General features: G+C 43.9%; 1 protein-coding gene, 1 non-coding gene and 1 pseudogene across 6 annotated transcripts; 1 reads left to right on the top strand and 2 right to left on the bottom strand.

The window, feature by feature from the left end:
- Nucleotides 1-163: 163 nt before the first annotated feature.
- LOC113190248 (exosome complex component CSL4-like) lies at nucleotides 164-735 on the bottom strand (annotated as a pseudogene).
- A 5904-nt stretch (nucleotides 736-6639) lies between these two features.
- LOC144255501 (U6 spliceosomal RNA) lies at nucleotides 6640-6744 on the bottom strand. The gene has a single exon (XR_013343799.1). It is a non-coding gene; the product is annotated as a U6 spliceosomal RNA (small nuclear RNA).
- A 10375-nt stretch (nucleotides 6745-17119) lies between these two features.
- Nucleotides 17120-80591, top strand: Papola (poly(A) polymerase alpha). 5 transcript variants are annotated; one of them, XR_013343753.1, is made up of 23 exons: nucleotides 17120-17322; nucleotides 33053-33226; nucleotides 33611-33677; nucleotides 38576-38657; nucleotides 40732-40841; nucleotides 41347-41400; nucleotides 43972-44083; nucleotides 44743-44832; nucleotides 44923-45061; nucleotides 46587-46659; nucleotides 47978-48098; nucleotides 49002-49086; nucleotides 54472-54525; nucleotides 55027-55146; nucleotides 56382-56491; nucleotides 60373-60494; nucleotides 65719-65861; nucleotides 68263-68363; nucleotides 68598-68818; nucleotides 73106-73168; nucleotides 74858-74932; nucleotides 77039-77299; nucleotides 80466-80591. XR_013343753.1 is itself a non-coding variant. In XM_077800040.1 (22 exons), the coding sequence occupies exons 1-22, from the start codon at nucleotides 17315-17317 to the stop codon at nucleotides 77132-77134; spliced, it is 2217 nt and encodes a 738-aa protein (XP_077656166.1). In that variant the 5' UTR covers nucleotides 17120-17314; the 3' UTR covers nucleotides 77135-78839. The 5 variants fall into 5 exon arrangements, 4 of the variants coding, with proteins under 4 accessions (XP_077656166.1, XP_077656165.1, XP_026255225.2 ...); XM_077800040.1 differs by lacking the exon at nucleotides 80466-80591 and having other exon boundaries at nucleotides 68266-68363; nucleotides 77039-78839; XM_077800039.1 differs by lacking the exon at nucleotides 80466-80591 and having other exon boundaries at nucleotides 77039-78839.
- Nucleotides 80592-136530: the final 55939 nt, after the last annotated feature.

Below are 136530 nucleotides of genomic sequence, written 5' to 3'. Positions count from 1 at the left end.
ATAAAAATAACATTCCACCTATAATAAATTACTGGCAGATTTTTCTAGAAGTGGTTACTGGCTGACCCCAGGTATCTGAATAAAGACCATGGCATCTTGATGTTATTTTCATCACGTACTCTTAGAAACAGCTACCCCCTCCGTGGGGGTAAAATGTACCATCTTAGGTCTGCAAAAATTCAGGCTGTACTCTGGCCACTTTCCGGAATTCTTCAGTGTGGGTCTTAGGACACTGCATCTCACACCAACTAGTGGGAATCATCTGAACACCTGATTCACCGTGGGCCACCACCAGACCCAGCTCATTTTTGGCAGTGATCAGCAGGTAGTTGGACTCCGCATCACTTAGATCACTTTGGCCCAAACAATGTCACCTGGGCAGAAACTCTTATAAATTTCAACCTTATCTTTTTCAGATGCTCAGACATCTTCCTTTCTGATAGTTCCTTGGAAGGAGTTCTTCAGTGGTGTGGAGCCCACATATAGGATGCGCACTTTGGCAAAGCATGAGACCTTACAGGTTACAATAGTTCCCACATCTGGAAGTAACTGGGACTCTGCTTCTCTCATCACAGATACCACGGGAAGCGCACTGTTCTTGCTGCTCTTCATCAGGTAGCCTGCAAGTGACGAAAAGATGTAGCCGTGCCGGGTATAGGTGCCGCTGCCAGGGCTGCCCTCCTCCAAATTACACAGACGTTCGCCAGGGATGCAATATCTCACGGGTGTCACCATCAAAACAAATAAATTAAAAAAAAAAAAAGAAAGCTGGGCACAGTGGCACCCACCTGTAGTTCCAGCAGCTTGGGAGGCTGAGACAGGAGAATGGCAAGTTCAACGCCAACCTCAGCAACAGCGGGGCGCTAAGCAACTCAGTGAGACCCTGTCTCTAAATAAAATACAAAACAGGGCTGGGGATATGGCTCAGTGGTTGAGTGCCCCTGAGTTCAATCCCCAGTACCAAAAAAAAAAAAAAAAAAAAGCTGTTAAATTCATGGGTGAATAATATATAATTCCATTCATAAAAAGTTGAAAAGATGATAATTAACCTACAGTGATAAAGTCAGAATAGTGGTTGCTTGGTGGTGTCCATAGAGGCTGATCAGCTAAGAGGAAGCCTGTTGGGTAGCTGGACATTGACGATACACTGTATCTTGGTTTATCTGACAGTTATTTGGGTATGTCTATAAAAATTCAATAGGGAAGGAATATTACAGAGATGAGGGGGAGTTCAAAGGCCTTGCAATTTGAATACTGTACAAGTTGTGCTTTAATAATTCCTTTAAAGAGCTGATATTCTACCTCAAAATAATAGTAAAGTCAGCCAGGTATGGTGATCATGGTGACTCGGGAGGCTGATACAGGAGAACTGCAAATTGAAGGACAACCTGGGCAATTTTGAACCTCCCTCAAAATTAAAAAAAAAAAAAATTAAGGCTGGGGATGTGGCTCAAGCAGTAGCACGCTCGCCTGGCATGCATGGGGTGCTGGGTTCAATCCTCAATACCACATAAAAATAAAAAATAAAGATATTATGTTCACCTAAAAAACCCTAAAAAATAAATATTAAAAAAAACAAAATTTAAAATTTAAAAAAGGACTGGAGATGTAGCTCAGTGGTAAAGAGCCTCTGGGTTCAATCTCAGGTATCAAAATGATAATATTGCGAGGCATGGTAATACATACTTGTAATCCCAGCAGCTCAGGAAGCTGAAGCAGGAGGATCACAAGTTCAAAGCCAGCCTCAGCAATTTTAGTGTGGCCCTAAGCAACTCAGCAAGACTGTTTCGAAATAAAATATAAAAAAGGGCTGTAGCTCAGTTGTTAAGTGCCCTGGGTTCAATCGATGGTACTCCCCTGGGGGGGGGGGAATTCAAGGCCAGTGTTAGCAATTTAGGCCCCTTATTGAGACACCCTGTCTCAAAATAAAAATAAAAAGGACTGGGGAAATGGTTTAGTGGTTAAGATCCCCTCAGTTCAATCTCCAATACCAAAAGGAAAAAAAAAAAGAAGAGGTGTTAAGTGATAAATTTCAATAAATGTAAAGCTTTTACTTGGCTTTATGTGCTTATTTTAGAATCAGGCACTTCATTTTCAAAAATAAGTGTTCTCAGCCAGCCTCAGCAAAAGTGAGGTGTTAAGCAACTCAGTGAGACACTGTCTCTAGATAAAATACAAAATAGAGCGGGGATGTGGCTCCGTGGTTGAGTGCCCCTGAGTTCAACCCCCAATACCCCCCAAAACAAAACAGAAACAAGTGTTCTCATGTGTTTGTCAGTAGAGAAGAGATACCACCAGAAGAGGGTCCAAAGGAACTGCAGAAGGGGGATCTCAACTCAGGAGAAGTGGGTTTCTTAACATACACAATGGAAATTACTTTCAGCATGTGTCAGTAGAAGCAACAGAGATTTATCTAGGAAAGCAGGGAACACACATTCAAGAGAAATTCAAGAGACTCTCTAGGGGTTCTCAGGCTGCTCTTTTAATATGTGAATTTTTTTTTTTTTAGTTGTAGATGGACACCATACCCCTATTTTATTGTGTGCTGAGGATTGAACCCAGTACCTCACATGTGCTAGGCAAGCGCTCTACCCCTGAGCCCCAGCCCCAGCCCTAATATGACATTAAAGTTTGTTCTTTTTAGGGGCTGGGGCTGTAGCTCAGTGGCAAAGCGCTTGCCTTGCACATGTGAGGCACTGGGTTCGATCCTCAGCACCACATAAAAAATAAATAAAGATATAGTGTCCACATACAATTAAAAATTTTTGTTCTTTTAGATACACATGTCAGTAGAATGTGTTTTGACATACATACATGAAGTTCCCATTCTTGAGGTTGTACACGATGTGTAGTTCCACTGGTTGTGTATTCATAGTTGAACACTGGAAAGTTGTCTGATTCATTCTACTGTCTTTCCTATTCCCATCCCCACTCCCTCATTCCCCTTTGTCTAATCCAATGAACTTTTATTCTCCCCTCCACCACCCTTATTGTGTATTATCATTTACAAATCAGAGAGAATTTGGCCTTCGATTTTTGAGGGGATTGCCTTATTTAGTATGAAAGTCTCCAGTTCCATCCATTTACTGGCAAATGCTATCAATTTCATTCTTCTTTATGGCTGAGTAATATTCCATTGTGTGTGTGTGTGTGTATATATATATATATATATATATATATATATATATATATATATATATATCACATTTTCTTAAGCCTTTCATCTGTTAAAGGGCATCGAGGTTGGTTCCATAGCTTGGCTATTGTGAATTGAGCTTCTATAAATGCTGATAAGGCTGCACCATTGTAGTAAGTGGATTTTAAGTTCTTTGGGTAGATACGGAAGAGTGGAATAACTGGGTCAAATGGTGGTTCCATTCCAAGTTTTCTAAGGAATCTCCATACTGCTTCCCAGAGTAGTTCCACCAATTTGCACTTCACATGTGCTAGGCAAGCGCTCTACCCCTTCAAGCGGGGGATCCTCAGGGGGCATTACTTTGGTGTACAGTGTAGGTGTACTTCCCCCCCCCCCACACATCCTCACCAACACTTATTTTTACTTGTATTCTTGATAATTGCCATCTGACTGGAATGAGTTGGAATCTCAGTGTAGTTCTGATTTGCATTTCTCTAATTGCTAGAAGATGTTGAAGATCAGTGCTCTACCTGAGGTGTGGGTGGCAAAGATTTTCTCCCATTCTGTAGGCTCTCACTTCATATTCTTGAATATTTCCTTTGCTAAGGAGTTCTTAGTTTGATACCATCCCATTTATTGGTTCTTGATTTTCCTTCTTGTACTTTAGAAGTCTTGTTGAGGACGTCAGTTCCTAAGCCGACACGATGGGGAGTTGGGCCTACATTTTCTTCAAGTAGCTCAGGGTCTCTGGTGTAACACCTAGGTCCTTGATCCACTGTGAGTTGACTTTTGTTCAGGGTGAGAGATAAGGGTTCAAGTTCATTCTGCTACGTGTGGATTCCCAGTTTCCCCAGTGCCATTTGTTTGTTGAAGAGGCTTTCTTTTCTCCAATGTATGTTTATGGCGCCTTTGACTAGTATGAGAACTGTATTTATGTGGGAGTGTCTCTGTGTCTTCTATTCTGTTCCATTGGTCTTCATGTCGTTTGGTGCCAATACCACAATATTCTTGCTACTATAGCTCTGTAGTCTAACTTAAAGTCTGGTATTGTGATGCCTACTGATTCGTTTTTCTCACTAAGGATTGCTTTAGCTATTCTGGGCCTCTTATTTTAACAAATGAATTTTATGACTGCTTTTTTTCTATTTCTACAAAGGTTTTCATCGTAGAGGTCTTCCACCTCTTTTGTTAGATTCCCAAGTATTTTATTTTCTTTGAATCTATCGTGAGTGGGAGAGTTTTCCTAATTTCTCTTTCAGTCAGTTCAGCAGTGGTGTATAGGAACAACTGATTTATGTGTGGAACCTCCTCTTTTAAATGAAACAAGTGAGGGGTGGGCATGGTGAGGTATGTGAGGATGACATCAGTCTGGTGGTTCTCAGGTCTTGAGAATCAGATAATGGAGACAACACTGGAAACTCTCCTAAGTTAGGTTCCTTTATATATTGTCTCCTTGTCTCTCGACTTAATGTATTTAGTGGATAATTAACAGTGCACAAGGTAATTTTCATAAGTGGGTAGATCTGGGTAACTTTAAGATTTGCATCCAGGTGCAATGTCACACACCTGTAGTTCCAGCGATTTGGGAGCCTGGAGAAGGAGACCATAAGTTTGAAGCCAGCTTTAGTGAAACCCTGTATCAAAAGGCTGGGGTTGTAACAGTGGTAGAGTGGGTTCAACCTCCAGTACCAAAAAAATAGAATGCATAGATTTCCCCAAAATTTGCAAGTGATAGTACTGGGAGACAGACTGAGGAAAGACAGGCCTTGAATGATATGCAGAACCTCAGACTAAAATTCAATTCTCTTGGGGCTGGAGCTGTGGCTCAGGGCTAGAGCACTTGCCTGGCATGTGTGAGGCTCTGGGTTCGATCCTCAGCACTGCATATAAATAAATAAATAAAATAAAAGATCCATTGACACCTAAAAAATATCTTAAAAAAAAAAATGCTATCTTTGTCTTTTGTCTCCTCTCCACCTACCTTTGATTTCTCTGTCCTGCCTCAGGCTGAGCAACTTTCCTTTTTTGAGGGGCTGGGAATGCCACGCAGGGTCTCACCCAAATTAGGCAAGTGGTCCACCACTGAGTTACCCCCTCGGGCCCTAGATGTTGGTTTTATAGACAGAAAAAGCCTAAGAAAGCAAAAACAAGGAACAAGAAGGGGACTGGTCATTTCAGAGTGACTCTAACTAAAGGACAAGGAGGCAGAACAACAGACAACTGATTGGTTGACACCAGGTTACTTTAGGATTGGGGGGTTTTGTTTTGTAAAGATGAAAGCTGAGGGAACTTCAATTTCATGCTGCTGGAACTGGATTGTTGGTAATTTTGGCATCTCTTTCCTGATTCCTGGGAAAGTCAGATAATTGTTTCTTTTGGTGGAACTTTAGTAAGCACCTTCATTTTGGGTTTTAGTCTAGTCTGTTGAGGCTACTACAGGAGTTTATTCTAACACAATGACCTTAAACTTTTATTTAACAAAGGGGGATGAGAATTTAATGAAAGGACAACTCAATAATATGGTATTCATTAGATGGAAGTGCTTCTGCTATTATTCTTAGTAAACAATTCTTTTTTTTAATTTTTATTTTATTTTTTATTGGTTTTTCAAAACATTACAAAGCTCTTGACATATCATATTTCATACATTAGATTCAAGTGGGTTATGAACTCCCATTTTTACCCCAAATACAGATTGCAGAATCACATCGGTTACACATCCACGTTTTTACATATTGCCATACTAGTGACTGTTGTATTCTGCTACCTTTCCTATCCTCTACTATCCCCCCTCCGCTCCCCTCTTCTCTCTCTACCCCATCGACTGTAATTTATTTCTCTCCCTTGATTTTTTTCCCTTTCCCCTCACATCCTCTTATATGTAATTTTGTATAACAATGAGGGTCTCCTTCCATTTCCATGCAATTTCCCTTCTCTCTCCCTTTCCCTCCCACCTCTCGTCCCTGTTTAATGTTAATCTTTTTCTCATGCTCTTCCTCCCTGCTCTGTTTTTAGTTGCTCTCCTTATATCAAAGAAGACATTTGGCATTTGTTTTTTAGGGATTGGCTAGCTTCACTTAGCATAATCTGCTCTAATGCCATCCATTTCCCTGGAAATTCCATGATTTTGTCATTTTTTAGTGCTGAGTAATACTTCATTGTGTATAAATGCCACATTTTTAATCCATTCATCTATTGAAGGGCATCTAAGTTGGTTCCACAGTCTAGCTATTGTGAATTGTGCTGCTATGAACATCCATGTAGCAGTATACCTATAGTACACTCTTTTAAGGTCTTCAGGGAGAAGAAGGGCAATAGCTGGGTCAAATGGTGGTTCCATTCCCAGCTTTCCCAGGAATCTCCATACTGCTTTCCAAATTGGCCGCACCAATTTGCAGTCCCACCAGCAATGAACAAGTGTACCCTTTTCCCCACATCCTCGCCAGCACTTGTTGTTGCTTGACTTCATAATGGCTGCCAATCAGTAAACAATTCTTTAAAAAAAAAATATCGAACACTTCGTGAATTTGTGTGTTATCCTCGGACAGGGGCCATGCTAACCTTCTCTGTATTGTTCCAGTTTTGGTATATTGCTGCTGCTATGAGCACTGCTTTAATAACTTCTAAATACAATTTCTGATTAATTTTGAAAAGTATTGGCCAAGTGAACCCTCAAACTTTATTCTTAATAAAAATCTCCAAGTCATACAGTATCTCGGACTGTTATCTCCTAAATGATACCAGCTACAATCCAAGTAGCTCCCGATATATGAGGAGGTTCTGCTCTCAACAACATTTTTTTTTTTTTTTTTGGTTTCATACACTGTGGACTTTGTAAACCAGCTTTGGAATTCATCTCTTTATGACCTTGTTCTGTTTAAAGTGCTACCTGAGGCAGGAGGATTGCAAGTTGCAGGCTAGCCTCAGCAACTGTTAGACCTGAATCAACTCAGGAGACTCTGTCTCAAAAGTGTCCCTGGGTTGGGGCTGGGGATGTGGCTCAAGCGGTAGCGCGCTCGCCTGGCATGCGTGCTGCCCGGGTTGGATCCTCAGCACCACATACCAACAAAGATGTCGTGTCCGCTGAAGACTAAAAAATAAATATTAAAATTCTCTCTCTCTCTCTCTCTCAAAAAAGTGTCTGGGTTCCATTTCTAGTACAAAAAAAAAGCTACCTGAATAGGGGCTGGGGTTGTGGCTCAGTGGTAGAGTGCTCGCCTAGTGCAGGTGAGGTACTGGGTTCGATGCTTAGCACCACATAAAAAAGACATTGTGCCCACCTACAACTAATATATATATATATATATATATATATATATATATATATATATATATAAAACTTTTTTTTTAAAAAAAGACTACCTGAATAATACTTAAGATATCAGTAGGCTGGGTGTGGTGGCACATGCCTGTAATCCCAGCAGCTTGGGAGGCTAAGACAGGAGAATCAAAGCCTGCCTCAGCAATAGTGAGGCACTAAGCAACTCAGTTGAGGCCCTGTCTCTAAATAAAAATACAAAATAGGGCTGAAAACAAAAACAAAAAAAAGATACCAGTACAACACATCTTCTCAGCAGTCAGTAGAAAACACTGGCAATGAAGCCAAGGGCCCATGGTAGTGTACACTCCAACAGCTGGAGATAGTGCTGCAAGCTTAGTCCTTGTCTCTGATGCCAACCCATGAGGAGGACTCGGTTTTGAGAAAAAGAAAAGAGAAGGTTTATTGCTTTACTAGCAAAGGAGAAATACTGGGGACTCCTGTCCCAAAGTCTGTGATTCTGCCCATCAGCAGGAAGAGGGGCTTTAAAGAGGTGACTGAAAGGCTGCATTCCAGGCACTCTCTGTGAGAGCTGTAACTCACTGGTTAATTTGGGAGGCAGTCATTTCTGAGATCTTCTGGTGCCGTCCCCAGAGTTTGGATTATTCCTATGGTGGTGAATCCTCAGAGACAGCTAACTCTGCCTGGGATGGGAAGGAAAGGTGACCCTGTTTCCCCTGAGATTAGGGAGGAGCAGGGAGAGAGGAAGAGAAAGAAACATGTTCACTTAAAAAATAAGTTGCAGTGGCAGAGAAGCAAGGGCTATATTCAAAGCATAAAGTGGACCACTGTTACAGAGGGACATTAGGACAAGTGAGACAAGGGTCACGGTCCAGCGACTCTTATATACTGGTAACTGGCCTCATCACTCCTCGCTTCCTTGGCTAAAGTTATATTCTTAATTGGGTCCTAAATGTGACAGGTGAATACCTTGTGAATCACTCACGTGTGAAACTTGAGTTGGAGTAGTGGGTGGGTGTGCTTAAGGTCCTACCAGAGCTGAAACATGACTCCAACCTATGATTCTTGCCTTCAGAATTCTTAATCTCTATTTTTGGCCCAGATCTTTTCTCCTCAGCTCCCAAAGCACATTTTAACGCCTAAAAGCCATTTGGGAAGGCCCCACAGCACTTCCAAATCGATACTCAAACTAGGCTCCGGATCTCAGGCACTCACCTTGTTCCCCTCCTGCTTCCAATTTCATTTACTGGTAGCTGCATCCATGTTGTCACCCTTCTTAGAACCTCTGAAGTCATCTTTGTCTTCTCCTTTCCAGGATAAACTGTGCCTCGTAAATCTCTCTCAAACTGTCCCCTTTTTCCTTATTTAAGCATCATCATCCCTCACTCACCTGAACTGGTAAGAACTAACTCATACCTTCACAACTTCCCCCGTTCAGATTTATTCCCTCCTACACTTTCAAAAATACAAATGAAATCTCACTCCTGTTACAAAACCTTCCATGGCTCTCCTATTCACAAAAAGGCAAAATCTACATCTTTTAGGGTAGCTTTAGGTCTCAGCTACTCTGAAAAGCCTTGACTTCTTTGACCACACTATTTGGAGTTGATCTCCCCTCATTCTGTCACTTTGTATGTTTTATTTATGGCTCTTAGCACACTCTGTAATTCCCTTGTCTGTTTATGAACTTATTATTTGTCCTCCCTCACCCTTTCTGTAAGGGCTATGTGGGTCTGTGATTTTTTTTTTTTTTATCTATTTTATTTTGGTACAGGGGACTGAACTCAGGGTACTCAACCACTGAGCCACATCCCCAGCCTTATTTTATATTTTTATTTAGAGACAGGGTCTCACTGAGTTGCTTGGTGCCTTGCTAAGCTGTTGAGGCTGGCTTTGAACTTGTGATCCTCCTGCCTCAGCCTCCTGATCGTCTAGGATTACAGGTGTGTGCCACTGTGGCTGTGATTTTATTTTTCAAAGTGAAAAGTAACAGCCCACGCCCCCCAGCACAGTCATGGCACAGGGTAGGCACACAACAACCAGGTGCTGAATGAAAGGCCCTCATCTTCAACCTCTCACTTTCAGCTTTCTTTTGACTACTCCCCACAACATTCCTTGTTGAGTTACTTCAAAAATCTCTTTCTCCAAATAAATGTAAAATTATTTGCACTTTTCTATTTTTTAATTGTTTCCTTTACTTAACGTGCCCTTCTTGCCTGTCTGTCCATTTTTCCTCCTGCCTCAGCCTCCCTGGTTGCTAGAACTGCAGGTGTGAACCACCCCACCCAGTCCAAATCCTGACTTTTCTATCAGGATATTTCAAAAGTTACAGCTCATGTGACATCTACCTTGACTCCATCCCCTTGTGTAGTTCTTTGTAAATGTCTCCGGCATGTAGAATGATACCTAGCACATTCTAGGTACTAAATAAACATTCACCACTTCTGCTACATTGCTACCTCCCTCATTCTAGGGAAGGCGGAAACAGCTTATTTGGAACAGCTGTAGGCCAAAACCACAAAGGTTTAATGTCCACCTGTTTCTTTTTCAGTATTTTCTGAGATGCCTGGAAAAGGACAGTATGAGCTGAAGTTCCCATTCTTTAATTAATAAAGCACACCTTGATTAGCATCTGGATGGCCATCTTAAGTGACAGCCACCATTTTAAGGAAAAGTTTCACTTTCCCACCCAAGGGCCTTTCTGAGAAAGGCTCACCACTCCCTCATGCCAACCCAACCCTAACCACCTGCAGTAGGACCGGCTGGTCTCTGATTCCTGAGCCTGCCCCATAAAAGTCCTGGAACCCAAGCCTGTTTGCCTCTCTCCACTATAGAGATGGCCTTTATTTGTCACGCTGACAAACCCTTGTGCGCAGCTCTTTCATTTCTCGCATACCCATCTCTCGTTCCTTGCTTTCCCTTCATTCTGGTGCTGAAACCTGAGATCGGGATCCCCAGTGTGCCCACTCCCCTCTTCGAGGGTCACTGAGCATCCCCTGGGCCCCAATCCAGATTCCATCAGGAGACCAGGCCCCCCATTCTGCCAAATGTCCTCTCCACACCCACCACTGGACATTGCAGATAAGACCCTGTTCTCTAGTTGACCTAAATGACCTACAGGTCCTGGGACTCCCAAGGTTACTGTGTGGTCGGGGATATCCCCAGCTACGGCTGATCCCTACTGTTGACCGGGTCTATAGCTGGCCTTTTATTTGAGTTCTGGGTTTTGAGAAAAAAACCACCAAGTGTGATTGGGAGTTAATCCTGGTGAGATGATCTCTCAGCCTTGGGTTAATCTCCATGGGCTTCTGCCCCTTCTACATAGTCCTGGCCAGGTGCCCAAGTGCCTCTACAGGGTCCTGCCCCAATGCTTACCCAGCGGTGGTGACAACCCCCTGAGCGTAACCCTCCTCTTGACTAGGTGATACTAGAGATTGGGGGACACCCCACCTCTAAACTCACCACGGGCAGCTCCTCATCCATTCCCTCCCACAGTCTCCCAGGCTGCCTCCTGGCTAACTTAGGGTCTCTCTCACCCTGGACCTAAACCCCCCAAAACTTATCCGCTTGTGCAATTAGATCTGGCCTCAAGATCCTTTGGACAATGACTCTAAGTGGCCACTTAACGGCACTCTAGATCCCAATATTACCAGAGGCCTTTTCAACTATTGTGAGCGTTCTGGAAAATGGAAAGAGATATCCTATGTTCAGTCTTCTCCTCTCTGCATTCCAAGCCCTCTCTCTGCAACTCCTGCACAAGTCCTCTGAGCTCTCACCTCCCCTAAGTCTGCTTCCAAAGGGACAGAAGATCCTACCCAGGACTCCTTCTCCTTCGACCCAGCGTTTGAACCCCTGCCCTGCCACGATTCTCTTTCTAATGAAGCCTCTGGGCCACTGTCCCCTGGGCCCCTCCGCCCTCCTGTCCTCCTACCACACATTCATGGGCTGCCGCTGCCCAGCCTGCATCTCTGTGTCCTCTACTCGAGGTGGCTGGGTAGATGGTGTAATCCAGATTCAGGTGCCTTTCTCTTTGTCAAATCTTTCACAATAGAAAAGGAGCTTGGGTCAGATACTTCAAGTCCCACTTCAAGTGCACATATCAAAGAGTCTCTGTGTCTGACCCATCACAATTTGACCTTCCCTGACGTCCATATGATCTCCTTCCTGCCCGAGGAGCACGGTGAGTTTGGGAGCAAGCTAGAAATTATGCTGACGGGGACGTCAGACCTCCGCTGCCCATCCAATCGGCACTGACGGGATCCCTATGGCTATCAATTGTGAAAGGCTCCAGGAGATCTTCCCAGATAAGAGTGAAAACCCTTCAGCATTTCTAGACCACCTGACCGAGGCTTTATTACAACATACTAATCGGGACCCCGAGACTCCAGATGGGAGACAACTCTCATGACTGCTCTTTCTCCCAGAGTTTCCCCGATATTAAGGCCAAACTAAGGCACCTCGAGAGGGGGCCCCTAACTCCCCAAGCTGAGGTGGTGGGAGTGGCCTTTAGGGAGTATAACGGGAGAGAGGAGAAGGCCTGGGAGCAGAAATATCAGATGCTCGCTCAAGTTGTCTGTCCAGCTTCAGCATCTGTCCCTGGTTCCACTGGCCCACGGAAGGATCCCTCAGGACCACTTGGACCCTGTTTTAAATGTGGTCAGCTGGGTCACTGGGCTTGTACCTGTCCCAAGCCTTGCAAGCCTACGGGCCCTTGTCCTAAATGCCATCAGGAGGGACAGTGGGCCATTGACTGTCCCCAAGTTCTTGTGGCTCCCAGCCACCCAGCCCTTCTGGCTCCCCTTTCCAACTCTTAAGACTGACTGCAGAGGACTGGGGAGGCCCAGGTCCCCATCACCTGACCAGTCCCTTCACTCCGCGGGAACCCAGGGTAACTGTGCATTTCAGGTGGGCCTGTCTCCTTCCTCCTAGACCCTGGGGCTACATATTCAGTCCTCAAGGAGTCCTGGGGCTACCACTCGCTCTATGACCTCTGTTGTGGGGTAGAGGGCAAACCTTACAACCCTCACAGACACTCAGCCTTGTTTGCACTTTTGGCTAATTTTTACCCCTCCTTTCTGGTCATTCCACAGTGCCCTGTTTCTCTATGGGAAGGGACATCCTGACAAAGTTGGGGGTGACACTTTCCTTTTCCCCTCGTATACACTTCCATCCAGACTCACCTGCTGCTCCCCTGATCCTCACCCTCACCTTAGGACCGTCCTCTATTCCATCTGCCAGTGCCTTCCCATTACCCCTTCCCAGGTGGACCCTACTGGCTGGCATCGCCTCACACCCCGAGGCCATTCACGTCGTCTCAAACCCCCCTCCATTTTCTGGCCCAATCACAACACCTGCTGTCCCTCCTTGCTGACGCTGCTCTCTCTTTGCAGAGTAGCCTTGTCAGGCTCCTGACAATAAACCTGCTTCTTACGCCAGGTGGGTGTGTGACTAGTTCTGCGCCACTTTTCTTTCATTGATGCCGGTGACTCCATCAGTTCTCCCATCAGCTTTGCTCTCCCCTCAGGGATTTGGGCTGCTTTGGGATCCTGGCCTGAAGGCCCAGGACAGTGACCATACACCTTCTGCCATTCACCTGGCGCTCTTCTTCATCTACACTCCAGCCTCATTGGGTCCTTAATCTTCATAACGTTTGCAAGCGCTCAGGAAAATGGCAGGGAACCCCTGATGTGCAGGCTCTCTCCTTTCTCACTCTTAGCCTTCCCTGGGCTCCTCCTGCCCACCGCCCTGCCAGCTTCTACTTGCCACTAAAGCTCTGGATTCTCCAGAGACCCTACTTCTAGACAAACAAGGGATGCAGAACCCTCCTCCCTGCTTCTATGGGCACAGTACATTGTAAAGCCCTGGGCAGCAATGTCCCTGGCCAAGGCCACACTGAAATACAAAGGGCAGACTCAGCAGGCTTGATAAAATGCTTAAAACTTTTTTTTTTGTTTGTTTTTTTTTTAAATGCTTAAAACTTAAAAAAAAAAAGTCAATTTAAATTTTCCCTTGGCTGCAACACAGAATGACTTCAAAATTTTCTCCCTCTCCCTCCTCCCTATCTCTTTCTCTCATATCACTTTAATGAAGTAATTAATGGTCATATCATTTTTTTCTTAGGACTAACTAACACTCCATTTGGCTCAGAGACCAATTTACAAAGTTGGCTCTTAAAAGTCCTTGCTTAGCATCTGGATGGCCATCTTAAGTGACAACCACCATTTTAAGGAAAAAGTTTCACTTTCCCACCCAAGGGCATTTCTGAGAAAGGCTCACCACTCCCTCATACCAACCCAATCCCTAACCACCAGCAGCTGGGCTCTGATTCCTCAGCCTGCCCCATGAAAGTCCTAGAACCCAAGCCTGTTTTGCCTCTCTACTATAGAGAGATGGCCTTTATTTGTCAGCACTGACAAATAATAAACTCTCCTGTGTATGTCTGCCTGATCTCTGCCTTTCATTTCTTACTTACCTGTCTCTCATTTCTTGATTTCCCTTCAGCTCTTAATCTAATAAGTTTTAAAAGTGATAAGGCCTTCACTCATTTATTCTGTGTACTGTCTTGTCTATGTGTGTGTATCAAAACCAACATATAGGGCACTCATAAACTAAAATTAAAAAATGGATCCAAAAAAACCTCTAGCCAAACTATAAACCAGCTTTTGTTACAGGAATACCACCAATTCCTCACCAAAATTGGGCCGCTGGGGACTGCATTCCACCACCACTCAGACAATTCTCTCTAGCGACAATAGTTAACCTAGATCTTGGCCCAGCACCAAGACTCTCGACCTTCCCATCCCTTCCGCTGGGCAAGTTCACTCTCAGGTCTTGGTTCTCAGCTCTTCAGCAGAGCTCACAAAAGCCCTGGCCAGGCAACAAGACTCTCTATGGGCAAACCCCGGGACTAGGGAAATAGTAGGTGACGACTCCCTTCTCTCAGTCCCAGAAAGGCTTCAGCCCTGGGGCTAGTGAATTGGGTGGTGACCACCCCTTCCAATGTTGACCCCTCTCTCACTCTTGGTTTGTCCTAGAGCAGGAGACGTCTTCCTCTAGCCACTCCAGCACTCCAACTCACCATGGGGAACTCCCAATCCAGAATCCCACCTGACTCACCTCTTGGCTGCCCCCTCCGTTTGGCTTCTGATTAATTCAACTTTCCACTCAGTCATAGCCATTCTATGACTTGGACAATGGTCACCTACATCCCGTGCCCCTAATGAGGGATTTAAATGCCGCCCCTTCCCAGCAGGTAGAAGTTAAAGAAGATTGACCTACATCCCTGTTTCCTAAGAGGCCCAATAAAAAACAAAAAAGTGGGGACTACAAGATCCTTGCTTAGCATCTAGAAGGACATCTTAAGTGACAGTCACCATTTTAAGGGAAAAGTTTCGCTTTCCCACTCCCTCATACCAATTCAACCCCTAACCACCTGCAGTAGGATCCTGAGCCTGCCCCATAAAAGTCCTGGAACCCAAGCCTGTTTTGCCTCTTTCCACTATAGAGAGATGGCCTTTATTTGACGGCTCTGACAAATAAACTCCCCTGTTTATGTCTGCCTGGTCTCTGTCTTTCATTTCTTGCTTACCTGTCTCTCGTTCCTCACGTTCCTTTCAACACCTTCAGACACATTATTATGAGCAACTTCAGTATCAAGGATTTAAGACTTTTACTTTTTCCTGCAAATGTCCAATGGATGGTTAAAAGCAGGATTAAAGACTTGGCATCTCTGCCTGCATTTTGCATTCATCTTCTTTGCTCTGAGTCACCTTGGATTCCAGAAACAAGGTCTGATAGGATAATGATCATGTGATGAGTCAACCTTACCACCAGCTCCCTACCAGGCAACAGCACTTTCTCCTCTGGGACAAGGCCCTGCCTGCCCAATCCTGAGATAATGACCTGGTCAAGATCACCTGTTTTGGCAGCTTATGAAATCCCACCAGCTGTGTAGACCCCCCTCACCATTGCCCCTATTCCCTTATAAAACATCAAAGTCATTCTCAGTCTCTGGGCTAAGGGCCTTTGTTTTCTCAGTACAGTCATGCTTTAAAGAGTAAAGCTCCTTTCATGTTTTTCAATGTTACCTTTTCTTTTTGTTTTTTGGGGCAAATAGACCTCATTTGACAGTTCCCCAGTCAGGACCCTGGGCTAGGACTTCACTGATCACTTTTTTTTTTCTTAAATATATTTTTAGTTGTAGATGGACACAATACTTTTGTTTATTTAGTTTTATGTGGTGCTGGGGATCAAACCTAGGGCCTCACACATGTTAGGCTCTACCACTGAGCTACAATCCCAGCACTCCATTGACCACTTTTAAGACCAAAGCCTTAATAGGTTATGGATTTCTCTGAATCTCATATCCTCAAATTTTTTGGAGATGCCAGCCCCCCAAGTGAGATTAATTTTAATAACATTTTCTTTAATGCAACAGAACCAAAACATTATTTCAACATGTAAACAATATAAAGCAATTGATTACAGTATTTCACACTATTAATTTGTGCTAAAATCTCCGAAATCCGTGTGTATTTTGCATTTACAGCTCATATTAAATGGAACAGCCTCATTTCAAGTGGTTAACAGCCAAATGTGGCATACAGATTTACAGCCTGTGCTTTTCGCATTCTGAATCATTAGTCCTAGAAGGAAAATAAGTCCTTTGTCAGATCTTCTGCGGATTTATAAGAGCATATAAAAATATTTAGAGTTTTGAAACTTCAGGCTAACGCTTTCCCCTACTCATTTGACCCCCACCCTACCCTTATTAACTTGTGCAACACTTTGGAATGTCCATTCTAATTTACAGAGGGAAAGAGCGTCAGAGTGCAGGGGCTGCCTCAGGCACCTTTTCAAGCTTTTACCGGTGACAAGGCAGAAGGTCGAATTCTAGGTCCCACCACAAAGAGATTAAGGGCTGGAAACACAGCCTGGGGGGAAATTCGGCTCAAAACAGCCTTTGCTAAAATCTCAGTAGTTACCGGCAGCTTTATCAAGTAGCTCGTGTTGCAGAACTGGCTGTCATCACAATCCGATCTAGCAAAACTTATCCACTCAATAAATATCTGCGGAGAGCCTGCATACAGACGTCAGGAACATCAGTGGACCAGACGGACGAGGGGCTCCGTCGGCGGAACGCAGTACCGCAGGAGAGAGCGAGTCCTAGCAACGCTGTGGCGCGCCGAGCCAGGCTCCGAGCTAAGCACCTCTCTGGCTTCACCGCATAAAGCCTCGGTTACCCTATGAAGTAAGCATGACTCCTACCTTCGGTAAACTACGGTGCGGTTGAGAAAGTTGTCATAACCCACGGCAGCGACCCACCCGCGCCCCCGAGCAGCACATGGTTCACGCGCCAGTGCCTCGGGAGGCGAGAAGGGCGGGTCTGCACGGTGCACCGGAAGCGGCGCCTCGGAGGCCGGGGGTCGCAGCGGAACCTTCCCGCGCCATCGGAACCGCGTCGCCCCCACTCGGCCACTAGGGTATCCCCGCCTGAGGGCAGACTGCCGTCCGGAGCCTCCGACACCCCGCCGTCCCCCGACACCCGTCGCGGAAGCGTGGGAGGATCAGGGTGGGAACTGAGGGCCCACGGTCTTTTCGCAAACTACGTTTCCCGTGAGGCGGCGCGGTGCCGGGTGTCTGGTGCGCAGGCGCGCGCACGGCGTGCGTGGCGGCGTCAGCGGTTCTAGAACGTTGCTGTGGTAGCGCTCGGGCGCCATGTTAGGACGAAGGGGAAGGAGGAGAAGCGCTTAAAGCGGCGGGAGCGGGTGCGGGAGTGGGGTTGGACCCAGGGCTGAGGCAGGCCCCCCCCTCCCTCCCGCCTCAGTGGATCATGCCCAGGGCGGCAGCGGCGGCGGTTGCGGGGGGGAAGTGACTGGGCGGTGCCGGCGCAGGAGACGATGCCGTTGTAAGTGATTCGTGTTCTGTTTGCTCTCGCACGCCGGCCGGGCCTCGGGGGCGTCGGGGAGGGGGAGGGGCGGCGCGAGCCGGGCCCGCGCCCTGCCCGCTGCCGGCGGACGGCCGCCCGGGCCCGCTGCCGCCGCCCGGTGCCTGCGTCTCCCACCCCTTCCTGGCCGGGCCGCGGCCGTCGGGCCGGGGGCCTTCCCCTTCCGGAAGAGCCGGGGCTGCTCCCGCTGCTCTGCCGGCGCTGGGTACGGAACGGCGCGCGGCAGCGCGGCTGCCGGGCCCGCTCCTCGTGGGCGCTGCGCTCGCGCCTCCTCGCTCTCGCCGCCACCGGCGCGTCAGTCTCTGTTGGGCCCCTCCGTTCTTCCCGTTCTCTGGGCGCCCCTGTCGTGCGCCTGAGTTACCCACTTCCGCTTCCCTTATGCAAACCTGCGTGAGCGCGGGTGAGACCGGGTCTGAGCTTCCAGGCCCGCTCCTGCGGCCCCGCCGCGGCCTCCCGGTGCTCCGGGACAGGGCGCCCCCGGTGCGTGTGCTCGGTCTCGTCCGGGTGGGTCACGGGATTCCCTTCCTCGTCCTTCGCCCTCGATGCCCACGGACGCTCCTCTCCGCCCCGGATTGCACCCTTATTAGAGAGAGCTCGTTCCCTGACCCCTTCTGATCCGCTAGTCCTACAGCGGGTACTTACGTAGCCCTACAAGGTTTTAAAAAAGTTTTCTCTCCCTCTTTTTTTCCTCCTAAGAACAAGATGCAGTTTGAAAACTTGTTTCTGGGATCAAAAAGTAGATTAGAGCCTTTACTCTGCTTATATTCAGCAGTGTAGGGGCCTCCACTTTGAGACTGCATTCCTTCCAGTTTTGGGGGGTTTAGAGTGCCCCTTTTAAAAAGACGAAAGGCTGAGTTTTCTTCATCTTTGCATTCCAAACGAAGCGTGTCATTGACAGTTGACGTTTTGTTTAAATCAAATTCAAGGTAAAGATTTTATGGTTTCTAGGGCACCCAGTGTTAAGTCAGCTTAACTTTGTGAAAGTAGGAACAATTTCGTTTTTGCAAATATAATTTATAACTAGAAAAAAGAAATTTATATATATGTAAAAGTTAAGTAAATATATGTGTGTCTTTAAAGGTGAGACTTTAATTTTGACACATGCCTTTAATGACATCTATCGCATTTTACATAATTATTTGAAAAAAGTATCTTCTGACTCCCTCTTGTGCTCCAGCCTCACTCACTCACCCCTGATTAGAGACCTCTCAGATTATTTTTGTAATTAGAATACTTTTTTAGCAAAGATTTAAAATTGGTGAGGTTTCTGTTGATTCATATTATCATGGAATTGGAAAAAGATGCTCTGGGGGGAGCCCAGATCAAACAAGATTTTTTGTGGCAGTTTTTCAGTTTAGAAGGAATTCAGATAAATGTTCAAATGATGTCGTGATGATTTAGTGTTAGCTTACAGTTCATTGCTGTTTTTGAAAAGGGACTCCTATTTTTGATAATTATGTCAGTAATAAAGATGGATGAAATGTATACTCTAAAGAAAATGGTTTCATGGAGCAATTTCAAGTAAATCTAAATGCATCTGCTTTTTTCTAACATTCTTTGAGGAAGGAAGGTATAAGTTTCTATTAAATTTTCACTTCAGCGAAATGAGTATATGAAAACTAGAATAATACAGAGAATATTAATATAGTCCCTGTATAAATGTAAAACAGAAATCACTTGAGTTGTGGCTATCATACTTTAAATAAAAGGACATAAAGGAGAGTAATCAACATCAATGACCAAGCATTCTTGCCACAAAGAATATTGAAATTACTGGAAAAGACATTTAAGTCTTGCTAAAGGGGAGACCAGAGATTTTCTCCCAAACATTGTGGAAGCTGTCACAAGAAAGGGAATTAGGGTAGTTTCATGTAGCCATAAAAGGTAGAACTGGGATCTTCTGGTTAGTAACTATACTTATAGCAGTGTTTCTTGAGTGCTATTTGTGGATGCCTGGAGTGGAGGTTGTCACTGAGATCCTTTTAGAGGGTACCTAAGATCTTTAATAATAATGAGATACTATGTCTTTTACTTCTGGCATTTGCACTGATAGTGTGAAAGTAATGGTGAGTAATTGAGTAATGCTGCTAGTGCCTTAGGATCAGTCAAGGCAGAGGTGGCTCCATATTGTACATGTCATATTTTTTTACTACACAGTTCAGAAGGTTCTTGATGAAGCATTAAAAAATGTTAATTTGCTGGGCATGTAGGTGCTTGCCACTAGAGGTTAAGGCAGAAGAATCATAAGTTCACGACCAGCCTTGGCAGTTTTGCAAGACCCTACCTGTCTCAAAACTTAAAAGAAAATAATAAAAAGGACTGGGTATGTAGCTTGGTGGCAGTTTCTGGATTAAATTCCCAGTACCAAAAATCACAAAGTTTATTTGGGCTGGGGCTCAATGGTAGAGTGCTCCTAGATTTGATTCCCTAGCTCTACAAAGAAAAAAAAAATTAAATTTTCATCCTTAAAGTGTCTTTTACATTATTTTCTATGTTTATGTAATTATATGTGATACTGAGGGTCTTTTATTTATATGTGTACTAATGGGTCTTTTATTTTATATGTTTATTTATTTATATGTGGTACTGAGGATCAAACCCAGGGTCTCACACATGCCAAGCAAGTGCTCTACCACTGAACCACAACTCCAGCCCATGAGGTTGTCTTTTTAATATGCTTTGTAGAATAGTGATTTTTGAGGATGAGTACTTGTTTGGTTTGTCTTCTAAGCTAATCTAGTGGTTTTGTTTATTTAATTTTTGGTACTGGAGACTGAACCCAGGTGTGCTTAACCACTGAACCACATCCCCAGCCTTTTTAATTTTTTATTTTGAGACGATCTTGCTAAGTTGCTTAGGACCTCACTAAATTGCTAAAGTGGTCTTGAATTTGTCAATCCTGTCTCAGCCTCCCCCAGGTTGCTGGGATTACAGGTGTGTGCTACCACACCCAGTTTAACCTATTCCCCCCCCCCCCCAATGGAGCTCCTTTACCAGAACTGGTGATGAACTGTTGATATTCAAGTTTGAATATTTAGCAGGAACTTTTTGCTAATTAGTTGAACCTCCCCTGTCACTTCAAGAAAACACTAGCTAGGTGTGGTGGCTCATACCTGTAATCCCAGTGGCTCTGGAGGCTGAGACAAAAGAATGGTGAGTTCAAAGCCAGCCTCAGCAAAAGCGAAGCCCTAAGCAATTCAATGAGACCCTGTCTCTAAGTAAAATTCAAAATAGGGCTGAGGATGTGGCTCAGTGGTTGAGTGCTCCTGAGTTCAATCCTGATGCCCCCAAAGAAAAAAGAAAACAACCCGGCAGTATTTGTAGCCAGTAAAAACAATTGAGCTTTTAAGCAAAAATTGGAATTTTGGAAAGCTTGTTTCTGTAATTGTGAATGTGACACCTTCCCAGTACTTAAAAGATGATATTGGTGATGAATCCCCCCCAATGGAGATTGAACCCAGAATGCTGAGCTACATCCCCAGCCCTTTTTATTTTTTTATTTTGAGAGAGGGTCTTTCGAAGTTGCCCAGGCTAGCCTTGACCATTGGATACTCTTGCCTCATCCTTCCAAGCTGCTGAGATTAAAGGCATGCCACTGTGTCCAGGTAGTGATGGTATTAATGGATGTAGGTTTTTTGATGTTGCATAATGTGTGTTAGTATTTGGAATTCAGTGAATTCATTATTTTCCAAATGACAGTCATGATGTAATAAAGTCATACCTGGTTAAAAAGGTACATTCAGAGTACAAAGTAGGTCAGAGTTTTCTTATTTACATATTAGTTATACAGAATGGTAGAATTCATTGTGGCATATTCATACATACATAAAAACATAATTTTATCATTTTACTCCCCAGTATCTCCCAGCTTTCCTCCTTCCCCTGTCTGCCTCTCCTCTAATGATCTCCCCTTTACTTTCATTGCATCTCTACCCCTCCCCTCCCAGCTTCCATATCTGAGAAAACATGATACTTTTCTTTATGGGTCTTACTTATCTTGCTGAAAATGGTAGGCTAGATGTTAATGCAACAGATTACACAGGGTTTGGGATTGTTTTAGCTTTATTATCATAACTAGTTTTTTGGGGAGGTGAGGACAGGACTAGGGATTAAACATAAGGCCTTGCAGACTACCACTTTTCTGTATCCTCAGCCTCTGACTCTTTGTTTTAAGATTTTGGAGCGTTTGTAGTGAATTGCTTGCTACTCAGTGAATGGTTTTGGAATGTGGGGTGTTTTTATCTTTAAGAGTGTTTTCAGTTCATGCTTTTTTAGTAGAGAAATTGAGATGGAAGATGGTAGATTGAGTAAGTTTATGAGCTTATTCAATTCCTGTTTCTTGATTTTCCTCCTAAAGTGAAAGCCTTCTTATTTAATAACATAAATTTCAAAGTGTTTTGGTTCATCGGAACATTCCATTCCTTGGTAACTAAGTCAACTTTATGTTACCATTTCACTTAAATTTATCACCTTCATTTGCATGAAGGCACATTTATAAAAAAAATACTTTCCTAGAAAATGAGACCATTTGGATTTTTAGCTGTTTCTCATTTCTTTTGTTTTTTATTCTGTATTTTCAGTATTCTAGCTGCTTTTTTTTTTTTTGGTGTGGTACTGGGGTTTGAACCTTGGGATGCTTTACCACCAAGCTATACCCCAGCCTCCCCCTGCCCCTTTTAAATTTTGAGACAATTTCTTAATGCTTGGTTGCTCAGGTTGGCCTCAAACTTGGGATCCTCCTGCCTCGTCCTCCCTGGTTGCTGGGATTTAGGCATGAGCCACTGTGCCCTATTCAATAGCTTTTAAATAATTGCATAATCTTGGCTTATGATTTACAAGGCAGTAGTGTTGCTGGAAGTATTGGTTCCTCTTAAAATAGATTAAAGTGAGGCTGAAAGTATCCCCTTGGCCAAGTTTTTGAGGGTGCTAAATTGTAGATTGGTGTTTAAATTAGTTCTGGTTTCCATGCTTATCCCATCTTTTGTGGATTCTGTTGAGAACCAGGTTTGATCAGTTCAGCTGGAGTCAGTTTACATTTTAAGACACATTTTTCCCAAGGTGCTATGGTGTAACTTGTAGTCCTGATACCAGAGTCCTAGGCCAGAGCCCAGACTTTGAAAATCCAACAAATCAAATCAGATCACTCATCCCAAAAACCAAACAGAAAAGGTAATGGTGAAAAACATGAAAGGAACTTTTATCAGCATGGTCATATGAGGAACACAGGAGACTGGTGCCCTTAGCTGTGTCTTCCAGAGACTGAAAATGACTTTGAAGTTTCATAGAAAGGGGAATAGGGGCAATGGTGAGGGGTCTGCATAGCTGGAGGGATTGCACAGCTGCCAAAGCAGGCGAAGTTGATCAGGTCTGTCTGTTGTTATCTCAGGATTGGGCAGGCCGGGCCTTGTCCTGGATAAGAAATTGCTGTTAACTGTGGGTAACTTGAACTCATCAAAAGATATTTATCTATCAGACCTTGTTCCTGGAATCCAAGGTGACTAGGAGCAAAGAAGATGAATGCAAAATGCAGGCAGAGATGCCAAGTCTTTAATCCTGCTTTTAGCCATCCATTGGACATTTTCAGGCAAAAGGAAGTCCTTTTTACAGTTCTAGTGCTGGGGTGACAGGAGGTGGGAGGATTGCTTGAGTCCAACCTGAAAACATAGGGACACCCATCTCAAAAAAAGAAATGTTCAAGCTCAAAGTTTTTTTTTTGGTATAGAAAAAAATTTAAATATCAAACTATTTACAGAAAACATACTATATACTTACATACACACAGTGTAATATATTCTGTAGAACCTAAGATTTTCGTAGGTAATCCCCGCCCCAGCCCTTTTCCTTTTTCCCTTTTCCATTGTCTTTCTTCTTTGCTCCTAGACTGTTGCCCAGGCTGGCTCAGAACTTCTGGGCTCACGAGAAGCTTTTGCCTTAGCTTTTCAGGTACCTGGGACTATGGACAGTACCTGGCAAGTATTTTTAGTGACTGGGTGTAGATGCTTCTGTGGGAATTTTGGGTATTAGGCCAGCGTTTTCCACATTCTTATTTGTGGAAACTTAAGTATTTGGTCCTATTTAGCATTTTATTTTTTGGTGGTACTGGGGATTGAACCCAGGGCTGTGGGGATCAGTGACTCACATCCCCAGCCTGGAATTTAAGGATTTGGGAAAGTAAAAAATGTGAGGATTTGTTAGATGTCATTTTTTTCTTCTATCGGAATTATTTTGCAAATTCATATTAACCTATATTTTATCCAGAAACCAGCTCATTGGATTTTATTAGTTTCTACAGTTTGGGGTTAAGAATAGTGTCACAGTCATTTTGGTCACCTGAAATGTTTAAATTGCATTTCCTAGCATTAATGTATATAAAACTATGCTTTAATAATTTTTTATTAATACTTTTTAGTTATACAGAATGGTGGGTTTCCTTGGGGTTTTATATATTCTTTACTTTTCTGACACATTTTAATATTTTTTTTCAGCTTCTCTTTATATTGCCTTCATTTTCAAGGTGTACTTGGCAGGTTGATGCAGGAGTGCTGCAATTTGAGAATCTGAGATTATTGTTGTTTAATTTCTCCTAGATAGGAGAAAGAAGGCAGTGGGGCCCTCAGAAGTACCTTTAGGAAGGGAGGATAGTAACCTGGCCATTGTAGTAATTGAATAGCAAGTACCTGTTGCCTACATAATCAACCTTGTTTGACCTTGTGCTTCATCCTGTTTTATTTCCATTGAGCATAAATTTACCTCTCTGTTTGATCCTCTGATGCTGCCTACTAAATATTGTCTGGATCAACCACCTTAATATATTTTTCAAGAATGCAGTTGTGTTCTAAACATACTTAGTACAATTTAACATAGAACAAGTGGTCAGCTATCCTCACCTTTCCCACTCCACCCTCGTTCTGATATTGAAGCTAGGGGTCCTCTACTGTGAAGTCACTTCTCAGGCCTTTATTTATATTTTAAATTTTGAGAACAGGGTCTTTCTAGATTGACTAGCTGGGGAACTTGGGGTCCTCCTACCTCAGTTGTACCTGTAATACAGGTATCTGCCAGTGCGTCCAACCTTAGAATAATTTCTTAGGAAATAGATTACCTTGGTTATATGCTTGACTCTTGAGTTTCTGTCATTATTTGCTATGCCTTGTGAAAGAGGATGATGTATTTTGTACATTAAGATACTTTAGAGAAATACTTCTTTCCTTCTCCATCCAAACTCTTTTTCTTTGCTTAACTGAATGCACATATTATGTTTAAGGTCAGACCTTTGGGCAGCAAATTACCTATATATGAGAAGTTATTTTAGTTTATCTGATTGCTTCTAAACAAGACTATCTAGCAAGTTAAGCTTTCAATTTTAACTTTATCATAGAAATGATAAAATTATTTTCTGTTGGGTAGGGGCTATAAATTTTTAGACAAGTTGACCCTGTTGATAGCATGGACCACAACTTGTTCCAAATGCCAACATTAGGAGACAGATTCATTCATCAATAGTCTGAACTTTGTATAAATTCGGGGGAGGCAAAGTGCTTAAAACATTAAATGTTTGGGAAAATGCCACTGGGAAATGATGTTGTCCTTTGTGTGTTATCAGCCTAAACTGCCTATTTTCTCTCTGCGTAGCCATACTTCTTTATTTTTTTTCAGGCTTTTATTTTGCATTTATTATTAAGGATCTGAATCCCAGAGTAAATTTCTCATTGTTATCCAGAACAGAGACTATCTTAAACATCCCCGTATTTCTGATTTTAACATCGTCTTTCATGTGTAGTTATGAATACTACACTTTTCTGTTAAAAGTAACTTAAGTGAGAAAATGATTGTAGGGAAATTGAGTTAAGTGTTTTGGAGCAGTAAAGTGATTTACTTTTTATTTTATTTGTTTTTTTCAGATACACATGACAATAGAGTGTATTTTGACATGTTATACATACATGAAGTATAACTCATTCAAATTAAGATCCCATTCTTGAAGTATACATGATGTGAAGTTAAACTGGTGCATGTTAATATATGAACATAGGAAGGTTATGTCCTATTCATTTTATTGTCTTTCTTATTCCCATCCCCTCTCCCTTCCCTTCATTCCCCTTTGTCTGACCCATTGAACTTCTTTTACCCGCCCTCTATTGTGTGTTAGCATATACACATATCAGAAAGAACCTTTGGCCATTGTTGTTGTTGTTTTGGTGGAGGTGGAGGTGTGGGGGATTTGTTTATTTCACTTAACATGATAGCCTCCAGTTCCGTCCATTTAATAGCAGACACCATCATTTCATTCTTCTTTAGGGCCGAGTAATATTCCATTTTGTGTATATACCACAGTTTCTATCCATTCATCTGTTAAAGGACATCTAGGTTGGTTCCATAGCTTAGCAGTCTTGAATTGAGCTGCTATAAACATTGATGTGACTCTGTCACTATAGTATGTTGATTTTAAGTCCTTTGGGTATACACCAAGGAATGGAATAACTGGGTCAAATGGTGGTTCCATTCCAAGTTTTCTAAGGAATCTCCATACTTCTTTTCAGAGTTATTGCACCAATTTGCAGCAATGTACGAATATGATGTTCCCACATCCTCCTCAACATTTATTGTTACTTGTTTCTTGCCATTCTCACTGGAGTGAAATAGAATCTCAGTGTAGTTTTAAATTTTTCTGCAGCTTTTTTTATCTGACATTTTGTGTGCCATCTTTTCATGCTCCTGCATGTGCTGACTACCCCCTTTTTATATGGCATAGTATTATTGTGTAAGCATGTACTGTAATTAATCTTATGTTGATGGTATTTAGGCGGCTTCCTGTTTTTTTTTTTTTTTTTACTGTATTGCATACAGGGATCCCTCCAGTGAACAACCTTCAGTATCTTTTACTAGGGATTGAATCCAGGGGTGTTTTACCATTGAACTACATCCCCAGCCCTTTGAGATAGGTTCTCACTAGGTTGCTGAGGGTCTTGTTAAATTGTTGAGACTGGCCTGGGAAACTTGTGATATTCCTCCCTTGGCCTCTGGAGTTGCTTGGATTTTAGGCATGCATCCCAGTGCCCAAATTGTCCTAGTATTTTTTTTTTAAGTTGTTGATAGACCTTTATTTTATTTTATTTATTTTTATGTGGTGCTTAGAATCAAACCCAATGCCTCACACATGCCAGGCATGTGCCTACCACTCAACCCCAGCCCCAGCCCTTGTCCTGATGTTTTTAAAAGATAAATTGCTATAGGTGAGGTTGTTAGACATAAACTTTTAGAATTGGCATATGCATTTTAATATTTGAATATTGCCAGATTGTTTTTTAAGTGACATGCCAAGTTCACTTCCATTGGGAGTGCATATTGTTAACACCATTGCTAACATTGGAGGTTTACAATGGTCTCTTGTTATCCCTGAATGTTTAGTTGGTAAAAATTTTGTTTTTCTCTGGTTTGTTGGTTTTAATTAGCTTCCCTGATTTGAAGTGACACTTTTAAAAAAATTATTTTAACAATTCTGTTTTTCCTATTATTTGCTGTGACCTTTCTTACTGATGTATTTTTTGTTACATAAATTGTGTAACACAATTTGTTTTGGGGTGTGGCTTTTATGTTTTGTCTTAATTATGCACGGAAAATACTATTGTTCATTTTCTCTTAGTACTTATACAATTTTTTTTTTCTTTTGTGTGTGTGTGTGGGCGGGTATAGGGATTGAACTCAGGGTCAATTTCCCCAACCTTTCTGTTTTAATAAAGAGACAGTTCTCACTAGATTGCTGAGACTTGCCTTGAGCTTGCAATCCTCCTCTCTCCACTTCCCATATTGCTTGGATTATAGGTGTGCACCACCATGCCTGGTTATAATTCTTAAGTATTTTGAAAAAATGAGGAATTTAGATTTGACTTAAAATGCATAATATTATCATTATAATATATTCAGACATTGATCACACTTTGTTTGAATGCATGGCTGCTGAATTACAATTAACAAATTATAGGAATTTGTACTATTTGAGTTAGTTTTATAATTACCAAGTTTGGGTGGTGTGTGTGTGTGTGTGTGTGTGTGTGTGTGTGTGTGTTTTGGTACCAGGGATTGAATCCAGTGGTGCTTATTCACTGAGCCACATCCTCAGCCCTTTTTATATTTTGAGACAGGGTCTCACCAAGCTGTTTAGGTCATTGCTAAGTTGCTGAGGCTGTTTTTGAATTTGTGATCCTCCTGCCTCAGCCTCTTAAGCCCCTGGGATTACAGGCATGGGTCACCATAACTGACTCCTAGGTTGTTTTTGATAGTTCATTTTGTGCATATTAATTAAAATTGGTTGCCCAAACATTTGAAATAAATATCTAGCCAAAATAAACAGCCAACAGTCATGCTAATTTTACATAAAAGTCAAGTAATTCTTTGTAGCTAGAGTATCTTTTTTAGAGTTAGGTCTTGAACAACCTAATATGGCTAAAGGAAACCCTTTTTTCCAACATTAATTGGAAAACTCATGTTTTGTTACAGCCCTTTAGTGTTATAAATGCATTAGAGTTTTTAGCTTCATAATTTGTTACTCAAAGTAGAAAAGAGATATAAATTCTAGGTAAATCCAAGTGTATGTGCTGGACCTCTCTGGCAAGGGAGAGGAAAGGAGTGGCATAAAGATAGCCAAGGATAAGAACTAGAATAGTTGTAATGCATTAGCTACGTAGAATGTTGTTACTATTAAAAAAAGGTGATATATTTTAAAGGCCAACTTTATATAGAACAAATAAGGAGAATAGCCCATATTCTGAGGAGGGAAAAATTCTGAAAAAAATGTCATGTCCTGAACCTGAAAAGAAGAGGTAGGGGTGCGTGTGTTGTGTCTTTATGTGTATGTGTGTATGTAATGCTTGGCTGTCATGTGATTTTGAGGGACAAAATTGATATGTGTAGGGCTGGGCACTGTGGTGCATGCCTATAATCCCAGCAACTTGGGAGCTAAGGCAGGAGTACCACAAGTTGCAGACCAGCCTAAGCAATTTAGCAAGACCCTGTCTCAAAAAAACAAAAGAAACCCTATAAGTGTATGTATGTATTTTTATCTTACTCTACTCTATGAAGGATTAAGACTTAAGAAACTTTAGTTACATATTTAATAACTGCAAAGATGTTTTCATCAGAGATGGATGAAAAGTTAGAAGGAGGCTAGAGAAAAAAAAACAGCAAAAATTTAGGGCACTAAATTTTAGTTATTATGGAAATGTAATGATTTTTAGAGAGTATAGAACTTGCTGGATGGGCACCAGTTTCATTCTTAGGTATTTATTTAAGCAGTATCCTAGACATAAATACAAATCACATTCATAAGATGAAAATAAATGATGCTCAGGAAAAGCTCATATGTACTTGTTTTCTTTTATTGTTTTGTGATACTTGGGATGGAACCCAAAGGTACTGTACCAGTGAGCTGTATATCCCCAGCCCTTTTTATTTTTAATTTATTTTTGGTACCTGGGATTGAACTCAGAGGCACTTAACCACTGAGCCCATCTCCAACCCGTTTTTATATTTTATTTAGAAACGGGATTTCTCTAAGTTGCTTAGGGCCTTGCTAGGTTGCTGAGGCCAGCTTTGAATTTGTGATCCTCCTGCCTTGGCCTCTCAAACCTCTGGGATTATAAGCCTGTGCCACGGAACCCAGGGCCTATTATTTTTTGTTTTGAGACAATCTGGATCAGTTGGCCAGGCTGGCCTGGAATGTAGCTGGGATTATAGGTGTGCACATTGCACCCAGCCCCAATAAGAAATTTTAGTGAATCATCATATTGTAGGTTTATGTGTTGATATTTTTCGTTGTTTTACATACATTGTTGAAATTTTCTTTTTAAAGTAGATTACTGTATGAAGAAAATTAAATACATTTCTAAAAATGTTTCTAGAGAAAGATAGACATGGGCAGAAGTGGAAGGAGGAGCTTTGCCTTCTTGGGGTTGGTAGTGGTCTAATGTATGGTCCCAGGAGACAAGTAAAACAGTCCTTCTTTTTCTGAGGCTTATGTTCCCAGTTGTCAAGAAGTGTATGTTTTTGTCTTTGTTAGATCAACAATGAAAAGATTCCTGAAATTGTTTTTATTACTCTATATTTAACATCTAGTATGTGTTCCCCTCACCAACCCCAATAGATAGATCCCAGGGCCTCCCTCATGCTAGAGCTAGGTTTATTTTTACTTATTTTATGCATATTCTTACTTGATATAGATGTTCTACGGGTATGTATACCTATCCACTGCGACTGGCTACCTATTCTCATTTCTAATGTTAGATTTAGATGGAATAGGGCTGGAGATATAGCTCAGTTGGTTGAGTGCTTGCCTCTAGGTATATGTTATTTCTTGAATCACAAGGTCCTGGGTTCAATCTCCACCAAAAAAAAAAATAAATAAATAAATGGAAGAAATGAGACTTCTCTACTAGTACAACAATGGTTACTGTTTCTCCTTAGGCCACTCAAAGTATCTAGCAACCATCTTTATTGGAGCCACAATTATCTTTTAAGCTTCATTTTTTTGGGGGGGGGTTATTTTTACTTATTTTATGCATGTTCTTACTTGATATAGATGTTCTACAGTATGTATACTTACATATTCATAAAATAGGTATGTGTTTTATAATTTTTTTGAATCCGAACAAATGGGTATGGTCATATTCTTACAATACCAAGGCTGGGTGATATTACTACATTTTAAAGGGAGAAAATTTCTAACTTGCATATGATTTATTTTCCCATCAAAATATTAAAGTGTGGAGACTAATGTAGATATCAGTAATTTTTTCAAATTGTGCTAATTTTGTGTGAATTTATAAATGTGAATTTGTATTCTGCTATTATAACAAGATAGTTGAAGTAGAGAGGAGCTTTCTGAACATTGGGTTTTTTTTTGTGTGTGTGTGTGTGTGTGTGTGTGTGTATGTTTGAGACAATGAAACGTTTGAAGATTTGGGAAAATGGGAAAGATAAAAAGGAATCTTAATTCCACAAAGAATGTGTATTCATGTTTTGTTGATGATCCAAACTGAACTAGTAAGGAATAGAACCCCTCAGAATGGAGAAAAATATAGAAAAAACATGTTATTTGTACAAAACAGACTTATTGCTTGAAGCTAATGAAACTTAAATTTGACTTGAAAGCTTTCTTTGCTTGAATCAAATCTCTCCTGGATAGAATGAACTTTACATTTTCATTTCTGCCCTTTATGTTCACATCATTAATAAAAGTGCTGGTAATTCCAGCATGATCATGAAAACTATAGTTTATTTGCACAAGAGAATGCAGTTATGCTAGGATTTGAGGTAAGTATACTTTGTAACAATTAAATTCTTCAACAGTAACATAATGTGCACTTAAAAATTCAATGATTTAATGTGTAGTACCCTGCCACAACAAAGCAAAATAAAACAAAGGGACACAAGGCAACTGGAGGCAATGGATATGTTTATTATTTTGATTGTGGTGTTGATGGAAACAAAAGTGTGTGCATATTTCTGAACTCACCAAATTTTATATATTGTCTCCCTCCCCCTTTTGGGCATACCATTTATACCCTAGTAAATCTGGAAAGAGTAAAACTTCAAAAAATAAGCATATAAATATTTTATCTGAAATTATTAGTATGTGTTGTGAGGAGAGCGTGGTCAGGCAGTTTTGAGGGCTACCTTTGTGGTTTGTTTTGAAGAATTCTGAGAACTGTTGGTGATTAATGAAAATATATAGTAACCAAGATGCCAGTATGAGTTTAGTTATGTATAAGTTAATATGTATACTTTAATGATAGTAGCATAAGTTAGGAAAATAAAACTTTTCTTCCATTTTCAGAAAATCCTTGGTGCTTGTTCATGTGGATCCCACATGAATTTGTGAATTAGCATCACAGACTTTCATAGCTAGGCAGTTTCTTTTAGAGGAGTACAAGGCAGTGATCTGACATGAATTGATTATTGCCAAAGACAATAAATCTTATGTTTATTCAGGAAATGTTACTATAGTCTTTATGAATGTTGAAACATCATATAAAGAGAACAGAAAATGTTGATTAGAACACATACCACATTCAGCCCAATGGGTAGTTAGTAACAAGCAGTATGGGCTTCCTAGCATTATTTGATCTGTGTTAATATTAGAAGATAAAAGATACTAATCAGTCACATTGTTGGCTAGAACCTAGTGACTGTTGGTAAATTTGTCATGCGACTTACCTGTGTAATATTGTCAGATTTTTTTTTTTTTTAATCTTTTTTGGCGCCAGGGATTGAACTCAGGGGCCACATTCCCAGCCCTATTTTGTATTTTATTTAAAGACAGGGTCCCACTGACTTGCTTTAGCTTCTCACTTTTGTGGAAGCTGACTTTGAACTTGAAATTCTCCTGAGCTGCTGGGATTACAGATGTGCACCTACTGTACCTGGCCCCAGTCCTTTTTTGTCTTTTATTTAGACAGGGTCTTGCTGAGTTGCTTAGGTCCTTGCTGAATTGCTGAGGTTGACTTTGAACTTGTAATCCTCCTGGCTCAGCCTCCTGAGCCTCTATTCTTTTTCCAAAAATCAGTAATAAGGGCTGGGGCTGTAGCTCAGCAGCAGAGTGCTTGCCTAGCATGTGTGAGGCTGGGTTAGATCCTCAGCACTGCATAAAAATAAACAAATAAAAAAAAGGCATTCTGTCCATCTACAGCTACAATTTTTTTTTTAAAGAGAGAGTGAGAGAGGAGAGAGAGAGAGAGAGAGAGAGAGAGAGAGAGAGAGAGAGAGAATTTTTAATATTTATTTTCTAGTTCTCGGCGGACACAACATCTTTGTTGGTATGTGGTGCTGAGGATCGAACCCAGGCCGCACGCATGCCAGGCGAGCGCGCTACCGCTTGAGCCACATCCCCAGCCCCTCTACAGCTACAATTTTTAAAAAATAAATTAGTAGTAAGCTTAGTATGAATATGGTTTTCTCCTCACAAGTTGTACTTGTTTGTACAGTTTGCTGTGCTATGTGTGAGCTTTATGTTATGTTCCATTTGGGGAGTCTTATGTTGTCAAAATATTTCTTGTTCAAAGTTTTATCAGTAATTTAGAAATAACAATGTAAAGGATTTTGTCTCCTTTTTAGTGAGTAGATTCTTTCAAAAGTTTACTGTATTCTGTATCACATTTTGTCTAATAATATATTTGGTCTGAATTCTTATTTATTTAGATACTTAGGATGTGACTATGTTAAACTCCTTGGGAGACCAGGAGAAATAATTTTTCTTTCTTTCTTTTTTTTCCTCCTAATACCAGGGATGGAACCCAAAGCCTGCTATATGCTAGGCAAGTGCTCTAGCATTGGGCTGCATCCCCAAACCTTTTTTTATTTTGAGACAGTTTGGTTAAGTTTCCTAGGCTGGCCTTGAACTTGCCATCTTCCTTTCTGAACCTGTAACTAGGATTACAGGCTTGAGCCACTGGGTCCTGCTGAAAAGTAATTTTTTTTTGGTCACTTACTTTTGAGTTACCTCTTGTTACACCAAACAATGTCTTTTGAACAAAACAAAAAAACAAACAAACAAAAAAAAAAACAAAAAAAATGGAGTTGTGGCAGGGAGCAAACTATGTTTAGAAATATATTTTGCTAAAGTAGTTTTTCTAGTCATGTTGCTTGGTTTCAAATTGTAGAATTTTTTTGCAATAATTTTATCCAATTCCATTTTTAGTCCAGTTACAACACAGGGATCACAACAAACACAGCCGCCACAGAAGCACTATGGCATTACTTCTCCTATCAGCTTAGCAGCCCCCAAGGAGACTGACTGCATACTTACACAGAAACTAATCGAGACTTTGAAACCCTTTGGGGTTTTTGAAGAGGAAGAGGAGCTGCAGCGCAGGTATGAGTGTGCACCTCACACATATTTTAATTTGTAATGTTTTAGTGTTGAAATTAATTTGAGGCCTTCACTACTTAGTTAATCAGGGTTATCTATATATTTGTTTCAAATAAAAGTGATACTTAGGAGAGACACCTTCTAATTATTTCTACATAGAGCTCTGTTCTTAGTTTTGATTTTTGTGCTTTTGGTTTTTATAGTACAAAATTTATCAGAAGAAATGTTTTACCCAGTGTAACAGTGCCTATAGCTAACTAGTATATGTTTCTGATCACTTAAAAACATAAAACTTAGGAAACCACTTATTTAAAATGTCTCTTCATTTAATCAGTAGTGACGTAGAATCACAAACAGCTTGATACTTGACAATTGTTTTATTCACAGGATTTTAATTTTGGGAAAATTAAATAACTTGGTGAAAGAGTGGATACGAGAAATCAGTGAAAGCAAGGTAAGATTCTTCTTTTGCATATAAAGAAATTTTGTTCTATATACCTAACTGAACATAGCAGTTCAGTTGTCTTATATCACTTGGTTTTGCTTGAGAATTTAAAGTTTAATGTAGAGATCATTTTAGACTATTGACCGAAGTTCACATATTTTGTTTCTGGTTATTTTGAAGAAATATTGAACAAGAAAAGCAAGAAAAATTGAACCTCTGGGGGTGGGGGACAACTAGGGATTGAAACAAGGGATGCTTTACCACAGAAGTACATCCCTAGCCCTTGTTATTTTGAGATAGGGTCTTGCTAAGTTGTTGACGCTGGCCTTGAACTTTTAAAAAAGATTTTTTTTTTTTTTTAATTTAGCGAGTCAATGGACCTTTATTTTATTCACTTGTTTACATGTGGTGCTGAGAATCAGACCCAGTGCTTCACACATGTGAGGGAAGTGCTCTACTACTGAGTCCGGGCCCCACCCCTGGCCCTTTCCTTGAGCATTTGATCCTCCTGCCTTAACCTCACAAGTCACTGGTATTAGAGAGATGTGCCTCTGTGCCTGGCTCTAAGTACTCTCTGATTATAACTTTTCAAAGCTGAACTCAGTAATTTATACTCTTTAGAGATGTTTACTGTTTAGAGATGTTTCCCTGAAGTGGTTTAAAAAAGTTTACAATATTAGCCTGTGTTAGTTCCTGGATTTGGTCCCCAGCAAAAAACACATACTTTTTAAATTTTTTTGTAGTGCTAGAGATTGAACCCAGGGCCTCTTGCATGCTAGGGAAATATTATACTTCTGATCTGCATCCCCAGCCCAAATGCTTACTATATTTGTGAATATATGTTGTCTCTCACAGAATCCTACAACAATGAAGTGGTTTTTTTGTACTAATATTCTCTGAGTTTCTAATGCTTTTATTATGAATAGTTATACAACTGAGGAATCCTTGGTTAGGCTTCTGGTTAAAAGCAAAGGTATTTTTAGAGCTGCGTGTGGAATTCATTTGATTCATTTAAAAAATATACCCCAAAGTGATAATTTTCCCAGAGTAGTAGAAAATGCATATTTAAGCTTTAAATACAGCTGAAAACTTGATATTAGGATGGAGAGTGTTAACTTAGAAGAAAATTCAGTATTTTGGCTTTAGTTGAATTTATATTTTCTTAAAACAATGGATATAATAGTTAAAAACAATTTAACACGTTAGTAATTTGAGTGTTCTAAATTATGTTCTTTATCCGTTTCTCATTAATAGAGTTTCTGGTAGAAAATGAGAGTTTTGGAAAGGCAGTTTTTTGAGCTGAGGAACAGCTGGTTTAAACGTATGTGTGTGTGTCTCTGTGTTTGGAGCTCGAGTAAACCTGGAACTTGAGGTGTTTTTTTTAATAGATTTATTGATTGATTGATTGATTATTCTGAGGATCAAACGCAGGGCCTCATCCGTGCTAGGTGAGCGCTCCACCGCTGAGCCACAACCCCAGCCCCTTGAGGTTTTTTTGAAAATTGTGAAACCAGAGTATTGTTTCCGTTACTAGTGATTCTATTGTTTTTGTTTCCAGAAGAGGGTCTTTTTTTTTTTAATCCAGGGGCACTTAACCACTGAGCCACATCCCCAGCCCCCCTTTTTACTTTAAGACTGCATCTTGCTAAGTTGCTGAGGCTGGCTTTGAACTTATGATCCTCCTGCCTCAGCCTCCTGAGCTACATCCAAAATCCTTTCCATTTTTATGGTTTGAGATTCCATTTCTCTTTTGGTAAGGCTGGTCTCAAACTGGGATCCTCTTGCCTCAGCTTCTCCAGTATTCTCTGGGATTACAGGTGTGTGTTACCCTGCACAGTGATTTTTACTTAGATGGCTACTTTGTTTGCCATCTAATACTTCTAAGACTTAGTTTAAAAAAAAAAAAAAGATTTTGCAGTTGAAGATTGTATTAGATATTAGTAAAAATACCTTTGCTTTAACTAGAAGCCTAACCATGGATTCCTCAGTTGTATAACTATCATAATGAAAGTATTAGAAACTCAGAGAATATTAGTACAAAAAAACTAACAGTGATATTCAGTTTGAATGTCTAATACTGGAAATCTTAAAAAAGGCTTAATTCTATGACCTGAATTATCTTGTTACAATGATCATAATAGCTATAAACATACTAATGTCTAGAAGTGTAGCCATAGGTAGTTTCTAATCCACAGGTGACCATTTAAATAAAAATTAACCAAAATTAGGCATTCATGTTCTTAATCACACTATCTACATTTATGTACTCAATAGTAGCTACTGTATCGGTTGGTGCAAGAGTAGAATGTTATGTCCTTGCCAAAAGTTGTTTTGGAGAGGTGTTTGTCCAGAAGATTTGTGTCTTTACTGGAGAAGTTCAAAGTTCAGTATTCTAAGATTGTTTCTCTCTAAATTCTTTGTAGGCCTATTTCTACACACATCTTGCTGGCTTGTTTTATTTTAAAATTTGATTTTTTTTAACTTAATTTTTTTGGGGGGGGTACCAGGTGTTTAACTACCAAGCCACATCCCCAGCCCATTTTATTTTTTATTTAGAGACAGGTTTGCTTAGGGCCTCACTAAATTGATAAGTTTGACTTCAAGTTGCTGCAATTACAATTTTAATTTCTTTTTTCTAAATCAGTCAATCTACCCACCTACCTTTTTTTTTTTTTAATTTTGAGACCACGTCTTCAGACAGGGTTGGTGAAACTGGCCTTGAACTTTTGATCCTCTTATTTTAGCCTCCCAAGTCACTTGAGATTACAGATGTGATGCCCAATTTGTGGCTTATTTTAAATAATCAGGCCAGCATTACAATTAAGTTTTCTCATTATCTAAGTACAGCAAAACAAAGAGTTTCTTTACTTCTTAAAAGCATTAACAGTTGCTGGATATGGTGGCACCAGCCTGTAATCCCAGAGACTTGAGATCTGAGGGAGGAGGATGGCAAGTTCAAGGCCAGCCTGGGAAAATTAACAAAACCCTGTCTCAAACTAAAAATGGCTGGGATGTAGCATGTAGCTCTGTGGTAGCATGCCTTGGGTTCAATCCCTAGTACTAACCCAACCTGCCCACCCCCAAAAAATCAATTCACATATAACTTGTCTGTTTTCTAACATGATAGTTACAAATGTCCTTGAAAAACAAAGAATTCCTTGAATCTTTTTAATTTGGTGGGGGGTAGTTATAGATGGACCGAATGCCTTTATTTATTTTTATCTGGTGCTGAGGATTGAACCCAGTGCCTCATAAATACTAGGCAAGTGTTCTGCAACTGAGCTCCAGCCCCAGCCTATGAATCTTTTTATTTTAATGACCTTTATGGTTTTATTTTCAGTTCTAGGATTGTATAATGCTTCATTCTATAAAATAAATGTTCCTGAACCATTAGAATTCCCCTTTAGAAAGTTTTTTGAATGTAAGTAACACTAGATCTATGTTATTTATATTTTTTGAGAGGTGAGGGAGTCATTTCCTACTTTCTTATTCTGAATAGAGACCTTATAACCAAGGAATTAAAAATTAAGAAGCTAGGCATGGTGGCACACGCCTGTAATCCCAAGGGCTTGAGAGGCTGAGGCAGGAAGATCTTGAGTTTAGAGCTAGCCTCATGGACTTAGTAAGAGGCCCTAAGCAACTCAGTAGGACCCTTTATCTAAATAAAATATAAAAAGGGCTGGGGATGTGGCTCAGTAGTTAAGTGCCCCTGGGTTCAATCCTAGGTACCACCAAAATAATAATAGTAATAATAATAATAATAAATAAAATAAAAAGAAATACTGATTGATTTAGCACTTATTAAAAGAAAATCCTCCCTCCCCAGTAGTAGTGGTTGAACCCAGCAGTGTTTTATAACTAAACATCACCCCTACTTCTGAACTATATCCCCAGACCACTATTGGAAATCATAATTTTTTAAAATTCCTAAACCTACTGTTTAGCAATATTGCCTTTTAAGTCACTTTTAAAATGGTAAAATTATACTCTAATGTTCTATTAGATTTTTGGTTTAGTCATTGAATATAATAATCTTTCCTTTGAACAATTAGAATATGTTTTTATACCCTAATATTACTGAATTATTTTATATAGAATCTTTGTCATGAAATAAAAACCCTGATTCTAACATTGCTCCTGTGGGACCACATGATCTCCTCTATTAGTGTTTTTTAGAAACGTGGCAAAATTCAAAAATAGTATGGGTCTTTACCAAAGAACACTTTTCTGTTCAAAGCTGGTTGAATCCCAAATCAGATTTATCTGTGAAGGGCTGGCTGACTTTTTTTTTTTTTTTTTTTGTTTTTAAAGATAGAGGATAGGAAAGATAGCAGAATACAACAGTCACTAGTATGGCAATATGTAAAAACGTGGATGTGTAACCGATGTGATTCTGCAATCTGTATATGGGGTAAAAATGGGAGTTCATAACCCACTTGAATCAAATGTATGAAATATGATATGTCAAGAGCTTTGTAATGTTTTGAACAACCAATTTTTAAAAAAAGAAACTCAAAAAAAAGAACTTACAAAAAAGTGTGTTTGACTACTCTATACATTTGCACTTAATCTTTTTTTTAATATTTATTTTTTAGTTTTAGGTGGACACAATATCTTTATATTTATGTAGTGCTGAGGATTGAATCCAGTGCCTCATGCATGCTAGGCAAGCACCTACCACTGAGCCACAACCCCAGCCCTGCTAATGAGTTTTTGGTTTTGCTTTTGATACAGAGTCCTCCGCTGTTACTCAAAGCTGACCTTATACTTCCAGGCTCAAATGAGCTTCCTGCTTAAGCCTCCTGGGTAGCAGGGATTTTAGGCATGCACTACCACACTTTTTTAAAAAATTATATTTAAAATAGTTTCCCTTGTATTTCATTGATTACCATTTTTTGTTTCAACAGAATCTTCCACAATCTGTAATTGAAAATGTTGGAGGAAAAATTTTTACGTTTGGATCTTACAGATTAGGAGTACATACAAAAGGTAAAAAAAAATAGTAGTTGTTTTTTTATTTAAAGAATGCATTTTTTATTTCTTAAAATTTATGATACAGAAATTTTATTTCTTAAAATTTGTGTCAGTTACTTGTGAATCTTGTAAGCTTAGGTTTTCATGGAAGAAAGGGTCTTAAAGGAGTCTAAAGACTAAAAATGTAAAATAATACCTTCATATCTGCTCTAATGTAGTACTAAAATTAAGTAAAATTAAAATACAGGTCCAGTTGAAATTAGCTGTTTTATATGTTGAATAGCTACATAGAGCCAATGGCTAGTACTCCATTAGAAAGTGCTGACAGGCTATTTTTCCACAGAGGAATTTTATTTTTTTATTTTTTGTACCGGAGGTTGACTTTCAACCAGGGTACTTTCCCACTGATCTTCATCCCTCGTTCTTTTTATTCTTTATTTTGAGGCAGGTTCTCACGAGTTGAGGCTGGCTTTGAACTTGTGATCCTTTAGCTTCGGCCTTCTGAGAGGCTGGGATTACAGTGTGAACCACTGCACCAGTGCTGTTTGTCTATTAGATAGATGTATGACCAATATTGCTATTATTTTTTTCTATAGTATGTCACTCCAAATATTGTTATTATTTTTTCCTATAGTAAAAACACTCCAAATAGTTTATCATTAAACATTAAACAAACTGATATGTATCCATGGATTTTTTTTTTTTTTTTTAAACTGGGGATTGAACCCAGGGTGCTTTTTCACTGAGCTATATCCCAGCCCTTTTAAATTTTTATTTTGAGATAGTGTCTTGCTAAGTTGCTCAGGCTGGTCTTGAACTTGCAGTCTTCTTGCCTCAGCCTTTTATGTTGCTGGGATTACAGGCATGCACTACTGTGCCTGGCGTATCTATATCTTTTTTTTCTAGTTGTAGATGGACACAATACTTTTATTTATTTTTATGTGGTGGTGAAGCTAGAACTCAGTGTCTCATGTGTGCTGGGCAGGTGTTCTACTACTGAGCCACAACCCCAGCATGTATCCATATCTATTGATAATTACTGAATATTTTCTTATTTATTTTCTCTGTGCAATACACAATAAAAATGTCACCATGGCTAAGGACATTTATTGAATTCTGTTTACCAGGCACTGAATTAAGTGCTTAATATTCATTATCTTATTTATTCCTCACAGTACTTTTATTTTCGTATTATAGGTAGTCTGAGACTTAAATAGGCAAAAGAACTTGAGCAGTTTTTCTTAGCTATGTACTGGTAGAACCAATAAAATAGAGCTCACACAGTCTGGGATATATCCCCATTAATATCGGACCTCTGTTTTAAGAGTATCCGCCAGTTCTCTGTATAGTGGTATTCTCTTTTCCAATTTTCCACAGTAACAATAGATTTGTTTCTGATGTGCCCTGTGTACTATATACCGCTTTCCTCCTTTGTGAATGAGCTAAATAGCCTCTAGAGAGTGCCTTAACATCTCATCTTTTAGAAAAATTGCTGTGTTGACCTACTTCTACCTTGCCCTCTCTCTTTTATGACTCAGATTATTGATTTGTTATCCTCCTTTTTCATGTGGGAGCCAGTAGACACCTATCATAGAGTGTTTAGAGAGTCACTGTTTAACTAATGAACATGGTTGGACTCATGACATCAAGGCATTGGATTTTGTATTTCAGTAATTCCCTCTCTTTATCCTGAAAGTTCTGTCTCCGTTTCCTGGTTTATTTGGGCCCACTGTATATATTACAGCATGCTTTAGGAACAACAAAACAAACAAATTAGAACTCATTTTTTCTCTAGTGACTGATGTTTCTTTTAAAATTATTTTAGATGTTGATGGACCTTCATTTTATTCATTTATTTATATGTAGTGCTGAGATTCGAACTCAGTGCCTCACACATGATAGGCAAGTGCTCTACTACTGAGCCCCAAGCCCAGTCTCGACTGATAATTTTTAATAAGGAGTGATTTTTTTTTTAAGAGCTTGCCAGTGTAATGTTAAACAGTTACTGTCCATCAAATACTGCCTCAAAAAGGTGGAAAATAATTTTCTTGTAGTGCTAATTAGTGGTTGATGGGATTTTTTTTTTTAGGTGCCGACATTGATGCGTTGTGTGTTGCACCAAGACACGTTGATCGAAGTGACTTTTTCACCTCGTTCTATGATAAATTGAAATTACAAGAAGAAGTTAAAGATTTAAGAGTATGTAAATGTTTGGGGTGAGAGGAAGGAGTTATAAAATTTTATTTAGTCATTTGAGTGAATTTTATGGTAGAGTCATCATGTATTGAGCTGTTACAATTTACCATGCTATTTGAAGCACTGAAAATGTGTTTGCATTTTATTCTTTACAGTATGCTAAAGTCATATATATATAAGATGTATAAGATATCTTAATCATTAGAAAATAGAGGCAAGCAAAATAAATATTAGATAATCAGACTACAACCACCCATCTGATGAAATAGCAGAAATCAAGGATTTAAACCCTGGAGCCTAGAGAGTCTTAAAGCTAGTTGCTGAGAACTTACTTTGTGCCAGGTGTCATGCTAAATTACGTTTAAGCAATTTCAATTAAATTGAAAGAATTGTTTAAGACAGTTACGTTTGCAATTTCATGTAAATTTTCACATTTATTTAAAAATACTAAAGTGCAGTTTTAGAGACTAACTTGTTTTTTGTTTTTTTTTTTTTTTTTTCCTTACAGGCTGTTGAAGAGGCGTTTGTACCAGTTATCAAACTCTGTTTTGATGGGATAGAGGTAAGGTGTTATGCAAATGGACAGTTCTTGCTATGTGGTGTTATTGAACTTGACAGTGTAGGTTAAAAAGTTGACATGGTTATTATTTTACTTTCTGCAGTACTGGGAATTATCTCAGGCAGTCTACCACTGAGCTACATGCCCAACCCTTTTTTAATTTTTAAATTTTGGACAGGGTTTCACTTAAGTTTCTGAACCTATCCTGAAACTTTTGATCCTCTTGCCTCAGTCTCCCAAGAAGCTGGTATTAAGGTGTGTACTGCCATGCCTCATACGTGAATTGGTTGAAGATTAATGCCAAGTTTTTTGTTTGTTTTTTAATGGAAGTGACAGCTGGCCATAGTGGCTCACAGTTGTAATCCTAGCAGCTTGGGGAAGCCAGGGCAGGAGGATTGCAGACTTTAAGCCCACCTCAGCAACTTAGTGAGGCTCTAAGCAAACTAGTAAGACCCTGTCTCAAAAAATAAAAAGGGCTGGCGATGTTGCTCAGTGGTTAAATACCCTTGTTCACTCCCTAGCGCACGCTTACACACACACACACGCGTGACTCGCATGTTTAGATTATGTATCTGTCTGTCTATGGTACCAGGGATTTAACCCAGCCCCGCCCCCTCCTCCTCTTTTGAGACAGGGTCTCATGTTGGTTTTTTTTTTTTTTTTTGGTGGGTGGTGGGTGGGGGTGGGGGTGGTGCTGGTGCTGGGGCTTTGTGCATGGGAGATAGCACTCTACCAACTGAGCTATATCTCCAGGGATCACGTTAGATTGCTTAGGGCATCACTGAATTGCTGAGGCTGGCCTTGAATTTGCCATTCTCATGCCTCTTGGAATGACAGCCCTGCACACCTAACCATGCTGGCTAATTCTCATTTAAATGCCAAGTGAACCCAGGAGCTGAAACATGGGCAAATTTAAGACCAAGTGCTACTACAAAGCAATTTCTTGGTAGTTTTTCATATGCAAATTTTATGTTGTTTTGGTTTCATTGAGGCAATAAAACTGTGGATCTGCAAATGATACTTTGCCTTAACTTCCTTTAAATATTTAAAAAATGGGGAGAAAAGTAAATTGATATGTATGTGTTGAAATATTTTCTGGTAGGATTTAGAGCTCAAGTTGTCCAAGATTGTGTACATTTCTTGCTGTTTTTTGGCAAATATGGTGAAAATAATTGGAACACAGTAGGTGGTAAAACAAGTTTAGTTACTTATTATGGTACTTCTACTGTGCAAATGGTGCTAGAAAGTCTCTAATGTTAATGGTGAAGATAATAAAATTTTATAAGTGGAGTAATGATAACTTAATGGTTTTGCAAAAATGGTAGTTTTTAGAATTGCATAAGATTCCAACTCTTAATCTTTTAAAAAAGTCAAATTAAAGGCTTTTTTAAGCTCCAATGGTAGAATGTTTGTCTTGCATGTACAAGGCCCTGGGTTTAATCCCCAGCAACACACACAAATAAGTCAAAAGTCAAACTGTATTGGGTGAGATGGCACATGCCTGTAATTGCATCATCTTGGAAGCCTAAGGTTTTAGAATCACAAGTTCAATACCATCCTGAGCAATTTAGCCAGGCCCTGTCTTACATTTATTTAAACATAGGATATGCTGGGCCCTGGGTTCAATCTCTAGTAAACCAAAGAAAAAATTCCGTTGAATTTCTTAAGCTTTTCAGAATTAGATTTAACTCTGGGTCTTTTAAGCTGGGTTATCCCTAGTGTGCGTGCGCGCGTGTGTGTATGTGTTTACTCAAAACTAAAATTTGAAACTGGGTACAGTGACACGTAGTTTTAATCTCGGTTACTTGGGAGGCTGAGATAGGAGGATTGCAAGTTCCAGGCCAGCCAAAGATTTTCTCAAAATTTTTTTAAAAAGAACTGAAGATGTAGCTTCCCTGGGGATTAATCCCAAATACTAGTAAGTAAATAAGTAAGTAAATAAATAAATAAAATGAGAAGAAAACAGAATAATACTGTAATATGGACATGAATTCTTCCATATAAGGCAGTCTTTATTGGTAGGTATTTTTGAGATAAGTATAAAGATATTTGTTCTTTTTAGCACCTATTTATATCAGTGGTAACAGTTCATACAAATAAAGAATTTTAAATAACTTCATTATATGCATTTAGCAAGCCTAGTAACTCAGATTTATTAAGTATAATTAAATGATAATTAGGTATTTGTACAAGTTGCATTTCATATTACTATGATTTAACATCTAGTTAAAATACGTATGATATGCTGGGCATAGTCATGCATGTTTGTAATCGTAGCACCCCATGAGGCTGAGCTACTAGGATCTAAGTTCCCAGTATGGGAAACTTAGACCGTGTATCAAAATAAAAAGGACTGGGGATTTAACTGAGTAGTAGAATACCTCAGAGTTCAGTCCCCAGTGTTGCAAACCCCTCCAAAACCTGTAACATAAATTAATATATTAAACACTTCTGTGGGTATTACTGTTAGGTTTGTTAATTGATGTTGCTGGCATTAAGTAGAACTATTTTTTACAGAAATGCTTTAAAAGTAGTTTGACAGATATGGAATGTTAAGTTTTGTTTTTATTTTAGATTGATATTTTGTTTGCAAGATTAGCACTGCAGACTATTCCAGAAGATTTGGACCTACGAGATGACAGTCTGCTTAAAAATTTAGATATAAGATGCATAAGAAGTCTTAATGGTATGTCAAAAAGCCTTATCTCCTTTTGCTTAGTTGGAGTTCTTATCAAGTATTTAGTTGTTTTTAAACCTTTAATGAAACATTTATAGCCATTTTGTTAATTCATAGTGATTACAAATGTGCTTTACTTAATAGATTACAGAGAAGTGGCTGATAGTTTTACTCATTGGTTCCTTATTCTGTTATTTATTTTCTTGTAAGCTAAGAAATAGAGATTTGTACTTTTGCTAGAAATTTAGGTTTTACTATGTGACCCTAATTAATTTTGATCCTGATATCCTTTTGTAATGGTATCAGTTAAATTTTAAAAAATTCTTTTTTAAGAAATTTATACATAAGACTTTTGGACAACAACTGTTAGAAACTTAAGTGGACTGAATTCTTCTCAGTGTATCTAGACAGGGAAAAAAATTTAATTATGATAAATTGCAGTTTGAGATTAGGAAGATTAGTTCAATTTCTTTGGCTTACAGCATTGCTTGTGGTAAGAGATAACTGTTTTAGCTTTCCTGTTTTGTCTTTTTATTGAATTAAGCTTATTGGCTGTACCAAATGAAAGATTCTGCTCAATTTGTTATCAGTCTCAGAAAATTAAGAATTGGTGTTACCATTCAGCCTTTGATGATTATATGTTCTGTTTTTTTACTCCTATCAATCAGGTTGCAGGGTAACCGATGAAATTTTACACCTAGTACCAAACATTGACAACTTCAGGTTAACTCTGAGAGCTATCAAACTGTGGGCCAAACGTGAGTTCAGAATTTGTTGGCTAGCTTATTACAAACATTTAAACATGTGTTCAACACTAACTTCTTTTTTTGCTTTTCCCTTATCAACAGGCCACAACATCTATTCCAATATATTAGGTTTCCTCGGTGGTGTTTCCTGGGCTATGCTAGTAGCAAGAACTTGCCAGCTTTATCCAAATGCAATAGCATCAACTCTTGTACATAAATTTTTCTTGGTATTTTCTAAATGGTATGTGTTTAGATTATATTAAAATAAAATTGATTGTAGACACTGAAGTTTAGTCTTATTTCTATGACATTTCTGCAGCTGGTTTCAGATTCAAATTTTAGTTCGTGAAATAGTCATTTAGATAGCCTTGGATATCACAATGAATATTATGGCAAACTAGAACTCCATTTCTTTTCCCTAGCCAGGATAGTAAGTCATATTCTATTTGTACTTAATTTGCATAATCCTACCCTCCAAATAAACTGAATTGTAGCTGTAGCTTTTGCTAAAATCCAATTTATTAATAGGTTGGCATATATGTTAACATTTGGATAAAACTTCTACATACAACTTTTCACTTTTTGAATGTTTTTGAATACATACACCATTAATATTTGATTTTTTTCATTGAGCTGTTTATTTTTGGCAAAATATTAAAGATGCCAATTGTGTAAAAAAATGTAAAGAATAACGTTATGTATAATGAACAAATTAATGCTCATGTATTAATGAATTAGTGCTTGGACAAAAGCAGTATCTGGATCATTAATATTGGGGAGGTCCCCCCCCCCTCATTTCAAGATGTTCACATTTGTCAACAATGGTTTCATTTAAAGAAATTAAGATTATTGCCATTTCAGAATAGTTACTTTGGTCCCAAAGATGAGGGTTGTTGGGTTTTAATCAGATTTCCCTCAGATTTAAATCTTCCTAGTTTCTGCCAACTCATATCCATCCAACATTGCAAAAGACATTATTGTTTTCTAGTGATTTTGTAAAAGTCAGAGTTTTTGGAGACTTTATAATTTAGAATCAAGTCACACTTTCTAATACACATTCTGCTATTTTGGGATTTGATAGCACATTTTAATTACATATAATAAGATATGATAAGATTAAAGAATGTCAGAATGTCTTTTAAGGCTACACATATATAAATGTTTTCAAGAAGCTAACCTTGCTATTAAGGAAGGGGGCAGATGTTTTCCATTTTTTAGTTTCTACTGTAAGGACTGTGTGCTAATTTTACTAAAGATTGCGTCCTGGAAACACTGTGTTCACACCACAGACTTTTACTACATTTATTCATGTAACAACTTTTAAGTCATGAGATGGAGAAAATTTCTTAATTGTTATAATTATTCATACCCCATTGTCTATAATTGGAAGTAACTTTTTCTCATTTTTCTTTGGATGGAACTAATATGAAGACAGGATTTTTGTCTTTCAAAAAGTTTTATCCTGTTCAAGATTTAGGTGAAAGCATCAAATATCTTGCGGGTGCTTTTTAATTTACATGGTGCTTTATCAGTTCTTTTAAGAGAGAAGATATTTGACTTCAATTTGAAAAAGCTACCAAATGGTTTAAATGTATAGTTACAGAAGTATTTCAAGTAGTCTTTACCATCAACAGAAAGGAATGAAAGGTTGTATATACCAAAATGAATGAAGAAGGATCACATTCACAAATGCTGTATGTTTAACAAAATACGTTTAGATGATAATATCCAATAGTCTTATCAAGTGCTACAATCTTTTTAAACAGGGAATGGCCAAATCCAGTGCTATTGAAACAGCCTGAAGAATGCAATCTTAATTTGCCTGTATGGGACCCAAGGGTTAGTGTATTATTTTTTCCCCTACAAATTCACACTGTGCAATAACAAGTAAAAGTCAACTGCATAAACTTCAGGGAGACCTCCCAGCATTTTACGTATGAGTGGACATGTCCGTATTACACTTTCTTCTAGATAACCTCATCTATAATTGTCCTCTGATGTGAGAAGCATAATGATGTACCCTGTAAACTACATTTAATTGTACATAGTTTTTAATACAAATTTCACTAACATTTTAATTCATATAGAACTACTTTGTAAGCAAAGTTGTGTGGGCATTTGTGCTTAAAAAAAGAAAAAAAATAATAAAAGGATACTAAAAATCCCTGTTTTTTTTTTTTATTTGATCTAAATATTTTGTTTAAAATGGGGTTATTGTAGGGAAACTGCTTAATGTTTACATGTGGTAGAAAACTTCTAAGCAATATCATTCTAATAACAATGATGTAAATGTAAAAATTGTTTTAGATATTTCAGATTATAAAAACATGGTTGGGCTGAAGACAGCTTCCATTTTGTTTGGGGAGTTATGACATTACTGCTTATACATTTTAAATATTAATAACATGAACTTTATTGATAAGAAATTTAGGTTTTCAGTATGACTCTAGGTTTATGAAATTCTATTTTTTTGAATTAATTTGCTATCTTACTATTATACCAAAATTTTGTTTTTAATAAGTTCTGTTGAATTACATGAAGCTGTGTATTTCCAAACCTCGAGAAATTTAATTTTGGAGGATAGGAATTTACAGTTTCCTTTGTGGAAATATGTCACTTACCATTATGTAAATTAGCAGTTATTAAATTATTCCCATATCTTAAAATGATATCAACAAGGACATTGTAGTTTCACTATGTGTTAGGAAGCCTTAAACTCCTTATAAATTAAGGGTATATTCAAAATTTAAGTTTCCGTCTTGTTGAAAATTAGGTTTATACAGAATAACTTAGAGTATGACATTTCATGAAAGTGTAATTGCGTGCACATCCCCATTTCTATTGTTGAATAAAGAAAAACTAAATATCAATATATTCCCAGTTAGAACTTTCTTTGCTTAAGCAGGCACATAATTTCTAATATGTTTGCCCAAATAGTCATGCCCATATGATTGAAACAAACCATTAGTTTAGACCAAATCCCTTATTCTGTAAGGAATTCCTTAAAAACAGTGTCTCCTTTCATGGTTTTTCTTTCTCAACTCCAGCTGTGAATGAAATAAAATTTAATCATTGGTTCAGTTTAACAAGGGGTAAAAAGTCCAAGTATCTGTTGCATATGTACTTGAAGAAACTGATTGGCTGTTATTATATGTAGGTAAACCCCAGTGATAGGTACCATCTTATGCCTATAATTACACCAGCATACCCACAGCAGAACTCCACGTACAATGTGTCCGTTTCAACACGGATGGTCATGGTTGAGGAGTTTAAACAAGGTAAGTGTTTATCCTTATGCTCTCCTTTATACGTGAAGGATTTACGTATCATTGTAGAACCAGTAGTTCGCTATAAAATTTAATTGAAGAAATCATTCACTGAAGTGGATTTTGGTGTTCATATTTGTTTACCGTGTATATCAGAATGACTAACAAATTTAAATTTAGGTAATGTATTTTTTATTATGTTGGAAGATTAAGTAACACCTAAAACCAAATCTTTTGCTGCCCCTTTATAAGCTGACTTTGTTGCCTTGTGAAATTATGAATGATAAATTGCTTGTCCAGTGAGACTTGAGGGATGCTTAGGAAGCTGCTTACTCTTGGCAAATAGCTTTCAGCAGGATTGGGACCAAACTGCTCATTTTAGGGGAACTTAACCTTTTTGAACCCTAATTTTACTGTAAATTTAAAGTACTACACACTGGCCTTTGAGAGAAGTAGCTAAAATGGGATTGTTTGGTTGACTGGAAGCAGTTGAGGAAGTAGTGAAAAATCTGTGAGTATCAGCTTTACCTTTAGAAGTTCAAAATTCTTTCCTTCAAGGGAAGATGCTTTTATTCCTTTAGAGGGAACAGCTAACTTGATTTTTAGATATGTAAGGAACAAATTATATGGACAACTTTTCTTCTCACATAACTCAGTGCTTTAGTTTTGTGAAAGTCATAATGAACATGCCATCTTAGAATAATGGTGCTTTACTTGAAACCTGGCTCTCAGAAAACATGTCAACTTTTTTGAAAAATCTGTATATATGTAAGAATATGCTTATGAGCTATAAACTAAATCTTTTTAAATTTTCAGTTTTACAATTATGAATGCATGTGGTTATGTTTAAGATTATATAAAATTCTAGATTGTTAGACTGAAGCATGCAAACATTTTAATATGTTTTTAATTTAGGTCTTGCTATCACAGATGAAATTTTGCTGAGTAAGGCAGAGTGGTCCAAACTTTTTGAAGCTCCAAACTTCTTTCAAAAGTACAAGTATGTATTTTAAGGCATGTTGAACATGTTCTTTTAAGTAATGGTTTAATGGCAGCATATATGATACCTTTTCCTCATAGACTAATGTAGTTTTGGATTTTCCTTCCTCTCACTTAGGACATACCATTTTTTAGTAAACTGCTTATTATCTGTTTTTCAGTGTAATGTGTGGCCCCTAAAGTTTTGCCGCAGCAAGAGTTTGGTCATCCTATATTAAACCTGACCCAAATAGGAAATCCATATACTTTGGCAAATTGGGGAACTCTTAACATCTGTAATTGAACTTATCTATTAGAAAATGAAGTATTTTTATGTAATTCTGGAAACTTATTTATCACTAAAATTCTTTAGAACACAGACTTAGCTAATAAAATGCCAATATGTAGCCATTTTAGTGCTTTCAGTAGTTAGAGCACATTAGTAATATCCTAACAGTTCCCTCCCAGTTAATAGCCACTTTCAAGTCTTTATACAATTAGTTTTCTTGGGATCTAAATGGGTTTAACAATTTTTAGTACTGATTTGAATATAATGGTTCAATACCTTAGGTTAAAAGCTTCGTTAAATTGTGTTGGTGAAAACTGTGTTTTATAAACATTTTTTAAAACAAACAAACTACACGGACTTACACTTTTATTTGCTCTGGGCTGAAAATTTGCCAGAGTCCCCTTAATTTTTTTTTGAATGCTTGAAACTTTCCTGATCATGTTGGATTGTGTTTTGTAATAATCTAAACAAGATTACTTGTTGCTATTTCCCCAATTAAAAAGAAGAATGATGACCTTCATGATGTCTCTGTGTTTTCTGTATCTTTTGAATGAAAAAGCAGTAATGGAACCAGCTTAATTATTACATTCTGCGAGCACTATGTTGTTAGTAAAAATTTAAATAGTTTACTATTTAATAATCTTATTTTATTACACACCATATATTGTGCTTTCCATTTGGCAGATAATTTTTGTTTTGTATTTTAACTAATGTTGAGGAAGCCACCTTTGAACATGAAATAAATGTATGTACTGATAGTTTTTAAAACTACAATATGAGACAATTGTATAAGAAAATCATGATAATATCAGCATCTCTTAATTGCTGAGAACCAAGCATGAATTCTTTTCCTATCTAACTTACTTATGTGAATAAGAGGTAGATGGGATGGAGTTCTTCAAAATATCTACTTAAGCTGTTTCTTTCATTTGAAGAAAGATTAACATCAAAATTGAACAACCCTTTCCATTGTTATTTCATTTGAATAAATTGACATTACTAGAACTTTGGTGCTTTTTTAAAAGCTTTCTTAGTATTTCTTTAAATTTTTTTAATCTTTATTATGTGCCCAATAGTACCTATAAAGTTTTTGATAAAAAGATTATTATTGCAGTGGTGCATGCCTGTATTCCTGCTGACTTAATGGGACTGAGGCAGGTCGATCCTAAGTTCGAGGCCAGGCAACTTAGGCCCTAAGCAACTTAATGAGACCCTGTCTCAAAGAATAAAAATTGCTATGATAATGCTCAGTGGTAAAGTCCCTCTGGGTTCCATCCTAGTGTCCCCCCCCCCCAAAAAAAAATCTTGAAGCAGTCAAATCCTTTGTAGGATATTTACAAAGACTTAAATAGGTATGATGAAATACCAGAAAGTTTATTTCAGAAAAATTTGTTTCACCTGAATATCCTGGGAAAATTAATTATTAAAAATAGTTCATTGAGTTAATTTTATCTTTGCCAAATTCCATGTATATTTTTGTCTTTTCCAAAAATGTCCTCTTCAAGGTACAGTGATGATTATCCTTAGGCTTTTGGAGGTATTCATTGATTGAATTTAAATCATCTTTATATGAAATGCCTTGATGATTAGCTGTATGACTGAATTTGAAATCCTTATTTTCTCCATGATTGAAAGTTGGTTAAGTATTATTTGAAGCATATCCTGAAGATACTGTTATTTGATAGGTGTAGAGTTCTATATATATCTTCCCTTCATGAGAGGGAAAAACTGTAGAGGGAATTTTGTTTGTCTTAAAAAGCAATCTAGGGCTGGAGATGTAGCTCAGTTGGTAGAGTACTTGCCTGGCATGGACAATGCCCTGGGTTCAATCCCCAGCACCACAAAGGAAAAAAAAATGGCTAATCTTCTAAAAGAAAATAATACCTACCTTGAGAGAAAGGAGTAATTTTCTGTAAAGAGTTCTAAGAAAATATTTTCTGTATTTCCTCTTTAATATTAAACATAGCTATTAAGTAAGCTAGCAGTAAAGAAAATGTGAATACTTATGTGTATTGTTTCGCTGGGATTCAAGGAAGGAAACCAATTAGGAAAGCCAGAGTAAGTTTTAATGAAGTTGTATGTACAAAATTATTTAGATTTTAACATTTGTTTAAAAAATTTAGGATAATGAAATACAACTTTTGATTCTGAATACCTAAAGATAAAATTGTTGAAGGATTTTTGACTAAGATTTTCATCAGTGTTCATATCTGAACTGTCATCTGTTTTAAGTATTGAGATGAAATAGCAAGGGAACCATCCAAAATGCTTTTTGTAAATAACTGTTAGGTGGTATAACAACTATATTTAAGTGTTCTTAGGCCTTTCCACATAGATTTAAGTACATTCAGGATACATTTTCATAGTTAAATTTTTATTAGAAGCCATGTCTCTAAATTTTGGGAAAAGGTAATGGCTGTTGACTTTAAAGTGTGTCACGAAGGCATTTGAGATTGTTGATACATGGTGATTGTGAAACAGGATCAAAAAATATTCTAGATTAGAATTGCTTTTGTTTGTTTTCCATCGAAAACTTTGGTTTTTAAGATTTTTATGTAGGTTTAAAGAATGAATTTGGGATTTTGTTTATTGCTTGGGTGAGTGTTTTTCTAATGACTGATGTAAAATAATTGCAAATTATTTTTATTAATTATTACATTTCACACCAATTCAAATTTTGCATAAATTTGAGTAAAGGACATTTAACTTCATCATTAATACTTGAGTTAATCTTTTACCTTTACATTGTACAGAGATGAAAAGACTCCCCTATTTCAATAAGAATTAAAATTGAAGTCATAATCTATAAAACTCAGGAGGTAGGAAGTATCAAGATCAATTGGATTGCCAACAAAATTATGTTCAAATGGATTATCTATTATATCTTAGTAAATAGAGAACATGGTACTATATCATTTACAAACTAGGTGATTTGGCCCTCTGCTGGGTGAAGCCAGCTAAGTTAAACCTGATTTTGATGCTTTGTTGTCTGCTGTTCAGAGTTGCTACACTTGGGCAAAGGAACTCTTTCTTCATCTATCTTCTACCCCCGTATTTTTTTTTTTTTTAATCAGTTCACTCTTCTTTTTCTTCTTTTGTGGGGGAGAAAGGAGGTAACTGGGGATTGAACCCAGTGAGGTACATCCTTGGCCCTTTTTATTTTTTATTTTGAGATAGGGTTTTGCTAAAGTTTTTCAGGACCTTGCTAAGTTGCCCAGACTGGCCTCAAACTTTGTATCTTCCTACCTCCTGAGTTGCTGGGGAAGGTTTGTACCTTGTGCACAGCTTAGCTGAATCTTTAATGGAAACCTAGATAATCTAGAAATCAGGTCATCTGAGGTTGTTAGGATTTTGTGTGAGTGTGAGTATTCTCTACATAAAATCCACAGATTTTAGTTATTATTTTAAATTTTTGCTAGGGAGCTTTTTGGTAAACTTTACTTTCATATATATTTACATGTATATGTGGATTTTTTAGTTATAGATGGACATAATACTTTTAATTTTGATTATTTAATATTTTTATGTGGTGCTGTGGATCAAACCCCAGTTCCTCACACATGTTAGGCAAGTGCTCTACCACTGAGCCACAATTCCAGCCCCCAGATTTTAGTGTTTTTATGTGACTTTTTAAAATTTGGTCTATGTATTCGGCTTGTTCCCAAATAATACTAAACAAATGGGAAAGGAAGTATTAAGTTTATGTATTTGGACTATATTTGTATATAGTTGCATTCACATTTTCATATACTTATATCACAGACCTATTTTTATGTGTTTACATATGCACACCTCACTTTTGAATTACCTGCTACTTTTTTTTTTGACAGAATGCCTTTGTTTATTTTTATGTGTTGCTAAGGATCGAACCCAGTGCCTCACATATACTAGGCAAGCCCTCTGCCCCAGCCCCTACCTGTTACTTTTAAGTTTACTTCAAATTAATTTACTTGAAATTAAAAATATTTCTGCCACTAAGATAAGTATTGTTACCCCACTTTATAGATGATATATGCAAGTTTTAGAACAGTCTAGGTTTACAGTGTTTTTCAAATATATTGTGAGCATAACTAATAAAATAACTTATTGGGCTGTTTTATGGTAGTACGGTTTAAATAATGCTTAAATTTGTTAGGCTTTCTTTAACCTTTGCTAAAATGTCCAGAAAGTGGACATTTTATTTGAAATTTGTTGATAGTGTTTTTTTGGGGGGTGGGGCGGGAGTCACAACACAAAATGTGAGTGAACACATCAAAAAGATTTTAGATTTTTTTGGAGACTGAAATGAAATTTTTGTTTACACTTTTATTTTTATAACCAGTATTTATATTAGCTGTGAAATTTATCTTCTAGTGCTTACTAAATAAGTATTGGGGAAGGGCTTGTTTGACTGAACTTCTTTGGTTGGAGGAAAATGAATACTTTAGAGACAAATAGTTTTGAAAAGATTAAAAAAGAAGACTTTGTTAGTGATGGTATTTTCTGAAATAAAATATTTTTTCTATTTTGAGTGGGATTGAATTCTGGATAGAAATCAGCTTTCTTTTTGTTGCTCTCAGGATAATGATGTCTTTTTTTTTTATTGTCACAGAAGTTTTTATTAAAGTCTTGGAGTCTGATTTAAATTATGCATTCTGTTTAATATTAACTACCATTTACTCTAATTAAGAAGCCTGATATATTGTTATTTGAAGTTACTATTGTATTATGGGTATTTAGTGATTATTTTTGTTGCCAAAGCCACTCTGCTTGTTTGTCCTAAAACATTTTCTTTTAGTAGTATATTTCAGTGAGCAGCTCTTTTATAGATTGAACGCTTCACTGGAATCATTGTGAAAAACTATCATTTAATGTTTATTCAGCTTCCTTGAATTCAGCTGCTCTTTTTGTCGTCATTCCTAAAAATCACTATTGTTTTTCAGAAAAATTAAATTCATTTGTACTTAGAAATGTGTAGAGTTAGCTTCTGTAATTTTATTTGCATATTGAGATTGCAGGCCCCCCCTTTGTAAATTGATGTTGATCTATAAATGTAATGAAACTTACTACATTATCGTTTTAATGTCCAAAACAAAATATGTAAATAAAATAAAAAGCATGTTGTCTTTATCTTCAAAGGCATTATATTGTACTTCTAGCAAGTGCACCAACGGAAAAACAACGCCTAGAATGGTGAGTAATAAGATTAGACTTGACAGAAAAATAAACTTCAAAATGAATCAGCCCCAGAACACATCAAGTTTGTTTGAGTTGTTCGCACATGGAGCTTTACTACTTCTGATGGAAGTGTAAGAATTAGAGAATCCATATGCAAATTAGTTATTTTATAAAGATTTACATTTTTTAACTGTTGATTTATTAAAGGTTTTATTTTATATTTTAAGCTTTCTGGTTTTTCTTTAATTATTTGTTGGAATATCTTTTGTAACCTTCCTGATGTGGGTAAACTGTGCTATAGTTCTCTTTCTTCCTCAGTTCAGCATTTTTGGGAAGAGCTCAGGGTTTTTGCCTTTGAGTGTGGGTGGATAATTCATTCAGTTGAATTGCCTTTGTATGGATTTTAAGTTATGTGATCTTCATGTTTCTGTTTTACACAAGCATTTGATTTGTGCATTTGCTATTTTAAATAAAGTCAACCAAAACTTTCATTAATACTAAGTGACATTTGTTCAGGGTGGGCTTGGTGGAATCAAAAATTCGAATCTTGGTTGGAAGTTTGGAGAAGAATGAATTTATTACACTGGCTCATGTGAATCCCCAGTCATTTCCAGCACCCAAAGAAAATCCTGACAAGTAAGCACTCTTAATATAAAAGTACTCTTTTCCTCTTTTATTCATAGAAGTTTGACCTTACAAGTATCTGATTTCTGATGGATTCTGGATCATTGGAAGACATATAAATAAAATCGGGCTCACATTTTCATTTAAGGTTCTTGAGTAGGTCAGTTGTTGGTTTGATTCTTGCTGTTATTATGAGATTATAACTATTTTTTAAAAATTAGAGGATTATGGGAGTATTAATGATACCTTAAAAAAATAAATCACTTTTAAGAAGTAGGATTCATGGGAGGCTTAGGTAGGAGTATTGCAAGCCAACCTCAGCAAGGCTCTAAGCAAATTAGCAAGACCCTATCTCAAAATTAAAAAAAAAAGGGGGCTTGGGATTTGGTTCAGTGGTTGAGTGCACTTGGGTACAAAAATTCCTACTACCAAGAAGAAGGGGGGGGGGAAAGTATAGGTGAAAGAATTAGTTGAGATTGTTAATATAGGATAATTATTCTGTAAACCCAGGGCCTTATGCATAGGATAACTATTCTGATGGATTGAATAGATTATTTTCCCTTTTGAAATCATGTAAAGAAGTTCTTTGAACATTTTACACATTTTTGGTTACTGCAGTCTTAATTATTTAAAGATTGCATGTTTCATTCAGCAGATAAACCATTGGTTCATTGTTTAAAAGAAGCGGAGTCAACTACTTTTTCACTAATTATGCTGTAGTCAGATTATGGCCTTTTTATGTGAATTTTAAAGTTTAATAAATATATATGTTAAATTTTCCTATTCAGAAAATCTTTGTGCATACTTTTCTAAAAGGCAGTATTATTTCTTCCTCATTAATTAGACCATAGTATTTCTTTTGAGTCTAGTGCCTTTGGTCATCATTATCAAGAACATCATACAGGTCAGGCAAAGTGGTGCAGGTTGTAATTCCAGCTATTCTGGAGGCTGAGGCAGGAGGAATGCAAGTCACAGGTCAGCATGGGAAACTTAGCAAGACCCTGTTACAAAATTAAAAAGCTCAGTGGTAGAGTGCATATGCAGAGAGTATATTTGTCCTGGGAGTTGATTGTTTACATAGTTAAAAGAACATAGAAGACATGTTTGGGATAGAACTCTGAATGTACACCTTAGTTTGCTCATACGTTTGTGTTATAAAATTTTCCTCGTGTTCTCCATGATGTTAACCAAGTGATAAATACATTTTCATGAATACTGATAAAGAGTGGTAATGTTCTTTTTTTCAGGGAAGAATTTCGCACAATGTGGGTGATTGGGTTAGTGTTTAAAAAAACAGAAAACTCTGAAAATCTCAGTGTTGATCTTACCTATGACATTCAGTCTTTCACCGATACAGGTATGTCTACTTGGATAATCAAGCATTCAGGTTGCTTGCATTTTAAATTTATTGATGTACATGATAATTAGTGATATTGCCAATAACTTGAAATGACCTGAGAATGTCACAGTGATCATAATGATCTTAATGGCTTTGGATTACTTTCATTACTGTCTAATATATAATTGATTTTTTTTTTCTTGTGACAGACCTTAAAGTTAAATGGAATTACTTAAAATTTGATTTCTCCACAATTCTGTATGGAATTAGAAACCACCTGAATATTAGTTTTGTCTACAAAACTGACTATATCTGACTACTTTAATCATCTTGAACCTTAGAAATTGATGCAGCTGAACTTCTAGTAATCTGAAGACATTTTTCTCACGTGTTAAATGTAGACTGAAGTATTAATTCATAGGCAGGGAATAGAGTGATTATGTGTACATTTCAGTTTGACTTGTATCCTGAGATAAAGGGTAGTTTTATTTAACTTAAGACAAAACGATGGATGTGTGACCATTATGTAGATGTGTAACTTTTTTTTTAGGGGAATGTTGCATGTGCACAGGGACAACTGTACATCTTCCCTAAGGACTATTTCTTTTCTCTTTAAAGTATCTCTCCACCTTTGTTTTAAATTAGTAAGTGGCATTTTCATTTCTCCACTCTTGAGTTTCCTCTTGTGAACATTTAGGTTTAATATTAATTTTTTTTTTTTGCCTACTTAACTAAAGAAGAAAAGAGATTGGTGGCAGTTTGCTAAAACGTTAGTATCATACACTGATTCCAATGTAAAAGAGAAATAAAGGGACTACTGTACTATGTTCCTTTCATCTGTGGTTTCACTTTTGTTACTGTAGGTCCGCTGTGATTCATAAATATTAAATGGGAAATTCCAGAAATGAACAGTTGACAAGTTTTAGATTACATATTGCTGAGAAGCATGACATCTTGTGCCCTCCTACGTTTTTCTGCTTAAGTGGCAAATTATCTCTTTGTCTAGCATATCCATGTTGTGTACACTAACCATCTGTTAGTCAACTTAGTAGCCACTTAGGTTATCAGTTGCCATATTGAAGTATTTGTATTCAAGTAACCTTTACATGGTAGCCTAGTGCTACATCACAAGATTGATTCATTCATGTTTGACCTCTTATTCCTCATGAGAAGAAAAAGGCAAGTACGGTAAATTGGTAAATTAAAATACTTTGGTAGACCACATTTGTATAACTTTTATTACAATACGTTGTTATAATTGTTTTTTTTTTTTAATTGGTTCTTTTTGTTAACCTCTTATTGGGCTTAATTATGTATGTGTGGGAAAACAAAGTATATATGGGGTTCGGTACATATGGTTTCAGCCATCCACTGGTTGTTTTTTTTTTTTAACATACCTGCTTGTGGATAAAGGTTGACTGTTGTGTGCATTTCAGTATGTAAATGCTCAAATACAGTGACACTAGAAGACATATTTTAGAAAAGTCAAATGATTATACTTCATGTAGAATCACTGGCAGTGCTGTATCTGGGAATTCTGACTGACATGGGTGTTGTTTGTGGTTATTCTGATTGATATTCAGCAGTGTTGAAATTTGTAACATGATAGAAATAAAAGTTGGAAATAATGCAAAAATTTCCATGTTTTTTGGTTTTGTTTTTTTGTGCTGGGGTTGAACCCAGGGCCTTATGCATGCTAATCATGCACTCTGCCACTGGGCTATATGCTTATTAGCCCAGTGACTAATTTCTGATATACATAGTGGTTGTGCTGTAAGCAGTTATGTGTTAAGAAACGTTTTTTTTTTTTTTAAAGTAGAACTGAATCACTTTCTTGATTCAAATAATTAGTAAATTTCCATCTTTAGAAATGGTGATATACCATGTTACCGTTCTCTGGGTGGAACAGTCTACATTAAAGGATATAAGTTAATCACTGTGACAAAATGAAAACCTCCCTAGATGGTTTTAAGATGTCATTTGTAGGACATTATTCCTCCTCCTGCCACAGATGTATTTTTTTCTGAAGTAAAAGTTTTGATGCCCACCTAGTCTGTTTGCGAAAAAACAAGGTATGCACACATGCTTGAATTAGTAAATTTATTTTGTACATTGCATCCAAATTAAGCTGTTTATTAAAGATTTTCATGAATCAACTAGGTTTCAAGGATCTTTTGGGTGTTTATAAAAGGGAATACTTACTTCTGTTATTGAAAATTTTTAATGTAATGTTTTTTTTTAATAACAAATTAACATGTTCACAACAGATTTTCATCCTTAATTCCTCCCAGCTTTTTTTTTTCAAGACATTGGAGACATCTGATGCCACTTTTTCCTCTACTTAGTTTTTTGATGATTCTTTCAAAATACATGAAGAATCCTGCTACTTACTGCTTTTTCTAGTACTTACTGCTAGTTCAAGCTGCAGCTATTGCTCTGTTGGATTACTACCCTTGCCTCAGCTTTTTTGTTCTGCCTTGCCCACCTTACTATTTTCATTTAGCACCCAAATGGTATTTTTAAGACAGAATCATGTGTTGCCTGGCCACCAATGTCATGCAGAATTAAAGTCTTAAGTCCTAAACTGATGTTCGTAAATTATGCGATCTTCTCATTATTCCTCTTTTTTGACCTCATCTCCTATTATAAGTTCATAATCCTTTGTCCGTTTGTCTGGGTCTACAAAAGTAATAAAATCATTGCATAAGATCCCAGCAGCCTGGAGCACTTGCTAATCACAACATTTTGCAGGGAACCATTGTTATTCACATTAGCAAAAATAAAGGCCAAATAGCTATAAAGAGTTAAGATTAGAGTTTGGTTCTAGATGAGTTTTGATGTCAGTCCTTAGAAAGAAAGCCTTCTGTGTTGGGAGTTATTTCCAGAGGAGGGATTATGGAGTTCCACTTCTCCTCTTTTCCTTTTGTCTTTTTTGTTATTCCTTGAACATTCTATGCATGTTCTCCTGCTCAGGGAATGTGGTTTGTGATGTTTGCTTTCCCTGAAATGCCATTCTACTAGGTACTCTTAATCTTCAGTCAGTGTTACTAAGTTTCCAGGCTCAGCATCCTGTACTGTTCCTTGTTCAGTTTTTCTACATAGTACTTACCTCCATCAGGCACAAAATATCTTACATATTTCCTGTTTTTTCCTTACACCTGTAGCATGTTGACTCTGATTCTCTTTTGGTCTCCTTTCTTTACTGTTATCTCCAGTGTGCAACATTGTGAGTGAGGACTCAGTATAGATGCTTAATCAGTATTTGTCATATGACTTACTAAATATTTTGATTATTTTGTGGCCCTGGGACCTAAATAATTTGGATTTATTTCTTTGTAGCATTTTCTTTTTATATCTGTGACCTGTTATTTGATTTATTTTTATAATAAAAAACATGTCATTACTTAAAATTTTATCTTGCAGATTCTTGTAAAGTATCTTACCTTGGAACCATTTAACAAAGAAAATAGTTTAATAAGTTTGACTTTTATTTTGTTGCATGTATTACATACTCAGGGTAAAAATTTTAATTATACTAGTAGCAAAAGGGTATGGGTTTAAGAAATTCTTTTTCTTCAATTCTGGTGTTTTCTTAAAAGAGTTACTATGCTGGAAGATTTAATATTCTTAGTGCTTTTATTCATTATGTGTACCTTACAGAAAAAATTTCCCGGACAATGAATTTTGTCAGATTAGGGACAGGTCTTTACCTTACAGAAAAAAATTTTCTCGGACAATGAATTTTGTCAGATTACGGACAGGTCTTGATCTGATAATTTTATACATATGCAGTATTGATGGAAAAAAAAATTTCCTACTTAGAATACTTTCCCCTGAGTGAGTTTAATCTGACTTTTAAAAAATGTTTCTGTTTCTTGTAACAATTTCTAATTGTATAGTTTATAGGCAAGCAATAAACAGCAAGATGTTTGAGGTGGATATGAAAATTGCTGCAATGCATGTAAAAAGAAAGCAACTCCATCAACTACTACCTAATCATGTGCTTCAGAAAAAGAAAAAGGTAAATTTAGAAAGTACTTACAACAGCATTACTAACATAATGTTTTGTGCATCCAGCCTGCAAGTATTTCAGAATTTAGATTTAGTTAATAGATCATATTTGAAATAGGTGACAGCATTAAAAAAAAAAAAGTCTGTTAATGTGGAGCAACTCCATTCATGTGAAATCTTACTCAAATCAGTTTTCTTGGACATACTTGCCTCAGACTTCAGAGAGATAAGTGGTAATGCTGCATATTCTTATTATTATACATCCAGATTATCTTCTTTTATAAAGTCTTTTATTCTTATCCATTTAAAGTCCTACATTAGTGTCTCAATTCCTTTTCTTTTAAAGTGAACCATGTTAAATTAGTCAAGTTATGTGGACTAAGAAATTGTATTTTTTTCCCGCAGCACTTGCTCAATCTATTTATTTAATGGGAGGCAAGAAATTATGTTTTTTTATTTTGGTAAGTGTAGAACAATAAAAGTACATGTATATTACTTAAAAATTATAAGTTATTGGTTATAAAGGAGATCATACCACCAGAGGTTAAATTTTTGCAGTATGTTGTGGGGTTAATTTTTCCTTTTGACTAACTTGGAGCCATTTTTTTCCTTCCTTGGACTTACAGCACGTATTTTAGAATTTTAGATAACAAGCGTGATAACAATTTTATTTTTTTTAAGTGGCTCCAAAAATAGATGGCTTACCAGGTATGATGATGCACGCCTATAATCCTGGCAGCTTGGAGGGTAAGGCAGGATTTCAAAATCAAAATCTGCCTCAGCAACTTTGTGAGGCTCTAAACAACTTATCGGGACTCTATCTTTACATAAAAATTTAAAAAAGGGTTGGGAATGTGGCTTAGTGGTTAAGTGCTCTTGGGTTCGATCCTGGGTGCCAAAAGAAAAAAAAAAGATGGCTTATTTCTACAGTGGAATCACTTATAGTTTGATAGCAGTGAAAATAAATGATATGGAGAATCACATGTTAATAAAAAGGATGCAGATGAATCTGTACAGCATGCTACTGTGATGTAATGTTTACAAGTTTAAGAATTTGTAAAGCAACATTTAGGAGATGAATACAAAACAAAAGTGTATGTTAGAGAATGATGACCATCTTCGTATTCATGGTAATAGTTGTTTATCTGCATCTGGGGTTGGGAGGAGAACAGTATAGTTAATATACAAAAGACTTGAACTTTAAAATATTTTGTTTCTTAAAACAGACTAAGCTGGGGCATAGTGGGTTATGCTTATGATCCCGGCAGTTTGGGAGGCAGAGACAGGAGGATCGCATGTTTAAGGCTGTATCTCAAAATTAAAAGGCTGGGGACTTGGCCCCATGGTTAATCACCCTTGGTTTCAATCCCTTATCGGGAAGAAAAATAGAAAATCAAAAAACCTAGAGCATGTTAAGGTAAAAGGCATTCATTGAATTTAAGCCTAAGGAATGTGTAACAGGCTCCTTGGTTCAAATTCAGGCTGTATTGCTTCCCATCTGTGACACTTTGGCATGTTATATGACAAGCATCTGTTCTTGATTTTTCTCATTACTAAAATCAGGTTAATGCTTTTACCTGTCTCATTTGGTATTTCATGAGGATTAAATCAATTCGTGTAAAAAGTGGCTTAGACTAGTGCCAGCCACACAGTAAATGCTCATATTGACTTGTTATTATCATCACCATCATCATTTATAATCTAGGGATAGGTATATAAATTTTGACGGGGAGGAAGAAATCTAAAATGAAATTCTGGAATTAAATAGAATATTATGTTACTTTTTCTTTATATTCTTCTCAGTGCTGGGCATCAACCCAGGGTCCCATGCTTACTGAGCATGTACACTGTGACTGAACTGTACTCCCAACCTTTGACGTTACTTTTACAAAGTGCTTGTCTCTCCCCAGCACTGCAGACATTCTCTTAATCTATTTGTACCATGAATTACCTAATCTAGAAAGTGACAAAAATATGCATGTATTGCTAAGCAATTTTAGTTTTATATTGTCAGGAAGAACATTTGTCTTCTAATTCTTTGAGATTGTATTATTGTTTTTTCTTTTATAGTGCTGGGGATCAAACTCGGGGCCTCATGCATATAGCAGGTGCTCTACCCAGCCCTGATATTATATTAATTAATGAATTAAATTGTACTTAAATGTAAATTTATATATATATATATATATATTATGTTTGAATAAATATATATATTTTGTTTTCAGAAGTGAATATAAATAGCCTACCATTCCTTTTATTAAAATATTTATAATAAGGGTTAATTAGATTGTCTGTTATCCTAGATTCATACTAGTTTTTAAACTTACTGTTAAATGATAACAGTATATTTGGAACAACTAGTGTATAGATACGAGAATTTTGGATGTTTTATTTTTATTATGTTTTTGTATAGTATTTCTCTAGAACTATTTAACAGAAAATTATGATCACTAACTTATTTGTTTACAAATGAAGTTAAGTGTTTACAATTTGTGTTGCAATGACTGGTAACAGTTAATTTCTACAGATATTATTCATTTTACATGTTATGTAATGTATATTTTTCAGTTTTTTTTTGATGCAACTTACCGTTTTATGATCCGCTTTGTTTTGAGCTTAGTATATTGTGACCATCCACCCAAATTATTTTTTAGTGGCTCCTTAAAATCTCTTTGTATGACTATAGTTTGATTAAACCCATCCTGTTTTTAAATTAATTTAGATTTTTACTAATTTCCTTTATTAAAGTAGTACTTTCTTGTTTTTATAAGTATCTGGGAGTATTGAATTCTTTAATGGTTGCATTGGACTCTAATAGCTTCTTTTTATTAATCTCTGTTTACAAAGCACTGTACCAGTCTTTTTCTGTATTTACTGTTCCAGCAACTCCTAGATATTGTCTCTTATAGAAGAAATGGAGTGGTTAAGAAACGTGTCTCTTTATACAACATAACTTTTCATGTTGAATAAAATGTGAATTAAATCTAGATCTGACTGACATGTATACATGTATTCTGTAGTATCCTCTTGTCTTATTTATCTTTTATTAGAAAATTTTGATGGAATATTTATGATTATTTGGTTTTGAGGTGTTTTGCCATCACACTTGATGTAAATGAAAAGTAGCTTAATACTGTATTGTGTCAGACCAGCCACTTAAAATATTCACTTTCACAAATTATCCTGTGGTGGGTTACCATGTGTGTGGTTACCTAGTCAGGCAGGTAACTACATGGAATTGAATATAATTTATTTACTGAACAAATCTTTCTCGTGTCTGGTAGAGTAAGGTTGGGAGTATCTTTGAATGGAAGTATACTCATTTAGAATACTGGATATTTTTGTTTCACAATTGGTTTTATAAGCAAAAGGCATTACACTCTCTTCTCCCTACCATAAGATCTTGTCTTCCCCATTTGACCCATTTTTACTTATTTATGTAAGTTGTTTTCTTAGTAATAAATCAAAGATTAGAATGTCTTGTCATTTGGGGAACTGAAGAGCAGAGCATGCATACACACCCACATATATATATTTGGTTTTGGTTTTTGTCAACAGTGTAAGTTATTTTCATTAGAATGTTTCTTTGGGAGCAGAATGTATAGCTTACTGGTGAGACTTGCCTGGTGTGCATGAAGCCTTGAGTTTGATCCCAGCACTGTATTTAAAAAAAAAAAATCCTGTAAATAAGTGAACACTAAGGTTTAATGTATCTGAAGTGGGGGAAAATGAAGCTGAGTGAACTAGCCTAATGAATAAGCTTTGTTAGCAATACTTAAAACTTTGCCACTCAGGAATCAACTTTAATCCCATAAAACTGTTTTTAGTTTTGCTTTTTTTCCCACATTATCTATTTTAGAGGGATTTTGATTGATTTGTTTTGTTTTTAAGAAGCAGAACCAACATTGGGGTTCTATATGTGGTAACTGGGTTTAGTTTTCAGAAAATTAATTTTGCTTTTATTTTTCTCAGGACAGTTTATATACAAACAAAAGTAAATATACCATATCAAAATCTAAATTACAATTACAGCAGCCGAACTCTTTGTTTTTAGAAGGTTCCTTTTTTTGAAAATAGTGAATGACAGTAAATTATACTGGATTTTATTTTTGTTTGAAATTGTGTACTTTTTATGTTCATTATGGAATAAATCAATAAATTGTACCATGTGAGGTTGTATATATGCCCATAGTCCCAACTACTGAGAGGCTGAAGCAGGAGGCTCTTTTGAGTCTAGGATTTCAAGGCCAACCTGAGCAACATAGTCAAACCCTATCTTAAAAAACAAAAAACCGGGGCTGGGCTTGTAGCTTAGTGGTAGAGTACTTGCCCCCACATGTGAGGCACTGGGTTCATTCTCCAGTACCACATAAACAACTAAATAATAGTGGCTGGGATTGTGGCTCAGAGGAACTGTGCTTGCCTCACATGCGAGAGGCACTGGGTTTGATCCTCAGCACCACTTAAAAATAAACAGTAAATAATAACGGGCTGGGTATATAGCTCAGTTGGTAGAATGCTTGCCTAGCACGCACAAGGCCTTGGGTTCAATCCTTAGCACCACACCAAAAAAAAAAAGAAGGTATTGTGTCCATCTAAAACTAAAAATATTTTATATCTATAGATATTTTATATATATAAAAACACACTTTTTAAAAATTAATTATTTTAACCCACCCTCTTTAGCTAGCCTGGCATTTGCCTGTAACTTTGGCTATCCTGGAGTTTGAGGCGGTATGATCGAATAGTGAAAGGCCAACCTGGGCACCTTAGTGAGATCCTGTATCAAAATAAAGTAGAAGGGCTAGGGGTATTGCCCTTGCTTGTCCTCAATTAAATCTCCAGTACTGCAAAAAAGAAAAATTACTTTAAATCCACTAGCCAGATAGTCGTTGCTAATATCATATTTATTAAGACATTTTTTCTTCATGTGTGTTTCCTCATATTTACAGTCCCCGGATTCAAAATTGATGTATTTTCATATTATAGTGATTTAAGTTGCATTAGGTCTTAGTATACATGCTTAATGTAGCATTCCTTTCCCCTCTTTTATCACATGGAACTATAGTTCAATCAAGACATAATAAGTTCCATATCTTTGCCTTTTATATTCGGCACGACAGACTTATCTGCTTTATGCTTTTTAGTAAAAAGTATGTCAGTTAAGAGTTTTCATGTTTCAAAGATCTGGGTGAAATAAAGATATATTTAATTAAATATTTTGTTGATTGCAGCATTCAACAGAAGGTGTCAAATTATCAGCTCTGAATGACAGCAGCCTTGACTTGTCTATGGACAGTGATAACAGCATGTCTGTGCCTTCACCTACTAGTGCTATGAAGACCAGTCCATTGAACAGTTCTGGCAGCTCTCAGGGGTAAGGAAACAAGGGAAGTAGAAGTGGAAAGATTAGCTGTTTGCTGAACACATTAAAATGTATTCTCTTGTGGCATTAAAGTAATCTGTTAATGTTTACTCCCTAATTTTTTAAAAATAGCAATTTAACTCCCTAGTTGTGAGACAGTTTTTAGTTTTGACCTAGCATATATTTGTATTTCATTTTTGAAACTGGTATGTCTTTGATTTAAGAATGAATATAGCACCTTCATCCTTCTTGATTTATATATTTAGACAGCTACTGATAGAGGATGCTATATGGTATGCTAAGAAGAATAGACAAAAGGGATACTACCTTTCTATCCTAGAGCTGCTTATTTGGAACAGGAGAGCTTATCTGTGAATCCATTTGTGAACTTCTGAAGAGGGTAAAGGTCCAGCATAGAGTGGTTTCAGATAGAAAAACCTTTTTAAGAAGAGCTACTTCTTTTAAAACGGTTAAAATATTTTGAAAGAAGAACATATCTGTGGTAGTGAAAATTAGAACACAGTAAAGCCATATTTATGTTTAATAAGTTGACAAACTTGAAACTTTAAAAGTTGGAGTGTCAGTTAATATGCAGTCATTGGCAGAGGTGCAGTTTGGGGAAGATTTCTGAAAAAATGTGAAATAGAAAATGCCTATGCACAGATGAGTTCATGGAGTTTTTTTTTCATTTTGACTTGGCATGCATGTTTTTTAAAGCTTAAGCTAATCATATATAATCCAAAGACTTCAACCCTGAACATGTCTTATAAATTTTGGAGTTATAAAACAAATTTCATTTTGTTAGAACATTAACTTTTATACTTACATTATTTAAATTTTTTTTTGGTGAGGGGTGAAGAAGCAAATATTTAAAATAAGAATCTTGTGTAATTTGAGTTTAGTGCAAGTACATGAATTCACAAATTTGGTCTTGCAGTTTAGTTTCTTAAAGTAATATTAAATTCCTTCTGAAAGTAAAAATTTAGTTTTGGTAGGTAATACTGGGGATTGAACTTCAGGACTTTTGAACATCCTGGGTAACACTCCCCAGGTCTGAAAATAAAATTTTTAGTCATTTAATATCCCCTTCAGGGCTCTATTTTCAGTCCTTTATCTCTCTGGAAGTGGTTTTACCTTTTCTGTTAATTCCATTTACTTACATATCCTCACAAACACCAAAATTTTTTTGTTTCTTCAGTGCTGAGAATCAAACCCAAGGCCTTGGGAATGCTAGGCAAGTGTTCTACTGCTAAACTACATCCCCCAGCCCTTTCTTAAAGTTTTATTTTGAGACAGGGTCTTGCTAAATTGCCTAGGTTCTCCTGAGCTTGGGATCCTCCTGCCTCAGCCTCCAGAGTAGCTGTGGGATTATAGGTGTGTGCCATCACACACACTGTAAGCTCCATAGCTTAAAAAAGTGGACTGCTCTGTGGTTCCATGTAAATACCAGAAACCCCTCCCCAAAAAAGTGCTCCAAGTGTTGCCCACCTTGTCCTCATGGCTCCATAATTCCTCAGCTTCAGGGTGTGAGCTATGGCCGAAGGAGAGTAGGGTAACCAGAGCATTTTTTGCTTTTATTTTTCTTTCAGGAGAGTAAAAACTAGCTTATTTAAATGTCCTTATGATAATTACTAGAGACAGAAAAGTGGATATAGGAGAATAAAGAAGTGGTGAGTTTCCTTTACTTCTAAGAGGTACTGGGGTCCAGAATGTAGAAGAATGGATTGGGCGTTGATAAATAATGAGACAATGAATATAATCTCATTGAATAGGAAAGAAGAGGGGTTATGATAGAAGCAGGTATGTCTCATATTTATACTTGAAATTTTGGTTAATTCCTTATGGTTGATGGCTTTGGTTGTGAGTTCAAAAATAGGTCATTTGCCAAGACTGGCCTGTGAAAACAGAGGAAACACCAGAGAGAATTTTGAGGAGGCACAAAGGAGGGTTTAAAATCACTTATTTCTAAAGTAAAATATTAAAATATCCTCTGGTTACTTGAGAGTCTTTGTTGCTAACTTGGCAACTGGATGGGCTTTTAGGGTTTTCTATACCCTTAGATTTTATGTGCAGAAATTTATTTCTGTTTATTAGACCGTTTTTCTATTCTTTTTTAATAGCACCTGATGCCTTCACATCACTTAAGAACAGATCTGTTAGAACTATTTCATCCACTGTGGTAGTTACTAACTTTATGTGGCGTTAAATTTAACTAATATTTAATATTAGAGAAATAACATTAAGTACTCAGTTTTCACTGACTATATTTGAAGGTTAGAATGGCCACATGTTTGTATTGGCAACAGTGTTAAACAGCATAAATAAAAGAACATTTCTGTTGTTCCACAAAAGTCTGTTCGTCAGTATTGCTTTATAGATTATTTAATATTCAATTTTTTGTTTGTTTGTTTAGCAGAAACAGTCCTGCTCCAGCTGTGACAGCAGCATCTGTGACCAACATACAGGCTACTGAAGTTTCTACGCCACAAGTAAATTCCAGTGAAAGCTCAGGGGGTAAGGAGATTGATTTGACAAGTTTGAGAACTTTTACATTATAATTAGTTTTAGTCTTCATTTTAGAAAAATGAGTTTGTTGATTAAATCGTTTGAATTCAGGTTTTAATATTGTTTTATTATTTGTAGGTAAAGTTATTTATGAAATCAAATTCTGAGAGATAAAAGCTTTCTCTGAAATTGATGTTGATGTTATTATTTTAATTTATATGTATTCACGTATTTACTGTTTAGGTACATCAAGTGAAAGCATTCCTCAAACTGCCACACAACCAGCCATTTCTCCACCACCAAAGCCTACGGTCTCCAGAGTTGTTTCCTCAACACGTCTGGTAAACCCACCACCTAGACCTTCAGGAAATGCAACAACAAAAATACCTAACCCTATAGTAGGAGTCAAGAGGACATCGTCACCTCATAAAGAAGAGAGTCCCAAGAAAACCAAAACAGAAGAGGTATATCTATCTATCTGTTCTCACACACACATACACCCCTAAATCCACACACATGCAGACATGTACTTGTTAGTTAGCTGTGGCAACACAAGGTTGCCTGTTTTTAAATGCAGTGGAAAAAAATCATTTGTTAGCCAAAAATGAGTTCTGAAGCTTTGAAAAAGCATTTGGTGTGTCTGTAGTGGTTTAGTGCTACAATTTCTCTTCACCTTTTCCTTCTCATTAGTAACTATCTCTTCTGTTTAAGCCTGGACTTTGGGGCAGGGGTTGGGGTAAGGAGAGCCCTGTGTTTTGAGTTGCATTCAGGGCCTCTCTTCACTAATGACAGGCAAGCCCTCTACCACTGAGCTATAATTACCCCAGTCCATGAAACTTTTTAAACATGTTTGTAGTTTGTAACAGAATTACATGTTATCTTCATTTATTATTCTCTCTTATTTGTACTCATTTCTTCATGGCCTCCTGGGGCAGTTGTATGGAATTTGAACCTTATGCATGCTTTAGCTTACACCACCAGTCCTCAGGTGCTTCTTATTTAATAATAGAGCAAAGTTGCAAAGTCACATTAGTTTTGCAGCCTTGAATGATTACTTCCTACAACCTTCAGGAAGCTTTTTAACATTAATTATTTTTTCTATTTTAAAAATAACAACTGTATTTGGCTTACTTTATTGCATTCTCAAAAGTGCATATTGATTTTGTCTTTGTTGTGCAGGGGCTCTGACTCAAGAAACAGATTCAGGGTTTAACAGGTGAAAGAAGGCAGTTAAGACAGTAGACATGTTTTATTCAGTGGTGGCCACAGCCATTAACTGGCTCCCAGCTTTGTCTCCAGTTCTCAGCCAGTTCCATTTTAGGCCCTTTCTAGCCCATTTCCAAAGGCTTTTTTTTATATACAAGACACAGAAGGTACACTACCAACAGCTTACACGTGGGTAGGGAGGTACATGTTCAGAAGTTAATGTCTATCCATGAAATCACAGTGTTTCTGGCCTTGACTAACCATAACATAGCTAGTTCCCAGCCCTGACTACACACTAAAACATTAACAAAGCCTTTTGAAAGTGTCTGCCTGGGAGCCTAACTACAGCCATTTGGGGGCCTGCCCCAACAGTCTTTTATTTCCATTTCTTATTTTTTGCATTGGGACTAAACCCAGGCCGTTAGTTATGCTAAGCAAGCTTCACCCTTAGCCCCTTCTATTGTAACAAGACAATAGAAGTTGTCTTGTTAAACAATTTCATCTCTCTTGAGCTACTCTCATCTTTTCATATTAGTGAGGCAGTCACCATTGCCCTGGAGATGATAGGATAAAACATCAATTTCACTGTGATATATTTATCTATCTGCATATATGTGTGTGTGTGTGTAAGTATGTGTATGTGTGTGTGTGTGTATCAAATGTTTTTTAATTGAAAGGATTTTTAGAATGGAAAAAAAGAATCTGAGTTTCTCATGGTTTCCTTTGTGTTTTGATTGGTAATAGTGAAAATTTAATTGTTTCTAATTGACCCTTGTCTTGAAATAGACATGTTAAGACAAATGATCAACTAAAAATGAATATTGTGCATTTTGTCACTAGTAAGACAATGATTTTTATTGTTAAATTACTTTTTCTGTTTTTTTATTCTTTTATACAACACACATCTTTGTTTTGTTTTTTAATTAGAGATTCAAAAAAATTGTAGTTGCAAATGGACAGAATGCCTTTATTTATTTATATTTTTTTTAATGTTGTACTGAGGATCAAACCCAGTGCCTTACACATGATAGGCAAACACTTTGCCATTGAGCTACAGCCCCAGCCCCTTAAGTAGAGATTTTAAGGCCTCTTCCAGATAACTTTGAATGAGAACCATTGAAGGAATCAGGCCTAGGAATCTTATTAGAAGCCTCTCTACCACATGATTGTGTTGTGAAGCAACCTAAGAGGAAAGTTGATGTTGTGTTCTTCAGGATTTCATGTACTAGTTTGGTGTAAATTACACATTCTGCCTACTCATGCTGTTTGGAGTTGTCAGAGCATTTCAGAATGCAAGTTTCTTTATACCCTAGTAAAGGATAAGTGTAACTCTAGACTGAACATTTGGTTTCCTTAATGTTATAAGTGGCACCCAAGGAGCTGTTAGTAAATAAATGTATACCGGCACAATGTTTGTAATTTTGTTAGGACTTCTATTGGTAGAATAATGATCATGTTTCCTGTAAAGTGTAGAGAAGCCGTAGGAATATAAAAATTTTAAATTTAGTATGGAAAATTTAAAATATATATGAAAGTAACGCTCACTTAATATACCTATTACATAGTTACAGTTATAATGAATGCTTAGCCAATCTCTGTACCCTCATTTCTGTTAGACATTTGCATTTCCCCCCATGTCCTTGAATTATTTAGAAACAAAAGTCTGACAGGTATCATTTAATAGAATTTTTTATGTCATGCATTTATAAAAGAATGCATAAACAAAATGACTCACTCTTCCAAAACTAATATAATATCATCAAATATCTATCTAGTGACTGTTCAATGTCTTTGATCAACTTGATTTTTTTAATAGTCTCTGTTAAATATGGAACTAAATAAGATTCCTGTGTTAAAATTATTTGATGTTTTTTAAGTTATCCTTTATTTCTTAAATTTTTTTTTTTAAATAGCTTTTTTAGTTGTAGGTGGACACAATACCTTTATTGTGGGGCTGAGGATCGAACCCAGTGCCTCTTAAATGCTAGGCAAGTACTCTACAACTGAGCTACAACACCAGCCCCTTAAGTTAGCCTTTAAAATACAGATTCTCCCTTTCTTTCCCCCCATGTAATATTTTTGTTACATAATTTTCTTAGGATTTTGCTTATAGTATCTCCATGGAGTTGATTAACAAGTATAGAATTTTAAGGTAAAGAAATGATCTTAGTTTATTTCATAAGCTTATTGCATTTCCTAGCAGAGGAACTTGAGGCTCATTGGCTTTTCCAGATATAAAGCTAATTTTAGTCAGAGGCAGGATTAGAATTGAGCCCAAAATCTCATGGTGCTGCAGTTGAAAAAGTATCATATCCTGAAGTTTTTTCAGTACATAGAAATGATAATGTAAAGTAAAATTAGAAGAAAAGTTTGCTCTTTCTTCTGGATTGTATGGATAAATTAGGCTGTCTATATTATAAAAACTTCTTTTGTGGGGGGACATTTCAAACACGTACAAAAGTATGATGAGCTTTGCTATTTGCATCACCTATCTTCAGCATTCAACTCCCAGCCAGACTTTTTGGTATGTGGGTACTATCTCACTCCCTTCTCCATTGTTTTGAAGCAAACTCTAGGCATATTGTTTCAGCCTGAAATATTTCAGTGTGTATCTAAAAAATTAAATACTTCAAAAAATATACTACAGTACATTTATCACTGTTATTAATTTTATAGTGTCACATATTCAGTGTTCATGTTTTTAGAGTTTGTGACATAAATCTGTATTTTTAAAATTATTTGCAGAACGCGACTGATGTTTTTATTAAAATTAGTGATTTTTTTTGGTATTAAATCTGTTTTAATCTATAATTTAGCCTGTGGCTTCTATGTCTTTTTTTAAAAGCTGTGATGTAAAATTAGGGACTGTGATTGTGCCTCAGTGGTAGAGTGCTTGCCTAGCATACGTGAGACCCCGGGTTTGATCCTCGGCACCACATAAAAATAAATGCAAAGGTATTGTGTCCATCTACAACTAAAAAATATTTTAAAAAATAAAATTTTCTGTTCAGTAAACACAACTGAGAAAATAGTCTCAATACAGTTTTTAAGACTCTAGGAGGGCATGTTGATTTTAAACTTTGCATTCTTTGTGATGTCAATCGTCCTTTCAAGGAAAGTTGATGTGGTGTTCTTCAGGATTTCATCAACGTTTTACATGATCACACATGTGAGTTTCCTCCAGCTGGAAGGACAGTACTCCAACTTCTTAAACTTGTTTGATTAACTAGCATTTTCTTTCCTTACAAAAAATATTTTAGAAACTTAGTGGTTTGGGGAATGTACTTTAGATGGTGATTATCTGCAAAAACAGTTTTCCTCATGCTTTTAAAAAATTAGTGTTTACTACTGAAGCCACATTAAATGAATTAATCTCAAAGAATCCTTTTCATAGAGAGTCCTCAATCTATTTTAAGGCTCTAGCTAGCTGATCTTATAGGTTGATTATTTTATAGTTTTGGAAAAATAATAAATTGAAGCATTGATTGGCAAATAATCTAAATTTTTTTCATTTTAGAGAATAAAGCTTTTTTTTTTAAAAACAGGATGAAACAAGCGAAGATGCTAACTGTCTTGCTTTGAGTGGACATGATAAAACAGAAACAAAGGTATATTAATTTAGCCTTTAGAATACATACACAATTAAGAGTACAGAAGATGTGATAGAAATGTCTGTAGAATAATGTATTATATTTTGTGCTAGTTTTTTTTTCCAGTATTGTTTTTAGTAAAGTATTTGTTCCTTTTCAATGTTAATTAATGCCTAAAGCTGAAGGGAATATAGTGGTGAGAGAGACATGCAGGTAGATGTAAGTAATTATATTATTAAAGAAAATTAAAGTAATTGAGGGCCGGGGGCAAAGGGTCAAGAGGAGTAAGGTACTGATTTTGGACCCCAGAGATAGTAAAAGGCTTTATGGAAGAATTTGAAATGGTTCTTGGGTGATGTATAGGATTTGGGGCTGTCTTCCATTAGTAGGCCATCTCAATATTGGTTTGAGTGTAGTGCAGAGGACTTGTTTTTGACAGAAGATTTTGGCTAGAACCTGGGGTACATGAGACTTTGATGAAATAGGTAGGGTGGAGAGTTTGTTTTTTCCAAACATTAAAGACTTGGAATGTTATTTCTTCAGAAGTTGAAAAATTCTGAAGGCTATTAATGTCATTCCTATTTGTTATAGAAAAATTAGAAAGTTTCCTCCTTTCCCCAAATTCCCATTCAGATTCCCATGATCAATATTTAACAAGTGTTCTTTTGGCATCTTTCTAGATTTTGCATGTGCCCTCATGTAAGCATATACCAATGCCTTTTGCTTTCTAATAATAATTCACTTTGTAAATCAAGAAAACATATTCATGTCATTATGTTACTAAAAATCTACAAAATTATTGTTATGACTGCATGGAAGGCTATTTATTGCCTTATTTTATTCAACTAGTTTCCTGTCATTAGCACTTGTTTCCATTAAAAAAAAAAGTTGAACTTTCTTGCTGTAGCATTGACTAAAACTAAATAAATACTTGCCACCCATTCCCATTTATTTAGGATAAACTAGTGTAAGATTTATTATTATGGCAAATAGTATGTTTTGATTTTAACTCTGAATACACATTGCCAAGTTGTGCCCAGAAAGGCTGTGTGTTCTCCATTGTTAATCTTACATCCTATTTGCCTTTCTCAGATTCTTGGGAGAAAACTGATATTTCATGGTTTTATATTTGCATGCATGTTTTTTAAAAATTTAAGTTTATTTTCATTTATATGTGCACACATGTATTATTTTCTTTTGTGCACTGCTTTGAAAAAGTATCGAATGGTTTGCCTTGCCTTTCAGTAGAATCAGTTCTCATTCAGAGACATATTTTCTACTTTTAATTAAAGGTGTAGAACAATTTAATAATAATGAATTTTTTATTTCTTTATTTTTTTGCATATAGTTAAGAGCTTTCTTTGGGTTTATATTCTGTTAATTATTGCCTGGGCAACATTTCTTAATAGGCCACTGTCTTCAATTATTGCTTGCTTAAAATTGTCCGGGTTGGAGCTATTTGAAGTCAGGAGATACTTTAACCATGCCTCAGAAGATTTAAGTAGGCAAATAGAAATTTATGAACATTTGAAATGGTGAAATAACCTATAACAAGACTTAATAAATGATTTTATAATATAGTCACATCTCTCTCTTGATCCCTCCTGTTTTCCAGTTTGTCTTCTTTATTAGCCACCAAACCCAGTTATGTTCTTTTATTCTTTGTTAAGTCTCTTTTCCCCCCTCCCCATCCTCTTTGTCTCACAGGAACAACTTGATACAGAGACAAGTACAACTCAATCAGAAACTATTCAGACAGCGTCTTCTCTGTTGGCCTCTCAGGTACTAAGTACAACAAGCAAGGAGAATTTTGTTCATGTTCTTAAGATTAGTTGGTTTATTGAATTAAAGTGGGCATTCATATTAGACTATTAAAATTATCTTTGTGAAAATAATTGCTTGCAAGCCTATGGGTGTGTTTATTGTAGTTTAAAGACAGGGCACTGGATGTGATGGAACAGAGCTTTTGTGCTGCCAGAATAACTAGCTGGGCACAGTGGCATCACCTGTAGTCCTAGCTTCTCAGGAGACTGAGGTGGGAGAATGGCTTGAGCCCTCAGGTTGAGACCAGCCTGGGCAACAGAGCAAGAGGTAGATCCCATCTCATTTGGGTGGGGGTAGGGGGGAGATACTATAGCTCTGTCTCTTATAAATCACTTGAATCCTCACTGGTCATATTCATAGGTTTGTGTAAAGGTCAAAGAGTGAAATTTAAGCCAGAAAAGAACTAAAAAACAAATTTTTTTCTAAGACTAATAATTTTAAAACTTGTTTCTGTGTTCAGTACTGATTTTCAATTACTTGATATTTAATCTGTATTTCTTTAGAATTATTTTTTCAATTTTACCATTAATTTTCCTTGTGACTGTTCCTTACGTACGTAGGCATCTGGGGTCTTTTTTCATTGATTTGCAAACCTTCGTTTTGCTTGGGAAATAACTATTCTCTTGAATTCCTTGAAATTGAATCAATCCCAGATAGGTCAAACTTTGACACAAAGTTAATATTTCTTTAAGTAGATAACTAAACTGAATAACTTCTACAAGGTAACAGGACAGCTGCTGCCAAGAGATGTTGCTGTACTGATACATGATGATGCTTTGTTCTGTGGTTCAGTTGTTTTAATGTGATCATTTAAAAATGTACTTTTATAGGATGTTAATTTCCAGAGTCTTTAAAGACACATATACTACATATTATGTTTAGTTTTGAAATTTTATTGTTATCTAAAAACTTTTGGGAGAGGTAAATAAAAACAACCTGAGAAGGTATACTTAATATTGTTTATCAAGCTTGTTTATCAAGCTCAAACTATACATTGATTGTGATTACATGCCTTTTGGTTTGCTGTGATACTTTCTCTGGAAATATTTTCATAGTTTGTCTTATTGAGTTCATTTCTATAGAATTAGGAGCCATTTTAAAGTATTATTCTGAGTAGAATTTTTTTTCTAGTGAAAAATTTTTAAAGCCAATAAAAGAAAAAGCACTTAGAAAACAAATGATGTTGACTTTAAAATAAAGAAACACATTCTTCTATTTTTTGCTATTAGGGATATACTTATTTCTGGTGAGGTGGTGATATCTAACTAATGAGTCTTTTTATTCTTTTGAGGTAAATCTTGAAATATTTACAGATAGGATTTCTAAGATTTGCTTCAGAATAATTTAGGGACTAACAGTGGGAGGATGGTAGATTGGCTTTCTTTGACACTGGATAAGCTGGATAATGAATACATCAGGGTTCATTATGTAGTGCTCTCTACTTTTGTGTATGTTTTAGAATTTTTCAGAATAAAACATCTAATAATTGGTCTATTCTCAAATGTTAAAGGCTTGTGATTTAATCTGTTTAAAGTAATAAGAAAGACTTATAAAATTTCAGATAAAGTTTTGCTCATTTGTATGCATTTCATTTTTTAATGTACAGTGTCAGAAAATAGTTTATGGACGAATGCTGGCTTCTGTGTGTAAGGTGAACTTTAAGTATTCTCCCACATGGGGGTGCTCCAGCACCAGTTAATATTACTGCTATGGGTGTTACAAGTAAATGCAGTCTAACATTACCTTATAATTATATAGTAGGTGATTTTTTAGAGGAATATGCTTTTAAGAGTTTCATTTGAAATTTACTTGAGTTTCCTATGTATCGATAAAAATTTTTTAAAAAAATAGTCTTATTTGAAAATTCCTGAGGATAGAATAATGTGATAATAATAGTTGTGTTTATTTGTATTGCATTTTGACAGCACTTCTGAGCATTACATTTTTAATACTTTCTTATGATAAGGTTCCATCATTTCTTAGGAAGTAAAGCAGTGGAAAGTACATCTCATTGCTAAATTGTAGTACATTGAACGATGATGTGTTCTTTGCTTTCATTCTCAGAAAACATCAAGTACAGACCTTTCTGATATCCCTGCTCTCCCTGCAAATCCTATTCCTGTTATCAAGAATTCAATAAAACTGAGATTGAATCGGTAAAAACAACCTCAGGGGTCCATAAACAATATCTGCCAACTCAACCTGTTGTCTTCAAATGCTAAAAAAGGAGCATGGAGGGTACAAGACTAGACATGACTGAAAATGGATTTAGTTTTTTTGGTGACCTCCCTTACTGGGCTAATCAGCACTTGATCCGAAGTCCAGGTTAGTATGTGAAGCCAGGAGTACTATTATTATTGTGTTAGCAACAGTTGCATTAACTATTTCCAAAAAAATTACTGCCTTTAAATAAGAAAAGAAAAAAAAAGAAGAAGAAAACAAAAAACAAACAAAAAAAAACACCTCAAGCTATATTTGTATTCATAATTGACATCTGGATTGGGTTTATGTTTGATGCATTGTTTGGAAATTTTGCAATACAAACTGGCATAATTCCTTATTCTGATGATGCACTTTTATGTATTTTTTATTAGAAAGTAGAACTAATTTTAGATTTTTCAGCTTGATGGATTTTCGTTTTTTCCTGAAGAATTTCCTTTAACATTTATCTTCACATTGGATACCATTGTGCAGTGGTGTATCATCATACTTCAGAGAAAGAACAGGAGGACATCCAGTTCAGTCCCTGTGAGGTAGCTGTGACCCTAACAATGAAATGTCAACTCTAGGGCATACATTTGACATTGAAAGAATAATGAGGAAATACTTGGTTTTGATGGGGTTATGATTAAGAAATGATATATTGGTTTTATTTATAGAATTGTTTTATAGTGCATACAAATCAGCGATCAGCCAATAAATACATTTCTTTGAGCTTACTCTGAAGCTCTGTATTCTTTTGCCTTCAATCTGTTGTCTTCAAAACAAATTTAAAAAGCTTTTTAAGCCTTCCCTCTTTTCTATTTTTCCTTTTGCTTGTATGCACAAAGTAGGGCTTAATTCACAAAAACCAAAATGCCAGTATTTTCTTAAGCCATGACGTGAAACCAGTGACCCTGTGGCTACATGGCACAGAACACTAAATTTTGGTCCCATGGCTAAAACTTTAGGTTGACTAAAAGTAACGCCTGTGAAACATGATATCTATCTTGGATGGCTGTTCGATCTCTAAGAGGAATTTTGTACACTCCACAGAACTCTCCTGTTCCTGTCTATAGTAAATTGATTTTCAATTTTAAACATGTGGACAAAAAGGCATTTTCTTCAAGATTTTTAACTGATTATTTTTAACTGGTTTATCAAAATTTATCAGTAAATTTTACATACAGAAACATTTTGAAAATCATTTCTAGCAAGCACTTGACATCTAGTCAGTCAGCCCTGTACTCCTTTTTTATTTTGATTTATTCTATCAAAAGATTAGAAATTTCCTTTAAAGAATAGTTTCTCATAATTGAGCAGCAGAACATCCATCTTTATGAAGAATGAGGGATGCCGGATGTTGATAAGCTTCTGATTTCTTATCTGGACAGAGCAGTCTAACAGATATTTCTGATGAGCATGTTTCATGAATCCTCCGTCGTGCTCCATCTTATCACATGTGCATTTTTCATGTTAAATCGCAATTACTTAAACTCTTCCCTTGTCCTTCTAAATTAATTTTCCAAAGTTGGAGTGTAGTCTTTGCCCTTAGGCTATGCATTAATTGAGGCTTTCCTTTCACCATGACTTTATAATGTCTAGTAGACAACATTTCCACTTCCCACATCTCTGCTCTGCACAGTCACCTGGCCCTTCCTCCCACCACCTAAGGGAAAAAGATGGTCAACTAACAGGTGAAGTGTACAAGGTGTCTGTGTTTTGTGTAGCTTCAGAGTTAGATTGATATTGCCAGGCACAGATTTAGTCTTGTCATTTTGTTTACACATTGGGGGAAAAAAATTCAGTTTATTAAATGTTTCATGTAACTGCATCCAAGTTTTGCCAGGCTGGAAACTTGGACCTTTTCTGTGTAGTGACTTTTTAATTCTAGTTTTCATAACCTGGAGATCAGACTGTTGCTTTCGCATGATATATGTAGTGTCTCATGACTGGAGTTTGCTTTGTTTTATAGTATCTGTACTCCTTGTATTTTTCAAGAGCTATTTTGTAAACAGATGATGTATTTCTCCATTGAAAACACAATAAAATTAAAAAAAAAAAAAAAAACAGCACAATCCCAAAGTTGGCTGATTTCTTTTGACTCTTTGTTTTTTTATGTCATAATCAGCTATTTGGTGTTTTTTTTTTTCTTTTTCCATATAATTGATCTTTAGAGGGGAAAGCATGAATGTAGTTACTAATAATTCCCTTTCGGCTGTCCTGTCCTAAAATAGTCACTCTGTAGACACCATACGTCATCTGTGTGTTTATTCTGTGCAGGTGGACAGTGTCCTCTGTGCTGCCTCTTCAGAGCACTTCATCTCTGACGTCAGAAGGTGGCACTGTTGTTTTTTCAGTAAATTTAGAATTTTAGACTACAGCCAGCCAGGATGTGTTTCTTATTTTACTAAGTCCAAATCAGATACTGCTTTTCTCAAACCCCCAATTGCTTGATATTGCAGACATAACTGATGCATCAGGAGGGAGCTGCCCTGTGTTTGTGATGGCCAGCTCTTGGGTATGGTTGTCTTCAGTGTTTTGATTGAAGAGATGGCTCTCTTAATGTAAAATCCATTATTCTAAGGGACACACTGCTGTGTACATTGCATTCTTAAGATTCAGATTTCTAATGCTTTCAATATATGTATGACTGCAGTGTGGGATTATTTTTTATTAAAGTAAAATTCAACTTTTCGGCTTATTCAGCAAGAGGGAAAACATTGTAAAAATTATCTTTGCCTCCATTTTGACACTTCTAGAACTAAGCTTGCTATACTTCTTTTGCCTTGATAGAACTAACCATGGGACTGAATGTTATTCTTTCTGAATTTTGTCAGCTTTACTGCCTTTTTGTATTTCATGCATCTTGTTGAATTAGTAAAATGACTATTGAAAGTTGTGTGTTTTGTGACTCTGGGTAAAACTCTGGAATAGTTTTTATTTTTCTAATTAACACTTCTTTTTTTCTGTACATAAAAAAATGTTTTAAAACTCAGTGTAATATTAATTCCAGCAGCATTCAAGATAGCAATACATGATCAGCAGTTCCTTGTAGTATTTGATATATGAATTAATATACACAAATTTGTAGACCAAGCCTTGGAAATAGCATTAGTGCACTTTGAAGCATTTAAGTAGGAAGATAAACTGTTTTCTAGAAAGGCGTTGAATAATCCTTTGGATCTTTTGCCCATTTTAAGTCTAATAAAAAATGAAGAATAAGGAAAATTAGTTTAAGGAAAATTAGTTAACTTTTAGCCTGAATTGTATGTTTTGTTTTGTTTTTTAGTTCTCCACATTATTCCTCTTCTGTTAGCTTTTCTTCAAGCCAAAAATCACAAATGGATGCTGAACTTGGTAAATGAAGTATTACGTACGTTCTGTAATAAACATGACCTTCTGTTACCGGAGAGAAGTGGACTGTTTAATTCTGTGTTTCTAATGTTTGTAAGATCAATTCATCCTTTCTCTATTTTTACCCATTTAAAAATTTTTGTTACATTCCATATAGCTTTATTGGCACCAGGTAAGAAAGGTGGCATAAATATTTCTGACCCATGTGTTTCAGAAATGACTGTACTTCATTCTAGAAGTGATTTCACATACTTGGGAAATCATTTCTGCCTCTGCTTTTCTTCCTCAGAGACATGCTTTTGTCTCAGTATTCTGGGAATGTCCTAGCAGCTGAGGAAACCATAAAAGTATTTTGTTGAAAGGCATGGAATTTTAAAGTTCTTTTTTTCTTTACTCATCCCCTCCCAATTCACACATCTTTGTTGAAAAGGTAGAATTAAGGCCACGCTCAAGTTTACAGTTAAGAAATTCACAGATGGGTGGAAGGTCATCACTGTAATTATTACCCTTTTTTCTCTGATTATCCTTCCTTACACTTCATATTTTTATGTAGCTAAAAATCATATGTACAAAGGATACAGTATTTATGGAGCTTAACCATCTACCATTTAAAACATTAACTTTCAAAATACTCATTTTTAATGTAAATACGGCTTTATTTATCACTTTCCCTCTGATTTGGGTGTCTGAATCCCATCTCACCAGTAGGATGAGAAATGTATTCAAATAAAGACAAGTACAGTGTGTGTGTGTGCTTTAATCAAAACACTGGGGGGGGGTGTTGTTTTTGTGGGGTTTTTTTTTTAACGATTTATTTATTTATTTATTTATATTTAGTTTTCGGCGGACACAACATCTTTGTATGTGGTGCTGAGGATCAAACCCGGTCCGAATGCATGCCAGGCGAGCGCGCTACCGCTTGAGCCACATCCCCAGCCCGGGGTTTTTTTATTTGTTTTTTTTGTTTGTTTGTTTGTTTTTTAAGAATTCAACCTTTATTTCATTTATTTATTTTATGTGGTTCTGAGGACTGAACCCAGGGCCTCACCAGTGCTGTGCAAGCGCTCTACCACTGAGACACAATCCCAGCCCCCAAAACATTGTATATACTGAACAATGCTCTGTGCAACCTAGCCTAATGTCTTGTGTGTTTTATTTTTTAGTGGTGAGAATGGATTATGCTAAACCCTGCACGCACTTCACTGGTCCCAAAGTTGGCTAGGGAAATCCCAAGGTTGTGCTGGTTTCATTTATCGTCATGGAATGGACAGTGTGTCTAGCAGCCAGAGCTTGCCACTACCACAACAACCGTCCTAGCAGTGGGCCTTTCCTCCTGAACACAGGTATCCCAGTCCACACAGCCTCAGCAAATTGCAATTGTGGAACAGTGTATTTTCAGCATATCAGAGGCCTCAGCACATGTTTTATTTATAGTCATGGAGCAATACATTGAATCCAGTTCACCCAGGTTCAATGAGCTATATCCCAGCCCTTTTATTTATTTAGTTGTAGATGGACCCAATATTTATGTGATGCTGAGGGTCAAACCCAGTGCCTCACATGTGCCAGGCAAGCGTTCTACTAGACATTGAGCCATAACCCCAGCTCCCCCTTTTTATTGAGACAGGGCCCCCCTAAATTGCTGAAGCTGACTTTGAACTTGGCAATCCTCCTGCCTCAGACCCCCAAGTTTTTGGGATTACACACACATACCACCCTACCCTGCTTAATGTACCCTTGATACATGTCTCTTTTTAAGATAATAGGTTGAAATACAAAAGCAATACAGGGAAAGTATTATGGATAAATCCTGACTTTATGTAACCAACAGTAAAAGTGATGAAGTCTAACCTAGGCCAAGTACTATTCCTCCCAATACTTTGAACTTTCCATAATATGCCTGGTTTTAATTTAGCATGGATGGGTTTTGGTTCATATTGTGTGATTATGACCTGATTTTATATAAATCAGTCTCTTAAAAATATTTCACAAGCCTTTAGAAACATTTCCTTTAATTAATTTATAAGACGTTATTTTTGATCCAACAGATTTCTTGCTGAAAATATGTATCTTGAATAATTCAAACATTTCAATTTTTTGGGTTTCTTAACACTCATTACAGACATTTATCTCAGTCTTGTGTGTTTTCTAATAATGTCATGTAGTCCTAAAATAGTTAAAGCTTGAAATTTTTGGAAGGAGTCTAATACAATTTTTGTAAAATTGTAAGTACAGAATAACAAAAGTTATTTCCAGAGAGTAAAGTGATCTCTGCCACTGCTGTGCCCCTCTGACATCTCCATATTCAAAAGGGTGGGCATTTGGGTTCTCCAATTTTAGGCATAAAGAAGTAGGTATATGTATTTTAACATAATAATGTAAAATGTCCCAACTGTGTGCTTACTCCGTGTGGATGCTGTCTGTCTCTTGGCACAACACCCTCCTCACAAACTTTCACACTGTGTAGTGCCTGGTGCTGTGTGATTTCCAGAAATCTGGCATGAGAATTGGTCCTTGTTTGCGTTTTGTGACTGCAGTGGAGCTGTTAATAAAGAGATTGATGATAAAGTTGTCGAGAAGAGACAGTTGGGCAGAACTACTCCCCGTGAGTGACAGAGGGCATGATCTGCCTTCACAGCCAAGAAAGCCGCCCCCAGCCGAGAACCGGCCGTGCCGGGACACTGTGCCAAGACTATTAGAAGCTTCACTGCACTATTAGATGACTACATCTCCCTTTAATTTGAGCTCGCTTCAAATTCTCATTTTTATCCTAAGTTCACGAGATGCTCAGAACAAATATATTTGCAAATATGACACACGCTTCCCAACTGTAAAATAATTACTTTTGCAAATTCTTATAAGCACTCATAATTCGTCCTAATTTGGCTTAGTAAAGTTAAAAGTTTTATTTTGAAAATATGACTACAGTTTTTGTAGAGAGCCAACATTTATTTTAGACAGCAGCTGCCTTAAAACCTTAAGGAGTCAAATCTGCCAGGCTGGAGAGTAGGTGTTGGCTACAGCAAGCCCTGGCTGTGGACCGTGCAATACCCTGGGGCACTCGGGACTGACTGCTGCAGGGAGGGTGTGCACTCTGAGGCCTGGCACTGGTCCTCCAAGCTCTCCAGAGGAAGGTGTCCTTGGCACAGGAGCATTTCCTCAGCCACGCCTTTCCAGAATTGGCTTTCAAAATGGGATGTTCTCACCACAGACTACAAACCATAATATCTACCCATTTGGGACAGGTGGAAGGAAGGTGAGTCGGCAAGGATGCCCCCGTTTTTAAAGCTCCATTTTGACTTTGTATTTTTGTGAAGCACTTTGGACTTGGCTGATGATACCTCAAAAGGTTAGAAACACGAAAGTGTAAAAATCTTATTTCATCTCACAAGGGTTTTAAATGGCTTAAAATTTTGAACTACCGATATAGAAGGTTTTAGAAGGGTAATGCAGCTGAAATGGAGGGGTGGTAAGTTGAGGCCAAAATCTTAGAGAAAGGAACATGTTTATTCATCAGATGTTTTCAGGTTCTGTCTGCCTGGACACTTCTAGTGGCTGACATGGGGGAAGTTAGATTACAATGAAAGTTAATTCTTTTTGGTTGTTATTCCCCTCTTCCTTTGTGTACTGGGAGTGTAGCCCAGGGGTGCTCTACTACTGAGCTACATCTTCAGCTCTTTTTTTTTTTTTTTGGTAGAGAAGGTGTCAGCTAAGTTGCCCAGGCTTGCAATCCTCCTGCCTCAGCCTCCTGAGTCACTGGGATCACAGGTGTGTGCTACAGTGGCTGAACCATGCAATTTAGCAAAATTCTTTAATTCACAAGATGGCAGGTGGAGTCTGGCCTTGGTATATGAGGCATGCCAGACACGGTGCCTGTTGGGAGAAAATGAGATGTCTAAGCTTGGTCCCAGGAACAGCCGATGCTCACTACTGGTGTAAATGGCATTGTGCGGGGGGGCTAGTTTCTGGTGTAAGAATTGAATTCTATGAGACACTATCATCCCTGTCGGGTTTGCGACATGGTAGAAACAGTGTTCAGTAAAGTTGCCCATCTAGCATCCATCTTAACATGTTGACTGAATTAAAATTTTGAGCCAACGACTGTGTAGTGGAAAGAATGTCTCCAAGTCAGAGCTGCGTTCAGCTCTTGGTGTAGTGCCGTTTTCACCTTCTTTAAGGTTCATTCCTTTATTGTATGGACCAAATGCCAGCAAGGAGCTTTGAGCTAGCTCTATTCCACTATTACATGATGCTCTTTGTGTTTACCCTGCAATGCTCACTGGTGTGAAAGTTTTCTTAGTTGAGTTAGCCAAAATGACCAGTGGCGATTTGAGCTTGAGAAGTTTGTCGGACAGGACAACCTGATGGTCTTATTTGTAAACACTCAGTCAAAGACTGTCACCAACTAGTTGTGGAAGTTTTGTATCTGTGGTTGGAGAGATTCCCCACTTGAAGTTTTCTAGATAATAGTGGAAGTGAAGGGAAAAGACAACCAAGGAGCAGAAGATGTGATAATGTGGGGGACTCCTGCAAGATGCCAGTGAAGAAAGATGGAGGGAGAGGGAGAGGGAGAGGGGAGAAGGAGCCACAGATGAGCCAGCTGTGGGGTGTGGGGTGGCATGCAGCGCAACTGGAAAGAGAAATTTCATTGTTCTACATTATGGCTATGATGTAATACTGTTGGATAATTTCTTTTGATTTATCATTTGAATATTGGATAATGTTAGCTAATTGTATTCCAGTTTTCAGGAAGTCTTGAGCCTTGGCTTCTGAAGCCACTGCCAGTGGGTGTAGCGGTTGATTAGTGATAAGAAGGTCTAGTCCAGCAGATTGAAGAAAAAGCCCTGGCCTTCAGAAAGGAAAGATCCCCTCCCCCCACTCAGGGCCTAGTGACCATAGGTAAGTTGTTCAACACTTTCCTACTCTATACAAACCTCTCTTGCTGAGACTTTATGTGGATTAGAAAGTAGACAATGTGTTTAGAGAATTAGATTTTTCTTTTTTAAGTGTAAGAATAAACCTAGTCTGAACTTGTCAGGAGTAGGCAGAAGAGGCAAATTGCTCACCTCAAAGGAACATCTGGCAGCCACCCCTGCTAATTCTCAGAGCTACCTTCCTACTGTGAAATTTGGGCAGAACAAGAGTAGTGGGTCAGGCAAAGTCCTCTTTTATTTTCTTTTTAAAAATTAAGATGGGATGGAAGCAAGCTAACCCCTCCTCAGGAAGCTTGCTCTGCCTTACTGCCAAGACACCTGCAGTGCACCACTTCGGATGAGTAAGCCCGCTCTGGGTGTCTAGCAGTAGGTCTAATTGACGTCGTAAATGCTGTCTCCATTTACAGATGAGGAAGCAGGTTTAGTTTGGCAAAGTATCTTGCCCAAGGTCTCACACTAAATTGGATTTTAGTCAAGTTCTGTTTCATTCTAATAAAATTTCATGCTGAACTATGACCTTGTGTTTTCCACTGGTGGTGCACCTTCATGTCTCTCTGGATGCTGTCATTGTGAAGGCCAGGGTAGTTCTTGGTGTGTGCTCACAGTTTTGCAGCAGCTGAAATGCAGCCTTCCTGTCTGTATGCCCTTATAGGTGGTTGCTAGAGCTGAGGGGGAGAGGCTTGCAAAAACATGGTGAATGGCTTTGGGCACCTGCACTTGGTGAGACTTTGAGTACTGTATTATTAGTCCTGGAAGGTTCAGGCCTTTGCTGGTTTGGAGTGAACTGACCTTACACCCAATTCACCTAGCAGTAGATTTGCCAAAGATGTGGGTTTTTTAAAAATGTAGTTTTAGGGCTGGGGTTGTTGCTCAGAGGTAGAGTACTTGCTAGCATGTTTTAAGCCAATTAAAACAGACTAAATAATGCCTTCAAAAATGCCAAAAGTTTGGCTGGGGGTGGTGGTGTATGCTTGTAATCCCAGTGGCTGGGGAGGCTGAGAAGAGGGGATCTCAAGTTCAAAGCCAGCCTCAGCAACTGCGAGGCGCTAAGCAACTCAGTGAGACCCTGCCTCTAAATAAAATACAAAATAGGACTGGGGAATCTGTGGCTCAGTGGTCCAGTGCCCCTAAATACAATCCCTGGTACAAAAAAAAAAAAAAAAACTCGAAAGTTTTAACCTGCTCAAGAGTAGAGCATATAGAAATAGAACAAAAAAAGCCTTAAGTCTGCTCTGCTTGGGGGCGGGGGGGGGGGGGCTTTGCCTCTGTTTCACATGGGAAGATATTGGGGGTTTTTTTGTTTGTTTTTTGGTACTGGGAATTGAATACAGGGACACTTAACCACTGAGCCACATCCTCAGTCTCTTTTTGTATTTTATTAGAGACGGGGTCCACGTTGCTTAGGAACTTGCTAAGTTGCTAAGGCTGGCTTTGTGATCCTCCTGCCTCTGCCTCCTGAGCTGTTGGTTTTACGAGTGTCACCACTGCACCTGCTGAAGGTATTGGTTTTGATAAGTTTTCATTAGAAACAAGAAATTTTTAAAATATTTATTTTTTTACTTGTAGTTGGACATAATACCTTTATTTTATTTATTTATTTTCATGTGGTGCTGAGGATCAAACCCAGGGCCTCACATGTGCTCTACCACTGAGCCACAACCCCAGCCCCCTAAAAACAAGAAATTAAAGCAGAAATGCTTTAGGAATTGAATGAAAACCATACTTCATGTTTAAAAATCAAAGTATCTAAAAATGAATTTTGGGGGGAGGGCTTCATCCATTATATTGTAAAATACCATTCAAGTTGTAGATATTAAGATGTGGATTGTGGGTGAAAGCTATTTTGTAAATCATTATTTGAATTGTTTTAAACAAATGCGAAACTACCTTAAATTTGTTGATTTTTTTTTTTTCTGGTATAGTAGAAACAGACTCGTTTTAGTGCTTGAAAAATAGCAATATAAATAGAAGGAAATGAAAATCATTTCTATTTCTTTCATACCCCTTTTTAAAAAATACATAGCTGAGGTTGTACTAAGTCATTTTTATATCAATCATTTCCCCAGAAATTGTCATGTCTGTGGAACAGGAAAAGTGAGTACCTCCAGAACATCCTGGTGGGCCTCCTAAGCTGGCAGCCTGTCCTCTGGAGGGCCGCTGGGGCCTTGAGGAAAGGTGGTGGAGCTGTCTGGCCTGGGAGGTGTGGAGAGGAGGGCAGGCTGCACGGTGGGGTCCCTGGATGGACGTGGGGAGGCCCGTCGTGGAGGCTCACTGCAGCAACTGCTTAGTTTGAAATTGGAGCTGCTCACAAGAAACAACATTCTGGAAGCCTAGTAATCCTAGCAGGCCCAGTTCTGCTTCCCGTGAGGGGTCATTCATTCAACAAATGGTCATTGATCTGCTATGCGCTCGTGCTGCCCAGGAAAACAGGGACATGGTGCTTCGGTGGACGGAGGGTCTGCTGTGCTCAGCGTCTGGGCACTCTGAGCCCATCACACTCAGGTGCTGTGACGACTGGTCACTAAGAAGCAGTGGGTCCAGCCATGAGTTGGACCTGTCCAGACTCCCAGTTGTGAGAAGCTGCGTTCCAGGACATGCAGTCATGACTAGGCCTGGCTACCGGTGGGGAGCCACACTGACAATAGCACCTTGTGTAAGCCCAGGGTTCCCAGAGAGAGGGATGACCTTTCCTGAAGCAGCAGGGAGCTGGGAGATGGCAGAGGAACAGGCAGCCGGGAGCTGGGGTCGTGGCACAGTGTGATAGTAGCAACCCCGAGATGCTGAGGGAGCTCGCAGCTTCCCAGTGGCCTTGAAAATGCCTGAAGTCGGCGATAATGTGGTGATGGTTCTGAAACAGCTCAGGCATTGGAGGAGCTGGGGACAGCACTCCAGGTGGTGTGCTGGGTGCCCACGAAGGCAGATGGGAACACGTAAGGACCGAGTGCAAAGCAGCGGCCAGAATAGTGCAAGGGGTAGTTGGAAGTGACAGCAGTGATAGGGAGGTTGACCAGAGAGAGGTCACAGCTCGACCCTGAAGGGTTGTAAGGGTCACCCTGACCAAGACCTGGTCCAAGCTCTTCATGGTGTTACAAATCAGCAGAGAAAAGGGAAGCAACCAGACGCGGCTCAGTCACTCCAGCTTTTCCCTGATCCTGCTCCATCCAGCCTCAGGCGTCCTGAGCAGGATGTGTGCAAAGCCCCCCTTAAGTCAGGACTCCCTTTTGCTTACCCAGGGGCTTCCAGCACTGGCTTCCCTGGCTAGTGTGTGGGACCCCCATCCTTCCCCACCCCACATGCTAGGCTTTTCCGATCACTCCCTCGCTCGCAGGCCCTTCACCGTGCCCCTGGCTTGTGCATATCACTTATCACTCAGCAGTGACAGGTTCCACTCTGGGTTTCTCCCACCTTCCCAACCTCCCTGTGATCTGGATGTTTGGAGACAAAGCGCCCTGCCGTGTAATGTGGAATAAGCCAATCATGAGTGCCAGCTTTGAACCAAGTGTTCCCAGAGCTCCTCTCAGTCCTTGAGGGTGGATGCCATAGATCCTGGGATACTAGTGGAGCGGGGGTCCATCCAGCGTGCCAACACGCTTGCCCAAGCGTGGGCTTTTGCACATGCCATCTGGGCCTGTGCTCTATTCCTCTGCCCTGCTACCCCCCCTCCCACTTACCTGGCCACCTGGCTGGGACCCCTGCACTGTGCTAATAGCCCTTCAGTCCTGGCTGCCATGGGCCCAGATCCCTGATGCACAAGTGCATTTGGTTTTGGTGTGTCCCTAGAGCCAGAAGAGGCTGTGAGCAGTGTGCCCTTTCTATTTTGATACCTGTGGGGCCATGTCTCTGCAGAGTCCTCCCACAGAGAGCCTCCCAGCCCGACAGCTGCCACTGTGGGGGCTCAACACCATTGGGCGGAGTGTGTACAAGTCTTTATTTCAGTAAGGCCAGAAACCTCTTCATATTTTCATTGCGCAGTCATCCCCCTACATGGCCTTGCCACCACCTCTCAGCCCTAGCCCCCACCCATCTTCAGGCTGTGATCCCCAGTCCCCCACCCACCATTCAGAAGACTAGGCTGGATTCTGCTCTGTGCTCACAAACTTGAGCACACAGACGCCTCTCACTTGGCTCCCCTTGTCTGAGAGGCTGTCATTCCACCAACAGGCGCCCCCTGTCCCTTCCCCTGACCCCTTGTGGCCCAAGTGGAAGCCTCTAGAAGACAACCTGCAGGCTTCAGGGAAGTAGCCACTCCTGACTTCTGGTTCTGCTTACAGCCTCATGGAAGGCAGAAGGGGTGGCTCTGAACCACAGGCTGGCACCAGTGACTCAGCTGGGAGCAGAGTTTTGGGGGTGGGGCAGGAGCAGGGGAAGAGAAGAAACGAGCACAAATTTGGGACAGTTTTGCTAGAAAGAGGCAAGGGGAGTATGGCCTGTATCCTCCTGGCCCCCGCATCCTCAGAACCAGCAGAGCAGGGGTGGGTGCCCTTTCCCCTCCTAAGTGACCTAGCCTAAAACACTCTGCAGCAGTGTTTGGGACCCCAGCCTGTGCTCTGGGTCCCCAGGCTGGCACTGCTTTCCTTGGCAGGCTGGCCAGTTGTGTCCAATGAGACGGCAGCACTGTGGCCCCTGGCTCCTCAGGCCGCCCCTGAGCTGGTTAGGATGTGCTCGAGGGAGTGGACAACTCTGCCCAGGAAGCTGGAGCCACAGGGAGGGAGGGGGACAGCAGGAACAGCAGGTATGCCCTTCGCTCCTTCAGCACCCCTGGGTCCTGGTGCCTGGCTGAGTTCTACTGGGGTGAATGAATGAGTAAGTGGGCCACCCGCCGCCTGTGGGCCATGGCGTGTCCTGGGTATGCTTGGAAGCCCTTGCCCAGCTCCTCAATACCCATCCCTCAACCCACTGGTGCTATTTGCATTTCATCTCCTCTGAGGGGTCTGATGTCAGAGTCCCCCAGTCTCAGAGCACTTTGCGACTACATCTCCAAGCACTTGCCAAACAGCGCTTAGAAAGCCGAGGCTGTGCCTTGCAGCTGTAGCCACAGGGCAGGGGGTGTGGTAGACTCTTGGCAGTGAGTTCACAGAGTGAAGAAAGGACTAAGTCCTGCCCCAGGAACTCCCGACCCACCGCAGGATATCAGTGCACTTTGAGACTCAAGTACCAGACAGGTGCCTAATGCCGTTCATAGACCATCTCATTGCATCCCCCATCAGTCCTTTGAAACAGCTGTTTCCCATCTTGGAGCTGGTGAAGCTGAGGCCCAGAGAAGTTCAACACTTGCTAAGCCCCTCACCTTCCAGGCCTGGGAGCCAGTTGCTCTGCTAGGACTGTTGGAGGGTGGTCTAGAGGAGGAGGGCACTGACAGCCTGAGGCCCAGCTCAGCACTTTCTGAGTTGTTGTCTCAGTTCTCTAACAGCCCTGAGAGGGTGTGGCATTACCTGGTGCTGAAGAATTCAGAGAAAGTCAGGGATTTGTCCAAGGGCACCAGCTAGGGAGCAGTAGAACCAGGATTCGAACCCTCTGATCCGATCTGAGCAGACAGGAAGGGAGGACTCAGGTATTGCTGATTGAATACCAAGAGGCCTTGAGACAGGAACTACCTGCCTGTGGTCTGTCCCACTTTGCTGGGAAGAGACGCTGATGTGCCAATTCTTAGTGTTATCCATAAAGTATGACACAGAGTTCAGCTAATGGGGATGTAGCTGGGAGCTAGGTCCTTATTGATCTCAGTGGTCACTGACAAAGCCCCTCCCTTCTGTTAGGACTCATTGCTGCTTACCCAGTCTTCCAATGCCTCGCTTTCCAAGCCAGTGCTGTGGATAAAAAGCAGAGAGGCGGGGCACACCTGTGAGTGCGGCCAGAGCACATGCAGCATTAGGCTGGGCCAGGAGATGAAGCTGTAGCTCATGGGATTTCAAGAAACCAATCTTGGGCTGGGGATGTGGCTCAAGCGGTAGCGCGCCGGCCTGGCATAAGTGCGGCCCGGGTTCGATCCTCAGCACCGCATACCAACAAAGATGTTGTGTCCGCCGAGAACTAAAACATAATAAAAAAAATTCTCTCTCTCCTCTCTCACTCTCTCTTTAAAAAAAAAAAAAAAAAAAAAAAAAAAAAAAAAACCAATCTTGGCCTGTAATTCATTTTGATAAAAAACGAATATGGTATTACTGCCCCAATTCTTATTTCTTCAGCTGGTTGCTAAGAGAATTCAAGGGAGAGCAGTGCCAAATTCACGTTCAGCTTTAACAGTTTGTCCTTCCGAGCGCAGGCCGACTTGAGAGTAACTCCTATGATGGGTACAAATGGAGCTGGCATTTGAAAGGGCGAAGGGAAGACACAGGAAGGGGGACAGACAGGCTAGGCCCCAGGCGAGAGCACATTTATCTGGAAGTCTGGCTTGCAGGAGTCTCTCCTTCTGGAACCAGCCCCGAATCTGAATGGAGCATTCAGTGGAAGGGCCAGCGGCTCTGGGAAGCAATGTCACACAGCCCATGTTCCAAGGTCAAATAGGCCCTCTTCGGGTACACGGCTGGGAGCTCCAGGGCTCTCAGGTGCCCTGAGTTTATTCATGTTTTCATAGTTTACAGCAGATTACTCTACATGCCTTTAACTTCAGCTAGCTTCAAGTATATGGTAGGAGGCTAAATGTTCTCACTCACATGATCCCAGTTAGTCTTCTCCCAAATGGGCCTAGTTAACTGTATTTTACAAATTAGGAACCTAGTTCAGATAAGAGGGGTCTAGCTTGAAGGTTGCAAAGGTCTAGTGTAGATAGTGCATTGCTGATCAATTTGCTAATTAGGGTGGGGTGGAAGGAGAGTTGCTTTTTGGCCTCAGTTGACTGTGTGTGTGTGTGTGTGTACACATTTCTGGGGATGGAACCCCAGGGCCTTGCGGTGCTACAGAAGCGCTCCAGCACTGAGCCCCACCCCAGCCCTCAACTGACTTCTCAAGAGCCATACACTTTGATGCACTGGAACTGCGTCCAGCCTGAGAAACAGCATCCCAAACCCTAAATAAGGGGATCCGGGGAGGGGATCCAGGAACAGGTCTCCGAGTGGAACCAAAGAAGGTGCAGGCCTACAGAAGCGGCTATCTCTGCGTCTCTGAGGGAATGGCCCCGCACCTGATTCCCTGCTCCAGCTCGGTTTGTGGGGTTCGCTCCCCGTGCTGCTGCCCTCCAGCGCGTGCTGTGGCATCCTTTGGTTTCTCATTCCCTGTGGTGTCATGCTGTTTGCGGAGTATGGAGCAGGAGCTGGTCTTTGCACACATCTGGAAGGTAGGGCTATGCCACAGGCTCCTTTGGGTACGTTCCCCATGCAGAGTGGCCCCAGCTCTCAGGGCTTGGGTGTGAATGGCCCTCTAAGGATCTCCTGGATCTGTCTGCACCTGTGTGAACAAAAATCAAACAACCGTGTTTGCATATGAACAAGAAACTACAAGTGTGGGGTGTGGCTCTCGGATTTCTACTTTTGGCCTCAGTTTTTCCATCAGTAAAATGAGGCCATTAAGCTAGATTCCTGGAAGAACCTACAGCCCCAAGCCCCTTTTGGGGGCCAAGTTTCCCCTGTTTAGAATGTTTCTCCCGAAACTTGATTTGACAAAGACTTGGCCTCTCCTGCTGCCCAGTGGCCTCTTCACCCAGCCCTGGCCTACCAGCCAGACCCCCTGGCACACCCCACCCACCTGTCTTTGCTGGCTCTGGAAGAGAGGGATCCCGGCCCTTCTGGCTTCCCAGAGTCCTGATGAATACAGATACGGCCTCGTTTGCATATTAGCACTGGTGCCAGCCTGAACCCAGCTGTGTGCAACCTAAGGTGGAATGTAGATTCCTCAGCCCGGCCACGGCTTCTCCACACGGCTAATGGAAGGCCTTTGAGTGGGCCCTCGTGCATATGCATGAGCTCTCCTTCAACTGCTGAGGGTGAAGATCTCACTCTCACTGTGTCTCTTTGTGCTTCTTTGGGGGTTCCTTCAAGATTCATAGGCCGTCTGGGCTGAACATTTACTTGAAGCGTCTTGGGATCTCAGGGACTTGAATCTTGAACCTAAACGCACCCTCAGTATGGCAGCAGGAACCTCTCTGTGTCAGCAGCCACCTGCGGGGACAGGTGAGGGTCCCCTTCACTCCCTGCAGGATGGAGGTCACACTCTCTGTGCCAGGCCTCCATCACCCCAGACCTGCCTCCTGGCTCCTTAGCACCTGCTGTTCCTTCTACCCTCTTGGTACTCTGGGAGGGGGCAGTACAGACAGGAGGGTCCAGGGTCCCCACTACGTTCCTGTTGGGCAGTGTTTCTGCCTCTGATGTGCACCTGCCCTTGGAGGTCATGTCTGTCCTGCTGGGCCCTGGGCACTGTACGCAGTGGCTACCGAGTGCGGACAGCCCAGAGCCACTGCACTCTTAACCCTCTTTATCAAAAACTGAAAAACGTGCCACATCTTCCACGGCACGTTTTTGCAGAGACTGAGATTAGGAAGAAAGGCCAACATTAGGGAGCGTCAAGGCCATTGTAAGGGAAACCAGCCAACAGGGAGAGAGATCGCAGCTGTAGGATTTTGTTGCTGGAGTCTGTCCCGGGAGGAAGTCCTTCAGATCCTCCTGGGGAAATGGACAGGAAGGTGGGCTCCACCTGGCTGTCCCTGCGGCCACTGCCCCTTACCCCTGCTGGGGATCCTAGGCACCCTAGGCACCCCCTTCTCCCTCTGGATCCCAAGAGCTGAAAGAGCAGAGGGACTGAAACGAGTTTATATAGCTTCCCCTGTATATATTTAGAGATGAGAAGTTCATTTAGGGATTAGGGGCTGCTTCTTGTCTATGCATCATTAAGCATACCACATCTGCTACTGAGCTAGCAATCAGCAGAATATTGAGAAAAGTTATAAAGAAATCTTTGCATCGGTTCATTTTCCTTCCCATCTCCCTGTGTCCTGGCTCACAGGCATTTGCAAGTGAGTGTACTCGGGAAGCAGCCCAGGCTCCAGCGCCAGAGCCGGGTGCCGAGGAGTGAAAGGAGCTCTGCTCTGGCCGTGTCTTCCTGGGGTGCACCATCCTGCCTGTGTGCGTGCGTGTGTGGGGGCGCTGTTGGGCACTGCGTGTCTTTGCACCGAGTGGGGGTGGTGTCAAGGAGAGGCTCTATGGAGAAGTGTCGTGTATTCTCCCGGGAAGGGCAGGTCTCCTGGTCAAGAGCTGAGGGGCCCATGGCAGTCCTGAGCACTGGGGACCAGCCTTGCCATTGCCGAGGGCGACCTTGACCAAGCTGCCTCCCCTCTGTGATCCTGTCTCCTGGGCTGTAAGATGAGTCGCTGACCTAGGTGGTCTCACCTTGCTAAGTGGTGGACAGGGCCTGGGGGAGGTGGAAAACAATAGGATCTCAGCAGGTGGTCGGTGGTGGCTGCTGCTGTGGCATCTGGCATCCTGGTCCCTGCTGCTTCCCGACCGTGGCTTTGCCAAGCTGGTGGCTGAGCAGGTAGGGGCTCCTGTGCTGGCACTCTGTCCCGGAGGCTTCAGACCGTGGCTTTGCCAAGCTGGTGGCTGAGCAGGTAGGGGCTCCTGTGCTGGCACTCTGTCCCGGAGGCTTCAGACCGTGGACCTGCACACTTTTCACAGGGGGGCAGTTGAGTCTCTGCCTCTCTGGCTCCAGCAGCACTCCCAGACAAGGGGGTGTCCTCGTCTCTATCCCTGGGGACCACTGGCAGCCTGCCTGGCCCATTTGGCTGCAGCGGGACAGTGGCTGGGTGACACGGCCCCTGCTGGAGGTGGTGGGCCTACAGAGTGACGTGTGTTAGGTTGGACTGCAGGTGTCACTGTTAGCCCTGGAGTGGGGGCTCCTTGCTGGGCCCTGGGCCGACTACAAAGGAGCCTGCCCAGCTCAGTGGCTAGGGCCGCAGGGGACCCCAGTCTGGTCCCTCTGCCACCTTCTCTCCCACTGTCCCCCTGCCCGCCCACAGCCCAATGATGGTCGCCTGTCCCTAGATAAAGATAATACTGAGCCACCGTTTTCACTAGGAGAGCAAGTGGCTCTCCGCATGCCTTCAATTATGGGAAATGCTCAAAACTGGGGGTGTTTGTGGGATCTGCATTTAACCTCAGTGACCACCCAGGCGGGAGCTGGGGCGGGCCTGGTGTCGCTGATCGCTGACCGTAGGCCGGGCCCAGGGAGGCCCTCAAAGGGGCGCACATGGAGTTGGGCCAGTGCCTGGGCCTGTGGGAGGGTGGGGACTCTGGGCAGGGGCCTGGCCCCTTTAGACACAGATAGCAATTCAAAGGCTCGGGAGCTACAGATGAAAAGGCCCCTCTAGAAGCTGTTTTGGTGCTGTTGTAACACTACAGCCCCTGGTCATCTTTCCTGTTGCTGGGCGGGAAACACCAACCACCGGGGGACAACCCTCAGCCCTGAGCCGGGGGATTCCTGCAGCTGCCGCGTGGGCCCCATCCTGACTCTGGTCACAGGGGCAGGTAAGCAACATTTGCTCCCCTTCTTCAAATGTTGTCTTTCATTCACCCAGCAACCTCCTGGGTGCGAACAGGGCTCTGTTGCTGGGAGATTTGGGTGGGGATTCTCCTGGAGCTGCCCGTCCAGCCCAGGTCCCAGCTGCTACAGGAAAAGGGCTCCCTGAGATCTGGGCTTCCTTCTCCTAATTTCTGTTTAAAGAGAACATAGAAAGGTGTGTGTGTGTGTGTGTGTGTGTGTGTGTGTGCGTGCGCGCGCGCACGTGTGTTGATGGGGAGCAAGGGTCTGAAATATTTCCAGACCTCAAAAAAAGAAGAAAAATTAATTTTTGAATAAGAATGGTCCGTGTACTGTGACCGGAGGGCAAATGCAAATGTCTGTTTTCAAACACAGATTTGTGCATTCTTATTAGGAGTCTGTGACTAGTCCCCAAGCAGGACATTACATATTCATCAGTGCCGGGACCCTGGCTGCCCACTTCAGGTGTGGCTCTCACGGCCACGGGAAGCGCCCAGGTCTGCTTCATCCTGGAGGAGGAAGAAGATGGGAGTAAAACCCACAAACACCCCAACCATGACCAGCCACATTTGGTCCGCTTTCTTCAGTTGCTAAAGTGTTAAGGGAACAGGAGATAAAAAGATGCATGTGGAAAAGCAGCCGCCGCAGATCCTCCACAAAGATCTTTTTAGTGTCAACTTAAATGTACACAAATAGCGGATGATGATCTCTTTTATTGGACTAACATTTATCCAGTAATATCCACACACTTTTAAAACCATTGAGGCCTCCTCTTCAGGTGTTCATTTGAATAGAAATAGCTGAATGAGTGTTTTTATAATTGATCCCCTGGGAACTGAATGTCTAGTGCTGCATAACCAACATTCTCCCATAGCTGAGGTTTTTTTTCCCCCAAATTGCCACTCTGCAAAATTAGGATTTTGTACAGTTTTGATAAGAGAATTAACCTCCCACATGCCAGACTCCCCGAGTGTGGTGCCTCCCAAGGAGCCGGCCTGTGCAGGTGGACTTGGATACCTGGTCACTTCCGGGGGCTTTGCTTGTTCTTGGTCTCAGCGACAGAACCCCAGACACTTGCTGGGAGGTGGAGTTGACAGAGTCGACTGGACGCAGCGGGAGAGGGAAGGCCTGGCCCAGGGTCCTGTGCCCCTCTGGCTTTTCCTTGCTAGGAACACCTGGGCTGACCACCCTGTGGACCTGCTGGGACCTTGAGGGCCATGTGGGCGGTTTCCCTTTCCTCTCCCGTGTTCCCCGGAGTGTGGTGCCAAGTGCTTCCTTTCGGTCTTTGCTCTCGTTTGGGGGGTTGTGATCACAGCGCGTGTTCATTATAGAAAACATGAAGGACAGCGTTGAAGCTAAACCTCATCCCAACTCTGCCACCCGGAGCTTTTACTACTGACTTTTCACCTGGCTTCCTATGAACTTCCTTCCAGTCTTTTTCTACGTGTGTGTGTGTGTGTGCGTGTGTGTATGTGTGTGTGTGTGTGTGTGTGCGTGTGTGTATGTGTGTGTGTGTGTATGTGTGCGTGTGTGTATGTGTGTGTGTGTGTATGTGTGCGTATGCATGTGTGTGTGTGTGTGTGTGTGTGTGTGTGTGTGTGTGCGCGCGTTATTCTTTGGTCGGAAGGCAGCAGGAGATAGATGTGGAACTGGCATCCTGCTCCGCGCTTAGTTTTATTTATTTTTTTCGTTTTCCATTTAGCGGTGCCCACCGAGCGTCTCTCCGTCGGCTGGCATTATTCGTCCATCAATCCAGTGGCTGTGCACGCAGCCATCAGATGGCCGTAGCTGAAGGAATTTAATGACCCCCTGTTGATGGACACTTCGGAGGGGAGCTTTCTTTTTTGACTGTGAAAAGGAGATGTCAGTTTCTGGCCATTTTAAAGCAAGACTTCTTTAAAGTCATCACCCTTCGTGGTGGGGATGATGGGGAAAGCAGTTTCTCGCAGCAGAAACTGACCAGTGAATGCACATCCGATGGTCAAGGTCCCCAGCCACACAGAGCTACGCTGCCCTGGGCCTCCTTGGGTCCTGGTGTGGGGCCAGCTGCTTACAGCTGCAGGCAACAGGAACCTCAGCTCCTCTAGCTTAGAAAGTAGGAACAGTGTGTCATGTGATGGGATTTCCCCGGTGGTGGCGGGGGCAGCCTCAGGTTGGCTAGTTCAGTGTCTCTGCAACATCTTTAAATACACTGACTACTTGGCTCTCCCTGGCCAGTGTAAGCATATCAGTTCATCCACAGGCTGTCTCCCCTCATGGTGGCAAAGTGGGTGCCTCTGCTCAGGCATGCTATCCAGACATAATGAAGTCCACATGTAGAAATGAACAATTTCTTCAAATAAATTTACCTTGCTCCCCACCCCACCTTCTTTTCCTTTTTTTTTTTTTTTTTATTTAAATAAACCAGGCCAACCTTTTCTGAAAGTCCAGCCTCTTCCCGTTTCAACTCCCTTCCCTGTTCATCGACTGGAACTCAATCACATACCAATGCCTGTGCCAGTCACTGGCCAGGGGAATGGGATCCATTTCCTCCCTGAGGGCGACACTCCGAGTGCCCGGGATGTGTGGTTTTGCACTTCTGGATCAAGACCCCCTGAGCTCCTGGGCCATGGGCGTTGACTCTCTAAGCTGCAGGCTCCGGCTGCTCTCACGAGGTCCTTACCAAGTGACCAGAATGCAAACAGTCCCATTGCCTCGGGTTGGTTGGGGCCCTGGGTCCTGAGGTCCAGCGTGAGGCCTGGCCGCCTCTGGTTGTCTTTCAGGGCCCCACCGAGTGCCCCAGGGACTCTGGGAGAGCCTGCCCTGTGTGTGGCCCTCCCAGCCTCACCCACCCCACCCACCCCTCCCACTCCTGGAGACAGTGTGCTCATTTCCTGTGGAAAGCCCTCCTGAGCTGGCAGCTCATTTGGTCCGAGTGCCACAGGTGGGCCTAGTACACTGGTGGCCAGTCCCAGCACCACACCCCCGGATCGATATGATCAGTTACTGTGGGCGTGGGGTGTGGGCCAGAGCTGGTCCAGTAAGAGTCGACCTTGGAAAGTGGGCAGCGATTTGTGTCTCCTTTGTCCCGGGGTCCCCAGGAGGTGAGCCCGGAGTGCATGGTGACCATCTCTCCACCACACAGGAGGGTCTGCCTCAGAGCGCAGCTGACATCCAGGAAGCCGAGTGAGAGGGTGGAGGGTGACCAGGTCCCGTGAGGCTGGCTGCCCGCCTGGATCCAGCCATACCTGGAGCAGCACTGCGCCTGACTCCATCATTTATGGAGGCCCACTGCTGTCCTTGTCACAGGCACCAGAGTCCTGACTAAAACACCACCCACCAGTCTGCCTTCCAAAAGCAGGATCTCACAGGTCTGCTTCCAGAACCATCCCATTGTCCGTGGGCTGTGGCCACGGAGCCCTCTGCAAGACTGGACCCGTCATCCCTGATGTCGGGGTACATGGGGCTCCAAGGAACCTGATTTTGCTCTGAAGACCAAACAGCTGGTGACCTGACCCCCTGTGCCAGGTTCACTTCCTCTGGTCCTCAAGAGCACCTGTGTGGCAGGTACCTAAGGGGTGACAGGTGCCCTTTGGGGGGTCAGGCAGAAACAGGAGAGGTGTTTGGCCCTCCCTTTGTCCAGGCGTCCACACCCTAGTGGTCCTCCACCAATAATCCAGCAGGAATGTTGCACGGCTCAGCTTCGGCTTCTCTGAGTGGCTCCACGTTCTCCTCTCATAGCTTGCTCCTTCCTGAGGCCCGGGGACGGTGCGCATCTCTGCCAAGCCACTGTGGCCGAGCTCGACACATTGCCTGTGTTCACCTTCTGCACAGATCATGTCCCCAGCTGCTCGTCACCGAGGACCTGATTCGAGGGGGTGCTGTGGCGTCTGCCTGCTGTGGCCCAGGGAAGGCCGTCTTCAGGCTGCGAGGCTCCCTCCTGAAGGCCACAGGTCCCATGGCCAAGTGCCCACAAGGCCAGCTAGGGGAGGAACAGGTGACGAGGCCCTGTGTAAGCTGGGGTGGGACTGAGACGTGTGGCCTGTCCAGAGGGCAGCGTGGATTGCTACGTGGGTCAGGCCCAGCATGAGCAGAGGTCATGACATCTCAAGGGAGCCTGAGATCTGTGATGATTCCAGGTGAAACTTCCCATTAAAGAGATTCAAACAGTTGAAATGCAGCGAAAACTGTCACCCAAACTGTCCTCCTAGTACATCAAACAGCGATGGGGTCAGTCCACAAAGAGAGCAACCCTAGGGACAGACGCCACACTGGCAACCCAAGGCCCGGGTCTGGGCTGAGCCTGGACACGGTGTGACCTTGGGCAAATGATGAGCCTCTGAGAATTCCTCCAGGTTCCATACGTTTTCTGGACCCTTGTTACAGTGTCCTACCTCACGATTCCCATTTTGCGGAAGTCCTGGCCCAGGGAGCCAGCAGGGGAGGGGAGGGCCTCTGCCCCCTCACTGGCCTGCTGGTAGCTCTGAGCCCCCACATGTCCCTGGGTGTCGGGGACACGGCTACCGACGGAGGAGAGCCTGATCTGCCTGGAGCCCGCGCAGGGAGCACAGAGTCCAGCACCCTCCAGGGCAGGTGGCTCTTGTTCCCCTGGACTTGAGCTCTCCTCCCCTCCCTCCCCTGCTCTCTCTCTCTCTGCCCCCTCTTCTGGCCATGTTCTTGGTTCTGGGTGACATTCAAACACTGCTGGTGCCAACTTTGTGCTCTCATTCTCTGATTCAGAAAATCTCCATGAGGAACATGGTGTATGCGCCCTGTCCCTGTCCCAGCTCTCCTCTGCGTGGGACTGGAACCACAGGGCATCTTCTCTGTCACTTCCCAGGTTTCTGTGTTCTGTTCTTCCCTTCAGAAAATGTCTCTGAAAGTTCAGAGATTCAGAAGCCCAGGCCTGCAGACTGCTCTGCTCTGGATGCTGGACGCTTGGTTTATTTCCGTTTGATTCACTGTGCAGAAGAGTGGTTATGGTAACACGTTGGGGCGTCTCTTTGCTTGTCCAAGGCGACACGTTCTGAATCACAATGTACAAGATATTATACAGAAAATGGCAAATTATTTGCATGATCCCATTTCACAGAGGAGAAAACAGAGGCCAAGCCGGCTTTAAAAACTTGCCAGCCAAACCCACATAGCAAAGCCATAGGTGAACATTTGACTCCAAACTTTGATCTTCGGGTGGTCAGTGTGTCCCTCCCCCATGTCTCTTACCAAATTTGGATTCAAAAGCACAACTTAGGTTTTCCTAGAAATTGTCCTTGGGCACTTGCTCTTCTTGGTTCCATTGGCTCTTCTTCTGGGGTGGTTCTTCTACTTCTGGGATGGAAAAGCCCGGAGTGGGCCAGGGCAGGGGGACAGCGCCTGGTGAGAGCCGGGTCTGACCTGCCCCGTTCCCTGGAGGCTTCTTCCTGTCCTGGGCTTTGCTTCCCCTTCTCCACAGGAGGCCCGGGAGGGACAGGGAGGTTGCAGCAGGTTGCAAGAGGCAAATCTGTGTGAGCACAATGGTTCACAGTTCCATCTGAGTCTCTTGTCCACCTTGGACAACCAGGGCCTGTCACCTGAGAAGCTGGGTCTCCACTTCCCTCTGCACCAGGCATCAGGCCGGGCACGGGCATCTCACTAGCCCTGGCCGGACCTGCCACTCCCTCGGGGGCACTGTTGGCTGGCCCTGTGGGCCTGGCTTGGGACCCCTGGCTCTGACCCAGAGCCGGGCCCTCAGGTCTTATTCCTACTTTCACAAGAAAACAAGATTTTTAACTTGTTCTTTTCCCAGTGCCTTGGGTTAAGGAAGCTGATGCATCGTCGTCATTGTTAGTTTATGGTGGAAACTTCAAACACTAACGGTAGACAACCACTCAGTGACCTGAGACCTGCCTCCCCGGCTGACCTCAGCTCATGGGGGTCTGTGGAGCTGCAGGGGCAGAGGCAAGAAGGGTTTCCTCCACCCCTTCATCCTCCAATCACCCCTGGAGCCCTGCAGCCTCCTGCCCAGAGTCTACCACGCCTTCTTAGAGGCCAAGCAGAGGAGCAGGCAGTCACCACCCAGGGGACGGGAGCTGTGCAGGTGACCTTCCTCCCCAGTTCACCCATGGCCGTGCACACCTGAGCTCACGCTCTTGTGTAGTGGCCACTGGTTTTTAGTCCCTCAGTTCTTAGGACCTGAGCCTTTCTGCCTCCTCTGGGCTGGTGGGGCTCCTCCGTGGTGGCAGGGACGGGCAGACCAGCCTGGTGTGAGCAGCAGGGACCCTCGTGTGTATTCCTGTTTCGGCTACTGTGGGGTCCTCTGCCAAGAGCCATGTCAGTTTCAGGCCTTGGGAGATGAGCGCTGAGCTTGGAGGCAGGTGCAGGAAGGCTTGTGAGAATGTAGGAGGACGAGTTCTGAGGGCCCCGCAGAGGTTGGGAGCAGAGGCAGGGGGGTCGGCGTAGACAGGAAGGAGAAGCCTCCAGAGCGGAGACTTGGGTGAGGAGAGGGAGGACCTGGGGGTGCCGCAGACATCAGTCATCAAGAGAACAGTATTTCAGTGACATCGTTTAAAACTCAAAATTGATAGAAAAACCCATGATGAACAAAATAGCCACATTTTTAGAAAATACAGGATCAGTGACATGACACCAAGCCATAACGGACCCCAAGGCAAGGGGAAAATCAGCGAGGCCCATCTTTCCCTGAAGTGTGAATCCCGTGTGCACCGTGGGCTCGTCCCATTCTATTTTTTTTTTTTTTTTTTTGCTTTGAAATCTTAATTTGTCCTGCATTTGGCCCCTTTTCCATCCTGTGCCCAGAGTGAGTGTGCCTCCCGAGGACCCTCCTGGAGGACCACCAGCCCTCTGAGCTGTTGCACTGCTGCAACGGCCCCCCACCCCCCGCAGACCCCTGTCCTTCCCTGAACGGAGGCCTCAGCCCATGTTTCCTCTAGAGATGGGGGAAAGGCAGCTTCTGGGATCTGCCGCATGAGCGGGAGTCGCTAAGGCTTGCCTTATAAGCCCCTGACCACGACCCCTGACCATGGAGGGCAGCCTGCCGACTTCCCTCCAGGGTGTGATGCCAATGCTGTCCAGGGTTGAACCCTTTGTCTCCATCCTCCCTGGGCATCTCTCTTGGGTGGCCAGGGCTGTCCCAGCTCAACAAGGTGCCTGTAGCCTGTGTGCTAGGAGGACCCCACTTCTGGACGGTGGGGGGCATTTCAGTCTAACCGCCCCCCCACACACCCCACTCATCTTGTGGCTGTAGGGCTGCCCTCCAGTTCCTCTCTGATTTCCCAGGGACTGACCAACACTTACCAGCAAAGCTTCAGGAAGTGGCTGCTAACCTACAAGAGTTGGTGCAAAAACAGTGGAAATGTCATCCAAGCTGTGTCAGCTCTCTCCTTGACAGTGGTGGTTTGGTCTTGAAAGCCCCCTAAAGAGAGGATTTGTGGATGAAGAACCTGCAAGTTTAAGTCTGCAAGATCGTATAGGAAACCTTATTTATGTATGCATTTATTGTATTTTTTCGGTGCTGGGAATCAAATGCAGGCCCTCATTCATGCAAAATATGATTTCCACCACTGAGCCTCGCCCCAACCCCCAGAAACTGGATTTATTGATATAAATACATTTGTATATGTTCACTTTAAAAAAAAAAAAGAGCAGTTTAAAGAGCTTGGTCTGCTGGTGAGGCTGCTCTCAGACTCCTGTCAGGGCCTCCCTGGGCATCCTCTGCCAAGGGCTGAGAGGCCACCTGACCCATGGCTGAAGCCAAACCGCGTGGAGTGGGGTCCAGGCTAAGCCTGCAGGCCCCCCGAGTGTGAGCAGCATGGACATGAGGCTGCTGCTCCAGGGCCTGCTTGGCCTCCTCTGGCTCTACGTCCCCCTCTGTGTCCCCCTCTGTGTCCCCCTCTGTGGACTCCTCCTCCCCCTTCTTTCCCTCTCCTCTAGCTCGGCCCCTTGTCCCCTCCTTCTCCCCTTCCTTCTGGCTTGGACTGCCCACGGGTAGCTGGGCTGCAAAGTCTCCCCATCTCACGCAGCCCAGCCCCCATCACATAGGCCACCCCCATGCTACTGCAGCCCCCACATTCAAGGAGCTAACACAGCCCCGTCTCACCCCACACACACACACCAACGCAGGCCTGCTGAGACACCCTGGTGACAATGGAGCTGTCCAGTTGCCTGGAAAGGGCTGACAGCAGACACAGCCCTGGTCGGGCAGAGCGAGTCCCCGGCCAGCTGGTGCGGGGATGGGCCCGAGCCAGGTAATTATTGCCTGGTGCAGAGGTCGAAAGCCGCAGAGCGGCTGATGCACTAATGAAACACAAATGGGACATCTGTGTTCAGGAGTTCAGCAAAGCATGGAAAACCCAACTTTGCCAAGAGTTGATGTACTACCGTGAGCGGGATCGCTCCTCCAGCAAAGGGAGCCGCAAACACGCCCGGAGCCTTGCCGGGCTTCCCCTCCAGCACTCCATCTGGGGGCCACGTCTCTGGCTCGCAGGGAGCTGGCAGAGCTGAGGCCCCGCAGATCCGGAAGCCCCACGGCCTGGGCCTCACACGTGCCCAGGCGGGAGTGGGCGTGTCTCCCCGCCGGCCTCTGTCTCATGCCTGGCTTGCTGGGAGCACGTGGCCTTTGCTTTCTCCAGTGGGGTCTGTCGCTGGGCAAGGGAACCCCGTGAAGCCAGAGCCCAGGTCACGGGAAGGGTGGAGTCCCACGGGTCTAGGAAGCACCAGGAGGGTTGTCAGAAAGAGGACGGGAGCGATGCCCAGGGGCCCGCTCTCTCAGGCTGTCAGTCCTTTCCCTGGGCTGACTTGGCAGTCACTTGGCCTCAGGGCCTCCAGCACAGGCCTGTAAGGGAGGTGTGGCTGAGGCCCTCTGCTGTCACTCAGATTATTTTGGTGGCAAGCAACAGAAAGTGACTCTGTCTTATCTGACAACAGAGAATGGCAGGAAATGAGGTGTTTTGTGGGTGGAGGGGGTGCTGTCACAGGAAGGACAGTTGCCGGTCACCACGGGGACTGGGCAGCTGGAGCTGCTGGCTGTCTCCTGGGCCAGGCCTTCAACTCCAGCCCCCCCACCCAGAGTCCTGGTAACACCACGTGCCCCCTCCCAGGATGGGGTGCAGTCTTAGGCCGGCCAGCTGGAGTCTTTCCTGGGAGTGGGGGTCCTCGAGGTCTGCCCCTACATGGGGGGCTACTTCTGGAGGAGTTATAGAAAGCCAGCCAGCCACAGTGTGCTCTCTGCAGCTTTGTGCGGTACAAATATGAGTGGAGTGCACCTGTCCCCAGAGGGCCTGAGGCCAGGACAGCCCCGGGACGGACCTCCCTGCTCTGTCCCTGCCCCCATGCTCACCAGAGTGCTTGTCAGGGGTCCAGGGTCTGGGGAGCCCACCCCGTGTGCAGTCTACATTTGCCCTGGGAAGCTGCTGTTTCTGTAACCATGGTGACCAGTTAGATCCTGGGTCCTTACTGGGTGCCCAGTCCTGGAGCCTCCCAGATTGTCCGCTGGGTGCTGGTTGCAGAGTAGGGACCTTAGAGACAGCTGCTGTGGCTCTCCCCAGGGATGAGGATCGGGTTTCCTGAGGCTAAGGCTGGGCTGTGCGTTCCTACCCCGCCATGGGGCCCCAGCACACCACGTTGACCCCTGTCCTCTGACCGGGGTCAGGATTCCAGCAAGGCCTGGCAAGGGGCCTCGGGGCAGACTGCAGGCAGGAACTTGGGTCAAGAGGGTGCTGTGGGCATGGATCAGAGCAGGAGCAGATGGGGTATGAGGAGGTCCTGGAGGGCCTGGTCCAACCAGGCGACCTGCCCTCCCCGGTGCCTGGGCCCCCTCCATGCACCACGCCTTTGCCAGTCAGTTGTAATCCTCGGCTGGCCTTTTCCATGAGGGACAGAGGCCTGGGATGATGGGCCACCAGTGGTCGCTACTTTTTTTGATTGATTTGAGCCTGTGCCTCTGGTGAGAAGTGCCGAGGTCAGGACTGGGCTCTCCTAACCGAGGTTTCACTGGAAGCTCTTGTGTACCAGGCATGGCAGACACTCCCCACCCTCCCCACCTGCAGAGGGTGAGCTGCCAAGCTCAGGGCCGGCTCCACCTCCAGCTCTGAGGAGTGAGAGGTGGTGGGTCTCAGGTTCCCTTTGTCCTTGCTGCTGGGGCTGGTCTGAGACTTGCTCCACGTCAGGGGCTTGTGTGAAAGAGGTCACAGAAACCCCCATGGTTTCCATCTTGCCAGATGGTGTTTCTTTTTTTTCTTTTCAAATAACTTTTTTATTTGGAAATAATTTTAGATATTCAGAAAAATTGCAAAGTCAATACAGAGAGTTCCTAAACCTTGAAAGCATATGCTAATTGAAAATAGCAGTCACAGAAGTTTGCATATGTGTGTTAGTCAGCTTTCCAATACTGTGACAAAGTACCTGAGATACTCAACTTATAAGGAGGGAAGGTTTATTTTGGCTTATGGTTTCTAAACTTTCATGATTGATTTGCTCTGTTGCCTTTGGGCCTGTGGCAACGTAGTACCTCATGATGGGAGCTCATGGAGAAGGAACTGCTCACCTCTTGTTGCTGGGAAGCAAAAGAGATGATGAGCCTTTAGGAGGTGAGGCAAGGAAATTAGGTCACTGGGGATGTGCTCTTGAAAGGGTATATGGGAACCTCACCCCTCCCTCCCTACCCTGCTTCTGAAGAAAAGGCAAACAAACATTTTAATGTGCAAAAGTGGCTGGTTGGTGTTTCTGATGCTTGCAGCCCAGGGCATCTGGCTGAGTCTGTACCTGCAGAATGGCTGGCTGCTTTTACAGGAGATGGGCACCGTAGGAAGGCTGCAGGCTCTGGTGCTCTTGCTTGGGACCCCGAAGCTGCTCTGAAGCTGGGGAGGAGTGAACACCGCTCCAGACTTGGAGAGCAACCTGGGGAATAGAGCTGACAGCCAAACTCAGGAGTGGGGCTGGAGGGCAGCATGGGGTGGGCCCTGACCTGGGAACTGAAACTGAAGCCACTCCCAAGCTGCTGTCCCACGGTCAGCCCTGGTGGGAGGGGTGTCATGGGGAGGACTCTCAAGACAACCCCAGCATGTATTAACCACTCACTGAATACCAAACACATGCCTGACCTCAATAGCTACAGTATCCCTAGAAGGTTGTTGTCTATTATTCACATTCTCAGGTGAGGAGACCGGGGCACAGGAAAGAAGGTGGGGCATCTGAATTGGAATTTGGTTCTAATCATTATTCTGAATTAAAAGTTATGCTCTCTCCATCCAGAAGGGAAACTAATAAAGGTCATGGAATAGAGCTCTTGCCCAGCCCAGGAGAGAGGCAGCATGTGGACCCACAGCTGAGCAGGTACCTTGTCCAGGTGCTGCTTCAGGCCCTGGACTACCAGCAGCTCATGTTGGGACCTTGCCTCAATTTCTCCAGCAGCCCCAAACCAGGCTGTCAGTCAGCGCTGCACTGGAGTATGTTGAGTGAATGAGTGAGCATTTGCACCTGGGCTCCCCTGAGCAATCGTTCAGAAAGAGAAGATCCATCGTGGGCCCACAGGGGCCTCGAATGGAGGCCTCGCAAGTTACAGGTGGAGAAAGCTACACTGCTTCCTGACAGTGCAGGTCTGATGCAGGGTCTTTGTGTTTGATTTGCAGGACCCCCACATGGTCAGAAGCCATGTGGCCCGGGGAGGAGGTGCTGGGTGTGTGCATTGGGAGGGAAGGAATAAGAAAGGGAGAGTGAGAACTCCATCTGCAAGGGGAGCTTCCGGAGCTGTGTCCTCTCAGGGGGACAGGATCTTGGGCTATTTGGCTATCCTGTGCCCCTTCTTTGGACCAGAGCAAGAGAGGGGCCATATTGAAGGAGGAGATGCTCGTGTGCTGAGATATTGGGAAGGAGGGGCATTTATTGGACTTGGAATCCCAGGCTGCCAAACTGTAGGGGTCCTGGGGCCACATCCAGAGCCCTGCAGATGAGAGACGATGGCGGGGACAGGGCCCTCTGGGGTTTCCTCGCCCTGGAGCCGCCAGCAGGACTGAAGTGGGAGCCTCTCTGGGGCTCGACTTTGTCCTGCCAGCTTTGAACTTTGCGCAAAAGTGCTCTGTAGGCAGAACAGAGAGGCAGCAGAACGGCTTTCCTGGCTATTTCAGGATTGCTGGCCCCGAACATTTATCACTTACTGGTGCATATAATTTGCCTGATGACTCAGTTTCATATATTTTAGTTTCCAAAGATAAACAGTTTTTGCATATTTCCTGCAAATGGGGGTTATATTTAATAATCTCTGGATAGGAGGGTGGGGTGCAGGGGATAGGGAGTTCGAGGCAGGCAGAGGACTCTGGGCGGCACGGGCACAGTGGTCTGGGGTCTTGGCACAGGCTTAGAATCTGGGTGGAAGGAGGCTTCAGTCTGGAAGGCCTGTGGGAGGAGGGGAGAGGCTGCACAAGGACAAGGTTGGATTTAGAGGTGGTGGAATTGGGACAACACGGGTTTCAGTGCCTGCTTTTGAGGTCCAGTTGGGCCAGGCAACCAGGTGGAGCAACAGGGCCACTGGCCAAGGCAGAGAGCTTACCTGTTACGGACGCATCCCAGACCTGCCCAGTTGCCCTTCATGTTAGCCCTGGTCACCAGTAGATGATGTGTTCCCACCTTCCTGTCCTTGAAGGCACTTAAAACCTAGGAGACGGTACGGAAGCCCGAGGACATAATCCTCTGGACAACCCTGCAAACGTGGGCTCTGGTTCCAGCCGGGACTAACTTCCGTGTGACGCTGGACAGAGCTTCGCCTTTCTGAATTTTGGCAATAACATTTCCCTCAGGGTATGGCGTTGTGTGTGTAAAGGCACCCAGCCCAAGGCCTGGCACACAGTAGGTGCTTGGTGAATGGCTGTGGCCCCAGAAGGTGCATTGGACACGCAGGGTGCTTGGAAGCAGGTGCTGTGGGTTTTTATCCTGAGAGCGTCTGTCTAGTGGAGGAGGCGAAGCATCCCTGGGGCATTCAGTCTGTTCGTCATGGTGTTCGTCAGGACTCTCTGGGTGGCCAGAGACGGAACACGACACAAATGGCTTGTGCAGATTCTTGTAAGCAAATAGATCAAGGGACCAAGGGATCTGATTTCTGCCATCACTGGCTAAAGGGGCCAAGGGATGTCTTGAGGGCTTGGCTTTGGGCTTGCTGTCTCTGGGAGGGCTCTGCCTCCTCCTGGTGCCAAGACAACTGCTGGAGATTTCAGGCTCACATCCACCTTCTCAGAAGCACCAGTGGGTATTCAGGCTTCTCTCTCCCTTTAGCCTAAGCAGAAGGGTTAGAACTGAGTTTCATGCACTCGGTTGGCCTGGCTGGATCACATGCAAATCCCTGGACTAAAACCAGTGGCAAGGGGGTTCCTGGACGAAGTGGGTATAGATTGTGTCATTGCTCGGAGGTTCCATCTCCTCCCCTGTGGGAGGACCACACCTCTCCTCCCCTGCTGCATGACTGGCAGGGCCACTGACCCTGAGCTTGGTGCGGGACTTGCTCGGCCAATGGCAGGTGAGCCATTGTGGTGTGCTCCGAGTCTGAGATCAGGTGATGTCCCAGGTGGCTGGCAGCTCTCTTCCTCTTCTCCCTCTGCCTCCAGGAGACACGGTCTCAAACAGAGGCTGCACCTTCAGCCTGGACCCAAATATGAAGAAGTCACCTGGAGCAGAGCTGCAGCTAATGAAGTCACCATGAAATGTGTGCCAGAGCTGTGTTTGCCGTCGTTCACTGTTTGTTACTCCCACACCACACTTATGCTGACTGATACAAAGGGAGTGGTTGCTGGTGAGGCAGGCATGAAATTCATTTCCCAGAGAGGCAGCCAGGTGGTAAGTCCCCAAAGCTCTGTGAATTCAAAAAAACAAAAACAAAAAAAACCCCATGCCTGGCTTAGGGTTTACGCAAAAGTGCACGGTACCTTGCTTTTGGTGAACTTACTGCGCTTGCTGAGGCAGTACCTGGTTACTGTGGCCTCGGGGGCCGTTACTGTGCAGGTCAGATGGCGAATCTTGTCCTGAATTCGGTATTTTTTGAGGGTTTCCCTTAAAACACAGTCCTGGTCCTGTGACTTCCTTGCTTTGAAGCCCTCAGAGGGTGCCCACAGCCCCAGGACAAAGTCCAGAGCCCCGAGCATGCCCTGCAGGCCCCACCTGGGCCTGTTTCAGAGGTGGCCATTGTAAGTGCTCTTGAGCCCAAATGAGCATCTCCTGGCGCTCCCCACCACTGCTGCGCCGGGACAGCCCACCCCCAGTCGGACTGTACCCTCCTGCTTGCTTCTACTCGCCCCCCGCCCACCCCCTACCCAGCCACACATGTGGTGGCCTCTAAACTATCCCTGAAGCCATGTCATCTCCACGGCACACTGCCACCTGTGAATGAAGCCCAGACTCCTTGCCGTGGTGGGGCAGCGTCCACTCCCAAACTGACCAGAGGTACATCTTCGTGCCCGTGCTCTTCTCACAGTGTGACCCTGATGCTCCTCCTCACATGTCACAGGGTCTGTGTCCCCTCCCCTTGAATGTGGGTGGCTTGTGACTCTGGTGGAAAGGACATTCCTTCCGAGCCTGCGCTGACAGGGGACAGAGCTTCCGTGGGGCTCTCCTGGGACGCTCACTCTTGGATCCCGGTCACCACGGGGGCTCTGGCTGCCAGTGGAAAGGAACACGGGGCCTTGGGCCACAGCGGAAGCCAAGCACTGTGAGCCCTCCTGCCCCAGGGCCACCACCCCAAATCTCGCCACGCACTGGGGTGAGCAGCTCGTCTACAGAGGCGCCTTCAGGAGCCAGGAGAAGGGGAGGGAGATGGCTGGGACAGCAGCCATGTTGCCTGTGAGCTGACCACAGCTGGAAACTGAGTCCCCAAGAAGAACAATGACAATTCTTCTATTTGTGTCACCCAGAAGTCAAGGAGATGTCTAAGACATCTCACCCATGGGTGAGGCCAGCGCCCCCAGGAGGCCACCCCCTCTTCCTGCTCCTCCCTCCTGGGCGCAGGGAGCCCCTCGCTGTCCTGTCAGGAGGGAAGAGGATCTGGTCCACCCTCTGCTCTAGTACTTTAAGGGGCTCTTTCTTCTTGAGCGTCTGTGCTAGGACCTCAGAGAGAGGCCGCTGTGGTGAGCTGGAAGGTGTGGGGACCCTGGTCAGGGTGGGGTTGGCCATCTTCTGTCTCTGCCCTGTCTCAGATTTCCAGCTGTGTGTAGTCCACTTGGGAATGGGCTCTGGTCTCTGTATAGAGCCAGTAGTGTCAGGTGGAAGAAAATCCCGAGGTCCAGGTGTCTCCATGGCAGGGAGACTAGTGAGGAGGCTCTGGGAGTCCAGCGGGAAGCAAGAGCCTTACGTGGTGGGAAGGATGCGCGTTACGCAGAGGTGCTGGGAGCTGAAGAGAGGCTGAGAGTCCTGCAGGCACACTGACAGACACAGGCCTTCTTGTCACCATTACTTTGTCTTCCTCAGGCTCTTGTTATTCAAGGTGACCACGGTCATCCTTGTCCTCTGCTTTTGTCATCTTTTCAAAATACCTCTCACCAGAGAATTATCAGTGAAGTGGGAGCCCCTCCACCCGCTTCCCGGGGTCCCACTGCCCGTGGGGACGGACGTGGGGGCTGGGGACGGTCTGACCCAGTGCTCTGCTCTTACTGATCAGACCCTGTCCAGTGCTAGCGAGGGCCTGGCGCAGGGGAGGGGCCCGGCTGAGCCTCTGGACTGAAACCCTCCCCGAGTGTGGGAGATGCCACCATGTTCCCCTGCTATGTGCAGGGACCACCATCTAGTTCCTGGTGGCTCCCAGGTGGGTAGTGGCTCTTCTCCTTTGTGCACCTGAAGGAAAAAGGACCTCATCTAAATCCAGGCTTCTTTTCTGCTTTTCTATGAAAGGCTTCTCTCCACTTCTGACGATGGAGTCTGGCGAGCCTGGGCTGCCCGCCATATTTAAGAGCAAGACACTGAAACCCGGAGTAGGAGACTTTTTGTTCATGGGCAGGGCTTGTGGACTGATGTTTCTCATTGTAGGGTGACTTGGTGGTCATTGCCTTGGGGTCCCCTAAATGTCAGTACCTATAACTAATTGTTTCTCTCAGGAGTCCTCTCCCAAATTGCTTCCTCCGAGGAGGACCTCCCCATCTCCTACTGGGGCTGGGGTGGTGGGGCGGGTGGGCGAGGTGTCCTGAGCCCCGGGAGGCAGGGCTGGGGGCTCCCCCGTGTTCTCTGTGCAGACTTCCTGACCCTTTGTCTGCGGCGGGGTGTCCCCTGGGCTGGGGTCGTAGAATACGCACTTGACTTTGAGTAAACTCTGTTGCCATCTTCAGCTGGGACAGGAGGTGTAAGTGATAGGAGTACAGACCTGGGGTCGGGAGAGGCCCTGGTGATAGCGACCAGCTCATCCTGGTGCTACTGCCCTGATTCTAAAGCCTCAAGTCCTGCTTCCCCAGCCGTCCCAGTCCCACGCAGGCCAGGTGGGTGGGTCTTCGCAGCCGGTGGTCTTTGGCTCCTCCTGCCACCTTTCCACCGATCCCCATCTTCAGCCCCAGTCTGACCTCCAGCCTCCTGATGTCCTCGGTCTTGGCTCCTCAGCCTTTCTGTGGTTGGGGGAGGAGGAGCAAGGCTTGCCTCCTGTTGCCCACCCTCCTCAGCACCCCTTGAAATCAATTAAGCTTTAGCTGTCTGCTCTGCCAAGTCAATTACCACTGATCCATTAACTGCCCATCTTCCAAAATTTTGTTGACATCTCTCATCTGCTGGGTTGTCTTCCCTGAGCGCTCTGTCTCCAGGGTGGATGGCTCTTTTGTTCTGTTCCCTTCTCTGAGGTGGGCTTCCTGAGCTCAGAGGAAGGGCGCCATGTCTTGCCTCTCCTGCTTCCCGGAAGCCCTTGGTGGATAGAGCTGCTACCAGTGGACTCCTGGCCCTGAGGCTGGCTCCTGCCTCCTGCCACCCTCACCCCCCAGATCTGAGTACTTGATGATGTAAGTCGCTTTTCCAATGTTAACTCCACAGCAGTTGAATTTTAGTTCCATACCAAATGGTCCCAATCCCAGCCCTGTGTCTTCTCTTCTTTCAGTGGCTCGTCATTGGAACTTACTGATTCCAGTGACATCCTCAGGGCCTGGGTGCTGTGTTCCTGGGTTGGCTTCATGTTTGAGAACATCTTCTGTTGCCATTGTACCCGGGTGGCATCTTCTGGGGCTCAGTGCTCTTGGTCACACCTTCTTACTCTGGGACTCTGGAGCTGTTTCCCGGGTGCTCACGGTCACTGAACATGGCTGCAGGGACGTCTTGGGCCAACGGCAGATTTTCTTGTGGGTGATTGGCTTTTTCGGTCTGGACCTCCACGGATTCATTTTGAGCGCTGGCGTCCTATACTCTAACCAGGTGGCGTCTCGGTGCTGACGGCTGTCCGTTTTTCTGGAACGCAGTCGTCACATGTTTTTGACCTGCTGGGGAAGTCCTCCATTTAAGGGCAAGCTGCTCCTTGGCCTCGTCACATCAGGGACCTGGCCAGTTCTCTGGGGTCCCTCACCCCTGCTGGCCTCGACCTCTGTGCTTCCTCTGGGTCCACTCACTTGCTCAGGCTTTTCCGTAGGTCATCAATTTCCACCTGAGCAATGTCCCCAGCCCCCTCACCTCTTGCCACCACGCCCTGGCCACTCCCCAGGTCTGAGCGAGTTCCCTTCCGTCTTTCCATGATTCGCTCCCAGTGTTTGGCTCTTGTTTTATGAGTTGCCGTGGGTTGTCGGATGGCGAGGAGTCGTCTTCCCTCCGGGGAGTTGAGATGCCCCGACTCACCCTGTGGTCAGGCCCTCTACTGGACTTGGCCTCTGCCTCGCCCCTTCTCCCCTCTTGTTCCTGGTGTGGGGGCTCTAGCCAGACCTCCCTGCCGTGTTGGGATGGACTGGTGTCCTCCCGCGTGTGCGGGTGACCCCTGGCTCCCTTTCCGCCGTACCTGAGGTCAGTCTGTCTTCTTTCTGAGGTGTGTGGAATTCTGCCCACTTCTCTGTACCTAGGGGTGGCCAGGGCGCGTGGGGGACAGTTCAGGATGCAGGGCCCCACCCGTCTGTCTGTTGCCAGCGTCGGCCCTGGGCTGGGGCTGCAGGCCTTCCCTGATGGTCTTCCCTTGGCTCTGTGGTGAAGTGTCCTTCCCTGGCCCTGTGGGTTCCTTCTGACTCTGCTGCCAATGGGCTGTTAAGGACCAGGGCACAAGGAGGTGGCATGTGGGCTCCTGGGGGCAGCCTGGGGCCTGGGCAGGGATGGGGAAGGGGGCTAGGGATGGGCAGTTGGTCTCTGGGCCTGAGTGTGAGGTCCAGCTGATGGGAAGCACTGGCCATCACCCACTCTGACTGCTAGAGGGCTCAACAGCCCCTGCCTGGGCCCCTCACTGGGATGAGTGGGTGCCAGCGGGCAGTAGTGTGGCACGTGCTGGGTCTGAGAGGAGAGTTCCTGGGAGGGTGTGGTGTGAATGTGCAGAGCTGTGGGGAAGAGGGTGGTGGTGAGCTGCACGGGCAGGCGGAGCTCTCAGACCCGGGTCCCACAGGGTGTGGGGCTTACCCACTCCCTGTGCCCCCAGACCTCATGGACTATATCTCCAGTCCACCCTATGAGGGCACCTCCTGGCATCCCTCAGCCATCTGTAAGCCCAAGGGGGTCCATGGGCCATTAGCGGACTAGAGGGAAGGGACTGTCCATCCCTGGTTCAATGGACCAGACTGAGGAGCAAAGGGAGTGGCTGCCCAGGTGTCCCCCATCATAGACCCCACTGCACATGGTAAAGAGGGTCCATGTGGTGGGGTCGTGTCTGCACCCCCTACTGCTCTGCAGGCAGACGCTGGGCTTGGGTGCTTCTACTGGGAGCCTGTCACCATGAACAGGGTGCCCCTGGTCCCTGCTTTATCCCCTTCACAGCACTCACTGCCCTGGGCTGGCACTGGATCTGCACCCCATCATGAGTCTCTCCTATGCAAGCCCATATCTCATCATCCAGTGCCTTGCGCATAGTAGGTGCTCAGTAAGTGTCTACTGATGGGATGAATGAGTTCACCAAAAGTACATGGTTCTCCTCACTTTGCCGGTGTCTCTGCACACCCGTACCCAGGACCTCGTGCACGGGGCCCACCTTTGGCGAGCCAGCCACGCTCAGGCTAATAGGATTCATTCATAATTACATAGTTAAGTAAAATTTACGTTTGGTGGAATTAGCTGGGCTCCCTGAGGGCAGCATAAACCAGAGAGATGCTCCGTTTCAGAGTCCTGTCTCCCGTTTAAAATAGTTTGTCATTCTTTGGTGGCAATGGCTAAGCGCTCCTGGAGGCACACGGATGCTTATTTACTGATCCACAGATGACGGATGGTGTATCCCTGCTTTGTTTGGAAGGGAAAACTTGAACAGCTTGTCTGCACCTCTCCGCTCGGACATTAAATCAACATGGCTCTATTAGTGGCCTTGGGATGCCAGCTGAGCTGTCTCTGAGCCTGTCACCGTGATGTCTTCATCTGTAACCAGAGCAGACGTGAGCTCCTGGCAGCTTCAGGAGGTGACAACAAATCCAATTAGCTCCTCTCCACGGCGCCGCAGTACTACTGCGAAACGGCCTGACAGGGAGGTGGCTGCAGTACCCCGCACAGTGGGACATGGCATTTGCAGGAAGCAGAGAGAGAGAGAGAGAGAGAGGGAGAGAGAAGAAGGGGAGGGGAAACAAAGGGACCAAGCCTAATTGTTGGAGTGACTTTCTGCGAGAGTGGAGAGTCCTCGTGCCAGAGCGGCCTGCCATGGGCCAGCCCCCTGGCTCTAGGATGGCTGACGGGTGGCCAAGAGCCAGCTGATGGTCCGGACTTTGAAACCTTGCTTGACTTTGATGCTGTTTATCTTGGGGGACAATTAAATATCGCCTTCCCTTCCTTCTCTGCCTCCCTCCCAGCTTCCTCCTTGCTCCTGACTTCTGCACAGCCCAGAAAAACCTGCGACTCGGGGCGCTGTGGGAGGTGGACAGGGGTATTTCTCTGGGTCAAAAGGTGGGCTCCAAAAGACAGAGGCTCTCCCTGGGAAGTGAGGTGCTGCGGGGTGGGGTGTGGGCACGTGGTGTGGCCAGGGCAGAGGTGCGGCCTCAAGTGTCACGTGGGCGTGGAGAGAAGGAAGCTGCCCTGGGCTGAGACGCGGCTGTTTGGTCTGGGTGTAGACCCCGGAGGGTCGGGGGAGAAAGAAGAAAGGGAAGAACCCGAAGACAGCCCCGGTCACAGCCTCTCCAGGAGGGAGAGTTCACTGATGTTTCCGAGTTCCCAAGACAAGCGCCACATTAAATTTCTTGGGCCATTTATTTCCTAAGAACGACTCTCCTGCAAGCTGTGGGACGCTGGCAGCGATCTGTGGGGCCCCGAAGGCCTTTCTGCAACCAGGCATCCCTGTGCTCCAAGAATAGCCAAGGATGGATGAGGAGGGGGGGTGGGAACTGGGATGTCATAGAAGGGGACCCTGAGATCTCAAGGAGGGGAACGTGGGGACAAGGAATTGGGGAGACAGGAAGAAGAGCCTGATCAGGCCATAGAGGTCTGGTCTGCCCCGCTGGTGAAGGGACAGGGTGATGGGGGCCCTGGAGGACGTGGGCAGGGAGTGTGATGGAGTCAGGGCCTCACCTGAGCTCTGGTGGCCCTGCACACATGCTCTCCTCCTCTGGGAAACAGAAGGGGGAACAGAGACCCTGAGAGGCTGCAGCTGGTAACCAGCGAGAGCCGGGACTCGGGTGCCTTCTTCCAAACCTCCTCCTTCCCTTCCAGCAGCTTCTGGGCACCTTTTTGACTCCCACTCCCTGGGTCTTTGGGGAGTACTGGGGAGGGCAGGAACAGGCCCCTGCCTGCAGAAGCCAGGCCTGGAGAATGCCTCTGGAGTTCCAGCCACACGACATGGGCCAGAGCCACATTCCAGGGAAGGGCTCAGCGCTCGGCCTGCTCCCGAGAGAGGCCGCGGGCAGGAGTCGGCAGCTCTTGCCTGCCCGAGCCAGCGGGACTGTAGTCAATGGCTAATGGGTGGCGGAGCAGGGGTCTCTGTTGCCAGCTCGCCAGTGGGGCTGTCACTCGCTGCCACATGCTGGTGCCTCTACCTGTAGGGGCTGGCGGCAGCAGGGCCCTGGAGGTGAGCGATGGAAAGGGGGAGGCGGTGGAGAGGGGAAGGGGCCTCAGAGCGGCTCTGCGGTCCTCCTTTCAGAAGCAGGCTGTTGTGGACGCACACGATCCCACTCCAACTCGTCCCAGATTAATCGGGCAGGATAGAGAGGCATCTGGCTGCAGCGTAGAGCGTCGGAGATGCAGCAGGCACCGGGCCACCGCGGCCTTTGGAACCGGCCCCAGTGCTGCCAGGCACAATTATTTTCAGCAATGTCTTTCTGCCACTGAAACTTAGGATTGTGGACTTTGGCACGCGAGCTAAGCGCCGATTGGCGAGCTCACAAATTGACACAATCCTTGATGCAAGATGTTGTACGGAGGCCGAATGGGAGGGAGATGGACCCCCGACCTCGGCCACGTGGTGTTGAGCACAGTTGGAGGGAGCTCTTTGTGTGTGTGAGTTGGGGACGGGTAGGATGAGGAGGTGCCTAAGGGCCAACTGCACAGGCTGGATTCTAGCCTGTGACCAGGAGGGGAACTTCACTTCTCTCCAGCATCAGTCCCTCCAAAAAGTCTGGCATGACCCCCTGGGAATGCCAAGTGACCCCATGTGCCCTTGCTAGGCTGTCCCCTATCAGCTCTGGGTTTGTGATCCCCAGCGGATCTGGCCGTTCAGTTTTGACTTGTGACCGTGAGACGTGGCCGAGGTCGGGAGACCCAAGTTTTATCTCGTCGATACCCCGACCCCACAGCAGCCACGTGTCACACACTCAGTGGGTGCTCATGGAATAGGAGAGACACCCTGGATCATCAGCCCCCGGGTGGGAAAGCACTGGAGGCAGGGGGCTCGGAGCAAGACGTGACACTGGATCAGAATTCAACGATCCAGGCAAGAGAAGAGGGTGGAGGAGCGTGGAGGAGAAGAAAGGGAAAAGAGGTGACGAATAGAGATGGCACCAAGGAAGGAGGATCAGCAGGACCTGGCCACTCTTCCAATGTGAGACAAAAGGAAAAAAGCAGCCGGGGTGGTTCTGGATTTCTGTGGAGGGGGGGCCGGTACTTTGCTGAGATGTCGTGAGCATCCTGGTAGAGGTGCCGAGGTTGGAGTGATGTGGGTCGTGGGCGTCGGGCGTGGGTAAGCATGGCTGAGAACACCCAGAGAGAGGCTAGGGTGGGGCCCAGAAGAGGGAGGGCACTTCAGGGTTGGAGGAGGTGACAGGGAACCTGAGGAAGTAGCTGGAGAGCCGCAGAACAGCAGGTGCACGTCCTGGTGACTCAGGAGCCCAGGGGTGGTGGGCTCAGCAGAGGTTGAGAGCAGGCTTTGGGTTGGCCAACAAGGTGGCCTGAGTGTGTGTGTGCTGTGGGTTGGGCCGGGGTGGGGCACAGCCAGATGGCAGTGGGTGGCGGAGCACAGGGCTGCCACAGGGCTGGACAGAAGAGTGGGGACCAAAGCCTGGCTCTTCAGTGAGATCAAACAGCTCCAGTGACGTGGGTTTTATTGATCCTCAGTGTCACCAGGGGGTGGGCAAAGGGTTCCTCTGACTTTCCAGAGGGAGACTGAGGCTCAGAGAAGTTAGGAAACTCGTCCATGGCCCCACAACCTGGGCGTCGCCTACCTGCAGGCCTAGCACTGACCTGTAGGAAGGAACCCAGCAGGGTCCTGGCCCTGCCGCTGTTGGACACAGCTAGTCCCTCAGCAAAGGCACAGAAGGAAGCCGGACAGCATCATTCAGGGAGAACTGGGGCACTGCCCCCCCCCCCAGGGTCCACACGGAAACCCTCTCTGCTACAGGCCTCTTCCATCCTTGGGGTGGCTTGTCCTCCAAGAGAGCATGCACTGGGGGCAGTGTGAGATGTAAGAGGTGGGGCCGGGGGGATGAGGTCACTCCACTTTCCGAAGAGATGAAGGTAGTTCTTGCAGGACCCTGGTTGGTTCCTGTGAGCGTGTTAGAAGAGAGTGAGCCTGCACCCTGAACGGCTCTCTGGCTTCCTGTCTCACCATGTGATCTCTCTCACACACTCCTGCCCCTGTGATGCCATCCACCATGGGATTTGGAGACATGCTGTTTGGAATTTCAGCCTCCCAAACTGTGAGCTAAATCAATGTCTTTTCTTTATAAAGTACCCAATCTCTGGAGATTTGTTACAGCAACAGAAAACAGACCAAGACAGCCCTGCTGATTGTCACACAGTCTGCCATGCTCTAGGGGGCCATCTTGGTGTGAGCATGGTCATGGGGTTCCTCTCTGTTTCCTGAGACTTATGAGGGCCCAGCATAGTCATATCTTTCCCTGAGGGTTTTGCACTGAGTACCCAGTGTCACCTCCCCTTTTCATTCTCCCCACAGTTCCCCCCTCCCTCTTCCATTGTGAACCAGATGTTAATTCTGCCCTTTCTCCTTGCATCTGTGTGGTGACATAGGGGGAAGTGACCTGTTGGGGTGGAAGGGACCAAAAGGCCCATCTGCTATCTTGCTGGGCCAAGAGCCACAGGAGTGGGGCTGTGTGCCAGCACTGGGGAACACGGGGTGGGGGGATCTGCCTGGGGAGAAGGTCATGGGTCATGGGAGGCTCTTCAGAGGAGGCTCATTCAGACTCGGCCTTAGTTTCCGAGGTGGAGGGTAATTCCTCCAACTTGCTCAGAGTGGCCAAAACCCAAGAGGGAGAGCGTGGAGGGGCAGGGCCCAGGGGTCCGACTGGAGAGCAGAGTGTAGTCAGGGCAGCGGGGTCTGGCCTCCCTGAGATCTTCATCCTGCTTAGAGTCCCTGCACCTCTGAAAGCCCAGAGCAGGGCCCAGATCAAGGTCCCTGGAGAGAGGCCAATTAAGAGAATGACTGAAAACAATCCCACCCTCAGAACGATCTAGAAAAACAACAGGGGAAAGGAACTCCTGAGGCTGTGGGGTCCAAAAGGGAAGGCAGAGCCTGATCATCGTGGTGGCTCTCGGCCAGGTGCGCTCAGGGTCCACGAGGTCAGCGGCAGTGGGTGGGAGACCCCCAGGGATGGCCTGGCCCAGCAGAGGAGGCCGGCTGACCTCCCAGACTTCTGCCTGCTGTGAGCGAGCGGGGCCCAGGCCCTCGGGTGCTGACCCTGCCCGTGGGGAGGATAGGATGGTCATAAAGCCACAGAAGACGGAATCATCCAGGAGAGGGGTGGAAGACTCAGGAGCAACTTCTCACTGGTGTGTGAGCTCCATGGTGGCAGGAGCCATGACGGTTGGTCATGGGCTTGTCCCCAAGGCCAGGATGGCTCCAGGGACATGCCAGGCCCAGTCCATGCTCCTTGAGTGAGTGAATGGAGTTAGCCCGAGCCGCCCACTTGGGTTACAGCAGCAACTGCTTTAAGTCAACCATTCCCACGGTTTGGTTGGCCAACACCAACCTTCTCTGGCTAACGGAGACCAGTAGCCTGGCCTTTCGAACAAAGCAGACACATTGAAAGATGAACAGAAATGAGAACAATTAAAAAGAGAAAAGCACTGAGCTTTGGACCTGTGGGCTGTCTCGTGGGAATCTGGGTTCCCTCTTGGCGGGCGTCACTAAGTTTGTCCCAATCCCCCTTGATTGGTGGCTCCCCTGATCTCCCTCCATCATGGCTCCTTTTTCTCAAGTGTCTCTTTTTACTTTGAAATTATTCTATGTAGGTTGGATCTCGGGGCATGAATGGGGCTGAGCTGTTGGCTCATCTTTCTCTTCATTAGAGATTTCAGTATTATCCTTGGTCCAGTCCCGAATCCCACCCCCCTGCCGTTCCACTCCCTTTAGCACTAAAGCTCATCTCATGCATGTGGCTCCCCTCAGTCGGCCTCTACATTTTACATACATATGCATGTGCAAATAACATCTGGTATAAGCCAGGCACAGGAAGACAAGTACAGCACTGTCTCACTCATATATGGGATTGAAAAAAGTTGATCTCACAGAAATAGAGGGTAGAATAGCAGTTACCAGAGGCGGGGAGACTAGGGGGTGGCTAGGATGGGGAGGGGCTGGTCAAAGCTACAGTGGAACGGGAGCTTCTGATGGCCCACTGCATGGCAAGGTGACTGCAGTTAACGATAATGTACTGTCTTTCTTAAATAGCAAGAGGGGAGGATTTTGAACATTTTCACCACAATAAATGATAGCCGTCTGAGGTGATGGATATGCTAATGATGTTGATTTGATCATTACACAACACAGAAATGGGCTGATGATCCATCATGTGGCACCCCACAAATCCATACAATTATTGTGTCCATTAGCAATAAAACTTGCTTAGAATTGCATCATACTGTCTGCGTCTACAACTTAGGTGTCCCCATTCAACATGACCTTTTGTTCATCCAAGTTGCAAAGCAAGATCTAGTTCTGGTAATAAGTGGCTCTCCAGTTTTCCAAAGCGCACACCTGCCGTTTTTCATCTATATACTCTCCTGATGATGGTTATTTTTATTTGTGGCTTTGCTGTAACAGTGGTGCTTAATGAACGTTCCTGTACCTGTCAGTTTGCATGAGAGTCTCTAGGTCTGGAATATACGTTAGACATGCAACTGCTGGGCTGAGGCCTACACGTGGGGACGGAAGACATGGCCGCAGGGTCCTGCTGCTCCTCTTGTGGACAGGCAGAGCCACTCCCACCGCCCGCATCCTGGCTGACCTTGTGACCTCTTTTGACCGACAGATGTGACAGACATAGTGCCTGCAACTCGGGGGGATCCAGGCCTAGGGACGCCCTGAAGCTCCCATCCCCACCTGTGGGAAATCGACCTCCAGTAGGTGACAGGAGCTGTGTCAAATGATGTGGTCTCAAGCAAGTCACCAGCCCGGCCCACCAGAGCCTCCTGCAATGGCGTCCTTCCTTCTTGGCTGTGTTCCAGGTTCCTCTCCATAGGTCCCTTCCAGGGGACCTGCAGCATCTCCTGGGACTAACCATCTAACCTGAAGAAGGAGGCCCAAAGAGAAAAACCGTTTCTGTGAGCCCGTCGGGTCTCCTCCCGTGCACTCTCCTCCTGGGTGGGCAGGGCTGGAGCAAAGGCCGTCCAGGGGTTAGGACTCCACCCTTCCTAGGCCTTCCAGGCCTTTCTGCTCCTGAGGGGGTTCTTTAGCTCTCTCTGCAAACAAGTCCTCGATGTCTCGGTGCTCCCTGGGAAAGCCGGGGAGGGGACCACAACGACCATCCCCACAGCTGCTGGGCCACCAGGGCAGGAGTCGGTCAGGCATGGGGATAAATCACCTCTGGCGAGGGAGGCCAGGGGCATCCCAGAGGACATGTGCCTTGGGAGTCCAAATTCTGACCTTCCTGCAGCTCCTTAAAGCCATCATGGTCCAAGTCAACGTGAAGCACAGCCCCTTGGGCCCTTCATGTGCAGCTCAGTGCTGCCCCAGAAGCCCTGAGACCCACCAGGCTGTGTCCATTGGACATTCTCCCAAGGCCATGAAACACTAGGCTTAGGTCTCCACCCATCCCCACGTTGGCCAGGTGTCCCCTCAAGAAAACCCAGTAGACGAGGTCTCATCGTCTACAGAAGGTAATTGTGACACTGTGCAGAACACTGTTCACAGCATGAAACGCCAAACTATCCGCCCACCTGGCAAAGAGGGCGCGCAGAGCTCTCTGACTTCTGTTTGGAAGTCAGCCGGGGCTGTCGAGCTCTTACTTTCTGAAGTTGATTTGAAGAAATTAAAATCATGACTCAGTGTCTCTCCTGTGCACCGGGTCTTCACGCTTTACTTAGACACAAGCTTAAATGCTCAAATGTGCTCATCTGGGCCTCTGCCTGTGGCCGGGCCTTCTTGTTTCTCTCTGAACTGAAGACCCCCACTCTCCTGAGGGTCAAATGAGGTGTGAGTCTGCTTCCTCTTAACCTGGCTTCTGCAACAAGTCCAAAAGGAAGGGCAAGGCCCACCCCCTCACCATTGTCCCTGTGTCCCACCTCCTCACGGTTCCTGGACCTTCAGGCCCCTTCAGAACACTTACCCATGTGCACCCCCTAATAACAACCAGTTCCTAGAGCCTAGAGGTCCCCTGGCAGGTAGCTGACCTTTTCTGGTGGCCCCTGGTAACTGGTCCTCAGGTCAAAGCAGTGCCCTTGGCCTCCCCGAGTGATCCACTGTGGGAGGTGGTACAGATCTTAGGTCATAGACAATAGATTTTTCTAGCAGGTGTATCTGGGAGGGGCTGAGTGTGTCAAGGAAAAGTGTGGTCATGCTCCAGGTCCAGCTTCTGTGCTGGACCTCGGCATTGCCCGTCTGCAGGTCTTCCATGCATTTGGATCCTGAGGCCCCCAAAGAACCCTCCTCCCCTTGCCATGTGTCTCTTCCTGCAGTCTCTCTTCCCTGCCCTTGGGGAGCTGCCCTGTGCCCGGGCAGCCTGGTGTCCAGCACTGTGCCTCTGAGGCTGTCTTGCAGGTGGAGCTGGCTCCCGAGGCTCCTGCCTTGCTCTTCTCCTGCCATCTAACCTAAGGCTTCTGTTGTCTGCTGGCTCTTCCCTCCCCACCCCTGTCTGCAACACCAGACCTGACTCCTCAACGGACCCCGTGCTTCCCTGGGTTTCTGGTGACTCCCCAGAGCCGAGAGCCGGTCTTGTCTTCTGTCTCTGAGCACAGCCCAGCGCCGCCTCCGCCTTCCTTCCTCTCCCCATAGTTTGGTGCTGGTTGTAAGGTGTCCACTTGGCCTTGAAGCTTCCTGTCTATGTGCCTGGCACTTCCCTTTCAGAGCCAGCCAGCCTCCCTGTTAGGCTGCCTCCTTTGGGCAGCTGGTGGCTGGAGACAGAGTCAAGGTTACATTCCTTCCTGGATGTCTGTCTCAGTCTTGGCTCTCATGTTTATAAAGTGGGCGAGATGCCCTGTGGGCACCTAGGAGCCCATGCTGGAATGGATACCAGAGACCTGTGAGCATCTCCGGTTGACCCAGAGGGAGGCAGGGTGTTCTAGTGGCCTGGGTGAGGGTGCATCAGGCGACAGGTTCAGGGACTGGGATCCCTCTGGGAAGGTGGGGAGCCTCAGGGGGCCCTGTGGTCAGGACTCTACACCAGTACCTCCCCAGAAGCCCCACGCTGCAGGCTTTGGAGCTGGATTCAGACATAGAGGTGCACTTGCCAGAGCATGCTCCCCACTGCAGGGTTCGGCCCTGCTCCCTGGGGCTCCCACAGCCGCCATCTGGCTTCTGTGCTGGCCCAGCCCCTGCCTCTCCCAGGCCTGCCGGGAGGGGCTGTTTGCCTGTGAGAGCCCGGGGTCTGGGGACCAGCATGTGGGATGCCAGGCTGCAGTGTCTGACATTCTGGGACGTCTCCCCAGCCGGGTCCCTGGTGGCGTCTGCCAGCTCCTGTGAGACTGAGTCCTCGGTTTCCTTCCCAGAGCTGTGAGTGGGGCAGGCAGGTCCCCATCTAGTGTCCCCGCCCAGGGGGAGCAGAAGATCCGAGCTGTCCTGGGAGATGCTGAATGCTACCTCTGGGCATCCCGTCTGCTGGAAGCACACTCAGAAGCCCACTTCACGGGCTGACAGCTTTTATGGGCGGCCCCCCTCGTCCTCCCTCACACACATTCCCTGATTTTATTTTTAAAGAAATAATAACAACAGCAATTAGCTATTCCTTTGTATGGTTCCAGCAAAGGAATGATTTAAAGGGACCGGCAGACTGGAATCGCCTCTTCTCCTTCTTGGGAGGCAGGGGCGGGGGGAACCTTGGGAAGGGACCCAGGACCACTCCCCCAGGGGGCTTGGGGCTCGTGGTTGCGTACCGGTGGAAGGTTGGCCACACTTTCTGGGGCTCTGAGCCCCAGTGTGGCCAGGAGGGGTTAAAACACACACTGCAAAGGAGTTAAAACAAAAATTGACAGACCAGGGAACAGATCAAACACGACACTTCAAAGAGAAGACGAGGCAGGAGGACGAAGCTGAGGAGCACCCCAGTCCCCGAATGCCGAGAAACAAAGGCTGCCTCCGCGTGCCCAGGGCCCGGCCGCCATCCGGATCCTTGCCCAGAGCACTGGGGCTGGGTCTTCCGGGACAACGTGACCAGTTAGTGCACTCTCCGTGCCCAAGCACTCGGAGGGGCTAATTAGTGCTTTTAATATGCAAATCAGAGCCTGGGCAGATTACATCTAGGAAAAAAAAAAACAGCTGGTGAATATGTTATTTTAATTATTACTCCAATGGAGATATGGGCGGGCTTCAGCGAGTAGCTGGCCAGTAGGTGAGAAGCTCTGTGGAAGGACCCCTGGTGAACCCGAGAGAGAAGCCCAGGACTCAGAGCTGGGGTGCAGGTGGGGGTGCTGGGAGGGGCCTTGGAGACAGCTCACAACCTGCCCAGGCGCCCACCTGGCTGTGCAATCCTGGGCCAATAGCTCCCCACCCCCCTCCGCTGCCTCCTCCATCTTATCAGGGGTAACAGCAGGAGCTTGGAGAAGGCAGTCCACCCACCCACCCACCCATCCATCCACGTGTTATTCACACAGTGGATGCTTGCTGGGGCCTGCCCTTCCCTGGCACTGTGCCAGGTGCCATGGTGGCAACAGTGGCCAGGCCCTTGTCTGGCGGGGCTTGTGTTTTGGGGAGGATACAGCAACAAGTCACACAAAGATTCCAACAGCCATAGGTTGATGGGGGAGGGGGCCAAGAAGGGAACAAACCGGGGTCTAAGTGGAGGGAGAGCAGCGTGGAGGCCGGTCCCTTGCCCAGGTGGGTGGAGAGGCCCAGGAGGCTCTCCACCGGAGAAGCCAGGTAAGGCGAGACCAGGGGGGTGACATGTCCCTCTGGGTAGCTCTGGGTGTCCCTGGAGTCCTGTCTGACATAGATTTGGTCTCACCCAACCTGGCCATGTTATGGGAAGTGGAGGAGCAGGGGACATGCCGTCCTCAAGGTCAACACACCTCGGTGACCGGATCCTGACTCTGTCTCTTCTGCAACTGCAGCAAGGGCCAGTTCACTTGGGAAGTCTGTGGCTCCAGACTCTGAGCCACTAAGTCTTCTTGTCAGGGTGTGGGTGAGATCTACACAGCACGTCCCCAAGGGCAGGGACCGGGGACATGTGTTTGCTCGACTCTGTCCCTTTGCCGGCGCCCTTGGCTGGAAACAACTGTCAGCTGTTGCATCTCCAGGCACTCCAGTAGGTCCTCTCCCTGGGGACTAGAGTCAGGGGAGCTGCCCCTCTCCCAGGGCTGCCAGCAGGGCCAAGGCCAGGGAAGTGCCCCCGGGCTTGCTGCTCTGATTCCTGGGGCCTGGCGCCTGGCTTTCTGAGTGGGTTTTACTTTTATGGGAAATGACAAAACAAAACACAGAGATCAAGGTGTGTCATCTCTCTAGTCACACACAGAGGCACCTGAGTCCCACTTTCTTGGGTTCAGGAGCAGAATAATGGAAAAACAAATGAAAAATTCATTCTTCTCCACCAACTTTGCCTGGAGGCAGCAGGGGAAAAATTCTTTGCACAGGATGGCGAGTGGAGAGGGGAATGTGTGACGAGGAACCGTCGCCGAGGAGAGAGGAAGAGACCCAGAAGTGACAGAGGAGGGACAGGGACAGTGGAGGACAGGAAGCAGAGAGAGGAGGGAGGAGAGAGAAAGGAGAGGCGATGAGAAGAGATGGAAGAGAGGAAAGGAGAGGGCGGGGGGACAGGGGACAGGGTGGAGGCAGCACTGCAGCCAGTGGGCACCCTGGTGTGGGGGTGGCCCCAGCCCCAGCTCCCCCAGCCCCCTGTCCTGGCCAGACAGGCTGTCTGCAGGCACTCACGGGCAACCACAAGGACAAAGTGACGCCTCCTTTCCAAGAAAGCAAGTTTGCAGGCCATATGTGTGCCCCGGGGCCTCCCAGCCGCCTGGCCAGCCTGGAAGGAGGAGAGGGGGAGGAGCCCGCTGTGCCTACGCAGCCCAGCCAGGGTGGTCCAGGCCTCGGCACAGGGCCTCCCCTGCAGCCCCTTCATGGTGGCCTGGACAAGTGTGTCCACGGTGCACGGCCTCCTGTGCACCAGGAGTACCTGCATCTTTAGGACAGGTGACCCAAAGCCTGGAGAGCGGAATCATCTGACCAGGGCACTTGGGTAACTGGTGACAGAGCTGGAGGGGACCCGTATGTGGACTGACTCTACACTGCTCCTTAAGGGGACAGGTGCTTCTTGCCTTGCCTTTCGGGCCTCAGCTCTTTCATCCTGCTCAGCCCATGTTTGCTGAGCACCTCCTCTAAGCCAGGCGCTGTGCAGGCTCCGGGGTGGGCAAGGCCACCTCATCCTGCCATGCCAACTCCCTGTTAAGGCAGGAAGCAGTGCAGAGCCATGGGGGCGGGGCCCTGGTGGTGAGGGCATACTAGGGAGAGCTGGGCCCCATGTGGAGCACCCTGTTGTCCTCCGGTCAGTCCTGGTGACTGCTGTTTGTCCAAGGCTGCACCTTGGTGTAGTCATATTGCAGTAGAGCTGGGAGAGGATGGTGCTGAGGTTTGAGGGACCCAAGGGTGAGCTGGTGGAGAAAGGTGCAAGGGCAGAGGTGGCGGAGGATGAGGGAAAGGCCCAGGTCCCCCTCGTGGGATGTGACTAACAGAAGACGGATTAGAAGTGTGAGTCTCAGCAGCGGGAGCTGAGGGTGGTTGGACTGACACGGGGTGGGTCCCCAGGGTGAAGGTGGTCTCTGAAGAGTTTTAGGAAAAGGGCCAAATGATCAGCGTTCTGGAAGGTTTTCTGTGGCTGCAGCATGCAGCAACTGATCTGAATCTCTTTGGTCCGTAGTCAGCAGGAGATCAAGCAGGAGGCCATAGAGACCAGGTGTGGCACAGACAGGGAGTCCCTGGGGGCAGAGCAAAGGGAACACTTAAGAGCCATCTGGGGAGACAGGGCTAGGACCTGATGAGACTTTGTAAGACTGCAAGGATGCCAGGTTGAGTCCAGCTCTGGGGCTTTGGTCAGGGGGCAGAGGTGCCATTAGGTGAGATGGTACGCAGCGTTAGATTTTCTGGACAGGGTGATGGGAGGAGCTTCTGGGACAAACTTGACACTGGCCTCCCCTAGAGGAGGATGGGCTGAGGGTCTTGGGTTTCTGAGCAGTGGCCAGGAGGTGGGTCTACCAAGGCAGCGACGGCACCTTCACCGTCAGGGAATCAGGAGGGAGCACATAGCCAAGGCAGGGGGCAGGAGGGAGGGTGAGGGAGTGGCCAGCAGCGCCTGGTGTCACAAGGTGCCCTCTGGGCTTGGCAGCCGGGAGCACCTGGTGGTGGGCTGGAGGAATGTTGGCGAGGAGGGGCAGACGCCACCTTCTGTGGCTGAGGACAGCGAGGGAACAGCATGTCCTGCTCTTTCTGGGTGCTTCATTGCAGCAGGAGGGGGCAAGGAGAAAGTGCCACTGGTCACGGGTTCCTCCCAAGGGAGAGGCTTGAAGGCGGGCCAGGGGGCCCTGTGGAGCAGGCTCCCTCACGGAGGGCATGGGACAGGCGGCAGAGGGGCTCACCCTCGGCCACTCCTCCCCGCCTCCAGCCCCCACACGGGGAGACAAGTTTCTTCCCTGAGCACGGAAGGGTGGGCGTCAGGGGGTGCTCCAGGAGGTGGAGGTCAGCTGAGGGAACTGGGAGGGGAGCCTTGAAGACAGGCAGAGGACAGGACGGGTTGCCTCCATGTTCATTATCTTGGGCTGGATCACCAGTCACCCCCAAGCTCAGAGGCTTTAAGCAACATACAGAATTGGGATCAGGAATCTGAGTGGCCTCGCTGGTGGTCCTGGCTCAGGGCCCCTCGTGGGATCGCAGTCAAGGTGTTGTGGGGACTGCCTCGGGCTGCAGTTCCGTTCCTTGCCAGTTGGGCCTCTCCACAGGACGGGGCAGCGGGCTAGTCCAAGGGCTAGTGCCCGAGGGAGGAAAGGAAGCTGCGGGGCATCGTGAGATCCAGTTGAGAAGTCCTGCACCGCCACTTCCACCACGTTCTGTCAGAAGAGTGTCACTAAGTCCGGCCCACATTCAGGGAGCGGGTTAGGCTCCATGGTCTGAGGGGAAGATGTGTGGACGGATCTTAAGACCTCAGCTCCGTCGTGTGTGAGACTCACAGCCAGACTGCCTGCACAGCCAGAATCTGGGGAGCCATAGCGGGGGGGCACAAAGATGGGGTTCAGGCTACAGCCCTACAGTCTGAGGATGGATACAGCTCAGGGGGTCCTGGGGGTGTCTAGGCTGCGTGGGAAGGAGAGAGAGGGCGGGAGGCCCTAAGAACTACTCTTTTCTGTGGAATCTGTGGCCAGAAGCCACTTTCTTCTTGTCCCCTCTCCTGCTGTGATGAAGCTTCCAGAAAGAGCTGGACATGCTGGCTGTGTTCCCTCCCTGTCCTCAGGCTCTGGACAGCTCCATCCAGAGGGTGGAGAGCAGATGGCGTTAACCAAGTGGGCATTTCCTGGGCTCTCACACTGTAGCCCACGTTGACTAGAAAATCCGTTCTGAAACATGAGCTTGATGCGCAGGCTCTTCGGGAAGCAGGAGGGAAGGATCAGGCAGAGAAAATCTAAGGCAGTGGGCGATGAGCCCCAGAGAAGCTCTGTGGCCACCTGTCTTTGCAGGTGTCTCTCAGGAGACCTGTGAACTACTGCAGCTTTGGACAGTGTGTCCTGGGGAAGGAACAGGGAAGACTAGATCCACTGAGCCTCGTTCCTGGTGGTGAGGCTCTACCCCAAGGGCCTTCAACTCTCAGTTTTTACAGGGAACACTGCCCACATTCTCCAGCAGCTGCCGTCAGACATGAGCTCAAAGCCCCAGAATTGTGGGCCCCTGTGAGTGGCTCACTGCAGTCATGTGGCTACCTCCAGGTGCTTCCAGCAGGATCAGAGGTGGTCTGGGGTGGCTGAGAGGTGAGGTGCAGGGCCCTCAGGTTGTCCTTGTGAGTGATCTGAGAGACTGGTTTGGCTACGGCACCAGGCCAGGCAGGAGCACTGTGGCAACCTGGCCCTGACAAGAAAATAACATGGAAAGTAGACATCTCCCTCTGGGACCCTCAGGCAGGTGGTGGGTGTGGGCCGTCTTCCTGGACAGCCGGCAGGAGACTGATCAGAAAATCCTGGCCAGGTGGATCCAGAGGCTCTCCTTGGATGGACTGAACAGGGTTTGCCATGCAGGAGGCCCTGGGGCAGGTGCAAGGTACACAGGTGAGTCCAAGGAGGTTCCCCTCCCCCATCCAAGGAGCTCACAGACCAGGGGGAGGGACAGACACAGACGGTCCCTGTATGCTCTTTTGAATAGAGAAGTGTCCTGATCCTGGCTGGGAAGCAATAAGGAGGGTCGACTCCCGTGAAAGGGGCAAAGAAACTACAGCTGGTCCTCTGTCCCCATGGGTCCTATATTCACGGATTCATCCAATTACAGGTTGAAAATAATTTTAAAAAATTGCATCTCTACTGAACATGTACAGACTTTTTTTTTCTTGTCATTATTCCCTGAACAATGCAGTGTAACAACTATTTACATAGCATTTACATTGTGTTAGGTATTATAAGTAATCTGGAGATAACTTAAAGTGCACAGGATATGCAAAGGTTATATGCAGATTTTATATAAGGGACTTGAGCATCTGCAGAGTTTGGTATCTGTGGGAGGTCCTGGAACCAGTCCCCTGTGGAGACTGGGGGAACGACTGTACTCAGAAGCTTTGGCAGTAAGGTATACATACACATGGTGACAAAAATATCTAGGGAAGGCTCTGATGAAAACAAAGACAATTGCAACGATACCAAATGTTGATAATGATCGGTATTATCTAGTGGTGAGATCAAGACCACAGGGTGGAAAGTGCCCATCCGACACCATCCAAAGCACCTCCCTGGTCTCCTCTGAGCATCCAGCACCGAGGAAGCTGAGGTGAAGAGAGGAAAGAAGGCTGGTCCAGAGTTCCCCCCTGACAGCTCGTCAGGGACAGGGACCGCCCAAATCGTAAGCCTTGCATGAGGCTGGGGGAGAATTATGACAATGTCTTATAGTCCCACAGCTTTTTATAATTTATGGAGCACTTCCACATTTATTATCTGATTTTATCCTCATAATAATCCCAGGATGCACATATGTACTAATAGTCTCCTTTTACAGAGGAGGAAATGGAAAGATGGTGGGAGTGGCATTGGTGCTGGTACGTGGCTGACGGCAGACTCAAGCCCATCTCCTGTCCCGGGCTGTCCAGTGCTCTCAGGAGCTTGGGGTTAAAGGTCGTTCATTGGCAGTACCTTGTTTTTTGCTGCAGCATGTCAACGTCAGTCAGTTCAAAGCTTGTGTTTCCAGTTTCATAAGATTTCAGAAGCTAGGAAGAGCCATCCCCCCACCAGGCCACCCTCCTCAGATGTGTCTGTTCTGTGTGTCTCTGAGTGGGCTTGGAAGACAAGGCAGGGGATCAAATCTGCCTGCTGTATGGCTTGTGAATAAAGTTTTATTGGAATGCAGCCTCGCTCTTTTGCTCACATCCTGTCTGTGGACGGCGGGGTGGGTCCTGGTGACAGGGAAGCACTGGCGCACGGAGCCTGAAAATCGACCATCTGGCCCTTTACAGAAAGCATGCTAACCCTGCCTGAGTGCGCAGAGGGCCTGGCTCAGTGCCTGTTCATTGACTGAATAAATGCACTCTGGGTTCCAGTATGACCTCCCAGTGAATCCGGTGTTGGGTTGAAGGCTGATGTTCTCTTGGTTTTCACACCAATCGGATGAGGTGGTAAAGAGAATGGGAATTGAGTTGAGAGCTGCGCTTTCCTCCAGGAACCCCTGTGAATGGCTCCAGAATCCAGACTTGTGGCCAGGATGGAGTGGCAATAGTAGGTCACCACTCAGGGAACAGGATGCTCCCCTGGCCTCTGGGTGTCCGATGCCTAGGGGTGAGTCAAAGAGGAGTGTGGAGCAGAGATCATGCTCAGAACCTGGTGCTGATGGGCAGGTGACATGCAGCCTGCTGGGATGTGGCCCACAAGCCCTTACAGTCTGGGCAGAAAGCATGGGAGGGGAGGGGCTGAAGATGGTGTTCCTCCCTGGCATCTCCACCGGGGTTGCCTGCTGAGGCTGATTGGCATTCACCCCCATGCACCTCCATAGCATCCATTAAGCACCTGGCCGACTCCAGTCAAGGACGCTGCGGGTGTGGAGGGACCTCTGGTAGACATGCAGACCGTGCAGACTGGCCTCCTGCGTTGGGGCTGTTCAGGACAGCCACCAGCTCTGGCAGAGTTCCAGAGCCAGGTTGGGCTTTCATCTGGGTGAAGGGTCATGTCAGTCAGAGCTCTGCCCCTCCTGGAACCTTCGAGTGAGCCTGGTGCTGGGGGATTTGATGTCACATGTGGAATGAGATCACTCTTTCTTCTGAGGGTCGCCTGGGGCCCTTCTGGTTGCCCAGTCACTATTTCTCCCACTACAGGGTTTTCACTGTCTCTCTCAGAAGCCCATTTTATTGCCCAAGTTCCTCCTTTCATTGACCTAAAATTGTCTTCCTGCCATGTCCACCCACTGGTCATCCTCCTGCCAGCTGGAACCACCATGCAGGTGTCCTTTTGAAGCAGGACTTGGAGTAGTGGTGGGGAGCTGCAGAGGCAGGTGTCTGGGTGGCCACTGAGCCTTGAGCTCCAGGGTCTTCATGGAAAGGGGAAGAAGCCGGGATCTACCTCGGAGCGGTGTGAGAACATGAGAGAACGCAGGAGACATGCCTGGAATAAAGCGCACACTCAAACACGGTAGCCGCGTGGCTACTGTCAATTCCCAGAGTGATGAGATCTAGAGTGTGGAGTAGGGGGAATGAGTGGGTGTGGGCACAGAGGTGGATAAAGCTTAGAACTTTGGTGTGCATCCTGAATTAAAGGGAGAATTATATTATTATCTGTAATTATAAAACAATGCTTGGGTAGATAAACAATGACTGTTGAAATACATTTATAGAGAAAGCAATCAAAACCTATGAGGGAAAGAAAGGAACAGAATCGGGCACAGAGGTCAGGCTCTGGTGCAGGTCCATGGACGGACAGTGCCGTGAACTTTGAACCAGAATGGCCCTTCCTAGTTGTCCTGAGCTAGGCCGAGGGGGAAGCTGTGCATATTTCCACATGGATCAGTGTTTGATTATGGGCTGCTTTGGAAGAGATGAGACCTTGTGTTGGGAGCCTCATGCAGCTGAGAGAATATCTGCCGGATCTGAGAGCTGAAGTCTGTCTGCAATGGCAGTCCCAAGGGGTCAAAAGTCCTGTGGAAGGAAATCTCATGGTGCATCACAGTGACCAGTACGGTCTGCCTTTGCACTGCTGGGATCCGCCTCTTTGTCCTGGAAGCCCCTCCTCGGGGCCCCCAGTGGACCTCTGCTCTTAGGAGAAAATGAGTGGAGGGAGGCCATGGGACCCTGACCTTTGGGCCGCAGCTGGCCTCTGGGGCCACTACAGGGAAATTGCTGTCTCATTGCCTTCTCTACTAGCTCCTTAGGTAACCTCACTCCAGGTAACACTTCTTCTACATTTAGCAGGTTGCATGATCCAGACCCTCCTCCTGAGGGGTCTGACTCCTAGCCACCACACCCTTCCTGGGTCCAGGTTGCTGCTCATTACCATTCACAATCATAGCTGGGCAAGTCCCCAGAATGGTCCATCTGGGAGCTAAATGTGTTCCTCCTACCCTCCAATATATGACAGCTACCCACTTTTCTTGTTGATTAGGGTTAATCAGCTCAGCCAGGACAGCCCAGTCCACTTCTTGGTTCAGGGACCCTGAAGCCTCCAGGCAGCACGTGCAGCCTGTAATTGAACAGGATTCCTGCCAATCCCCTGGTAGAAATTTTCTTTTTTCTACCTTTTTGTGTTCAGAGTTCAAAGTTGTGGGGACAGGAAGCACAAATTCTGCAGGTGAGTCCACAGAAGTCACAAAAGGCACAGCCTGTTTAGGTTGCCATAACAAAGTACCACAGACTGGATCACCTAAACAGTAGAAATTAATTTCCTTAAGTCCAAGACAAAGGGAGAGTTTCTCTCCTTGGCTTGTAGATGGCCTCCTTGTCCCTGTATTTTCCTGTGTATACATCCATATCTTAATTTTATAAGGTTATCAGTCACATGGGAGTAGGGCCCACCACCTCCTTAGTAAGGTTAAATGATGTCATTTTACCTTAATCACCTTTCAAAAGACTCTGTCTCCAAATACAGGGACCATTCTGATGTACTGAAGTTAGGACTTCAACGTATGAACTTGGCTGAGAAGCACAACCGAGTCCCTAACAGTCTCCTGCCTCCTCCATCCCTTAGCTGTGAACTGACCCATGCATTTTTTTTTTTCTGTTGGGGACCCAGCACCACACAAAGGCCTTTGGTTTAAACAGCCTTTTGTATCCTGGAGGAGGACACCCCGTGTTTGGAAAGCCCAACTCAATCAGGGGCTTTAGCTGTGCCTTCAAGAGCAGCTTGAATACTGAGTGGGGCGATGTGACCACCAGATCCATGAGCGTGGCTCCTCCTGGAGCTCCTTGGCCATAAAGCAAGTTTCTCGTCTGATGAAGGGGACCTGGATCCTGTGCCTGTGGCTCCGACACGCCATCTGCTCTTGGACAGAGGCGAAGGCTGAGCCCTGCAGGCAGGAAAAGGGCCAGCCAGGTCCATCTGCCAAGTGCCACTTGGTGCTGCTTTGGGGACTCAACATTAGTCTATTTCTGTTGGGTTGGACATTGGGTGATGGCAGTGACTAGACACAGAGTCTCTGCCAGCCACATGGACGTGGCCACTTCTCATGTTGCCCTCGTGCTAGCCCTGGGTGGCTGGTGACAGAGTCTGGCTGACGCCAACCAGCCAAGGCATGAGGTGTGTAGTGCTCCTGTGGTGGGTGATGATTGTACCCCCACACTTGGTGCCCACTCCCAGCTGCCCATCCCCAGGTCTCTTCCAGCCCTCCCCAGCTAGGTCATCTGATCTTTCTCTCTCTGACCCCCGCCAGCCTTCTACCGGGTTTGCCCTTCATCACTGGTTATGGTCTAACTTGAGGCCACAGAGTGAATGGCCAGGTCCTCCACCTGAGCACCGCCTCTTTGGTGGTCTTTCTCTCACCTGACTTTTGAAGCCACCCCGAGTGGGCTGTCATCAATCTGTAGCTGGCCTCCTTGTAATAGATCTGCCATCTGTTTCAGCAGGCATCCCCATTCTGAGCCCCTGGCGTCCACTCTGATCCTATGGTTCATTACAGCAGCTGTATCTACCTGGGAACGGAGACCTGTCATGGCATCTTCTACGGCTGTCAGCCCAGGCCTGCAGAGGGGAGTCCCCTGTGAGCTTTGTACTGATGCTGAGGCTCCCCTCAGCAGCCCGTTTACTATGGCCTTGGTAAATGACAGGTCTCCCAGGACATTCCTAGGAACATAGCCATCTGGTGCGTTTTCTGACCTCCTCCAGCACACCTCCTCCAGCATATCCCATCTCAGTCTTCCAATCCCTGCGTGAGAGGCCACAGGAGTCCTGGTGTTCCAGCCTGACTTGGTGTGGGCATTGTTTAGCCACAGTTCCAAGAGCCATCCTGCAGCACCTTCTTCTGATGTCCTTGCCCTGCACTCTGGTTGAGTACACTCAACAAAGTCTCCCTTTTCCAACCTTCCACCCGGGCTCCTTGGTCAAGCACCCGCAGGCGCCAGTGTCACGAACATTCTCTGGCAGGCTCTTGCTGGCACCTGTGGGGTGAGTCTCCAGGAGGAGGTAGAACCTCGCATCTTCTGAGCTCCACGGTGAGATCCAAAGGTGCCCAGAGTTGGCTTGTACCTCAAACAGGAGGAATGGATTTCTCTTGAGGTTCCTCTGCCCTGGGGAACTGGGCACATTGCCATGGTCAGCTGGAAAAGGAAGCCACAGGTCCCAGCTCTCAGAGGGATTAGGGGCAGCATAACTGGAAGGTGTGCAGACCTTCACTATAAATCTGGAGCTTGGGTCCACCCTGGCTCTGGTGACTCCCTTGGGACAAGGCCTGGCAGCTGCTGAAGGAAGCACTGAGGATTCAGGAAGACCACATGCAGGGGAGAGGGGTAATGGCACTCGGGGGACATGGGTGTGGGTCTCTTGCAAGTCTAAAGGAGATCCCCAAATCTTTCAACCTTACCCTTTGCCCTTTCTGACTTGGAATTCTCATTTTTAAACTGCCCTGACCCTTCCCATTAAATAAAGAAATAGGACGTCTGTCTGCACCGCCTGCTGGGTTGGTTTTGTGGCAGCTGAAGGGTCAAGTGGGCCAGGGATGGGGTAGAAGTGGGTCCCATTTCATTCAAGCTCCACCTGGTGCAGATGTCTCCACTCAGTTCAAAAGGATTCCCGTTAGTTTTGTTTTGAAAGCCAGTTCCCCAGGGCTTGCCCCTGTGTCCTGCAGTCTGCTGGCCAGCCAGCGATTGGTCCATGTGTTCCAACACCCTGAGCAAGTAAGGCTTCCTTCGGCGACTGAGAGGTCAGTGTGTACAGGTGGAAGAATGTTTTGTCAAGTTTTAATGTTTATTCTGGCCTTTTCTTCCCTAGCTCCTCAGTGCACGCATGTGGGGTCACAGTCAGCCTGCAATGTCCCAAGAGCCTGGCCCTGTCGGGTCTCCTGCCTGGATGTGCTGAGAGGTTTTCAAGTCTCCCTGTTGCTACCTCATTTCCCACATCCCC

This window comes from Urocitellus parryii, chromosome 6, assembly GCF_045843805.1.
Source record: "Urocitellus parryii isolate mUroPar1 chromosome 6, mUroPar1.hap1, whole genome shotgun sequence".
Classification (NCBI taxonomy): domain Eukaryota; kingdom Metazoa; phylum Chordata; class Mammalia; order Rodentia; family Sciuridae; genus Urocitellus; species Urocitellus parryii.
This window is presented reverse-complemented; position numbering and strand designations above follow the sequence as displayed.

Coding starts and splice junctions, on each gene's coding strand:
- Papola (XM_077800039.1), top strand. Junction 54,526..55,026: donor GAAAAACAACGCCTAGAATG/GTGAGTAATAAG, acceptor ACATTTGTTCAG/GGTGGGCTTGGTGGAATCAA. Junction 74,933..77,038: donor CTTCTCTGTTGGCCTCTCAG/GTACTAAGTACA, acceptor TTTCATTCTCAG/AAAACATCAAGTACAGACCT.